The 144,179-nt window shown below is 48.0% G+C and overlaps 1 protein-coding gene across 1 annotated transcript; it reads left to right on the forward strand.

Moving 5' to 3' along the window:
• Nucleotides 1-19,743: 19,743 nt before the first annotated feature.
• On the forward strand, nucleotides 19,744-91,249 carry LOC147711219 (uncharacterized). The gene is made up of 2 exons (XM_086922000.1): nucleotides 19,744-20,068; nucleotides 88,952-91,249. Exon 2 carries the CDS (start codon nucleotides 89,027-89,029, stop codon nucleotides 90,356-90,358), a length of 1,332 nt encoding a protein of 443 aa, XP_086778126.1. The 5' UTR covers nucleotides 19,744-20,068; nucleotides 88,952-89,026; the 3' UTR covers nucleotides 90,359-91,249.
• Nucleotides 91,250-144,179: the final 52,930 nt, after the last annotated feature.

Consider the following 144,179-nt stretch of genomic DNA (forward strand, 5'->3'; position numbering starts at 1 on the left):
GAAAAGTATTAATTGTGAGTGATCAGATGAAGGGTAGCTCTGAGAAGAGCTTTTGGGTTTATGGTACATTTAGGTACTTATAAGTAGGTACCAATGCACAGTCTTAAATTCAGAATGAAAATTCTGTTGCCCTCATCTGAGAAGTGAACTCCATCTCCTCTGTAGATATCTTGCATGTAGTAACGCAAGTTATTATTGTACAGGGAGCCCATTCCATGGTCTCTCATGAAAGCTGAAACAGATTTGTTCACATGCTTCCTCGCTTTCTCAATTTGTGGACCAAATTGGTTGGACCACCTCCATTTCTGTCTTTGGCATATATTGGAATATACCAAGGCAGTTTGAGGAAAAAGTGCCATTAATTGCTCAAAGGTGTCCTTTAAAAGCATTTCCAGACCTACTCCTGTTAAAGTGCCCAAATCATTACCTCCACAATGCACTATTAACAGGTCAGGTTTTGGCAAATGCATAAAGGTTTTCACCAATGGTATCAATTGGTGACATTTTAATCCTCTTTGGCCCAACCATTTAATTTCCACATCTTGTAAATTGAGGTTGTGTAAATTTCTGTTGTCAGCATACCTTTGAGCCCAGTGGATGTAACTATGTCCAACAATCCAGACGTTAAACATGGTGGGAGAAGGTTGGGCTGCAGTCAGTTGAAGTGTGGTAATGAAAGGGCAGTTGAAACAGTAGGAGTTTGTAAAGAAAAAAAACTGTGGATTTCCAATGCTAATGATTCATTAGCAGTGATTGGTGCATTTCCATTTCTGAAAACAGAAAGTTAGGGTGCATGGATGTGTTCTTGAAAGGTGTAATTTCAATGGTCAAGGAAGAAACTTTTAATGAAAGATTGCACTGGATACGCAGGTGCACTGAGAGTTCAGAGTTCAATTGAAACATTGTTGTGTGAATTTGCAAACATGAGAGGTCTTCCAGGAGGTCGTTGCTATGGAAAAAAGGCAGAGAGGGCAGAGGGGGGAAGGGTTTTGATTTGAAAAAAGTGAGGGAAGAGTTATGATTGGCTAATATGAGAGATATGTGAAATGAATATCTGTATTTCTGTGCTTTCAATAGCTGCAGCCTCTGGAGTGCATCGTTTTTCTTCTGCTGAAGACAATTTGGTGTATTTCTGAGACTGTTTTTAAAATCCAAAAAGTATTTGCTAAGGTGAGAAAAGATTTATTTATTTTAGATATAGAATAGAATGATTTAAGGAGAAAATGATGAAGAAAGCTGTGTTTTAAAACTGTGGCTTTGTCTGTAGTGATATAGAAATAGATTTTGTTACTTTGAGAAATTGTATTTGCATATTCGGTGTAGGATTCTGGCATGCAGTAACTCAAGTTATTGTTGTATATGAAGCGCATTCCATGGTCTCTTATGTAAGCTGAAACAGATATGTTGTTTTTAAAAACCATTTTTGAAATCAATTACATTTCTGGATATGTACTGTTAGAGCTTCATAGGTTGTTTTGGGTCATATTTATAAGGCATTTGAGTGTCTTTGATGTTATTTTTTCATTTTTACATGGAAAGCTTTCCTCATGGGGCAAGTGTCTTGTAAATACGCTCTCACCTGCGCTTGGCAAATTTAGATTTTGATTATGGGAGTTACATAGCCATGTTAATAATGTCGGAAAAATGGTGCTAGGGCATTGTAGAAAACGCTTTCGTGTGTCTCAAGGACATTTTCAGTCATTTCCTCTTGAATGCAGGTATACAATTGATTTATATGCTGTGTTTAAAAACGATTCTTTTCTATGATGTTATTTTTTCTCTTTTAAATGGAAAGCGTTCCTCATGGGGCTCTGAGCAGTTCTTAGTCATGTTATCCAATGGGAGGTGGATAACATGGCTAAGAGCATTTGCTGAATAATGCATGAATATCGTTGACTTTTCAGCGTTATTCATGCATTGCGGCCGTTTTTTTCGCATTTGCGAGCAGTTCTTAGCCATGTTATCCAATGGGAGGTGGATAACATGGCTAAGAGCATTTTCAGGATAATGCATGAATATCGCTGACTTTTCAGCGTGATATTCATGCATTGCTACCGCTTTTTATCGCTAAGGAGAAAATGATGAAGAAAGCTGTGTTTTTAAATTGTAGCTTTGTCTGTAGTGATATAGAAATAGATTTTGTTACTTTGCGAAATTGTAATTGCATATTCGGTGTAGCATTCTGGCATGCAGTAACACAAGTGTGCTTGGCAAATTTAAATTTTGATTATGGGAGTTACATAGCCATGTTAATAATGTCCAAACAATGGTGCTGAGCAGTTTTTAGCCATGTTATCCAACATGGGCTTCGATTGGATTTCCACAGAGCATATTATGAAGCCCATTATCGCCGCTTTATCAGCCGTTTTCGGCCGATAATGCGACGATAATTTTAGTGTTCAGCTTTGATAATATTTCCCTACATTCGCAGGGCTAGGTGATAGGCTGAGACCACCCTGGCATGTAAAATGGCTGCCGTGCACGACAAAATTGTGGCATTGTAAAAAAGGCAAGTTGGCGCAGACATTGTGTCTCAATAAGGATTCATTTATAACAATGTGGCATTTTATCAAGCCTGTGCGCTACAATTATCGCCGCTTTATCGGCCGAAAACGGCCGATAAAGCGTCGATAATGGGCTTGATAATATGCTCTATGGATTTCCAATCGAAGCACATGCTAGATGTGAAGACATCTAAAATGGGCTTCGATTGGAATTCCACAGAGCATATTATCAAGCCCATTATCGCCGCTTTATCGGCGATAATTTTAGCGCACAGGCTTGATAATATGCCCCAAAATATTTTATCGCACTGAGAAATTGGTGGTCAACACTTCCTGATTTCCTTCGAATCGAACGTTAACAGACGTCATGCAGCAAAAAAAAAAAAAAAGCTCACGCACAGCCGCTGGAACACATGTATCAACATATATGAGACTCCTCAGCCACCCTCAGAAAATATAAGGGATTAGGATACGTCTCCCGCACCTCCTTATTCCTAGTAATTTAATTAAAACGAAGCACAAAATGGCATATTCTCGTGCAGTTTGCGGCCCAGTTCGGTGTTTGGGAAGCGGTTCTATCGTGAAAAATATTTTTTTTTTATTTTCCCCAGGGGAGCCTTTAAAAATCCCAACAACATTCCTAGGGGGTCAACAGGGGTATATTTTGCCCCCTTTCATTAAATTTCCCCTTCGTTTTTCACCTCTTCTTCTCTCTCGATCCTACCGAGAGATAAGATGGCGGCCGCTCCGGACTGTTCAGAATGTTGACAGACACCGGGGACCCAAGCAGCTTCGCATTGCAAAGTTCCGTTTCGCAGGTGGGAGCGTATTTACAAGAAACTTGCACCATGAAGAACGCTTTCCATTTAAAAAAGAAAAATAACATCATACACAGTCATATGCCTTGATTTGCTATGTTAAATAATAAGTAGGGCATTAAGTTTTTGATGACTGTTATTCATTTACTGTTTGGTAATAGTGGTTATTAACATTTTTTATTATATTTTTCAACAGATTCAACTGCAGATTCTTTCATAGTTTGGAAAATGCCTACAAAAAATAGAATTAGAAAGGCTCGAAAACGTCAAAGACAGCACGGTGATGTTTTATTGCAGCAGTCCTCTTCCCTAAATACTTATCAAAACACCAAGAAAGCTCCGGGTAAGAGCACAAAATCTTTCTTAAAAAATATTTGTAGTAAAAAAAAGTATTTATCGCCAAAATGTTTCAGTTCAGAAAAAGAAGAGTAATTTAAATGGAAAGGAAAGACCCATGAAAAATGTTACTGGTAGAGGAAGAGATAACTCTGTGCATGATAGTAGAAGGAAAGAACAGTTTAGGGATATTCGAAAACGAATGTTCCGTAATAGGATAATAGTTAATTTAATAAAAAATATTAAGAAATGCAAACAGAAAGCGGCATTTTATAAGAAGAAGAAAAATGTCGAGAAAATTATTGATCATGCTTTTGAAATTAAGCGAAAGTTGTTTATTTTGGTAATCAATAGAATTAGGAAACTAAGCAAGGTAATTTCTGATTTTAAAACAAACAGTAGATGGAAGAGAGTAGTAAATCGTAGCAACTTTTGTGAAGTTTTTTCCGGAGAATGGATGCATAGTTCAAGTTCTGAGGCATTTTTTAATGAGGAGAGTTATTTTCAGGATAATGATTTGGTGCATGCAGTTGACATCAGTGGTCGAGCTTATGAAGTGAAGGATGGTTGTCCAGTTGAAAAAGAAAAACTTGTGACAACAGAGACAGAAGAGGCGCTAAGTGATGAGGTTTTAGGAAGACGTCCTAAGGCTCCTGTGTACATTTGGAAGTGTAGTTCTATTTGCAGTGTGCGACAGGTTTCCATCAATTTGCTTTGTGATTTTATACAGACATTTAATAAGAAAAGTTTGAAGCAGAAAATGAAGTTGTTGCAAGATTTAGATCCTTGCAGAGTGAGACAAATAACAGGTTTGCGTGGTCATTCACTGGCTTGTCTTTCCAGGAGAGTATGCCAGAGTGTTTTTCATCATTTCAGGATGCTAGCAGTGCATCATAATAAAGTGAGAAAATTAGTGAGAATGTTGTATTATGCAAAGAGTCCAGCAATTATGCTTAAACAATTATGTGCTGCTCTTTTGCATGGTTCTGAAATAGATGTGAAGAATATTTGTGAAGAAATTGAGTTTTGTTACTTTAGTAGTAAAGATGAGAATGTTCAAATTGACCCTGAAGCAGAGAGTAATGTGGAAGATAATGTACAGGTTTACAGTACAGATAATTTTCAGAAGGAAATTGCCACGTTTCAGATGAAATCAAGTGAGAGGCCTAATTTCACTTGTGTTTGTTGTCGACGCACTTATTATAAGAATCAGACTAAGGTAGTGGATTTATATGCAAAAAGTGAAAGGGAAAATAATAGTGAATGGAAGGATTTTGCCACATACTTGATGGTAGAAAATTATTTTGATTTGGGATCGGATCAACGTGTGTGTACTTATTGTTGTAATAAATTAAACCAAAACCAGATGCCTGCTAGGGCAGTGCATAATAATCTTGAATTGGTTGAGATTCCTTCTGAATTGAAGGATTTAAATACTTATGAATCTATTTTGATTCAAAGTATCCATCCCTTTCAGGCTATTGTAAGAATGGAGCCAAAGACAGGGAAGTTGCCTCCAGCAGATTTACAGAGAGGATTAAAGGGAAGAGTTGTTTATTTGCCTTTAGATTTGAATAAAAACATTAACACAATTGGAGTAGAGGAAGTGGAAGAGGAACCTCTGGTTATCTTGGTTAATGGGGTTCCGACAAAGAATAAAAAAATATGGCAAGATTTAGTGGATGTTAGGAAAGTCAAAAAGGCAACAGTGTATTTGAAGAAAAATAATAAGTATTATAAGAATGTGTATGTTGCAGAAGAGGAAGTAAGTGATGAAGAGGATAGCGATTTGTGTGCTGGCCAAATTGAGAAAGTAGAGGCCTCTAAAAGTGAAGAAATATATGAACATTATAGTGTTCATCCTTTGCATTCCAAGGAAGTCATGGGGAATGCTATTGAGTTGTTTCAAATGAAACAAGCCAAAGGGAGTCCCATTAGTGTTTGGGAGGAAAGTTTGAAAGCTCGGTGTTTCCCACAGCTATTTCCCACAGGTCGAGGAGGAAGATATGATGAGCGATCTCATCAAATTCCTGCGTCTGAATACCGGACTTTACGATTGTATGGAGAAGATCCTAGGTTTCGTCAATGCATTCCCTATTTGTTTCATCTCCTGTTTGAAAGCGATCTGTCTGGACTGTCATATGCAGTGAACCACATCTTAAAAAGTGGTATACAGATGCGAAATATCTCGGCAAGAGACTTTATGCATAAAGTCAATGTCCAAGATAGTATTTTGGATTCTCACTTAATTAATCTCATGGCGTGTCAGCGTGGTACTAATGAGTACTGGTATCGTCGTCATGGTGATTTAAAATGTATGCTGAGGAATTTAGGAACTCCGACATGGTTCCTCACTCTGAGCTGTGCCGAGTATGGCTGGGAAGACTTACTTGAATTTCTACGAGAAGCAAATGGAAATATTGAAAACATTGAATTCAAGACACCTGGAGAACTGTGTTCTTTGGATCCTGTGAATGTATGCAGGTACTTCAATCATAAATTTGAAGCTATGATGTCTTTCATCACAAATAAGAAGAATCCACCTCTTGGAGAGGTGTTGGATTTCTTCTGGAGAAAGGAGTACCAAGCAAGAGGTGCTCCTCATATACATATGTTGTTGTGGATCAAGGATGCACCTAAATTTGGAACAGATCCCGATCACTTAGTGATGAATATCATAGAACAGTATTCTACGTGTGCTGTTCCAAATGCAACGGAGAAGAAAAGTCTAAGAGAACAAGTTCTACGTTTCCAAAGCCATCGTTGTGGAAAGTACTGTCGTCGTAAATTCAGAAACAAGGACAAGTTCTACACCAAATGTCGTTTCAACTTTCCACGACCGGTGATTTCTAAAGGAAAAGTGAACAGTTTGATGTCTTCACTACGACATAATGTGACGAGGAAATCACCCAAAAATACATACAATTTGAAAAGGAACGAAGAGTCCAAGTACATCAACGACTACAACCCAGTGATTTTGTCCATGTGGAATGCTAACATGGATATACAGTTTGTGGGTGACAACTGCATGGCTGTGGCTCGGTATGTGACATCTTACATCACCAAAAAAGAAAAGACAGAACTGAAGGATATGTGGGAGGACATTTCCCATGAAAAGAGCCTCAGCAAGAAGTTGTACAGTTTCAGTCTGAAGATGTTGTCGCATCGAGAAATCGGAGCTTACGAATGTTCAGATCGATTGTCTTCAGCAAGTCTCTATGCCAAATCTAGGAGTATCGTTTGGGCGAGTCTTGGTCTTGCTGCAACGCGAAATCGAGTTCTAAAACCTGTCCGGGAAATTGAGTATTTGGCGGAAAAGGAGCCAAACAGTACCGACATTTTGAAGACCAACATGTTGGATACATATTATCCAAATCGAAGCAGTCACCTTGAGAATGTTTGTCTATATGAGGTTCTCCAAAATTATATATTGAAGAGGAACATCAAAGAAGATATTGAGAAAGGAGTGTATGCTGTAATTGGAAGTGAGGGATGCCTGGTCAAGCAAAGAAAATGCCAATTAGCAAACCATCGAAAATTGAGTGGTGAATCTCCAGAAAAAAAGGAGTTTTTCTATTTAGCACTTTTGCAACTTTTCAAGCCTTGGCGTGCAGAAGAGGAACTGCTTGGAGATTTCCTCTGTTACGAAGACTCTTTTAATGCAGCCAAGGAGTCCATAGAATGTCCTGCTTTTCCTAAATATCAAGAAATGCTAACTTTGGAAATTGAGCAGGAAGCAACGATTGCAGCCGAGATTGCCAGAGACAGTTCTCAGGACAGTCAGAGTTCTGTTTCATTGAGTCAAGATCCACTTGGAGGACCTATTATCGAAAATGAAGCTGCCACTGCTATGAATGAAGTGGAAAGAGCCATGGCACATGCTCAGGAGGATTCAGTTAACTTAGAAGACTTAGAAAAACAACTCAACGTTGAGCAGAGGAAAATATATGATGAAGTTACCAAGGAAATTGAGCACGGATTAAGTCATGAGAAGAAAGAGTGCTCATGTACGTCGTTGAAGCCTGTCCGACTGTACGTGAGTGGAGAAGCGGGAACTGGAAAGAGTTTCCTCATTAAAGCAATTTCTTGTTATTTGCAGGAAAGGACTGAGTCATCGCTGTCTTGTGTTGTCACCGCTCCTACTGGACTGGCAGCACATAACATTAAAGGTATTACTTTGCATCGTCTACTGATGCTGCCGGTGGAGCATGACAACAAATTACAATACAACAAGTTATCTGGGGATGCTTGCTGTGAAGTTTCAAGAGTCTTGAGGAAAATGAAACTACTTATCATTGACGAAGTAAGCATGGTTTCCAATGTCATGCTTGCCTTTGTGCATTTGAGAATGCAAGAAGTACTTAAAACTGAATATGATGTGTTATTTGGTGGCAAACACATAATTGTTTTCGGAGATCTTCTGCAGCTGACACCAGTAAAAGGTCAACCTGTGTTCAAAATACTCACGCATGAAGATACCAGGAAGTGCCTAGGGAGCATTGGCAACGTCAATATATGGTTAAACTTCAATTATGCTGAACTGCATGAAAATATGCGTCAGGCAAAGGATGAAGATTACAAGAATATTCTACAAGATATTAGAATTGGAAAAGTGACCGAGCATGGGAAAGAAGCTTTAAATGCACGATTACTGTCAAATTTATATCCCAAAGAAGAGATTGTGCCTGAGAATATTTTTCAGAAAATTACTGAGAAGAAATCCGGGATATGTCTCATGCCAACTCTTGCAGAATGTGCCATCTTCAACAACAAAATGTTGAATTTAGAAAAGCAAGAGATTGTGAAACTTGAAGCTATCGACAAATTAGAGCATATGGGATCAACAATTATTTTGTCAGACAATTTGAAATCAAAATTGGATTCATTAGAGAAGACTATATCTAAAACAGCGGGTTTTGAAAAGACTTTGAATGTGTGTTTAAATTGCCGAATCATTTTGAGAAGGAATTTACATGTAGAAAGAGGTCTGGTAAATGGATCAATGGGTAATGTTGTTGATTTTGAGAAATACAAAAATAGAGATGGAATAGAATTTTTAAGAATTAAATTTGATGGCATTGAGGAAGTACAGCAAATTGGTCGTTGTTCTGCTAGGTTTTTGCTTGTTAAAGACTTATATGTTCGCCGTAAACAGTTTCCTGTTTGCTTGGCATATGCGGTGACAATCCATAAATCGCAAGGTTTAAGTGTAGACTGTGCATTGGTGAATATTGGCAGTTCTGTGTTCAAGGAGGGTATGGCATATGTGGCATTGTCACGAGTTAGAACTTTATCGGGATTGTACTTGATTGACTGTGATGTCACAAACATTTGTGCGGATCTAGATTGTGTTAAGGAATACAATAGGTTAAGAAGAGAGTATGCGCCACATTTGCCTCAATATCCTTTGTTTGAGAAACGTGTGGTAGGCCAGAAACGTAGAAATATCAGTAATAGTAGGGAGGTTGTTGCAAAAAGACTAAAAGTCAATGAACCGAAAATTGTTAGCAGAAAGAAAGTGGATTCTGTTGAAGATGTTGTCGGTTTTCAATTTGAAAACAGTTCTGGTGTCAACTGCTATGCAAATGTAGTGGTTAATGTTCTCTTTTCACTAGAGAGTTTAAAAGAACAGATTGTGTTCAATTCGGAACAAAGTTTATGCTGCTTGTTGAATTCTGTGTTAGAGAAATGTAGCACTGATCGAACAAAAGTAGAAAGTGTGTCTGAAGTTCGTTATCTGTTAGATGAATGTTCAGGTCAAACAGACTTCTCTGAAAATAATCAGCAAGATTGTCAGGAGTTTTTAATGTATATGCTTGATGTATTGCAAGATGAGGGTGTAGATGTAGATCACCTGTTTGGGCTTTCTTATCAATGGCAGCATGACTGCGAGAACTGTATGGTATCAAGTACTACTAGTATAGACTCAGAAAGATTTATATATTTAACTTTGCCAGACAGTAAATCAGTGTCCTTTAATAAGCTAGTAAATGCAGCGGATCACAACATGGAGTGTAGCCAATGTAAATGTGATATGATGTCAACATTATTTATACGTAGATATGGCCAGTATGTCATTTTAATGATCCAACGATGTAGGCCTGATGGATCAAAATTGTCAACTTTAATAAAAAAATTTGTGGCTTCTCAGCTGTCAATATCAGGGAGGACTTTTGTAACTGTAGCAATTATCTATCACGATGGTCCATCAACAACATCAGGACATTATACAGCTTACTTAAAGTCTCGAAACGGCTGGTCATTCTGCAATGATTCCGTTGTAACTTTCAAAAAAAAATTGCCGTTTGACCTTAAAAATTCTTACCTGGTGTTTTTAAAACCAAAATTTTAAGTAGAGGGAATGTAAGTCTGCAATGCTGTCTAGATTAAAAATCCAACTATATAAATCTGATGCAAGTAAGTCTGCTTCATAGTAAGCAGTATCAGTGTCATAGGAAAAGGAGAACATGAGTGACAAAGAAGAGTAAGATATTAGTAGTCCAGGATTGTGAAAATAATCTCAAATATTTTCTTTTTGAAAGTTGCGAAAATAGAAAATGTCGGGATTTGATTGGAAGAATTACAAGACTTGCGAATCGCGGCAACATGATTTGGCCTAGTGGAAACATGTGATAGAATGAGAGAAGTCTTTTTTTCTATGTAACATATTTTACGTATCGATGGAGGTTTTCTTTCAGAAAGTGGCGGGCTGAAAATATTTATAGCACAACAGAGTGGATGCTGTTTATAGGAGATCCTTCGACGTCATTGAAAGTAAGTTAATTTTAAGGAGTTTTGAAATCAGATTTCTTAGGTTGTATGGGTTTTTTAAACACAGTCATTTTGATTGTGTTTTTTTTTCCCCGCTGTTACATGATGAATATCTTCAAGTCACTGATTTAAGTGAAATTTGATACATTCTGAGAACAGCAAAAATAAACCATTTAACATGTATAATTAATGTTATGCTTTTTGTACTTATGATATACATTTAGAAATGTGAGGTAGATATGGAGAAGCTGAGTCTTCTGTAAGTGTCAATTTTAATGCTTACAGTGCTGTACTTCTGGGTACTGTTTTTTTTTAAAAAAAAGAAAAGAGGCCTCACCTCACAGAAAGCTCTTGAAAGCACACATCTTATTTGCATCCTAAAACAATCATTTTAAATGTTAGACACAATTTTATGATGGTTTTACATCTCTTTTGCGCTGTTATTGCATCACTATTGTGAGACATAAGCAATGCAAAAGAAGCATCATATTTCAAAATAGGCCTCATTTCATCAGCATGAAGATACTGTTTGTTTAAAATAAATATATTTAGGATTGTGTAGGGGTCGTAGAGAAGTAGAGGTTTCTGTAAGTGTCAAAGTTGTTTAAAAACTGTTTCTTCTTGAACCTTTTCCCTTCTTTTTTCTAATTTTTAAATACATGTTTTAATATTTTTGGAAATGTTTGTTCTCTCTTTTACAGATTGAATGTATGAAAAATTTTCTTTAAAAATTAACAAGAATTATAAGGTAAATGTTTTCTACTTTTTTAACCTGCATTCCACTGCTGATGATGTCACTGACTATGTTATGAATGATGTAATAAGTGGGCATGTTTTACTGCAATGGTAGGTCTTCACATCTATTATCTCGTTAAAAAAAGGAACAGTAAGTTTAAGGATAGGAAACAGACAGTTATGTTACAAAAAAGACAGCTATAGGAAGTAAACAAAAAAAACTGTTACTCGCAATCCACTGCTGATGATGTCACTGACCATGTCAAAAATAATGTAATATATGACATGATCAGGAGTGAATTGCGGGTCACAGTATCTTTTCTTTACTCCCTATAGCTGTCTTTTTTGTAACATAACTATCTGTTTCCTTTCCTTATACTTACTGTTCCTTTTTTAAAAAAAATTTTTTTTGGTGCGCTCAAAGTTCGCGTACTGGAGTGCGAACTGGGAGCGAACTAATAGAAATAGAGCTTGGCAGAGTTCAAAGAATTCTACCAATTTTTTTTAATAATGGGGAGGTAGTTCTGAAAAGAACTTTTTTTTTCTTTTTGTTGTTTTAAATTTTTTTTATTAGTTTTCTGAACATTTTTTATATTTTTTTGTTTTTTTCTGAACATTTTGTATTTTTTTTTACTTTTTGGGGGGGAGGGGGGAAACAAAAATGATTCATCGAAGAGGGCTCAACAGGAGCAACAAAAAAAAGATGAATTTATTTTTTGGGGCGTTTTGGGCACACATGATTGTTGATGGCTCTTATTATAAGGGTAATGCTACTTTCGCGGTAGCAAAGTGTCTGGTTGCACCACACACAGACTTGCTTCACTTCACCCATGTTGATTTGGATGTTCGGGATCACCTCCCTCGCCTCCGGTCCCGATACCTCCTGAACAACAGATCTTCTTGCCATTTCTGGGGGATTTTGTTATTGGTCGCGAAGCTGGGCATTACTGTAATTGTTAGGGTGCCACCGACTCATGTGCCTGTGCATTGTATAATTCCCATAGCTGTACTTTTTGTCAGTGCCCCTTGAAAGACGTTCGCCGCAAATACGGCAAAAGACGTATCTTGCATTGACTTTTTTTTGGTCAGCTGGAAATTAAAAAAATTGCCAGATGTAATTTTCTTTCCTGTTATATCTCCTGGGCTCTTCTGGCAAAAACTCAGAATGTTCTTCCTCTTCTTCCTCTTCTTGATTTTCCACCTCTTCCATAATTACTGAAGCAGGTGGTCCTTTCTTCCCATGAGGAGGTGGAGGAGGTGGTGGTGGCACACTGGCTGAAGCAACCATTGAAGCCATTGCTGATGAATCAAAAAGGGTCTTTCTCTCACCAAGATGAAAGTCAGAGTGAGGAAAGAAGGAGGGGTTTTCATCATTTGGGAGAAGGAAAAATTCTAAACCAATGAAAAGTGTTAATTTTTTATCACATGACCAATTATTACATCATTAGGAAACCAAAAGTGAAATGAACCAATGAAAAGTGTTATTTTCGAGTCACATGACCTGCTGTGTTTACGTTTCGCGCTTTGCTCCGCTTTCGGGTCCATTTCCGGGTCCGCTAACTTGGCGCGTCCAATGACGTATTACGCGATAACGCAAAACGTCATGCGATCGTAACAGTTACGCTAAAGGAACGGTTACCGGTTCGCGTACTAAGCCGCGGCTTTAAATTGAGCTACCGGGAAGCTGACCGGTTCGCGGACTGGGAGCGAAACAAAAAAAAATGTTTTTAAAAAATTGTGTAAAGAACATGAAAAATATATTTCAAGATTTAAAGAAGAATATATTTTACAGCTACAGATATTAGCTTTTAAAAAACCATTGAAATTCAATGAAAAAACCATAGGTTATAGTCCATATATAGTTAGGAATTTGCATTTACAAAACCTTGAAAATTCAATGAAAAAACCATTGGTTTTAGGCCATATATAGTTAGGGATTTGCATTTACAAAACCTTATTTTACTCGCATAAAACCATTGAAATTCCATATATAGTTATAAGCGCTAACTATATATCGCGCACCCGCAATCCACTGCTGATGATGTCACATATTACATCATTCATGACATGGTTAGTGACATCACTGATGACATCACTGATGACAACATCCAGTGACTGTATGTTTCTGTAAAGTTAAAATATGTCTTACATATTGAAGAATGAGTGGATGTATAAGTGTCTGGATGAAGGATTTAGTAGGTGCATGACTGACTGTATGAGTGAGTGATTAAATGTGTCTCACTGAGTGCATGGGTTAGTGACTAAACTGTTTTAATTTGTGCATCATTATATCTGTTGTTCTACAAACTGCTGCATATGTTGATCAGTAGCTATATGAGTAACTGTATGGGTTATTGATTGGTTGTCCAAGTATTTGTATGGGAAACTGAGTGTGTGTGTATGGGTGGCTGGGAGGTGTGTGACTCTGTACATAGATGTGTGAGTAGTTGATTCACTATATGTATAGATTCAAAAGTGCATGTGGAAACAGCTGTATGGGCGGTTGACTGTGCATGAGTGTATTAGTGAGTGAATGGATATCTCAGTGCTACATGTCAAATTAAGTACATATGTAAAACACAGTACATGTGAGAGTTGACATCTATAAATAACTGTGCATAAGAGCCAGTGAATGTGTGGGTGGCTGTATGGATCATTGTGAACATGTATCAGAGATTGTATAAGAGAGTAAAGTAAATATGTGTTAGTATATGTTTGAATAAGTAAGGTGTGTATAACTGTATAGTTGAGAAAATGGAGGTGTGATTGATTTTTGGCATAACTGACTAGGTGTGTGAGTAACTCCATGGATGAGTGACAGTCTGTGACTGTCTGTTTACACTGATTGTATCTAAGGTTATGTTAGAGTCTGAAGAGGTTCATGGTATTATCACATGAATGATATCATCAGTGATGTGATCAGTCATGTCAAATGAGATGTTATCAGTGATGTCATCAGTGATGTCATCAGTGATGTCATCAGTGATGTCACTAACCATGTCATGAATGATGTAATATGTGACATCATCAGCAGTGGATTGCGGGTGCGCGATATATAGTTAGCGCTTATAACTATATATGGAATTTCAATGGTTTTATGCGAGTAAAATAAGGTTTTGTAAATGCAAATCCCTAACTATATATGGCCTAAAACCAATGGTTTTTTCATTGAATTTTCAAGGTTTTGTAAATGCAAATTCCTAACTATATATGGACTATAACCTATGGTTTTTTCATTGAATATATATATATATATCATACATATATAGATTCTGTTTAGGTATTTTGTTTTCTTCTTTCTTGCAGGTTTTCCTGGAGTGGCAAGATTAATGCCTGTAGAATTAAGGACACCCCGACACGGCGAGAGCAAAGATCAAGAGCCGGCATTCAACAACCTGATGAGGAGCCTCCGGATGTGAAGTGCAGAGACCTGGAAGCTGGTGAGTGAAAAGATAGGACGGATGACGCGCACAACAACTAGAACGCGCAGCGCTCTTCCTCACATCCCAGCAACTTTTATTTATGGTATTGCTCGGCCCCGTCTGCAAATGCAATTGGGAGCGGAGCAGTTGTGACAGTTGGTTAGGTAAGAGGAGAACCAATGGAGGACTGTGCCTCCATGGCCCATTCATTGTTCACAAGTGTGAAATAGGTCCAAATGGTTTGCCAAATGGTTTGCCGAATGCAGCGGACAAGTCCAGGAGGACCAGGAGACAGGAGTTTCCGGAGTCGAGGATTCTAAAAGATTTGTCGACTATTTGTAGGATCGCAGTTTCTGTACTGTGGCTCTGGTAGAAACCTGATTGGAGAGAGTCTAGGAAGCTGATTGATCGAATGTGTGAAATGAGTTGGGAAGCAACACAACTTTTAATGACTTTGACTAAAAATGGAAGTGTGGAGCCTGGGTGGTAGTTGTTCTTGTTCTCTGGGTCGAGAGATTTTTTTTCAAGAGAGGAGAGACTTGATCCACTTTTAGCCGTTCTGGAAATAGGCCCTGTTGAAGAGAGGAGTTGACCATGTTGATCCATAGGGGGAGTTGGTGTGTGCAAGAGATTTGCTGATAGACCCTGGAATGGCATCCTGAAGGTGGTTCAAGGGTTTCACTTTGGAGATTGTTCGCTGTAGGGAAATGGGGGAGAAAGATGACCACAATTATAGGCCCTTGCACTGTAGAATCTCCGTTTCTGGAGGTTCACCGGTGTGTAGTGAGATATGTATGTCTGACTTTTCTATCAAAGAAATCCACAAAGTTGTTTCAGCAGGCCACTGATGGCTCGAGAACGGAAGTTGTGGAGAGGTTTCTAGTTTATACGAGAACCTCAAACAGACGCTTTGATCTGCTCTATGCAGAATTCATGAGTGCTCTGAAGTGAGCGGATTTGGCTCTAAGGATTCTTTCCTTGTACTATTTTCACACTATGTGAAGCTTATTCATAGTCAGGAAATGGGGAAGGGAGTTAGAGGGTTGTTAGCTAGGCTCGCCCTCCAATAATTCAAGTCAAAAACAAAAAAGGTTTCTGTTTCCAGATATCTGGACAACAAACACCCAAGGACTCCATATTTTTATACGATCCCCAAGATCCATAAAAGATTGGAAAAACCACCTGGGAGACCAATCGTCTCAGGCATAGGATCAATACTAGAGCCTTTGTCCAAGTTTGCAGACGCCTTCTTGAGACCGCTGGTACAGAAGACAGAAACATACCTGCAGGACACAAAATCAGTACTGTGCCTCCTAAAGGACCTGCCTTTTGACCCCTCCACACAAGTACTAATTGGTCTCGACGTAGAGAGCCTCTATACAAGCTTGCCTCACAGAGAGACACTACAAATTCTGGCGGACATCCTATTTGAAAACCAGTGGGATTACAAAACACCAAGGCATGTAGTGCTAGAGTGTTGCCGCCTTGCCCTAACCGAGAACTTCTTTCTCTTCCAGCAAACCATATACAAACAGACCCATGGAACTAGCATGGGAAGCACATTCGCGCCGAGCGTGGCGGGACTGTATGTGCACTGGCTAGAGACAAAAAAGATCTTGAATACAGACAACCCCCACTCCACCAAAATCCAGATGTGGAGACGTTACATCGATGACGTCATCCTCATCTGGAATGGAAATGAGCAGGAGGCAAATGATTTCCTAAACTGGCTAAATCTGCAGGACCCTTTTCTGAAGTTCACCTCAACAATGAGTCGTGAACAATTGGTCTTCCTAGACCTAAACATTAAGGCTGAAAGAGGGACACTAACAACTACGACACACTTTAATCCAACATCTAGGAATTGCCTACTGAGTTTTGAGAGCTTCCACCCACGCCAACTTCGTGAAAACCTGCCATTTGGACAGTTTCTAAGACTAAGAAGGAACTGTTCAGAAAAATGTGACTATGAAATGCAGGCCAAGGAACTGTGCGACAAACTATACCAGAGACAGTACCCCAAAAAGATTGTCCAAAAAGCTAAGAAAAGGGAATCCAATAATAACAGGGATGCATTGCTGGAGTCCAAACCCAAGGAACCACCACCAAATACATCTGAAAGAAGGCCTATCTGCATCACTACATACACCGTAGCTTCACAGCAGGTGACAAAAATCGTAAAAAAACATTGGAGAACATTGAATAGTGGAGGTCTTAACATCACCCAACCGATGTTCAGTCATCGGAAAGGGAAAAATCTGAAAGATTTAATGGTACACACACGCCCAAGAACTATGGAAGGCCCTATCCGACGTTTACACCCTTTGCCAGCGGGACACCATCCGTGTTCCAACTGCAGTGTATGCCACCTGACTGAAACCACCAAACAGGTGATTTGTAACACAGGCCTCATATGGGATTTGAAAAACTTCTCAAACTGCAACACATCAGGGGTCGTCTACATGATCACATGTGTGTGCAATTTGCATTACATAGGAATGACAACCAGAAAGGTGAACACAAGAATGGTTGAACATCGCAGTAACTTCAGGTGTAAACACTCGAATACTAAAATGACAACACACTTCTTGGAAAAGGCACACACACCCAATGATATACGCTGGGTAGTGCTGGAAACCCAACTACCCCATGCTGACATGGAAAAGAAACTACTGGAAAAAGAGCAACGTTGGGTGTTCAAACTTCGTTCGCATATTGTGGGACTGAATGATGATATCCCCTGGGGACAGTTTACATAAATGGTAAACAATAACAACATGAAACCAGACCCATTTTGTGCAGAAACTCATAAATTTCACGAATAAAATACTACCATCTACTCGTAATAACTGTGCGATTCCTGGCAAAATATTGAAGTTTTTCTTACCAGCTATAGTTAATTACTAGATGGATATGAGACCTTACATCTAACACGGAGGGTAGTACTGGTGATCCCGGTACGTCACATTAATTCTGAACTAATTGCCAACCTTTTTCGGTTTTTTAACAGGGCCAACTAAAACCCTGATAATAATTCAAATGTCATGCGTAACACCCTAAATTATTTACGAGGTGTGTCTATGCCCAAATAGTCACACTAAACACCTTTTAACAAAAAAGAACGAAGATCGGTACCCCTAAGATGGCCGCCACGCAGGCGGGAAACGGGTAGTGAACTACACGCTCTAGCTAGCGTAAGGGCGTTCCCACGCCAGCGCTAACATGCCGCGAACGGCATTTCCATATAAACATCACGGAACCCCCAGTCCGATAACATCCGGACCGGAGGGAGACAAAGTAGGTGCCTGAATGCAGGAGGTAACCAGAGCACAAGTAAGTGAAAACAGGGCACTAAGGACTGCCGATGTGATAACGGAACATCGCCAAGAAAACGTGCAGAACTGGGTGACTTAACAACTCTATTTCTCTCCCATTAGAGTTGCTAGGATACCGATACCCCTCCGACTCCATGGGGCCCAGTTAGGTCTCGTGAAAAGTATGTATGAGTGTGTATGACTGATGAATGCTTGGGTGTGACACTGAGAAAGGTGTTTTTTAAATCACGTTCGAAAATGCACGAAATGAATCACGTTTTTGTGCATGAAAACAAGCACGGCCAATGAGCCCGCTTTCGAATCACAGAAAACCATCACTTTTTTCTGCAAAAAACTGTGTGTGATAACTAATGGGGCTAATCACCCCGTGATTTTTAAAGTTGTTTTCTATCTTTCAGGAACCACGTGTTTTTGGAACAAAATATGTAGGTATAAATGCATGCACTTAGCAAAGTTTGCTGCAGTTGAAAGCCTTTTTGTAAATATTTCAGTGAAAGAGTTAAGGAGTGGCGAACACAGGGCTGGTCCCTGTGTAGTCCCGAAGAAGTGCTTGGGGTATGCACGAAACATGTCGACTTAGGAGTTGATAGGTACATCTGGACACATCAAGTTTAGGGCAGCCTATCTCCCCACCCCGTTTTTAATACTACCACCTAGAGGTCAGAATAAAGTTTATTAGAAACCTACTGGGCAGGTATTTTTAAATCACATCACATAGTCCACTCCCCACAAATACACATGCACCACACATAGTCCATTTAAGTGCTCCTACGTAACCTCGCAAGTCGTAGCACGCCCCAGCCCGTAGAGGACTGGGATGGCCCCAATGATGAAGCATGTCACCGTGGGGCAACCCCGGTGAGTGAGGGGACACCTAAAAAAGGAACAATTTTTCCTTTTTATACATTATACACAATCCCAACAGTCAACCCCAGTGAGTGTTTGGCTGTATTATTTTCTTCTAGCAAGGCTCTCAAGTATCTGGAAACAGAAACCTTTTTTGTTTTTAAGCTTATTCATACTCAGGTGAGAGGGTGCTAATCTCCATTCTTTCTCACAGTTTCTGATAAGCGTCTTTTGTCGAAAAGTCAGTTTGAGTGTTCTTTTGACACTACCCGCATATGCAAAGGCAAAATTGGTGGTCTCTCATTCTCCTACATCGCACCGAAGACATGGAACACCTTCCCTCAACACAGTAGAGGCACCTCCTCGCTTCTTGAGTTCCGCAAGAAGCTGAAGACCTAGCCTTAATACAAGCACCTTGGAACCACACACCTACAATAGCTTGGATAGCCTCTTAGGTTATTAGTGCACTATACAAATCAACATAACATAACATACTATAACAATGAACAGTGATAGAAATACACTAGATGTAGTCTGCTTATTACTATAATGTATATCTTGGAAGCACTTTATCAATAATAAACCTAAATCTTTTAGCATCTTTTTTGTAGCAGTATATCTAATGTGTGTAATGTAAGTTTTTAATATAATGATTTACAAAGTCACAGTACTTTCTGGCACAGGCTAGGACCTTTTACCACTAAATGCTATTCTCCTCAGCACCAACCAGGATATAATTGTGTGGCTGTTTGGCTACGTGCATCGATGTTTCATAGTGTAAAATAATAAATTTCCCATTGACTAGTTAAAATTGCATTTATTTTTCATTTAAGACGTGCCTTATTAATTTATATGCCGTTACCAGGATCGTGAATTAAAATATTTTGTTCTTTTTTAGCCACGCCTTTGCGCCTGTCCCACTCTGGGAGATCCCACCCCTATTGCACAGGGTACAAGTACCCAGCGGAGGCGCCCTCAGAACAAAATGGAGTGAAAGCCGGAAACGGGGCTCGGTAGTTGATGCAGAATCGAACCCGATGCTTTCACCTTAATATTAGAAAAGGCGACGCCACGGATAAGTAAGCGTCAACTGTGACCTGAAGGTTAGAGACGAGCTAATCTCAGTGCCAACCGTTCGACAAGGGGAACCTGCAGCCGAGCGAACCCCCCCCCCCCTCACTGACTTTTCACCAGCAGAAGCAAGAAGCTGTGTTTTCGGCGTCCCTAATTTGCGACCTCTGTACCTACTGCATTTTGAACTTCGGAATTTACAGACTGGAGCCCAGAAACCTGTTTAACAGGTATGTACTCAGCTCAGGTAGGACACTTGCGTGAGCACCTGTGTTTGATCACGCAGAAAGAAAGACTTCGAAATATATTTTTTGAAAGCTTATCCGATGACTCCATATCATGCAGGACACTGTGTTTCTGTTCTTAGGATTCCATTAAAAATGAATACATTCTGGTTTACCTTAAATTCAATTAGTTGCAAACATGCACATTGCAGTCGTTTGTAGATGGGAAAACCAGACTGGGATATTGTGCCCCCGAGATGCGAGTCATATATTCAGGGCCGTAGCTTGGTCCTTAAGATTGGAGGTGTGTGAATTTAAGACTTCAGATTTTCCAACAATCACGCTGGTTAAAATATATTATACAGGGCAACGTAAGGAGCAAGGAAGAGGAGTGCCAATGTGAGGGGTAATTCAAATTCAATATTTTGTAAAATTACCTTTTTATAAGACATTTTAAAACAAAGACGAAAGCGTGTTTGTGTGATAGAGTTTCGGTCTGCATATGCATGTAAAAAAAAAACAAGTGTAATGCGACAAACACCTCACCATATCTAATTTATAGAATATTTACTACAGAATACACCTATGGGGGTGGGATTGTAACACCCATAACACCCCCCCCCCCCGGCCCCCTCCCCCCAGGGTGACCAGGCGTTCCGGATTTGCCCGGACCGTCCCGGTTTTCCAACAGTTGTCCGGGAAGATTTCTGTAAAATTGGCTCTTGTCCGTGTTTTTGGGAGGGAAAACTGAAAACAGTGAGAGACACTTTTTTAGGTGTTCCAAAGCTGGGCTAGTAAGGAACTGTTATGAGTAAGCAATGTATTTAATAGATATGATGCTGGTTTTAAAAATTAGATTTTATTTATTTTCTTAGTGCCTCTTCTGTGTTTCTATGCTGTCGTTCTTTGCATTTTTTTTAATGTAAATGTGTAGTCCTTCTTCTATTTTTGTGAAATGTCCCGGTTTTTGGGTCACACGTGTCACCCAACCCCCCCCTCCCCAAGTTATGCCCCTGCATATAGTACCCGTAGATTATTGTCATAAAGGAAATAACCAGCAGTTGTAATGGAACAATTCTGGTGGACCTGGCTACAAGTACCAAAATGCAGAGAAATACCCTGAACTGGATTCGTGCATGGAAGTGGAAAGTTCGATGCCCCACTTGGCTGTTTTGTGTGCACCAACAAAGGGACTAAAAAACACCTACGAGTTGATCCTGTGAGAGCTGCCATTTCGCTATACAAATTTCACCCACAGTCTCCCTCTCCGTAAACTGTACGGCCTACTCGTATACCGTCCACCGGGGTGCCCGAACCGGTTCTCCAGTGCCCTAACAGAAACCGTTACCACACTTGCAGCCTCCACCCCCAACTTCATGATTCTGGGAGATCTCAATCTCCACTTTAATGACCCCCCTGGACTCGGTGGCGTCTGATCTCCTCCTCGACCTTACGTCCTATGAATTGAAACTAGTCAACTCTGAGGCGACGCACAACAAAGGTCATTTGCTTGACCCTATTTTCACCAACATCCACGCGCTGAAAACAACCCCTCCCCACCCACTCCCGTGGACGGACCACTTTTTGGTCCCCCTATCCTGGCAAATTAGTGTACTGCCACCCCCACCCCTCAAAACACGCGTCATGGACAGAACCTGGTCCAAACTATCTGTTGTAGATTGGACCTCATTACTAGAACAATCCTACCCCCGAACCCCCCTCCCCCCCGGCACTCGACCCAGTGATTGCAGATACGAAATTTGAAAAATGGCTCACCCAATCACTGGATTCTATTCTTCCCCAAAAAAGCACCCAGAAAAAGGAGAAGAGAGCTAACCCCGCCCCATGGTACACACCCGAGCTAAAACTATTACGGAAAGAATGCCAAAAACTGGAACGTTCCTGGAGGAAAGACGGGACAAAATCCAGAAAAGATGAATATCGCACCGCCATGAGAACATACAAAATGGCCCTGCGTAATACTAAGAGGCAGTTCTACAACGAAAGAATCAAAAAGTCCTCCAACTGCTAGAGAAACCTTCCTTATAATGAAGGAACTGCTCAAAGTATCCGACCCTCCAGCAGCTCAAGACACCTCTGAGGACAAATGTAACAAATTGGCAAACTATTTTGACGAAAAAATTCAAAATATTTTAACTACCCTGCCCCAAATCAACCACAGAACAGACCCTAACTGTCAACCAGCCAAGCCAGCCATCCACCTGGACACTTTTGGTCCGGTGTCAGTGGACGAAGTACTCAAAACCTTGGCCATCATTAAAAGTGGCTCCCCTAGCGACCCGGTACCCTTACGTATCCTAAATGTGATCGCACCCACCATCGCCGCACCTGTCATCGACCCTATTAACACCTCGCTGCTTCAGGGAGTGGTTCCTCCAGGATGGAAGAGAGCCATTGTCAAAGCCCTTCTTAAAAAGCCACTCCTAGACCCAGCGGATCCGGGCAATTACAGGCCAATATCCCTACTCCCCGGTATCAGCAAGGTCACGGAAAGGGTAGTTAATAAAAACTCTCCCACTTCCTGGAAATTAACGGCCTGCTCCGGAACTCGCAGACTGGTTTTCGCCCTGGACAGGGTACGGACACCGCTCTCTTGGCAGTAGTGGAGGAGGCCAGATGCATTCTGGATTCAGGAGGATCGGTGGCAGTGATCCTCCTGGACCTCAGTGCGGCCTTCGACACTGTAAACCACCAGGTGACTGATTGACATAGGGATAGTAGGAACGGCCCTGTCCTGGCTCACGTCATTTTTGAGCAATCGCACCTTCCAGGTCTGGGAGAGTAACACCTGATCAGCAGCAATTCCCCTCCAGTGCGGGGTACCACAGGGCTCCTCCCTTAGCCCCACATTATTCAATGTGTATATGTCCCCACTGGAGGAGGTGGTCGCCCCGTTCGGAATCAAAATCGTGAGCTACGCCGAATACACCCAACTTGTCGTTTCACTATCTCAATCTGACCAAGGACCGGGCACTCTCCACACCTGCCTATCAAAAATATTCACTTGGATGGGCGAATCCTCCCTAAAACTAAACGGGTCTAAAACAGAGATCATGCTACTAGGGCTCAAAGGATCCACCCTCCCTCCGAACATTTGGCCCACCTGTCTGGGGGAGCCCCCATCTCCAAAAAAGGAGATTAAAAGTCTGGGGGTCTGGATGGAAGAGGACCTATCCTTTAAGACCCAAGCCAAAAAAATAGCAGGAACCTGCTTCGGCCTCCTCCGATCGACTCGGAAAGTCCTGCCCCTCCTCCCGCAGACCTCCCGCAAGCTGCTCATCCAAGGACTGATACTGTCCAGACTGGATCATAGCAACGCCATCTTCCTTGGAGCGCCGGAATCCACCCTCAACAAGCTCCAACGGATCCAGAACGCCGCAGCACGGCTTCTCACGGACACCCCAGCCAGAACGTCAGCCAAACCAGCACTTAAACTGCTGCACTGGCTCCCAATACGAGAAAGGATAAAGTTTAAATCCCTCTGTCTGGCACACAAACTACTACAGGACAAGGGCCCCCCCATCCTAAAAAACCTAGTCGTGCCCTACAAAGCCAACAGACCTCTGCGCTCAGATCACGAACGCCTAGTCGCTGTGCCCAGAGTAAAAAAGGCACGCACAGGAGGACGGCGATTCTCGGTCACCACAGCCAAACTGTGGGATTCCCTTCCTTTTAAACTCAGGAGCGAACCTTGCCATCTCTGATTTCGGAAACTCCTGAAAACCCACCTTTTTCCTTGACCCCCCGTATTCTCCCTGTCGCCCCCTCTGGTATCGCTGTCTTAGTTTTTAGCGCTGGGATGCTTCTGGGTTACTATGCACTCTACAAACCCACATTCAATTCAATTCAATTCAATCCTGGTTACAGAATAACCGCCACCTTTGTGCATCATTATTAGACCATCCGTCGAAAGAACCCTGATGGAGGAGACACATAAAGTAAACGCTCTCCCTGAGAATGAGCAGTAAGAGGGCCTAGCTCTCAACTCCCTTGAAAAGGGCTTCCCACAGGGTCAGACTGGGGCGAAAAATTGACTTGGGCACCAAAATAAAAGCGGCACCCATTAGCGAAGCAGATAGCTAAAAGAGGTACTATCAGGGAAATCAACTGTAAAAACCAGCCGACCTGGCTATAAATCTGGACCACAGCGGCGAATAAACTGGCCAACACTCCGATCTGTCAGACCAGCCGATCGGGCACTACCCACGTGCTGCAACACAGGAGACTCGCTTGCTTGTTGAATGTCTTAATTTCTTTTTACTTTGGCCCTAATCTGTTACAGGGTGGTTTTCATATTCTGGAGTTAGTCTCCCTCACATCTGTGCTTCAGTTATCTTACATCGACAACCTCCTGCTATTCCCTGCTGGAAACAGGATGTCGTGGATGACTGAAGGGCTGACCTACCCAGCTGCCTTCATGCCATGGCGCTCCATCCGTGACATTACACTCCTACTTGCTTCAGAAAATGCCTTCTCCCTTAGACATTTGTTATATTTCTTAAATCATTCAGGTTGGATTCTTGTGGCTTCACTTCGAATGACATCTCGTAGGGTTTCCTCGACTTTTGTCTGCGCTGCTTCGTCTTCACTGTCTGAGCTTGTCGTTGCAGTGGCACATTCATTTCCCTTGTAGTGCTGCTAATGATATGGTTTGAAGTCAGTGGCGGTTCCTTCCTTTATGGCGGAGGAGCGTTGCCACTAATAAAATGGTAATAAATACATTTTTATTAAAATTTGTTGCAGGCTCGCACTGTTACAGCGCGGGGGCAGAAGCAGGGCTGATTCGTACAATTGCACTGTTACTGAAGACCTGCTAGTGTGCAGCTGGCCAATCTGACATGCGCACTTCAGAGCTAGCAATCCCATGGGTGAGAAACAGCCAGGGAATTGCAGCCACAGGCCCCCAGCCTCAAAATGAGCGCTAAGTTAGCCTGCTCGAACCAGGATTGGTTGGATTTGCTTTGCACAAGGGAGGAGGTCTTTCCCTTTTGAGCTGGAGTCACTGCAGAGGAGTGCGCCAGGGCGAAGTGAGACCACAACCAGAGCCTGCATGCCAGCAAGTGTAACGTTTATGGGGAGCTTTTGGGAATTGCGCCTCACCATATTTTAATGTTGCCAGCTGCCACTGTTTGAAGTGGGAGATGATCTGATTTGTCTGCTGTGTTCTGCTCCAATAGTTATGGTTTTGTGCTTCATAGGTAGCCTGAGCAAAATGGCATCATATTTGGCATCCCCTTTCCGATGAGGCTATTGCTTCACGAGGACCCACTCATCGTCTCAAACCTCTCTGCTTTGAGAAAGTCCCCATGTGTTTGCGTATTGTTTCATACATTCATAAATACATGTACATTATTTCATCTTCTCATTGAAACCTGAGGCATAGTGGCTGACCTCCTTGTCTTCTCATGATTCAGGGTGGTGTTTCAGCTGGGTAGTCTTGTCTTGAGCTCCCATCCAAACGTAAGGGTTTCCCGACCCATAGTGCTGTGTGGCTTGTTTCTTTATGCTCTCTGGACAGTGTTCAGCAACTGTTGTAGAGGTTGATGTCTATTTTTCACTTGTTGTAGAGTCTTTTTCAAAGTCTACATGAATCATTCTACCATTCCATTTGATTGAGGCCCACAAAGATGTTGTCTTCCAATGTTGTAGTCCAGGTGATTTAAAAAGATTGTTATCAGTGTCTGGTGATAGTAATGATGTTGAAGTGTTTCCCGTGGATGAAAATCTGGTAGTGCTCACCTACCCATACTACTGTCAAGCTCTCATTTTTGGGCCTGGAAGTATGATTCCTCCACTTATGACATATTGTACCTGGCTTGGGTACGATTGGTAGGCAGTCATTCCCTTCAGCGGTGCTGTGCTAGGGTAGATTCCAGGCTCACTAGAGTGGTATCTATGGTGAGTTTGATGCCCAGTGTAAGGTCAAAGTAAGCCATGTTAGTGATATGGTTCACTCTCTCTTTGATCTCTTGGAATGCTTATTCACATGTTCTGTTTCACTCAAACTAACACCCTTGCTTGGTGAGCTCTTGTAGAGCTTTGCTGATGGTGGCATAGTCTTTGATATACCTTGGGCAGTAGTTGGCTATTCTGATAAAGAATCTAATGTCGCTGACATTCTCGGGAGCTGGGAAGTTACTGAGAGCCTAGATTTTATCTGGGTCTGGTCACGTCCCTTTCACTGAGATACGAGAACTGATTCACCGAGGACAGACCTTGGGAAACAGTTCATAAAATACAAGACTTTGGGATCTATCATAATCCTATCAAATTTGTTGCCATTATGATGAGGTTCGGCCAACAAGCCTGAATGGACTTCACTTATTGACTTTCGACAAATGCTTTGCCGAATATGATTTGAAGCCTGACACCTCTGTCCCTCTGGGCCGGTCACCCCCACGCACCTCGCACACTCCTCGTGAGTGCGACCAGGCTGCCCCTTGTTCCCGCCTACTGCCGCCGCTGTCCGCAGCTGTGACCCTGTGACACCGCTGATTGCTGCTCTTGCCCCGCCTGCGCCGCGTTGATATTGCGTTTCCATTTGTTTCCCCCTTGTGTGCTCTGCTCTCTGCTCCTTGTAACGCTGTACCTCTGTGACTCCGTTTGTTGTATCCCCCGGTGTATTTGCAGCCCCCTTGTTAGACGGGGACCCGGAGGGTCGGCCGAGGACAAGGGGAGAGGCCTCCAGTGAGGGCCATCTCCAGCGATCGTACAGACGAGTAACTTCCCCCCCACAGATGGACACCACACAAGGATGAGGTCAACACTCTTTATATACGATTCTTGAAGCAAGGTTATCAGCGATACAGTGAGGTCGGGACACGAGGGTTCTCTCAATTCTAGTCTCTGAAGGGGAAAGGGTAGCGGGACAGTCTTGGTACTGGTCTGGTACGGGGGGTGGCAAGATGGGTAGCTCACAATCCTCGAGCTCGGAGTTCTGGAAGGTCGGGCCGCGGCAGCGCCGGCAGGCTAGGATGATAAGTCTTGTTTGAGAAGGGCCGCGGCAGCGCCAGCAGGCAAGGCGATGGTTCACTCAAGGGTGGGCCGCGGCAGCGCCAGCAGGTCCTGACGAAGGTGTAGGTTGCAGAGGGCCGCGGCAGCGCCAGCAGGCAGGAGCGATGGTTCACAAGGATGGGCCGCGGCAGCGCCAGCAGGTCCCGACTAAGGTGCAGGTTGCAGAGGGCCGCGGCAGCGCCAGCAGGCAGGAACGATGATTCACAAGGCAGGGCTGTGGCAGCGCCAGCAGTCCGTCAAGGATGAGTTCTTCAAGGTGTCTCTCGACTCCAGGATACAACTGCCTTCCTGCTCTGGAGCTGCCCCAGTTATAGGTCGGGCCTCCTTTGATGTCCGGACCCTCGCTCTTGGAGGTCGGGAGGTCCGGGATGAGGGAGTCCAGACACCCAGCAGGGGGGTGGAGCCAGCGCCCGGGGAGGCTGGGGGCGATCGGCACCTGGCGGGGGAGAGCCATCGACACTCCTTTCTCCCATTGACCTGCCAAGTGGTCTCTTCACCTCCTGGGTGGATGGTGGTGCCTCGATGTCGGGGCCTGGCCAGGCCCAGGGTTGGGGTCGAGCTGAGGCCACGCGGCCTCGTGGTGCAGTGTCCAAGATGGTGGCTGGGCCGGGGCAATGCTGCTGACTGCGGCCCGGGCCGGCCGATGTTGGGGTGTTCGGGAGCAGGCGTCCCGTTGGGGACGGGTTGCGGGTTGCTTCTGTGGGTTGCCGGGGTGGTTCTTCTGGTGACACCGGGAGAGCCGGTGTTCGGTCCTTATTATGCAGGGAGGGAGCGGCCCCTTCACGAGGCCTGTCCAACATGCGTCCCCCCCAGCTGAAGGCAGGGAGAGTCACCCATCTTCTTGGGTACTCTCTTCGCCGAGGGCGGAAAAAGCGTGACAGGCCGTCCGCGTTGGCGTGGTCTTGGCCAGGGCGATGCTCCACAGTGAAGTCCATCCCCTGCAAGGAGATGGACCATCGCAACAGTTTTGGATTCTCCCCCCGCATCTGCATCAGCCATTGCAGGGGTCTGTGGTCGGTCTGTACCCTGAAATGGGTACCGAAGAGGTAGGGCCGGAGTTTCTTGAGGGCCCATACCACTGCGAAGGCCTCCCGCTCGATGGTGCTCCAGCGCTGTTCTCGAGCCAGCAGGCGTCGGCTGATGAAGGCCACTGGTTGATCGACTCCCTCGGCATTGAGTTAAGAGAGTACTGCCCCAACGCCATTATCTGAGGCGTCCGTCTGGACGATGAATTCCCGGCTGTAGTCGGGGGCCTGGAGCACGGGGGAGGTGCACATGGCGGCCTTCAACTTCTCGAAGGCCGCTTGGCAGTCTGGCGTCCAGTTGACGGTTTTGGGGTTTTTCTTGGATGTGAGTTCTGTGAGGGGCCCCACAATGCTGCCATAGTCCTTTACAAACCGCCGGTAGTATCGGGTGAGCCCTAGGAAGGCTCGGACCTCGGTTTGGGTGACCGGAGGTTGCCAGGACTGGATGGCAGCGATCTTGAGCTGAAGGGGGGCCACCAGACCGCTCCCCACTTGGTGTCCGAGATAGGTCACGGACCCCTGGCCAACCTGACATTTGCTGGCTTTGATGGTGAGGCCGGCCTGCTGGAGGGCGTGCAGGACTTCTTGGAGGTGGTGAAGGTGGTCTGCCCAGTGACGACTGTACACAGCGATATCGTCCAGGTAGGCGGTGCTGAATTCTTCGAGGCCCGCCAATACCTGGTTCACGAGTCGCTGGAAGGTAGCTGGAGCGTTTTTCATGCCGAATGGCATCACTTTGAAGTGGTAGTGGCCATCCGGGGTAGAGAAGGCGGATCGTTCTTGGGCCCTGGGGGTGAGGCCGATCTGCCAGTAGCCTGCTGTTAGATCGAAGATGCTCAGATAGCGGGCAGCCCCCATGCGGTCAACCAGTTCATCCGCCCGGGGGATGGGGTGAGCGTCGGTTCGGGTAACAGCGTTCAGGCCTCGATAGTCTACACAGAACCGGAGCTCGGGGGCGACGCCCGGGGCGGCAGCCTTGGGGACCAGTACGACTGGGCTGGCCCAGGGGCTGTCGGATGGCTCGATCACTCCTAGGGCCAGCATTTTAGAGACTTCGTCCTGGATGCAGGTGCGCACCCGATCTGGCACTCGGTACGCCCTGTGTCGAATAGGTGGACTATCTCCAGTGTCCACGTCGTGAAGGCACCAGGGGGTGACCCCTGGGGTGAGGGAGAACAGGTCCGCAAATTGTAGTAGGAGAGCCCGACAGTCTTGGCGTTGTTCCGAGGACACGGCCTCGGAGAGTCTGACCCCTTCCACTGAGCCATCTTTTTCACGGGTCCTCAGTAGGTCAGGGAGGGGCTCGGAGTCTTCTTCTGTCCCACTAGTTTGCCATTAGTAGGCTGAGCTCCGAGCGTACGAAGTGGGGTTTGAGTCTGTTGGCGTGGAGGACTCGGAGTGGGTTTCGGGGGGACTCCATGTCTATTAGGTAGGTGACAGGGCCCTTGCGCTCTATCACCTTGAAGGGTCCTGTCCATTTGTCCTGCAGGGCACAAGGTTCGACTGGAGACATCACCCATACTTGCTGGCCTGGTTCGAACTCGATGGAGGAGGCATGTTGATCGTACCATTTCTTCATGTCCTCCTGACTGGCCTCAAGGTTGGCTTTGGCGAGTTCCCTGAATCGCCGGGTCTGGTTGCGGAGGGTCAGGAGATACTTATAGACGTCCGGAGGGGTCTTCTGGGGGGCCATCTCCCATCCTTCCTTGACCAGGCTGAGGGGGCCCCAGACGGGGTGTCCGTACAGGAGCTCGAAGGGGCTGAAGCCGAGGGATTTCTGGGGAACTTCTCGATAGGCGAAGAGGAGGCACGGGAGCAGCACGTCCCATTGGCGGCGTAGGGGTTCTTCCAGGCCCATGATCATCCCCTTGAGAGTGCGGTTAAACCGCTCGACCAGACCGTTTCCTTGCGGGTGATAAGGGGTCGTGAACCGGTAGGTGACCCCGCACTGCTGCCAGAGAGACCTCATGTACTTTGAGATAAAGTTCGTGCCCCTGTCGCTGACGACCTCCCGGGGGAAGCCCACTCGAGAGAAGATCCCCATTAGGGCTCGGCCTACCACGGGTGCTGTCACGGTCCGAAGAGGAATGGCCTCGGGATACCGGGTGGCGTGGTCCACCAGGACTAGGATGAACCGGTCCCTGGGCCGTTCGGGGGTCTAGGGGCCCCACAATGTCTATTCCCACCCGTTCGAATGGGGTGGTGACGACGGGAAAGGGTTGCAAGGGTGCTTTGATCTTTCGGCCGCTCTTCCCGCTGGCCTGGCAGGTGGGGCAGGCCCGGCAGTGGTGGAGACATCATTTCGCATTTTGGGCCAGTAAAAGTGTGTTACCAGGCGGTTGTATGTTTTGTCTTGTCCCAAGTGTCCAGCAAGGGTGACATCGTGCGCTAAGTTCAAAAGGAAGTCTCTGAAGCGGAGGGGCACCACCAGCACCCGACTGGCCCCCAGCTCAGCAATTCTTTGTTCGCTGTAGAGCAGGTCATTGTCCCAATAGATCCAGTGGGCCCCTGTGGTGTCTCCTGCGCTCTGGGCGAGGGCTTGCTGCCGGAGTCCCTCGAGGGAGGGACAGGTCTTCTGTTCTTGTCGGAATTGTTCCTGGGTGGGACCACCCTCTTGACGCCACTGGGCCAGTTCGGGAAGGTCCTGGAGTTGAACGGGCCCTTCGTCGTTTTGTTCTGGGGGATTGGTGCGTAGGGCGTCTCCCTCCGGGACGATCGGGGGAGGAGGTTCTGACCACTCGGGTTCTTCGGGACTGGACATGGCGCGGGTGGCCATGGACCGGGTCGTTACGCAGGCCCACTCAGGGAGGCCCAACATCCCCAGGTGCTCCCTTCTTTCAACGGCTGCCCAGGGGGAACTTTCGAGGTTGTTTCCCAGGAGGCAGTCCACTGGGGCATCATCGCGGACAGTCACCTTCAGCATACCGGATACTCCTCCCCACTCGAAGGGGACGCAGGCCATCCGACACAGGCTCTCTGAGTTGTCGGCTGATCGGACGGGACAAAGGACGTTTGGCAAGATCTGCTCCGGGGTTACCAGGTGACAGCGTACTGCCGTCACACTGGCCCCGGTGTCGCGTAGGGCTTCAGCCTTGCGCCCATTTATGTTTACCCATTGGCTGTATTTTCTCGTATTGGCGGGTAGGGGAGCCCGCGGAATCATGTCTCTTTCCCCTAGGCAGACCAGGGACATGGCGGCTGGTTCCCACTCGGGCTGCTCTTGCTCGTATTCTTCATAAACCTCTGGGGCTTGCTCTTCTCCCAGGGCGGCGGCAGCGACCTGGCGGGGTATAGGATTCTGGTTCTTTGGGCAATTAGGGTCGTTGGCATAGTGGCCGGTCCGCTGGCACCGGTTGCAAGTAACGTTGGCTCGGAACCCTGGACGCATCGGGGGGTTTCCCCTGCCGGCCGGGGGCGGGGTGTTGCTGGCGGGAGCCGCGGGGACGGCGTCTCTGCCCCGACCCTGGCCTCCTCCTCCTCGGGGGCGATGGGGACCTTGGTTGGTTCTGTTTGGCTCGCTGGGCGCGCTTCGGGCAACTCGAGTGCTTTCCCATCGGTCAGCTTCGGCGGCGAGTTGCCGAGGTTCAGTCAGTTTACTGTCGAGGAGGTGCTGCCTGAGCTCGACGAAGCAATTGTTGGAGAGGTGCTTCCACACAATGAGGTTAAAGAGTTGTTCGTAGGTGGTTACCTGGCTGCCCTTGATCCACCCCTCGAATGCTCTGCTGAAAAAGTTCACGTACTCCACCCAAGTTGTAACCGGGATCCGTTTGCAGTCGCGGAACCGCTGGCGGTACATCTCGGGCGTGAGTCCGTATCGAGTGAGGAGGGCGGCCTTCATGTGGTTGTAGGAGGTCATCTGATGGTCCGGGAGTTGTAGCAGGGCGTCGCGCCCTTCGTTGACGAACCTCCCCCATAACCCGGCTCCCCAGTCACTTCGAGAAATCCGGTGGGAGGTCATGGCTATCTCGTAGGCTTTGAACCATTGCTGGATATCGTCGTTCCGATAATATTCTCTGACGACATCCTTGGGGATGTGGACTTTAGGGTCTGTAGTGCCAGGAGTGTTCGGGCGCTCGGGCACCCCGAGATCTTTATTCTGTTTCCGAAGCTCTATTTCTGCTAGATTGCGCTCATGTTCGTATGCCAGTTTTTTCTCTTCTAACTCCCTCTGTCTTTGCTTTTCTTCCCGCTCCTCTCGGAGCCGCAAGTGTTCCAATGTTATCTTTTGTTCCGCCAATTTCAGTTCTCCGTCCAACCGAAGTCGTGCCAGCTCTAATTCATGGCGTCTGCTTTTCTCTCGTTCTCGGATCTCCTCCGGGGAGAGACCCGATCTCCTTCCTTCTGTCGGAGTGGTGCTCGTTTCTGGCGCCTCGAGGTTTTGGTTTTGGGGTATGGTCGTACCTGTCTCTGCCCAAGATTCTAGGGCCTTTTTGAAGTCTTCTTTCGTGCTCAGTCCTGTGGTAGCAATGCCTAGTTCTATGCAAAATTGTTTTAGCTCTCTGTGGTTGTACTCTTCTAGTTTCTCCATCTGGAATTTTTCTGTGGATCCGCTCTCTTTTGTTGTCATTGTGGTTGAGTCGTGGGGTGAGTTACTTTCTGTACGATTACGCGTTGGTTCGGATCCCGCCGCTGGCCACCAATGTTAGACGGGGACCCGGAGGGTCGGCCGAGGACAAGGGGAGAGGCCTCCAGTGAGGGCCGTCTCCAGCGATCGTACAGACGAGTAACTTCCCCCCCACAGATGGACACCACACAAGGATGAGGTCAACACTCTTTATATACGATTCTTGAAGCAAGGTTATCAGCGATACAGTGAGGTCGGGACACGAGGGCCCTCTCAATTCTAGTCTCTGAAGGGGAAAGGGTAGCGGGACAGTCTTGGTACCGGTCTGGTATGGGGGGTGGCAAGATGGGTAGCTCACAATCCTCGAGCTCGGAGTTCTGGAAAGTCGGGCCGCGGCAGCGCCGGCAGGCTAGGATGATAAGTCTTGTTTGAGAAGGGCCGCGGCAGCGCCAGCAGGCAAGGCGATGGTTCACTCAAGGGTGGGCCGCGGCAGCGCCAGCAGGTCCCGACGAAGGTGTAGGTTGCAGAGGGCCGCGTCAGCGTCAGCAGGCAGGAGCGATGGTTCACAAGGATGGGCCGCGGCAGCGCCAGCAGGTCCCGACGAAGGTGTAGGTTGCAGAGGGCCGCGGCAGCGCCAGCAGGCAGGAGCGATGGTTCACGAGGATGGGCCGCGGCAGCGCCAGCAGGTCCCGACGAAGGTGCAGGTTGCAGAGGGCCGCGGCAGCGCCAGCAGGCAGGAACGATGATTCACAAGGCAGGGCTGTGGCAGCGCCAGCAGTCCTTCAAGGATGAGTTCTTCAAGGTGTCTCTCGACTCCAGGATACAACTGCCTTCCTGCTCTGGAGCTGCCCCAGTTATAGGTCGGGCCTCCTTTGATGTCCGGACCCTCGCTCTTGGAGGTCGGGAGGTCCGGGATGAGGGAGTCCAGACACCCAGCAGGGGGGTGGAGCCAGCGCCCGGGGAGGCTGGGGGCGATCGGCACCTGGCGAGGGAGAGCCATCGACACTCCTTTCTCCCATTGACCTGCCAAGTGGTCTCTTCACCTCCTGGGTGGATGGTGGTGCCTCGATGTCGGGGCCTGGCCAAGCCCAGGGTTGGGATCGAGCTGAGGCCACGCGGCCTCGTGGTGCAGTGTCCAAGATGGTGGCTGGGCCGGGGCAATGCTGCTGACTGCGGCCCGGGCCGGCCGATGTCGGGTTGTTCGGGAGCAGGCGTCCCGTTGGGGACGGGTTGCGGGTTGCTTCTGTGGGTTGCCGGGGTGGTTCTTCTGGTGACACCGGGAGAGCCGGTGTTCGGTCCTTATTATGCAGGGAGGGAGCAGCCCCTTCACGAGGCCTGCCCAACACCCCTGTTTATTTTTTGTATCCCCGTTCTGTTTAGTATTGTACCCCTGTGATTTTGGCACCCCCGGCCCCTGCCGCGCTTCCCGCCTCCTCCCCGCTCCCCGCCCCTCACCTCTGGAGCCCGTCCCATTCGCCGCCCGCTCCCCGCCTCCCAGCTGCCCCTCCCTCCGACTGGGCCATATAGGACGAGGTGGGCGAGGTGGTGAGTAGTGACCTCTGTCCCTCTGGGCTGGTCACCCCCACGCACCTCGCACACTCCTCGTGAGTGCGACCAGGCTGCCCCTTGTTCCCGCCTACTGCCGCCGCTGCCCGCAGCTGTGACCCTGTGACACCGCTGATTGCTGCTCTTGCCCCGCCTGCGCCGCGTTGATATTGCGTTTCCATTTGTTTCCCCCTTGTGTGCTCTGCTCTCTGCTCCTTCTAACGCTGTAACTCTGTGACTCCGTTTGTTGTATCCCCCGGTGTATTTGCAGCCCCCTGTTTATTTTTTGTATCCCCGTTCTGTTTAGTATTGTACCCCTGTGATTTTGGCGCCCCCGGCCCCTGCCGCGCTTCCCGCCTCCTCCCCGCCCCTCACCTCTGCAGCCCTTCCCATTCTCCGCCCCGCTCCCCGCCTCCCAGCTGCCCCTCCCTCGCTCCGCCCCCCACTCTCCCCATATGGCAGAGTGGCCTACGTGCAGCGTGCACGCGCAGCGGGCGCGCCCTAAGCGCGCCGAAGGTGCGCCAAAGGTAAGCTCGTCTGCGCCCGTCCGCGCCTGGACCGCGCCCAGTGCCAGGACCCCTGGCCCCCACCGACGAAAGCCGATCCGACGGACCTACGACGCCGCCGAACTCAACGCACTCAACACCGGCCGAACCCCGGGTTGCTACCGAGCCACACCGAGACGCACCCACGGACCCTTCAGCTGCCACTCCTGCAAGTTCACCTGCAACCGGACCCACGCCACACCAGCACCCACCAAGCCGAACACCAGCAGCACCCACTTGAAGGGCATCCTGCTCAACACCCGCTCCTTCCACAGACACGCCGTCGAGCTCTGGAACCTGCTCGACACCACAGCCCCAGACATCGCCTTCCTCACGGAAACCTGGATGAACGACTCCTCAGCGCCCGACATCGCCATTGCCATCCCGGACGGCTACAAGATCATCCGGAGGGACCGCGTCAATCAGACAGGAGGAGGCATCGCCATCATCCACAGGAACACCATCCGCATCACGACCAACACCGACGACACCCTCGCACCCGCCGAACACCTGCACTTCCAGATCCACATCAACCCCAAGACCACCCTCAGAGGCACCCTCATCTACAGACCCCCGCGACCACGCACACAATTCAGCGAGGACATCGCCGACTTCATCAGCCCACACGCCCTCCTGTCCGCCGACTACATCCTCCTCGGGGACCTCAACTTCCACCTGGAGAACAACAACGACCGCAACACCACCACCCTGCTGGAAAACCTCACCAACCTCGGACTCAAGCAACTGGTGACCACCCCCACCCACTACGCCGGACACACACTCGACCCGGTCTTCTCTTCCAGCAAGGACATCGCCTTCCGCCACGCCACGGGACTCCACTGGACGGACCACAGCTGCATCCACTTCAGCTTCAGAAGGACCACGCTCCACCATCACCAGCAACAGGTTCCCCGCAGAAGCTGGAACAAGATCACGGCAGACCAGCTTGCTACTTCCCTGAGCAAGAACCCTCCTACCAGCACAACGAACCCCAGCCAAGTGGCCACCAACCTCACGAAATGGATCAGCGACTGCGCAGATGACCTCGCCCCTCTGAAAACCCCGCCAAGCAGACCCGGCAGCAAGAAAGCCCCATGGTTTAACGACGAACTCAAGAGCTCCAAGAAGAACTGCAGAGCACTCGAGAAAACCTGGCGCAGGGACCCAACACCGGACAACATGACTGCCCTCAAGCTCGCCACCCGAAAACACCACCAACTGATCCACGCCACCAAGAAACCCGCATTCAAGGAACGACTGGACAACAACGCACACAACAGCAAGGAACTCTTCAACATCGTGAAAGAGCTCTCCAACCCCAACGCCGGAAACAACGACATCACCCCTTCGCAAGACCTCTGCAACTCCCTCGCCTCCTACTTCCACAACAAGATCGCGGACATACACAACAGCTTCAGCACTCAACCGACGCACGCCGCGACCGAACCACTGCCCCCCACCACCACCCTCCGTGCCTGGACCCCGATCAGCACCGAAGACACCATCCGCATGATGAACTCCATCCACTCTGGATCTCCGACAGACCCCTGCCCTCACCACGTCTTCAACAAGGCCGACGCTGTCATCGCACCCCACCTGCGGGACATCATCAACACCTCCTTCGACATCGCCACCTTCCCGGAGAGCTGGAAGCACGCCGAACTCAGCGCTCTACTCAAGAAACCATCAGCCGACCCCACCGACCTCAAGAACTACCGCCCCATCTCGCTGCTCCCGTTTCCGGCAAAAGTCATCGAGAAGACCGTCAACAAGCAACTGGCCGCCTTCCTCGAGACGAACGGTTCCCTCGACCTCTCGCAGTCTGGCTTCCGGGCCAACCACAGGACCGAGACCGCCCTGATCGCAGCTACCGATGACATCCGAGCCCTGCTCGACAACGGAGAAACAGCGGCCCTCATCCTCCTGGACCTCTCCGCGGCCTTCTACACACCCGCGTAGCTAGGGGGGCGAGGGGGGCGGACCGCCCCAGGCGGCACTGTTTTGAAGGCGGCGGCCGCGCGGCACTGGTGGCCCGTTGCCGTGGCTTTTATAATTTATTTGGGGACAATCACTGTCTGACACTTTGTCAGTCATTGTCCCCAAATAAATTCTAAAGGCCGCCGCAACGGGCCACCAGTGCCGCGCGCGCGCAGCCCCCCGTTTGAAGCAAACTCACGTGACCTACGCTGCACGCAAGTGTGGTGCGTGCGCGAGGTCAGAGCATGCAGTCTCTGTCTCTCCCGGGCTGCCGGGCAATCCGCGCACAGAGGCACTGGCTAAGGCAGGGACGAGTTACGTCGTCTCGCAGTTATGCGGGGGTCAGCTGCCACCCGCAAAGGTTTGTGCTGCACTTTCAGTAATTCTAAACTGCGCGACACTTGCTCGGTGCACGCCGAAAGGCCGTTCTTAAAACGTAAATCAAATGTTCTGCCTTGAATATTGTCTAAAGGTGGGAGACATCAGAGATGCCTCTGAACTGAACCCCATCTGTCTCTGACACCCCAGCTCAGCCCTCTTCACAAATGCGGGTCCTTCCGGGCTGCACGCCTTGTCTTTCTGAGAGCAGGGGATGCCAGGCACTGCGTGCGCCTCGCAGCACACTGTGATTGCCAGTCCATTTATAAAGCGCTTCTTAACCCCGACCAGGCATCGAAGAGCTTTCAGCCGCAAACCAACGTGAGGCCCTGGCCGAGCCCCTGGGCACTTATCATAAATGATTGTCGGAGCCCCTGTAAGCTGATGCTTATGGGGTGATGGGTGAGTGTGTTCAGTCCACCCTTCCTTCTTGTGACCCGCGCCCCGCTCCTCGTGCTCCACACGCGCTCCCCAGCCCCCTCACTCCAGTTTTAGTGCATGGCGTTTAATCCCACCCACGCATTGTAGCGCACAGCCCCCTCTGCCCACTCGGCTCCTCCTTTTAATTACTTCCACAGCCTAACTTCCAGGCTCATTTGTGGCCAGGAATCTTCCACAAGATATACAGAAGAATTTATAAGATATGCAGTGGTAAAGTCATGAACGTTGGTGGTGGAGGGATTACTGTCGGAGATGAGGAGTTTTTAGATGTCAGATCTTGAGTACTTGGGTGTTTTTAGGAATAGTGAAAGATTTGTCATGAAAGCAGTTTTGAAGGACACGTTGGTAGGAGCCATGTTGTGGAAACCAGGTTTAGTGTCATTTGGTAGAAGGAAATATCTGATATATATGCTGAAATCAAAATGATCTGATAATTGCTGTGCTGGTTGTTTCATAACAGAGACGGGTACAGGTGACCAGCCAATCATCAACCTTCACGAGGTGTTTTACCAGTGGTGATTGGCTGGTGACCTGGAAGCTATGGCTGACTGGTCAGAGGGCTGAGGCAGAATGAATGCGGTGTGAAACCTTTAAATATATTATTACTGCCCAAGTTATATATTAGTAAGAAAAACTGAAGGGCTTCTTATATATGTAACTTCTTGTTATTAAAATGAATCTTAATCTGATTGTACAACAATCTTGTATTTGAAACCACCAATACTGTTAGAAATGAATCACTAAGGGCCAGATGTACAAAGACCCACTGCAGGGTTTGCGGCAGCAAAAGGGCTTATTTACAATGTACAAAAGCCCTTTAATGTATCATAAAAGTATTTGACTTGTAAAAGGACTTTTGTGACCCTGTCAAAAGGTTCCTGATAGCAAATAGGAGAGGAAGTGAAAGGGACTTCAACCTCTTATTTAAGAGCGTAAAGGTATGTTATGGTGGTTTGTAACTCCAACTACAGCCGCAAACCATTGCTCTTTTACAAGATTCTATAGTCGGGATGGTAACTGGTTCGCAGAGGGGAGGCTGTCACTTTCGGTCACCTTGGGGCAAACACAAGAAATGATGGACGAAGCGCTGATACTTTTCAGACACTAATCCCCAGTCACAGATCTGGGTTGAATCCATCCTCGTTCTTTAGCTCACTTCGCCACCCCAGTGCAGACCCAGCCATGTGCAAATCAGTCTTGACCCTGTGCCTCATGGGAACAGTGCAGCCCGAACTACCAGGCCAGGTCTTCCCGGTACTGGAAACAAGCATCCTAGGACCGGTTTCGGGGTTTCACCCCTCATCAGCTGGGTAGGCTTCCCACTTCGGAACTGTGTCAGTGGCATAGAGGGGAGCAGGCAGTTGTTCAGACGACCAATGCATGTCCCTCCTTGGATGTCTTCCAAAATGGGAAACATTTTTTAAAGTAGACCCTGCCCCTTCAATGGAAACAGGTGGCATAGATAATGTTCCCATTTGGAAATGCAGGGACGGAGGTCTGGTGTTCTTTCCAGGTTTGCCTTCCTTTATATGCAGCAAATCCTAGCGAAAAAAGTGTCACTCATAGTTGTTGAAATGTCACTCATAGTTACGCTGACATTATAAAAATGTCACACTTAGCAATCTGAAACCATGGCAGCTATGCTTCCTTTATATCCGGCCTGCTGTTAGACTTCTGGTGCCAGCTGCACCCCTCCACGTGCACAAACCATGAGCTGAACATTGCATGCATTGCCCTGCAACTGCAGAAACGTAGACATGGCTGTCGGTTGTACAGTGGGGTGTCAGAGAACATTCCATAAAGTATAGAACCCTGCGAATGCTGGTAATTTCTAACTTGCGAAGACATACAGTTTTACAGATAAAATATAGCGCACAAACGATGTGTGGAAATCTGGTGTCAATCAATCAAACAAACAGGATTTGCACAGCGCTACTTATCACCTGTGAGGTTATCTAGGCACTGGGGGCTGAGCTGCTGATGAGGGACGTTAATCGAATAACCATGTTTTTAGGCCCTTCCTGAAATCCTGCAGGGTGGCAGTCTGTGTGTTCTCCTTTGTACTGCCGGTCACCGGTGTATTTAACTGTGTAGCCTTGGACCGTGTCATGTATGTGCATGTAACTTGCATGATCGAGGTAACTATTAGTGGCAATACTATGTGTCTCTCGGTCTTTTTTCCCTAGTACACTTCCGCCACCTCATCAGGGGTGGCAATCTGAGGGATAGCCCCGGGCGCCACAAGCTCTAGCTACGCCTCTGCTTCTACACTGTCTGCCACCGTACCCTAGTACAGCGCCTCAGCAACGTCGGAATCCAGGAGAAGGCACTGGAGTGGATCATCTCCTTCCTCGCAGGAAGGACACAGAGAGTCCGCCTCCCCCCGTTCAGATCGGAGGCCACCGAAGTCATCTGCGGCGTTCCTCAAGGCTCCTCGCTCAGCCCAACACTCTTCAACGTCTACATGAGCCCCCTCGCAGCCATCGCACGCCAGCACAACCTCAACATCATCTCCTACGCCGACGACACCCAGCTGATCCTCTCCCTCACCAACGACCCCACCACCGCCAGAGCCAACCTGCACGAATGGATGACAGACGTAGCCAAATGGATGTCGAACAGCCGCCTGAAACTGAACTCGGACAAGACGGAAGTCCTCATCCTAGGATCCTCACCCTCCGCCTGGGACGACTCCTGGTGGCCCCCCGCCTTGGGCAGCGCACTCAAACCAACAGACCACGCACGCAACCTGGGCTTCATCCTGGACTCCTCCCTCTCCATGACCAGACAAGTCAACGCCGTCTCCTCGTCGTGCTTCAACATCCTGCGCATGCCACGCAAGATCCTCCGATGGATCCCCACCGAGACCAGGAAGACGGTCACCCAGGCCCTCGTCACCAGCCGTCTGGACTACGGCAACTCCCTCTACGCCGGAACCACCGCCAAACTCCAGAAGAGACTCCAGCGGATCCAGAACGCCTCAGCACGACTCATCCTGGACATCCCCCGCCGCAGCCACATCTCCGGACACCTGAGAGACCTGCACTGGCTCCCGGTCAACAAGAGAATCACCTTCCGGCTCCTCACCCACGCACACAAAGCCCTACACAACCAAGGCCCAGGATACCTCAACAGCCGCCTCAACTTCTACGCTCCCAAACGCCAGCTTCGATCGACCAGCCACGCCCTCACCGCCGTCCCCCGCATCCGAAGAGCCACCACAGGAGGAAGGTCCTTCTCCTACCTGGCCGCCAAGACTTGGAACTCCCTTCCGACCCACCTTCGCCTGACCCAAGACCACCTCGCCTTCAGGAAGCAGCTCAAGACCTGGCTGTTCGAGCAGTAGCGGACCCTCTCCCCCCAGCGCCTTGAGACCCTCTGGGTGAGTAGTGCGCTATATAAATTCTCTGATTGATTGATTGATTGATTGATTGATTGAACAGTCACTACTGACCTACGAATGTGTCCCATCATTTGCGCACAATTGGAGTATTATATATCGCTAAGGGACACAGTATCTAAGGGAATAATTTCCACTACTTCCAGGTCGTTAAGAGACAATACTGAGCCTTGAGAAAGCCCTGTGGGCGAAACGCGCGTCGGCTGTTACTTGGATTCTCGTGAACTTGTGGAAATTAAGAAACAGACCTCAAGACAGAAGCTTTGACTGGAATATTTAATTGATTCTATTGAGATTCTTATGGATTTATTGGATACATGGCGTTGAAAAATTATTGATCTGTTTGAAGCAATACCTATGCGCCCTCCTGTGTGGAAATAAGGATATTGGTGTGCTTGGGTATTCTGTATTCTCATATGTGACCTGGATTCGGCTGAATCCAAAGACTAATTGACACTTTGGTGGGTAGGTGTCACATACCTTCTAAGCACCCTGGCCTTGGTTGCCGTGGATACTATTAGACTTTCTCTGCATAACTGGCATCACTTTGAAGAAGTGCGGTTCAATTTAAGCAAACCCATAATCTTTTTGTACACAACTCTGAGAAGATGTGTTTGTAGAATTTCAATTGCGTTTTGTGGAATTTGCACTTGTTTGTGTTGCAGGTTTAGGTTTGCTTTTCTTAGTGCCATGCACTCTTGCTCTAAGGTGTGGTCATGTTTCTTCGGCGTGGTCTCAAACAGTAGGATGTTGACATTTACTACCGAGCAGGCACTCCTGCAAGTTCACCTGCAACCGGACCCACGCCACACCAGCACCCACCAAGCCGAACACCAGCAGCACCCACTTGAAGGGCATCCTGCTCAACACCCGCTCCTTCCACAGACACGCCGTCGAGCTCTGGAACCTGCTCGACACCACAGCCCCAGACATCGCCTTCCTCACGGAAACCTGGATGAACGACTCCTCAGCGCCCGACATCGCCATTGCCATCCCGGACGGCTACAAGATCATCCGGAGGGACCGCGTCAATCAGACAGGAGGAGGCATCGCCATCATCCACAGGAACACCATCCGCATCACGACCAACACCGACGACACCCTCGCACCCGCCGAACACCTGCACTTCCAGATCCACATCAACCCCAAGACCACCCTCAGAGGCACCCTCATCTACAGACCCCCGCGACCACGCACACAATTCAGCGAGGACATCGCCGACTTCATCAGCCCACACGCCCTCCTGTCCGCCGACTACATCCTCCTCGGGGACCTCAACTTCCACCTGGAGAACAACAACGACCGCAACACCACCACCCTGCTGGAAAACCTCACCAACCTCGGACTCAAGCAACTGGTGACCACCCCCACCCACTACGCCGGACACACACTCGACCCGGTCTTCTCTTCCAGCAAGGACATCGCCTTCCGCCACGCCACGGGACTCCACTGGACGGACCACAGCTGCATCCACTTCAGCTTCAGAAGGACCACGCTCCACCATCACCAGCAACAGGTTCCCCGCAGAAGCTGGAACAAGATCACGGCAGACCAGCTTGCTACTTCCCTGAGCAAGAACCCTCCTACCAGCACAACGAACCCCAGCCAAGTGGCCACCAACCTCACGAAATGGATCAGCGACTGCGCAGATGACCTCGCCCCTCTGAAAACCCCGCCGAGCAGACCCGGCAGCAAGAAAGCCCCATGGTTTAACGACGAACTCAAGAGCTCCAAGAAGAACTGCAGAGCACTTGAGAATACCTGGCGCAGGGACCCAACACCGGACAACATGACTGCCCTCAAGCTCGCCACCCGAAAACACCACCAACTGATCCACGCCACCAAGAAACCCGCATTCAAGGAACGACTGGACAACAACGCACACAACAGCAAGGAACTCTTCAACATCGTGAAAGAGCTCTCCAACCCCAACGCCGGAAACAACGACATCACCCCTTCGCAAGACCTCTGCAACTCCCTCGCCTCCTACTTCCACAACAAGATCGCGGACATACACAACAGCTTCAGCACTCAACCGACGCACGCCGCGACCGAACCACTGCCCCCCACCACCACCCTCCGTGCCTGGACCCCGATCAGCACCGAAGACACCATCCGCATGATGAACTCCATCCACTCTGGATCTCCGACAGACCCCTGCCCTCACCACGTCTTCAACAAGGCCGACGCTGTCATCGCACCCCACCTGCGGGACATCATCAACACCTCCTTCGACATCGCCACCTTCCCGGAGAGCTGGAAGCACGCCGAACTCAGCGCTCTACTCAAGAAACCATCAGCCGACCCCACCGACCTCAAGAACTACCGCCCCATCTCGCTGCTCCCGTTTCCGGCAAAAGTCATCGAGAAGACCGTCAACAAGCAACTGGCCGCCTTCCTCGAGACGAACGGTTCCCTCGACCTCTCGCAGTCTGGCTTCCGGGCCAACCACAGGACCGAGACCGCCCTGATCGCAGCTACCGATGACATCCGAGCCCTGCTCGACAACGGAGAAACAGCGGCCCTCATCCTCCTGGACCTCTCCGCGGCCTTCTACACACCCGCGTAGCTAGGGGGGGCGAGGGGGGCGGACCGCCCCAGGCGGCACTGTTTTGAAGGCGGCGGCCGCGCGGCACTGTTGGCCCGTTGCCGTGGCTTTTATAATTTATTTGGGGACAATCACTGTCTGACACTTTGTCAGTCATTGTCCCCAAATAAATTCTAAAGGCCGCCGCAACGGGCCACCAGTGCCGCGCGCGCGCAGCCCCCCGTTTGAAGCAAACTCACGTGACCTACGCTGCACGCAAGTGTGGTGCGTGCGCGAGGTCAGAGCATGCAGTCTCTGTCTCTCCCGGGCTGCCGGGCAATCCGCGCACAGAGGCACTGGCTAAGGCAGGGACGAGTTACGTCGTCTCGCAGTTATGCGGGGGTCAGCTGCCACCCGCAAAGGTTTGTGCTGCACTTTCAGTAATTCTAAACTGCGCGACACTTGCTCGGTGCACGCCGAAAGGCCGTTCTTAAAACGTAAATCAAATGTTCTGCCTTGAATATTGTCTAAAGGTGGGAGACATCAGAGATGCCTCTGAACTGAACCCCATCTGTCTCTGACACCCCAGCTCAGCCCTCTTCACAAATGCGGGTCCTTCCGGGCTGCACGCCTTGTCTTTCTGAGAGCAGGGGATGCCAGGCACTGCGTGCGCCTCGCAGCACACTGTGATTGCCAGTCCATTTATAAAGCGCTTCTTAACCCCGACCAGGCATCGAAGAGCTTTCAGCCGCAAACCAACGTGAGGCCCTGGCCGAGCCCCTGGGCACTTATCATAAATGATTGTCGGAGCCCCTGTAAGCTGATGCTTATGGGGTGATGGGTGAGTGTGTTCAGTCCACCCTTCCTTCTTGTGACCCGCGCCCCGCTCCTCGTGCTCCACACGCGCTCCCCAGCCCCCTCACTCCAGTTTTAGTGCATGGCGTTTAATCCCACCCACGCATTGTAGCGCACAGCCCCCTCTGCCCACTCGGCTCCTCCTTTTAATTACTTCCACAGCCTAACTTCCACGCTCATTTGTGGCCAGGAATCTTCCACAAGATATACAGAAGAATTTATAAGATATGCAGTGGTAAAGTCATGAACGTTGGTGGTGGAGGGATTACTGTCGGAGATGAGGAGTTTTTAGATGTCAGATCTTGAGTACTTGGGTGTTTTTAGGAATAGTGAAAGATTTGTCATGAAAGCAGTTTTGAAGGACACGTTGGTAGGAGCCATGTTGTGGAAACCAGGTTTAGTGTCATTTGGTAGAAGGAAATATCTGATATATATGCTGAAATCAAAATGATCTGATAATTGCTGTGCTGGTTGTTTCATAACAGAGACGGGTACAGGTGACCAGCCAATCATCAACCTTCACGAGGTGTTTTACCAGTGGTGATTGGCTGGTGACCTGGAAGCTATGGCTGACTGGTCAGAGGGCTGAGGCAGAATGAATGCGGTGTGAAACCTTTAAATATATTATTACTGCCCAAGTTATATATTAGTAAGAAAAACTGAAGGGCTTCTTATATATGTAACTTCTTGTTATTAAAATGAATCTTAATCTGATTGTACAACAATCTTGTATTTGAAACCACCAATACTGTTAGAAATGAATCACTAAGGGCCAGATGTACAAAGACCCACTGCAGGGTTTGCGGCAGCAAAAGGGCTTATTTACAATGTACAAAAGCCCTTTAATGTATCATAAAAGTATTTGACTTGTAAAAGGACTTTTGTGACCCTGTCAAAAGGTTCCTGATAGCAAATAGGAGAGGAAGTGAAAGGGACTTCAACCTCTTATTTAAGAGCGTAAAGGTATGTTATGGTGGTTTGTAACTCCAACTACAGCCGCAAACCATTGCTCTTTTACAAGATTCTATAGTCGGGATGGTAACTGGTTCGCAGAGGGGAGGCTGTCACTTTCGGTCACCTTGGGGCAAACACAAGAAATGATGGACGAAGCGCTGATACTTTTCAGACACTAATCCCCAGTCACAGATCTGGGTTGAATCCATCCTCGTTCTTTAGCTCACTTCGCCACCCCAGTGCAGACCCAGCCATGTGCAAATCAGTCTTGACCCTGTGCCTCATGGGAACAGTGCAGCCCGAACTACCAGGCCAGGTCTTCCCGGTACTGGAAACAAGCATCCTAGGACCAGTTTCGGGGTTTCACCCCTCATCAGCTGGGTAGGCTTCCCACTTCGGAACTGTGTCAGTGGCATAGAGGGGAGCAGGCAGTTGTTCAGACGACCAATGCATGTCCCTCCTTGGATGTCTTCCAAAATGGGAAACATTTTTTAAAGTAGACCCTGCCCCTTCAATGGAAACAGGTGGCATAGATAATGTTCCCATTTGGAAATGCAGGGACGGAGGTCTGGTGTTCTTTCCAGGTTTGCCTTCCTTTATATGCAGCAAATCCTAGCGAAAAAAGTGTCACTCATAGTTGTTGAAATGTCACTCATAGTTACGCTGACATTATAAAAATGTCACACTTAGCAATCTGAAACCATGGCAGCTATGCTTCCTTTATATCCGGCCTGCTGTTAGACTTCTGGTGCCAGCTGCACCCCTCCACGTGCACAAACCATGAGCTGAACATTGCATGCATTGCCCTGCAACTGCAGAAACGTAGACATGGCTGTCGGTTGTACAGTGGGGTGTCAGAGAACATTCCATAAAGTATAGAACCCTGCGAATGCTGGTAATTTCTAACTTGCGAAGACATACAGTTTTACAGATAAAATATAGCGCACAAACGATGTGTGGAAATCTGGTGTCAATCAATCAAACAAACAGGATTTGCACAGCGCTACTTATCACCTGTGAGGTTATCTAGGCACTGGGGGCTGAGCTGCTGATGAGGGACGTTAATCGAATAACCTTGTTTTTAGGCCCTTCCTGAAATCCTGCAGGGTGGCAGTCTGTGTGTTCTCCTTTGTACTGCCGGTCACCGGTGTATTTAACTGTGTAGCCTTGGACCGTGTCATGTATGTGCATGTAACTTGCATGATCGAGGTAACTATTAGTGGCAATACTATGTGTCTCTCGGTCTTTTTTCCCTAGTACACTTCCGCCACCTCATCAGGGGTGGCAATCTGAGGGATAGCCCCGGGCGCCACAAGCTCTAGCTACGCCTCTGCTTCTACACTGTCTGCCACCGTACCCTAGTACAGCGCCTCAGCAACGTCGGAATCCAGGAGAAGGCACTGGAGTGGATCATCTCCTTCCTCGCAGGAAGGACACAGAGAGTCCGCCTCCCCCCGTTCAGATCGGAGGCCACCGAAGTCATCTGCGGCGTTCCTCAAGGCTCCTCGCTCAGCCCAACACTCTTCAACGTCTACATGAGCCCCCTCGCAGCCATCGCACGCCAGCACAACCTCAACATCATCTCCTACGCCGACGACACCCAGCTGATCCTCTCCCTCACCAACGACCCCACCACCGCCAGAGCCAACCTGCACGAATGGATGACAGACGTAGCCAAATGGATGTCGAACAGCCGCCTGAAACTGAACTCGGACAAGACGGAAGTCCTCATCCTAGGATCCTCACCCTCCGCCTGGGACGACTCCTGGTGGCCCCCCGCCTTGGGCAGCGCACTCAAACCAACAGACCACGCACGCAACCTGGGCTTCATCCTGGACTCCTCCCTCTCCATGACCAGACAAGTCAACGCCGTCTCCTCGTCGTGCTTCAACATCCTGCGCATGCCACGCAAGATCCTCCGATGGATCCCCACCGAGACCAGGAAGACGGTCACCCAGGCCCTCGTCACCAGCCGTCTGGACTACGGCAACTCCCTCTACGCCGGAACCACCGCCAAACTCCAGAAGAGACTCCAGCGGATCCAGAACGCCTCAGCACGACTCATCCTGGACATCCCCCGCCGCAGCCACATCTCCGGACACCTGAGAGACCTGCACTGGCTCCCGGTCAACAAGAGAATCACCTTCCGGCTCCTCACCCACGCACACAAAGCCCTACACAACCAAGGCCCAGGATACCTCAACAGCCGCCTCAACTTCTACGCTCCCAAACGCCAGCTTCGATCGACCAGCCACGCCCTCACCGCCGTCCCCCGCATCCGAAGAGCCACCACAGGAGGAAGGTCCTTCTCCTACCTGGCCGCCAAGACTTGGAACTCCCTTCCGACCCACCTTCGCCTGACCCAAGACCACCTCGCCTTCAGGAAGCAGCTCAAGACCTGGCTGTTCGAGCAGTAGCGGACCCTCTCCCCCCAGCGCCTTGAGACCCTCTGGGTGAGTAGTGCGCTATATAAATTCTCTGATTGATTGATTGATTGATTGATTGATTGATTGAACAGTCACTACTGACCTACGAATGTGTCCCATCATTTGCGCACAATTGGAGTATTATATATCGCTAAGGGACACAGTATCTAAGGGAATAATTTCCACTACTTCCAGGTCGTTAAGAGACAATACTGAGCCTTGAGAAAGCCCTGTGGGCGAAACGCGCGTCGGCTGTTACTTGGATTCTCGTGAACTTGTGGAAATTAAGAAACAGACCTCAAGACAGAAGCTTTGACTGGAATATTTAATTGATTCTATTGAGATTCTTATGGATTTATTGGATACATGGCGTTGAAAAATTATTGATCTGTTTGAAGCAATACCTATGCGCCCTCCTGTGTGGAAATAAGGATATTGGTGTGCTTGGGTATTCTGTATTCTCATATGTGACCTGGATTCGGCTGAATCCAAAGACTAATTGACACTTTGGTGGGTATGTGTCACATACCTTCTAAGCACCCTGGCCTTGGTTGCCGTGGATACTATTAGACTTTCTCTGCATAACTGGCATCACTTTGAAGAAGTGCGGTTCAATTTAAGCAAACCCATAATCTTTTTGTACACAACTCTGAGAAGATGTGTTTGTAGAATTTCAATTGCGTTTTGTGGAATTTGCACTTGTTTGTGTTGCAGGTTTAGGTTTGCTTTTCTTAGTGCCATGCACTCTTGCTCTAAGGTGTGGTCATGTTTCTTCGGCGTGGTCTCAAACAGTAGGATGTTGACATTTACTACCGAGCAGGCACGGCCCGTGCCGGGCGTTATACTGGGGGGTTGACGTCAGGCAGGGGAGGGTCAGGGTGGGGTGTTGTAAAATGCGGGATATGGCCCATTAGAGGTAAGTACCGGAAAATAACGAATTTCATTGCCCACGCTGCATCACCAAATGTGATGCAGCGTGGGCAACGAAATTCGTTTTTTTTCTTTTCGGTACTTACCTCGAATGGTCCATAGCCCGCATTTTACAACCCCCCACCCTGACCCCCCCTGCCTGACGTCACCGCCCCAGTATAACGCCCGGCACGGGCCGTGCCTGCCTCCGAGCGACACCGACACAGTGTTTGGCTCCAGGAATATTTCAGCTGACGATAGTACCCCAAACCTGAAGCGTTTGTAGTGAAATAGGCCAAGGTGAGCGGTGAATGTTGTGATGTACCTCAAGTTTTCATGAAGTTCCAGTTGATGATATCCCTTATTGAGGTCCAGTTTGGAGAATATTTAATTGCCATCGGCTTGTTGGGGCCTAGGGTGTGGTTCTCACTGGATGGCTGTGTTGGGTATCCACATGTCAAGCAGAAGTAGACAAATTGATTGAATATATTAAGTATTACATTTGTTAATAGATATTTGTTTCTTTGGCTCTTTCAAGACTGGCTGTCTGAATGTGTGGTAATCGAGGAAGCTTTTTGACAATTGAGGTGTGTGAGTCTAGGTCTCCAAGGGAATATATTTGTGACTGTTAGGTTTTTGCTGCTGCATTCAGGATTTTGTTGATGATTGTAGCGCTGACCTTGTAAGTCGTCTTCGTTCTGCAGGGTTTCATCCGTTACATGACACCTCTCTCATTTGGAGGGGCTTGCTGTCCTTCAAGTCATCTTAACCCTCCTAACTAGCAAAAAGTCTCACATAGACTTCAGTAGTATTACACTCCCTTGAAACTTCCCCCCCCCCATCAAAAGATGTTTATCTCTGTGGGTTTCATGGATCTGTCCAAAAAACCTCTTGATTTCGCAGACTATCATAGGTTAAAGGTGTGAACAATGTGCAGGTGGACCGTTTTCTCATCCGGTTGCTGGCTGCCTCCAAGTTTTCCAAACTAACCCCACTAGTTACTGTGAAAACGCAGTGAGCCCAGAGATCTCAAGGTTCTCAATTCCATACTTTAGTAACAAACTCTGTTGAGGATTCTGTTTGCATTCTGGTACTTGGAGTCCTGCTTTTATAAAGGGATATAAAGCATTTCAAGTAACACCTAGACAGGTTTGCTGATAATCATGACCTTGTGTCCTAAACACCATACAAAGAGTGAAAAAGATAATTTCGTCTATATTAACAGACATCCAAGTGACCTTTGTATTTCAAACAGTCAGCCTTTAGGTATATAGAATAATAGTTGAATTACATTTGTGCATAGGGAGATGGGTTGTTATAGCCCCTTTAGTGAAACACTTTGGCCATGATTATGAATCAGATAGCAATGGAGGAAATGTACAATTACTGTGAGGTGAATCCACACTTTAACAGGAATGTGGAGTTTCTTGTGGTGCCGCTTTTGTTTTTTCCCCTCTGAGATTTAACACACATTTACCACCAGTTCTGAGCAGACTGTAATTGTATGTGGGGATGTTTGGGAGGGGCTGTGTGTGAGAATGAGGGAGGAGAGGAGGGAAGAGAAGAGAGTGTTTGGCAAGGTGTAGCATTGTGTGCAACCCCTAGCAGAAACAAATGGGGAAATTAGCCTTGATGGCTGCTCCTACAGCCAAAGTCTCGTGCGATTTTTCTAACTGGAATTACAGACTGGAAAAATCCAGTATACTTCTTCCCCACACCCGAAATCAACAGGTGTGGAAAAACCTACAAACCCATAATTAGGCAGAGCGAAATTCCATGTAGTTATTTCGCTCTGGTTGACTTTTTATCAGGATCTAAGTAGGCTCCAATATCTGAACAACTTAAGTTGGTTTGATCCTAACCATTTGACCCTTGGACTTCCTTTTTAAATATAATGTGTGGTCTCTGCATACAGAAACAATAGACAATGGGTGTACTCTGCCTGATGCTCCATGAACACAGGCATAAGATGTAGGCAGAGGTGGTAGTTAGCAAGGCTGCAAAGCCCCGACCCAGCGGCAACATTACCTTGATTCTGTAGCATGCAGGAATAACAGCTACTCACAACTAGCTGACCTGAAAGGGTACACGCCCTTCCCTCCCTTTCTCACCACTGCTGTTGGAAATAGTTGGGGTATGCCAGACAACAAGTTGATCCTCCCAGTCTTGGAATTAAATGCACCAGCCAGAGTACCACAGCAACACTCTTGGTAAATAAATGGGCTTTCAACCCACCTAACAAGACTGTTGAATCATGGGTTAGGAGTTTGCCCTATCGGCCACATGGACAGTCCCCCTGCAGGCTACATTGGGATGCACCATGCATTGGACTGACAGTACCTCTTCTGACTGCGTACCTCTTCTGTCTTAGCAATGTAAAAGCAGAGTTTTTTTGAGAATGCTCAATGCAGGAAATTATATCAAAATTGGTGTAAAACGGGGAGAGGAGCCAAGACGGCGGCCAAAATGGCCGCGTAGACGCCCGGCTCCGCCACTCGCCCTCACCTTCCACACCATCCTGGCGCCGATCCTGCATCCCGATTGCGGCCAAGTGTGGCTGAACATCTGTGGAGCTCGGCGATGTCACTCCGGCACGCAACCTGCCCCTGACGGCCGAGATCCATCGCCCCGAACTTTCTGGCCCTTGCACTGTATGGGCCGGGACCTTGCGTGACGCTGCGGCCGGTGCGCGGCTCAACAACATCGGCCCGAGCGGCCATCTTCGCCCGGTGAACCGGGCCGGGACTTTCGATTGGAGCGGCCAGAGGCGGCTGATCGGGGATTGGCGCTGGCACCCCAGAGCAGCCCAACAACGAATTACGCCGTTGCCTGCCATCGATCGCACACTCGGCTGCACCTACCGACATACGGCTCGGCTTCGCCCCACCCCATGGACTGCCGGCGACCGATGGATCTCCCTGCGATGTTGTTCTGAGGGAGCACTCGGTTGTGCCCGGTGAGTGCTTTACAACGCGGTGGGTGTTCTTTGGTCTCGTATGTGCCTGTTGATATCTGCTAGTGTGTAATGGACGGCAATTGACTTCCTGGCTGCCGGTGGGGCTTGCTTCTTTTCCTGCTCTGGGGTCCCTTGCAAGAGCGGCGCACTACACTGACCTGTACTGGGGCGATGGAACCCACAACGCGAGATGTCCTGCTGGCCCTCGCAGATTTGCACTCTGCATTGAGGTGTTGCTTGAGGCTCGGCGATGACTTGCAGATGGCGGCGACGTGTCCAATGGCGGACGGCCAAACTGCTGATCCGGAGCCCGACATTTCCCGGTTTACTGACGCTGAGGACCCCCTGAAATGTGTGCAGTCAGATTGTGGCCTTTGTGGGTCCTGCAGCCGAGCTTCTGTGCTTGCGGATGTTCTCACCCTCCAACCGGCTGTTATTGCTCCTGACTGTTATTGCTTTGTTTTCGTGACGGCTGGTGTTTTAAGGAGTAGCACAACCACATTGACTTTTTTCCGTCTCCCTGCTGCTACACTGGCTCCAAAAGTGACTTTGGACTCATCGGACCTGCCTCCCTACAACGTGCGGCGCCTTACTACCTCGCCCTGGACCGGACAAGGCTGAACCTGGACTTTTTACATACTTACTGGATGCTTTGATGCCAGATTGTGACATGGCTTATGGTTGCGACTTGGAGTGACCGGGATGATTATACATTGTTGTTTGCCCTCCATCACGGTGGGCTCTTGTTCTTCAGGATGGGTGGGTGGGGGCGTATCTGGGGCCGGAGCTAGGGCCCTCCTCCTGTTTTCCCCTTTTCGGGTTCTCTGGGGCGACAGGCATGCCTATGGGGGGGGTGGGCCGTGGCCTTCCGCTGCATGCAGGGTGGGGGGTGGGGGTGGGGTGTGTTTATTGTTTCTCTTTGTCTCTATGGCCCGCTTCTTCTTTCTTCTTTATTTTCTTCTTCTTTCTTAATAAATCTTCCTTTTATATCTCTTATAGTTGGAGTCGGGGGTATGGGTTCCTCGAGAGGGTTATTACCTATGTCCCTTTATGTCGCAAGATCCTGTTAATATTGCTCGCTTAGTGGGTGGGTTACTGTGCCTCGGTGGATTGCTCTCGGACTTATATCCTCTTGTTGCGTTCCCATTGATGCGCTTAGTTGAAGGCTACTATCCTGAGATGTGCATAACATAGTGAATGATGTCGTAATATTGCATTTTGCCTGATCCTTCAACTTTATTTTAAACTGGAATCCTCCCACATCCTGTAACACTGTTGACAATTCTGATCGTCTATCCTGACTTAAAATTGCCGGCATCGCCGGAGTATACAGTGTATTTATCCTATGTTGCATGATAATTTGACGTCTGGATGTTAATTCACGGCCTTTTGGCCTCTATTTGATTTGCATGCGATGTAATCCTGAGGTTTCCAAATAAAAATCTTTAAAAAAAATAAAAAAAAATTGGTGTAAATCATTAGTCAGACGAAGTATTAGATTGTGTGATTGAAACTGCAAATTGAATGTGCTGATTGCAGGTGGTACTATCAGACGTTTCACCAGGATAAGACAAAGAGGCAAATTGGCCCATCAGGATTCGCACTACACAAAATGGGAGTCTAGAGGGAAAGACAAACCGAACTAGGACGCCCTCCACTCTGAAAGCTAGTCAACAACAACAGTCCTAGTTCTCGTGGCAATTTTCCATTGTGACATTGTAAAACATCTCTGGCCCACGTGCCTAGTCCAAGAGATTTCTTTAATCTTAAGGAAATCCTGTGATGCTTCAATGTATTGCCTTTTAAAACAACAACCTCTCTGATTGAAACAAACAGGACAGCACAAACAAAAAATGTGTGAAGAAGCGAGATGGCACCTCACGGGCGCACCACCAATGGGGCCCCTGATTGGTACTCACCAGGATGGCCCTGTTCTCATCATTGGTGCCATCAAGCTAAAAAAAAGCTTGATGGCACCAATGATGAGAACAGGGCCATCCTGGTGAGTACCAATCAGGGGCCCCATTGGTGGTGCGCCCGTGAGGTGCCATCTCGCTTCTTCACACATTTTTTGTTTGTGCTGTCCTGTTTGTTTCAATCAGAGAGGTTGTTGTTTTAAAAGGCAATACATTGAAGCATCACAGGATTTCCTTAAGATTAAAGGCCATCAGGATTCGCCCCTTGCTGATGCTCTGTGCTTGCTCTTTTCTGTAACGAGTGCATTGATGATGTTCAGTCTTACCAGCTAGAAAGTCATTCTATAAAGAGGCTCACAGCACACATCGAGCTGCTTCAACACCGGTCCCTGCCTGGTGACCGACTTCTAGAAACAACAGGAGTAAGTAGTGGTGATGAAGGCACCATTGGGCGCAAGGAGGGAATTTAGGAGATGAAAAGCGATAAGGGGGTAAGGAAGGACAAAAGAATGGGTGTCCGCAGGGGGGGGCAAGCGGGGGGCACTTGCCCCCCCCCCCCCCCCCCCCCCCTGGATCACCAGTGCGTCTGGTGTGGGCTCAGTCAGGGCAGGCCCTAGTCCATCAATCTTTTGAAATGGTGCCCCTGTTCCAGGTGGCAGCCCCCTCCATTGGGTGGGAAAGGGTGCAAGGGGGTGGCCGAGAAGGGTGCAAGGCAGAGAGGAGACGGGTGCAAGGCAGAGAGGAGAAGGGTGCAAGGCGGAGGGGAGAAGGATGCAAGGTAGAGAAGGGTGCAAGGCGGAGGGGGAGAAGGGTGCAAGGCGGAGGGGAGAAGGGAGCAAGGCAGAGGGGAGAAGGGTGCAAGGGGGGGTGGAGAAGGGTGCAAGGCAGAGGGGAGAAGGGTGTAAGGTAGAGAGGAGAAGGGTGCAAGGTAGAGAGGAGAAGGGTGCAAGGCAGAGAGGAGAAGGGTGCAAGGGGGAGGGCGAGAAAGGTGCAAGGGTGAGGGTGAGAAGGGTGCAAGGTAGAGAGGAGAAGGGTGCAAGGCAGAGAGGAGAAAGGTGCAAGGGGAAGGGCAAGAAGGGTGCAAGGCAGGGGGAGACGGGTGCAAGGGAGAGAGGAGAAGGGTGCAAGGCAGAGGGGAGAAGGGTACAAGATAGAGAGCAGAAGGGTGCAAGGCAGAGGGAAGAGGGTCCAAGGCAGAGAGGAGAAGGGTGCAAGGCGGAGGGGAGAAGGATGCAAGGTAGAGAAGGGTGCAAGGCGGAGGGGGAGAAGGGTGCAAGGCAGAGGGGAGAAGGGTGCAATGCAGAGAGGAGAATGGTGCAAGGCAGTGAGGAGAAGGGTGCAAGGCGGAGAGGAGATGGGTGCAAGGCGTAGATGAGAAGGGTGCAAGGCAGAGGGGAGAAGGGTGCAAGGTAGAGAGGAGAAGGGTGCAAGGTGGAGCGGAGAAGGGTGCAAGGGGAGGACGAGAACGGTGCAAGGGGAGGACGAGAACGGTGCAAGGCAGAGAGGAGAAGGGTCCAAGGCAGATAGGAGAAGGGTGCAAGGCAAAGAGGAGAAGGAAGGGTGCAAGGCGGTGGGAAGAAGGGTGCAAGGCAGCGGGGAAAAGGGTGCAAGATAGAGAAGGGTGCAAGGCAGAGGGGGAGAAGGGTGCAAGGCAGAGGGGAGAAGGGTGCAAGGCAGAGGCGAGAAGGGTGCAAGGGGGAGAGGAGAAGGGTGCAAGGCAGAGGGAGAAGGGTGTAAGGTAGAGAGGAGAAGGGTGCAAGGCAGAGTGGAGAAGGGTGCAAGGGGGAGGGCGAGAAAGGTGCAAGGGGGAGGGTGAGAAGGGTGCAAGATAGAGAGGAGAAGGGTGCAAGGCAGAGAGGAGAAAGGTGGAAGGGGGAGAAGGGTGCAAGGCAGAGGGGGAGAAGGGTGCAAGGGAAAGAGGAGAAGGGTGCAAGGCAGAGGGGAGAAGGGTGCAAGGTAGAGAGGAGAAGGGTGCAAGGCAGAGGGGAGAGAGTGCAAGACAGAGGGTAGAGGGTGCAAGGTGGAGAGGAGAAGGGTGCAAGGCAGAGGGGAGACGGGTGCAAGGCAGAGGGGAGAAGGGTGCAAGGGGGAGGGCGAGAAGGGTGCAAGGGGAGGGCGAGAAGGGTGCAAGGCAGAGAGGAGAAGGGTGCAAGACGAAGAGGAGAAGGGTGCAAGGCGGAGGGGAGACGAGAGAAGGGTGCAAGGTAGAGTGGAGAAGGGTGCAAGGCAGAGAGCAGAAGGGCGCAAGGCAGAGAGGAGAAGGGTGCAAGGCGTAGAGACGGGTGCAAGGCGGAGGGGGAGAAGGGTGCAAGGCAGAGGTGAGAAATGTGCAAGGGGAGAGGAGAAGAGGGCACAGGAGAAGGGTGCAAGGTAGAGAGGAGAAGGGTGCAAGGGAGAGAGGAGAAGGGTGCAAGGCAGAGGGGAGAAGGGTGCAAGGTAGAGAGGAGAAGGGTGCAAGGCCGAGGGGAGAGGGTGCAAGACAGAGGGTAGAGGGTGCAAGGTAGAGAGGAGAAGGGTGCAAGGCAGAGGGGAGACGGGTGCAAGGCAGAGGGGAGAAGGGTGCAAGGGGGAGGGCGAGAAGGGTGCAAGGGGGAGGGCAAGAAGGGTGCAAGGCAGAGAGGAGAAGGGTGCAAGACGAAGAGGAGAAGGGTGCGAGGCGGAGGGGAGACGAGAGAAGGGTGCAAGGTAGAGTGGAGAAGGGTGCAAGGCAGAGAGCAGAAGGGCGCAAGGCAGAGAGGAGAAGGGTGCAAGGCGTAGAGACGGGTGCAAGGCGGAGGGGGAGAAGGGTGCAAGGCAGAGGTGAGAAATGTGCAAGGGGAGAGGAGAAGAGAGCACGGGAGAAGGGTGCAAGGTAGAGAGGAGAAGAGTGCAAGGCAGAGAGGAGAAGGGTGCCAGGCGAAGAGGAGCAGGGTGAAGGGGGAGGGCGAGAAGGGTGCAAGGTAGAGAGGAGAAGGGTGGAAGGCGGAGAAGAGGAGGGTGCAAGGCGGAGGGTAGAAAGGTGCAAGGCAGTGGGGAGAAGGGTGCAAGGGGGAGAGGAGAAAGGTGCAAGGCAGAGAGGAGAAGGGTGCAAAGCAGAGAGGAGAAGGGTTCAAGGCGGAGGGGAGAAGGGTGCCAGGTAGAGAAGGGTGTAAGGAGGAGGGGGATAAGGGTGCAAGACAGAGGGGAGAAGGGTGGATGGCGGAGAGGAGAAGGGTGCAAGCCGAAGGGGAAAAAGGGGGCAAGGTAGATAAGGGTGCAAGGCGGAGGGGGAGAAGGGTGCAAGGCAGAGAGGAGAAGGGTGCAAGGCAGAGAGGAGAAGGGTGCAAAGCAGAGGAGAAGGGTGCAAGGCAGAGGGGAGAAAGGTGTAAGGCAGAGGGGAGAAGGGTGCAAGGAGGAGGGGAGAAGGGTTCAAGGCAGAGAGGAGACGGGTGCAAGGCAGAGGGAAGAAGGGTACAAGCAGAGGGGAGAAGGGTACAAGGCAGAGGGGAAAAGGGTGCAAGGCAGAGGGGAGAAGGGTGCAAGGCAGATGGGAGAAGGGTGCAAGTCAGAGGGGAGAATGGTTCAAGGCAGAGGGGAGAAGGGTGCAAGGCAGAGGGGAGATGGGTTCATGGCAGAGGAGGGAAGGGTTCAAGGCAGAGAGGGGAAGGGTGCAAGGCAGAGAGGAGACGGGTGCGCAAGGCAGAGGGGAAAAGGTGCAAGGGGGAGGGGGGAAGGGTTCAAGGCAGAGAGGAGAAGGGTGCAAGGCAGAGAGGAGAAAGGTGCAAGGCGGAGGGGAGAAGGGTGCAAGGTAGAAAAGGGTGTCAGGAGGAGGGGGAGAAGGGTGCAAGGCAGAGAAGTGTGGCTCACTGGTTAGAGGAGGCAGACCCTGATGCATAGGTCAGACCCAGGACCAGGGTTCAATTCCCGACGCGGCAGGGTCTCGAGCTCAAAATGTCCACGGACTTGATAATTCTCGCCTCGGTGCCTACTCGAATCATGGGTTCACACTCTGCAACTCTGGGCAATAGCTTGCTTAATCTCCACTATGGCCCCACTGCGATGGGATGCCTGGTCTTCACCTTGGGGATGCCCAGTAGGGGCTATCTCGCAGGGAAAGCCAGGACGGGTTCCCAAAGCAAGCGCTAAGAGACCTGTCGGTGATTTGGCGCTATATAAATCGAAATTAACATAACATAACAGAGGGGAGAAGGGTGCAAGGCAGAGGGGAGAAGGGTGCAAGGTAGAGAAGGGTGCAAGGCGGAGGGGGAGAAGGGTGCAAGGCAAAGGGGAAAAGGGTGCAAGGCAGAGGGGAGAAGAGCGCAAGGCAGAGGGGAAAAGGTTGCAAAGCAGAGGGAGAAGGGTGCTAGGCAGAGGGGAGAAGGGTGCTAGGCAGAGAGGAGAAGGGTGCAAGGCAGAGAGGAGATGGGTGCAAGGCAGAGAAGAGAAGGGTGCAAGGCAGAGGGGAGAAGGGTGCAAGGCAGAGGGGAGAAAGGTGTAAGGCAGAGGGGAGAAGGGTACAAGGGGAGGGGAGAAGCGTTCAAGGCAGAGAGGATACGGGTGCAAGGCAGAGGGGAGAAGGGTACAAGGCAGAGGGGAGAAGGGTACAAGGCAGAGGGGAAAAGGGTGCAAGGCAGAGGGGAGAAGGGTGCAAATCAGAGGGGAGAATGGTTCAAGAAAGAGGCAGAGGGTAGAAGGGTGTAAGGCAGAGGGGAGAAGGGTTCAAGGCAGAGGGGAGAATGGTTCAAGGCAGAGGGGAGAAGGGTGCAAGGCAGAGGGGAGATGAGTTCAAGGCAGAGGAGGGCAGGGTTCAAGGCAGAGGGGAAGGGTGCAAGGCAGAGAGGAGAAGGGTGCAAGGCAGAGGGGAGAAAGGTGCAAGGGGAGGGGGGAAGGGTTCAAGGCAGAGAGGAGAAGGGTGCAAGGCGGAGAGGAGAAATGTGCAAGGCGGAGGGGAGAAGGGTGCAAGGTAGAGAATAGTGCCAGGAGGAGGGGGAGAAGGGTGCAAGGCAGAGGGGAGAAGGGTGCAAGGCAGAGGGGAGAAGGGTGCAAGGCAGAGGGGAGAAGGGTGCAAGGCAGAGGTGGGAAGGGTGCAAGGTAGAGAAGGGTGCAAGGCAGAGATGGAGAAGGGTGCAAGGCAGAGGGGAGAAGGGTTCAAGGGAGAAGGGTGCAAGGCAGAGGGGAGAAGGATGCAAGGCAGAGAGTTGAAAAGGGTGCAAGGCAGAGGGGAGAAGGGTGCAAGCAGAGGGGAGAAGGGTTCAAGGGAGAAGGTGCAAGGCAAAGGGGAGATGGGTTCAAGGCAGACGAGGGAAGGGTTCAAGGCAGAGAGGATAAGGGTGCAAGGCAGAAAGGAGAAGGGTGCAAGGCAGAGGGGAGAAAGGTGCAAAGGGGAGGGGAGAAGGGTTCAATGCAGAGAGGAGAAGGGTGCAAGGCAGAGAGGAGAAGGGTGCAAGGCAGAGAGGAGAAGTGTGCAAGGCAGAGGGGATAAGGTAGCAAGGCAGAGGGGAGAAGGGTGCAAGGCAGAGAGTTGAAAAGGGTGCAAGGCAGAGGGGAGAAGGGTTCAAAGCAGAGAGGAGAAGGGTCCATGGTCGAAAGGAGAAGGCTGCAAGGTAGAGGGGAGAATGTTTCAAGAAAGAGGCAGAGGGGAGAAGGGTGCAAGGTAGAGAAGGGTGCAAGGCAGAGGTGGAGAAGGGTGCAAGGCAGAGGGGAGAAGGGTGCAAGGCGGAGGGGTGAAGGGTGCAAGGAAGAGGGGAGAAGGGTGCAAGGCAGAGTGGAGAAGGGTGCAAGGCAGAGGGGAGAAGGGTGCAAGACAGAGAGGAGAAGGGTGCAAGGCAGGGAGGAGAAGGGTGCAAGGCAGAGGGGAGAAGGGTGCAAGGGGAGTCGAGAAAGGCAGAGGGTAGAAGGGTGCAAGGGGAGGGGGAAGGGTGCATGGCAGAGAGGAGAAGGGTGCAAGGCAGAGGGGAGAAGGGTACAAGGCAGAGGGGAGAAGGGGGCAAGGCAGAGGAGAGAAGGGTGCAAGGCAGAGGGAAGAAGGGTGCAAGCAGAGGGGAGAAGGGTTCAAGGGAGAAGGGTGCAAGGCAGAGGGGAGATGGGTTCAAGGCAGAGGAGGGAAGGGTTCAAGGCAGAGAGGATAAGGGTGCAATGCAGAAAGGAGAAGGGTGCAAGGCAGATGGGAGAAAGGTGTAAGGGGGAGGGGAGAACGGTTCAAGGCACAGAGGAGAAGGGTGCAAGGCAGAGAGGAGAAGGGGCAAGGCAGAGGGAGAAGGGTGCAAGGCAGAGGGGAGAAGGGTGCAAGGCAGAAAGTTGAAAAGGGTGCAAGGCAGAGGGGGGAGGGTGTAAGGCAGAGGGGGGAAGGGTGCAAGGCAGAGGGGAAAAGGGTGCAAGGCAGAGGGGAGAATGGTTCAAAGCAGAGAAGAGAAGTGTCCATGGCCGAAAGGAGAAGGCTGCAAGGTAGAGGTGAGAAGGGTGTAAGGCAGAGAGGAGAAGGGTGCAAGGTAGAGTAGAGAACTGTGCAAGGCAGAGGGGAGAAGGGTGCAAGGTAGAGAGGAGAAGGGTGCAAGGCAGAGGGGAGAGGGTGCAAGGTAGAGAGGAGAAGGGTGCAAGGCAGAGGGGAGACGGGTGCAAGGCAGAGGGGAGAAGGGTGCAAGGGGGAGGGCGAGAAGGGTGTAACGCAGAGAGGAGAAGGGTGGAAGGTGAAGAGGAGAAGGGTGCGAGGCGGAGGGGAGAAGGGTGCAAGGTAGAGAAGGGTGCAAGGCAGAGGGGGAGAAGGGTGCAAGGCAAAGGGGAGAAGGGTGCAAGGTAGAGAAGGGTGCAAGGCAGAGAGGAGAATGGTGCAAGGTAGAGAGGAGAAGGGTGCACGGCAGAGAGGAGAAGGGTGCAAGGCAGAGGAGGGAAGGGTTCAAGGCAGAGAGGATAAGGGTGCAAGGCAGAAAGGAGAAGGGTGCAAGGCAGAGGGGAGAAAGGTGCAAAGGGGAGGGGAGAAGGGTTCAATGCAGAGAGGAGAAGGGTGCAAGGCAGAGAGGAGAAGGGTGCAAGGCAGAGAGGAGAAGTGTGCAAGGCAGAGGGGAGAAGGTAGCAAGGCAGAGGGGAGAAGGGTGCAAGGCAGAGAGTTGAAAAGGGTGCAAGGCAGAGGGGGAAGGGTGTAAGGCAGAGGGGAGAAGGGTGCAAGGCGGAGGGGAGAAGGGTGCACGGCAGAGGGGAGAAGGGTTCAAAGCAGTGAGGAGAAGGGTCCATGGCCGAAAGGAGAAGGCTGCAAGGTAGAGGGGAGAATGTTTCAAGAAAGAGGCAGAGGGGAGAAGGGTGCAAGGTAGAGAAGGGTGCAAGGCAGAGGTGGAGAAGGGTGCAAGGCAGAGGGGGGAAGGGTGCAAGGCGGAGGGGTGAAGGGTGCAAGGAAGAGGGGAGAAGGGTGCAAGGCAGAGTGGAGAAGGGTGCAAGGCAGAGGGTAGAAGGGTGCAAGACAGAGAGGAGAAGGGTGCAAGGCAGGGAGGAGAAGGGTGCAAGGCAGAGGGGAGAAGGGTGCAAGGGGAGTCGAGAAAGGCAGAGGGTAGAAGGGTGCAAGGGGTGGGGAAGGGTGCATGGCAGAGAGGAGAAGGGTGCAAGGCAGAGGGGAGAAGGGTACAAGGCAGAGGGGAGAAGGGGGCAAGGCAGAGGAGAGAAGGGTGCAAGGCAGAGGGAAGAAGGGTGCAAGCAGAGGGGAGAAGGGTTCAAGGGAGAAGGGTGCAAGGCAGAGGGGAGATGGGTTCAAGGCAGAGGAGGGAAGGGTTCAAGGCAGAGAGGATAAGGGTGCAATGCAGAAAGGAGAAGGGTGCAAGGCAGATGGGAGAAAGGTGTAAGGGGGAGGGGAGAACGGTTCAAGGCACAGAGGAGAAGGGTGCAAGGCAGAGAGGAGAAGGGGCAAGGCAGAGGGAGAAGGGTGCAAGGCAGAGGGGAGAAGGGTGCAAGGCAGAAAGTTGAAAAGGGTGCAAGGCAGAGGGGGGAGGGTGTAAGGCAGAGGGGGGAAGGGTGCAAGGCAGAGGGGAAAAGGGTGCAAGGCAGAGGGGAGAATGGTTCAAAGCAGAGAAGAGAAGTGTCCATGGCCGAAAGGAGAAGGCTGCAAGGTAGAGGTGAGAAGGGTGTAAGGCAGAGAGGAGAAGGGTGCAAGGTAGAGTAGAGAACTGTGCAAGGCAGAGGGGAGAAGGGTGCAAGGTAGAGAGGAGAATGGTGCAAGGCAGAGGGGAGAGGGTGCAAGGTAGAGAGGAGAAGGGTGCAAGGCAGAGGGGAGACGGGTGCAAGGCAGAGGGGAGAAGGGTGCAAGGGGGAGGGCGAGAAGGGTGTAAGGCAGAGAGGAGAAGGGTGGAAGGTGAAGAGGAGAAGGGTGCGAGGCGGAGGGGAGAAGGGTGCAAGGTAGAGAAGGGTGCAAGGCAGAGGGGGAGAAGGGTGCAAGGCAAAGGGGAGAAGGGTGCAAGGTAGAGAAGGGTGCAAGGCAGAGAGGAGAATGGTGCAAGGTAGAGAGGAGAAGGGTGCACGGCAGAGAGGAGAAGGGTGCAAGGCAGAGGGGAGAAAGGTGCAAGGCAGAGGGGAGAAGGGTGCAAGGCAGAGAGGAGAAGGGTGCAAGGCAGAGAGGAGAAGGATGCAAGGTGGAGGGGGAGAAGGGTGCAAGGCAGAGGGGAGAAGGGTGCAAGGTAGAGAAGGGTGCAAGGTAGAGAGGAGAAGGGTGCAAGGCAGAGAGGAGAAGGGTGCAAGGCAGAGAGGAGAAGGGTGCAAGGCAGAGGGGAGAAGGGTGCAAGGCAGAGGGGAGAAGGGTGCACGGCAGAGGGGAGAAGGGTGCACGGCAGAGGGGAAAATGGTGCAAGGCATAGGGGAGAATGGTGCAAGGTAGAAAAGGGTGCAAGGCGGAGGTGGAGTAGGGTTCAAGGGCAAGGGCGAGAAGGGTGCAAGGCAGAGGGGAGAAGGGTGCAAGGGGGATGGTAATGAAGTTAAAAATGTGCCCCCCCCTGGAAACATTTCTGCGGACGCCCATGGACAGAAGGTGTGGTAATTTAGAAGAGTGGCAAGAAAGGAGGTGAGTATGAAAATATAGAGAAGGAGATAAAGTTAGGAAAAGCATAAAAAGATATATTAATAATTGCAACTCATACAGGTTTCCGTGAATACTGCTGGCTACTCATTATCCTCTTTGAGAAACCAAACTGACGAGTACACTTACACCAGCACATTTCTGATTTTTTCCCGTAAACTTGAAAATTGGGTCAGAAGTAGAAAGTGTATTCTGTCTTCCAGTTCTTGTAGTAATATACAGAGAAATTGTTAGGTATGTGCATATATTTGGGGTTAATGTACAGAGTAGTTGCTAGAGTGATGGGATCCTAACCCCTCCAACAATTTCCACACATATATGCATTTTCGAGACAAAGACAACGATAAGTAAGTTTATGGGATAGAAACCGAAACTCAAAGCAGTGGGAGTTTGCAGATGCGCAGCTTTCTCATGCGTAATGTGCCGGTAGACCTTGAAACTAAGATACTTGGTGGAAGCTTCATCAGCTGAGCTAACAGGATTCTGAAACCTCTTGTTGAATGCCAAGAGCGAAAATTAGATTGTGCACGCCCAAAGCTAGAAGATCTAAGCCGTGGCATCAAAATTAATGTGAAATAGCGAACAATTTGAAAGATGGTTTGTGGTAAAATTCTCAAAGTTGCTAATCCTGTTAGTGCTGTACGTTTGAAGGCTAGTTCTTGGTTGGATCTCTAGTCGTATCTGTTGAGACTACAGGCATTACGAGATTCCAGGTGCAATGCGTCCTCCTCATCCTTTTCTTCTACAGGATATTGACTCTACAAGCACTTTCACCCCTGTGCTCTAAGGCTTCTTCTTACTCACTTCTACAGTAGATCTCAGAATATCATAACTTTATGTGCAGGTTTATTCGAACCGCTAGTTTCGCAGTATCTGCTACTGTAACGTAAATATCAAACTTGCACCTCCTTTATTTAGCTCCAATTCGTAATGCTTTTTTTTCAGTAGTGTTTTACCCTGATTCCTGGTAATAACTCAAAACTATGTCAGGGTTACTCACAGAAAACTCTAATAGTGCTTTGTACTATTAATGGTAGCTATGCATGACTATGAAATCTCCAATTAGGTAATACTGTAGTTCCAGTTTATTGGGTTTCCTGAGTAATTTGAGGGGTTGTCTTTTAGCATAGCTGCCTGATTTTCTAGAACCTCCTTTCTTTCAGGAAACTTCCAGCAGTCACTTTCTCAAACTCACACTCACTGGCCACTGCTCTAGATCCCCCATCTTACTGATGGTAGAATTAGCATATTAACAAGGTAACACTACTTGTATTGGTTGCCACAATCCCTCTCCAACGTTTTTCATCAGAGAAATGCATCTTTACTGTCTTCATTGAAAGGGTAACCTCTTTAACGGGAAAAGTATGATCTCCTTTAATCGCAAGCTTTCCTTTCCCCCCCAAATCCCAGTGCCCCACCTTGTTGATAATACACCCCATTATACCCCCCATGACAAGATTTTTTTGGGTGACGATATATATACACCTTCGCACTCCTTTCAAAGATGGCAGCTTTCATGTGTGAGTAGTGGAAACAACAAAACCAGCTTGGTTTCCCCCTCTGTTAAAAGTGTTGCTGCTAAACTGCAAGACTAAACGGTGTGTGTGCCTGCCTGTTTGCAAGCAGAATCTGGAAACAGCTTTCTTGTTGTCTCACCAGTTTGTTTCAAAGAAATGTTCTCAGAGCCTTGGTGTGGTCTTGTGCTTTTTTTCTTCCATTGTTAATTTTTATCCTTTCTCTTTTTTGTGTTGCCTTTGATAACTGTATCAGTGCCTTATTTTGAAGGACTTTGGTATCACTCGGAGAACTAATTTTAAGAAATCAATCCGTTTTCAGAATCGTTTATTGCAGGGGATATGATAACAATGGGTTTTTGTTTCAAGAGTCACATCGTCAGTCGGAGACACTGGTGGGATACATATATTACCTCTATACAAGTTCCATGGTCCCCATACTTTGCCCCACTTTCTGGGACACCCTCTAGCCACATACACTGATTTTTTCCCGGAACATGCACCAATCTAAATCTTCCTTCCATTTGGCTAGCGTTGGCGGTTGGAGGGCCCCCCAATTTTGTGCTATGTTCCTTTTAGCCACCATAAGTGCCAGGATCACCCATTGTTTAGTATGAAGAGTTAGGTCTGTTGGTTCCCAAATATTTAAGAGGCACCAGCGGGCTTCAGGTTGCAGGTCAACTGTGAGCACATCTCGGAGAGTGTGACATATGACTTGCCAGTACGGTTGTATATTCGCACATTCTCATAGTATGTGGATAAACGTACCTACCTCCCCACATCTACGTCTGCACTCACCATCATCTATTCTACCCATTCGTACCAAATCCGGCCCAGTGATGTATATTCTGTGCAGTATCTTTAGCTGCACCAACCGCAGCCGTGCTTGGACCGCCACATCCCTTGGGGAGGGGACCGCAGTTTGCCAGTCTTCGTCATCTAGTTCAATGCCATCTTTAACCCATTTGTCTTTGAGGGACTGGAGAGGGTCTTCCATGTTGTTTATCAATTTTTTGTAAATCAACAAGATAGACCTCTCGGGAAGATGGCCGTCCAGTATCCTGTCCTCGAGGGGGGATGTTTTAGGAAGGGGGCATCTACTAGTAATAAGAGTTTGGAGTGTGTGTCGGACCTGCAAATATCTATAGTACTCAGTATTGGCTAGTTTATATTGCTGTTGGAGAGAAGCAAACGAAAGGATGGCGCCCTTGACCCAGAGGTCCTTAATCTGAGAGATACCAATGAGATCCCACTTCTCAATCCCCTTAGTTTGGCAGAGGCTCCCCAACATTTCACAGCTCCAAAGGGGAGTAGCCAGTGTGAGCCTACGGTCTCACCCCAGGTGTTTAGTCACTTCATGCCAAACTTGAACTGAGTGCGCAGTTGGACCAGTAAGGGTGTATCTGCGGGGTCTGGAGTAGAGTGCTCTACTATAGTCCCCGCCTGGGAGGCTCCATCTGTCCATGGTGTATCCTGGGTCATCAGGACGGCCATACATCCCCTGATTGATTGCGGCCAAATGTGCAGCCTAATAATATTTACGAATGTCAGGAAGACTGATGCCGCCATCATACCAGTTGAGGGTGAGTTTCGCTAATGCTATCCGTGGTTTCCCATCCCATAAAAGAGATAGTTGTAGAGTTTCGATTTCTGTAACAATGTGATTTGGGGACTGGGTCCATTGCATTCTGGAGCGCGTATAGTAAACGGGGTAAAGCCATCATTTTAAAAAGGACGGCCTTACCTAATGGGGAGAGGGGCAGGGACTTCCAGTGACTAATGTCACTCTTCAATTTCTGCATAGGCGGCAGGAGATTCCGAGTGAATTGGAGCTTAGCATTTAATGTAATGAAGATACCGAGGTATCGAAAGCCATCCGCAGCAATATGTATCAGGCAGCCTTTCAGGAGAGTTGGCGGTTTACCGTGCAAAACCTAAATCACAGACTTAGACCAGCTTACGGTGAACCCAGAGTATCTGCTAAAGATTTGCGAGGATATCAAGCAGACATATCAAAGAAACCCTCGGATAAGTCAAGTACAGCAGTACATCGTCTGGATATAACGAGATCCTATCTTCCCAATCAGGGGCCCAGTTCATACCGCAAATCATCGGATGTCTGCGAATCCACGCTGCCAAAGGCTCCAAAGCTAGGGCAAAGAGGAGTGGTGACAGTGGACACCCCTGACACGTCCCACCGCCAAGCTCAAAAAACCCAGATTTACGATTATTCACTACCACTTGAGCCATGGGTTTAGTGTATAGTAACTAGATCCATGTCACAAATTGGGGTCCAAATCCCATCTTCTCCAGAACCGCAAATAGATACAGCCACTCCACCATGTCAAATGCCATGGTGGCGTCCAGCGACACCAGGACTGCAGGTTCCAAGATAGTTGTCGCTCTGCCCGACACTTCATGGAGCCGACGTAAATTTAGGGCGGTGTTGCGGTGCTGCATGAAGCCGGACTGGTCGGGTGCACCAGGGTAGCAATTACCTTCATGAGGCGTGTTGCCAGCATTTTAGCTAGAATCTTAGGCTCAGCATTGAGTAGCGATATCGGTCTATAGGACGTGCAAAGAGTTTTAGGTTTGCCTTCTTTATGAATGACGACGATTTTAGCAATTCTCTGATCAATAGGAAGCGCCCCTATGTCTCTACTGTCCAGAAACATTGAAAGCAGGTAGGGGGCTATCCTGTCCGATCTCAATTTTTACAACTCAAATGGGATACCATTGGGGCCGGAAGCTTTACCGGACTTAATCGTTCGTATAGCCTGAGCAACCTCATCCATCGAAAAAGTGGATTCCAAGTATTCGCGACTCTCGTCAGCCAGGGTGGGGAGCACGATGTCCCGGAGTAGGGCATCGTTGTCTCCCTCCGTGTACCTCCCTTTTGTAAACTTCCTGGTAATGATTAGGAAATCGGTCTGCTATGCGCTGTGGGTCTGTGATGGGTACATCATCTTCACCGATTAGTTCAGGTACCAATCGCGACGCCCGTTCCTTCTTATCTAGCCATGCAATCAATTGCCCCGCCTTGTCCCCATGTTTATAGAGTCTACTCTGCAGTTCTCTCCCCTGTGCCCTGGCCCTCTCCGTTGCTATGCGTCTAGATTCGTCTTAATTTAAGCCTAATAAGTGCACTTTTTCAGGGTTACTATATGTTCTAGTTCCTCTTCCAGTTGGAGCACTGCGTCTTCTGCCATCTCCAGCTCTTTTTGCTTGAATTTTTCTTACCCGTAATTAGGGATAATGCTCTCCAAGGACCACCGATTTGTAGGCTTCCCATAGCGACTGGGCAGAATATACTGATCCCTCATTTTCCAGGAAAAAAATGGTTTGTGGTCTGGATTAACCCCTTCACAGCGGTGGCTATTCCGCCGCAGTGCTAAGGGGGCGGGGTGGAAGAGCGGCGGGCGCATGCTGGTGACGGAACCGCTCAGTCACCAGCGTCGGTTGCGCTGTGCTTATGACGTAGCGGTTCCGTCATGGCCCCGCCCGCTCAATAGAACGCTCAGCGCAGGCGCGGAATTCACGCCGCGCATGAGCGGCGGGCGGGCCATGACGGAACCGCTCCGTCATCAGCACAGCGCCACCGCGGCTGATGACGGAGCGGTTCCGTCATCAGCACTTAAGAGGTTAATTTCTTCTGAATGTCAGGGTCACGTACATACCACAGGTTAATGGGGGCCATTCTCCCCATACTAACTTGACCCAGAACCAGTCGCATCAAGACAGGAGAGTTATCTGATATGCCCTTTCCCAGATGGCGAACCTCCCGGATATCACCGGCCTGCGCCTCTGGGACTAAGATGTAATCTATGCGGGATAGACTGAGGAGCGCCGGAGCGAAAGGTGTACTGGGCTCTGTCTGGGTTAAGCATCCTCCGTCCATCCAGCAGACTCACTGCTTCAAGGAAATTAGAAAGCCACTGCTGCGCAGGCCAAATATCCCATGGGGGGTGCCGATCCAGCTCACCAGATACCACTGCTTTAAAATCTCCTCCCACGAGTAGGAGGCCCAGCGGGAACGTCAGCAGTACTGCTCCCAAATCTTTAAATGTCTCTGAAGGCCCTCCCATTGCCCTGATATTTTCACATAACCACCCCTGTTGTTGGACCATGAGGACTGTGCCGTAAAGGGAAGTGATTTCCTGAGCAATATACCCACCCCTATGGAGCCTGTCGTAAAGCCAACGTGTACTACAAATTTGTATCCCCTCTGTTCATATCCTGGCATGTATTGCTGATCTAATGGGTTTCTTGTAACATGATATCTGGGGCTTGCCTTTTGAAGTACTGATGTACCATACTACGTTTTATTTTATCGCCCAGCCCATTGACGTTCTAGCTAAGGACTCTAACCCCTACATCCCACTGAATACCCATCTGAGATTCCTGTGTAGTCGATTGAATCATACATTCAAGAAAAACAATTACAAACAACATGAGAATACCCTCCCAACTACCCCCCTAACTGCTCCCCTGCACTGTGGGCTTCGAACTGCCATTGATTAAACTTGCAGAGTACCTGTCGGCCCATCGGATAACTAAAAGTAGAAATGTGGGGTGGATGTATGTTGTTACAACGCATGGTTTTACCACGCATGCCTTTACAACGCAGGTTTTTCAACGCAAGTCGTTACAACGACTTGCGTTGGAGGGTGCTGGATAGTGAATAGTTTAATTTACTATTCCAACTCCAGTCCTCGTGGATAGTAGGGCAGGTGTTGTATAGTAAATTAAACTATTACCTATCCTAGAGCGCCCCCAGCGCACGTCGTTGTAATGACTTCCGTTGAAAAACCTGCGTTGTAAAGGTACTGCGTGGTAAAAGGTGCGTCGTAAAGGATGTTTCCCATGTGGGGTACATGGTGCCCTCCCCCACCCCTCTCAATACTCCCCAATCTCACAATCTTGTATTGATAAAACAAATCACTGCACAATATATTGAGCCAAGAGGGCCTAATATGTCCAAAGTTACTTGTTGGCTTGTCCTTTTTTAGAACCCTGTATCGACTAACTTAAGTCAACATGGTTGCCCATTTCAGGACTTTCCCCACTCACCAGCCCCCACCCAGTCCCCCGCTGGTCTCACCACCGTGCCCAAAGCTCCACCGGTTAATGATTTTCCAGCCACTCCGCCTCTGATTCAGGATGTTCGAAAAACCAGGCTCTAGCATCAGCCTCAACGCGAAGCCTGGCTGGGAAAAGCATGGCGTATTTTTAGCATTTGTCCCTCAACGCCTTTTTGATTCCCAGAAAGGAGCGTCTCTGTCTCTGGACTAGCTGGGTGAAGTCTGGGAAGAATGTAATGTCCGCATTTTCGTACTTAAGGGCCGATCCCACCGTGGCGTGTTGGAGTATGACATCTCAGTCGCAGAAGTTGAGCACCCTGGCAAGAATCTGACAAGGGGGGGCCCCGGGCTTAGGTCGGCCTCCGGGAACTCTATGGCTCTTTCAATCACAAAACATTTCCCAAGCCTCTTGGGTTGCAGGTGTTACAGGATAAGATCTTCCACAAAGAGATCTGTAGATTGCCCTCTGATTTCTCTGGGATGCCAAGAATTCGCACATTGTTGCGACGCAGGCGTCCTTCATAATCATCCAGCTTGGATTCTGTGAATTTCTGGAATAATTGTAGGTCTTTAACTTCTTGCTGCAGTTTGGAGGTATCTTCCACAAGACTTGCAGTTGTTAGCTCCACTTGCTTCACCCGCTTGTTGTTTTTATTCATATCACCTCAGAGTAAATTAACTTCCACTGTGATGGTGTCGATCTTGTGCTCTAGGGAGGTTTTGATATCTGCGATCACTGCCAGGACATCCTTCAGCGTGGGCTCAGGCGTTGCTTCTCCAGCGTTCACGCGCAGCGGTCGCGCCCTATGCGCGCCGAAGGTGCGCCAAAGGTAAGCCCGTCTACGCTTGTCCGGCCTGGACCGCGCCCAGCGCAAGACCCCCTGGTCCCCACAAAATCCACTCCTCCCGCATAACGTACGGCTCCGCTACCCTCTCAGCACTCAACCCCGGCCGTCTCCCAGACTGCTACCAAGCCGCCCCAAGACACACCCATGGACCCATCACCTGCCACTCCTGCAAATTCGACTGCATCAGGACCCACACCAAATCCACAGACTCCAAACAGAGCTCCGACGTTAACCACCTGAAGTGCATCCTACTCGACACCCGCTCGATCCACAGACACGCCATTGACCTTTGGAACCTACTCGACACCACATCGCCGGACGTCGCCTTCCTTTCATCAGCTCCCGACATCGCCATAGCCATCCCGGACAGCTGCAAGATCATCCGAAAGGACCGCACCAACCAAACAGGAGGAGGCATAGCCATCGTCCATAAGAACACCATCGGCATCACGACCAGTTCCGACGATAACCTCGCTACCGCCGAACACCTCCACTTCCAGATCCACACCGACCCCAAGACCACACTCAGATGCACCCTCATCTACAGGCCACCAGGACCCCGCACACAATTCAGCGAAGACATCGCTGACTTCATCAGCCCACACGCCCTCCCCTCCGAGGACTACATTCTACTGGGAGACCTCAACTTCCACCTGGAAAAGAAAAACAACAGCAACACCACCACCCTTCTGGACAACCTGGCCAACCTCGGACTCGAACAACTTGTTGATACCCCCACTCACTATGCCGGGCACACGCTCGACCCAATCTTCACCTCCAGCAAGCACATCTCCCTCAATCACACCACAGCTCTCCATTGGACGGACCACAGATGCGTTCACTTCAACTACAAAAAGACCACGACCCACAACCTCCCACAACCAATTCCCCGAAGAAACTGGAACAAAATTACCACCGACCAACTCCTCACATCGCTTCACCAAACCCTCCTGCCAAATCATCAGACCCAAACCAAGCAGCCACCAACCTCACACAATGGATCACCCACAGCGCAGACCAACTAGCACCCTTGAAAAACCATCAAATCAAGCAAGGTAGCAAAAAAGCCCCCTGGTTCAACGATGACCTTAAGAAATCCAAGAAGTTCTGTCGCACCCTCGAGAAAGCCTGGAGAAAAAACCCTACCACTGACAACCTGTCCACCTTCAAGAACGCCACCCGCAAACACCACCAACTGATCCGATCCACCAAGAAATCAGCATTCAAGGATCGACTTGACAACAACGCCCACAACAGCAAGGAACTATTCAACATCGTCAAAGAATTTACCAACCCCACCGCCGGCACCAACGACATCACTCCCTCCCAAGACCTCTGCGACTCCCTAGCCTCATTCTTCCACAACAAAATCGCCGACATACATAACAGCTTTGAAAACCAGTCCGGAGACCAGTCCTCTCCACCCACCTCCGAACCAAAACCCCCCTCTAACAACGTTTGCGCCTGTAACCCAATCACCACTGAAGACACCATCCGCCTGATGAACTCCATCCACTCAGGATCGCCAACCGACCCATGTCCCCACCACATTTTCAACAAAGCAGACTCCATTATCGCACCCCATCTCCGAGACATCATCAACTGCTCCCTCAACTCCGCTACCTTCCCGGAAAGCTGGAAACATGCCGAACTCAGCCCCCTTCTGAAGAAACCCACAGCAGATCCCAATGAACTTAAGAACTACCGCCCCATCTCGCTCCTCCCATTCCCTGCCAAAGTCATTGAGAATGCCGTCAACAGTCAGCTCGCTGCCTTCCTCGAATCCAACAAATCCCTCGACCCCTCTCAGTCCGGCTTCCGAGCCAAACACAGCACCGAAACCGCCCTCATCGCAGCAACAGACGACATTCGAACACTACTGGACAACGGAGAAACAGTTGCCCTCATCCTACTTGACCTCTCCGCTGCCTTCGACACAGTTTGTCATAGCACCCTCATACAACGCCTCAGCAACATCGGAATTCAAGGAAAAGCATTGAACTGGATCATCTCATTCCTCGCCGGAAGAACCCAGAGAGTCCGCCTCCCCCCTTTTAGATCAGAGGCCACCGAAGTCATCTGCGGCGTACCACAAGTATCATCACTCAGTCCCACCCTCTTCAACGTATACATGAGTCCCCTCGCATCCATCGCGCGCCAACACAACCTCAACATCATCTCCTACGCAGACAACACCCAGCTGATCCTCTGCCTCACCAAAGACCCAAACACCGCCAAAACCAGCCTACACGAAGGGATGAAAGAAGTAGCCGAGTGGATGAAGAATAGCCGCTTAAAACTGAACTCGGACAAAACGGAAGTCCTCATCTCAGGTTCATCCCCCTCTGCCTGGGACGACTCATGGTGGCCACCGGCCCTGGGAACTGCACCCATACCTACGGACCACGCACGTAACCTGGGCTTCATCCTGGACTCCTCCCTCTCGATGACCAGACAAGTCAACGCCGTCTCATCATCATGCTTCTACATCCTACGCATGCTCAAAAAAATCTTCCGTTGGATTCCCATCGAAACAAGAAAGACGGTCACCCACGCACTGGTCACAAGCGGACTGGATTACGGAAACACCCTTTACGCCCGAACCACAGCCAAACTACAGAAAAAACTCCAACGCATCCAAAATGCCTCAGACAGACTCATACTAGACATCCCCCGCCACGCTCACATTTCCAGTCACCTGAAAGACCTCCACTGGCTCCCCGTCAACAAGAGAATAACGTTCCGTGTCCTCACCCACGCACACAAAGCCCTCTACGACCTAGGACCCAAATGCCTCAACACGCGCCTGTCCTTTTACACCCCCACCAGCCAACTACGATTGTCCAACCAAGCCCTCGCCGCAATTCCTCTCATCCATAGATCCAACATGGGGGGTAGATCCTTCTCCTACTTAGCGGCCAAAACCTGGAATTCTCTCCCCACCCACCTCCGACTCACACAGAACCACCTCTCCTTCAGAAAGCAACTAAAAACTTGGCTATTCGATAAGTAAAGTACCCCCCTCCCTCAAGCGCCTTGAGACCCTCAGGGTGAGTAGTGCGCTATACAAATTTTGAACTTGAACTTGAACCCAACCCGTCCGGTATTCACGTGGGTTCTGGTCTATGAAGCAGTGACTGGGTAGGGAGGCCCTGGTAGTGGCAATGGCTTGCTTGTATTCTCTCCCGGTGTCTGACAGAGTATATGTCCACCACAGCCTGGTAGCTACAACCCAAACTCACAGAAGGGCAGCTGTGCCTATCAAGCGACAAATAACTGTATCTGGCCCTTCCAGGTGGGGGCCCAGGTCCAGAACGACACCAATCATGAGAACCGCGGGGCGGACTGTGCCAGGGCAACTGTTAGGGCAGTCAGGAAGTTATTACTCTGTGTAAGTGCCACTATACATGGGCAGGGGGCGCTGCGATAGCCAAACCGGCGTCGTAGAAATTGCGGTGGGTCTTTGCCGGTGGACTTTGCGAGTGTCCCAGTCAGTGAGAAAAAGTCCTGCACAACGTGAATACCTGGGCCATAAGTGAGGGCTATATAGGTAGGAGCCTGCTGTCCATGTGGTGGTAAGTCTGCTTCAACAGGTGACAGGCAATAAGAGCGCAGTGTAGCCCCACTGTAGGACGTCGCTTCAGGCTCTGTTCACCGCAATCCCCCAAATCGCCGCTGCAGCGCCCAGCTCACCTGCTCCAGGGGGTCCTCCAGTCACAACGTCAATGATACAGGAGGGGGGAGGGAAGGGGATGCGCCGAGCGGAATCCGATCAGCTGGTAGCGGTGTCCGACTAGGCTATTCGGCAGGGTCCCGGGAGTATCTCGGCCCTGTATCAGTCACTTCAATAATCGAGGCCCCGGCGTTGGGGCTTCATCCAGGCCCCGGGTGCCTCCAAATCTGTTTCAGAACTCACCGCACTGTTCTGCCCCAGCCGCAACAGGGGACCCAGCTCCGGCTCAATCCGGCGCCAAACACCCGGCCAGGGGTATCCCTGGAACAAGCCTCGCTTCCCACTACGGCTGCCACGCAAGGCGCCGGTCTCCTCTTGACAATTAGGCCGCACAACACACACGGCCAAACCGCCACCGCTGATGACTCCTTAAGGATCATTTCCCTACCAGTAGGTAGAGGACACTTTCTCCAGCGGTGATTGAGAGATTAGGTCTCGGATGGATGTAACGGATAGGTGAGAGAGGAGAGGAATCGGCGGAGCTCCGCTAGGCTGCAGCCATCGCGCTTCGCGGGTTAGCCATGCCCCATCAATTGCAAATCTTGATGGTAGGTTGGGGGAGCTAAAAACACAGGTGGTAGAAGCAAGGCTATGTAATAGGTAACAGACCAGCCTGGAGCTAGGAAGTAGTATGCCGTAGTTCCACAAATAAAATAAGTATGACGTGATGCAAGGAAGCTGCTTGGGGGGGCCAGTGGTCATGGCAACAGAGATAACAAGGGGTCCATTTCCTTTAGCCGACCTAGAATTGAATACACATAGTTTGTTGCTGCACTTCTTTTACTATACTCTTCCATTTCTAAAGCAGTTCCTTGTGCTTGTGGGTACCCATCTTCGTTGGGGTAACAGACTTTGTTCATTAGAGGCATGTTGGAGTTTGAACCAAGCCGGGCATGAGCCATTGTGAGAGAATAGCAGTGGTGACAACGGGATACCTTTTATGTTCTGTTGAGGATGAATCTTGCCACAAACCTAACAGTTAGTAGCATTGCTTAGCTGGTGTGTCTGATGCAACATTTGAAGAAATGAATTGATTCTCAGATTTTGCCGGTATCCTTGTTCATGTTGCGGCAAATCAAAATGATGGTGCTCTTTTGCAGCAAGTGATGTTACAGTAATGTTAGGCATGGAGGCTCCAGGCATTACTTTCTCCACTACCCACATTACAGTAGCGATGATGGCAACAGTCAAAGTCAGACCAGGGAGGCAGATTGTACAGCTGTTACACATTGCCGCAGCGATCTCCTTCTTCTTAGGTGAGCTCATTTTCATCGGCAAACAACAAAATAAATGATGCCCTAAGGTCCTGGGCAGGTGTTGGTTTCTTCACTAACGTTGACACGAGTAGTCACTAATAGGCTACGCCCTTTGTAGTCAGTCTTTAACCACCCAGGACAGTGCCTCAAACAGTCTCTTTCTGCGATTAAATGTCTTTCTTCCTGGATCGAAGCAGATATCTAGATGAACCAGGGATCGTGTGGTCCGGGAAGACTTCCTCAGGTCCTTAAGGTGATGCAGCTCGTCCTCTCTCAGTGACCAAAATGTTGCGATGATCTGCCAGCATGGCAGGGCTCACAAAGGAAGAGCTTCCCGCACATGCTGATAAAAATCTGTCAGTTAACTGGGACAAATAGTCACTCATGGACATGTCTGGGATTACCTAATACTGGTGCAGAACAAAGGGCGTAATTGTTGGAAGGCATTCTGACATTCACTAGTCCATGGGAGAGGCATTAATAATGTGTGAAAAACTGCCTAAAAAGAAGTGAGGCCAATCAGTGCACCAACATCCTTCTAAGTGCGGGTACAGGAGTATCTAGAATGGTCTAAATGCGGTTTGGTGTGACTGCACATCCCCCCCCCCCGACCCCCCCCCCCCCCTAGCCAGGAGGTGACCTAATTAGGTAACCTGCTGTCTACAATGTTAACAATTTCTTTCGCAAGGCTTTGTGATGATGGGAGGCAAGAAATGATAACAGTGTTCCTTATTCACACTAGGTAAGGGCACCAGAGCAGCATACTCATTGATAAGACAGGATCTCTCAACCATTGAATAATTATTATTTAAAATAACATGCACACCTTCTGGAGAACAACGTATTGTGGCACAAAAATATTTAAGCATTACGATACCCACAATGTTGTCCGGCGTCTTAGGGGAAAAACAAAAATGGACATGCTGCAGTGAATTTGTCAAGTCCGAATTCAAGTGGCTGTGAAAGTGGGCTAGGTGTAGGTGTCCCATCGGATCCTATCGATGTTATCATTTTGCCTGACAGGGGAGCCGTAGGAACCATTTTTAGACAGGGCACTATGGGTAGCCCCTGTGTCAACCAGAAACCGATCAGTAATTCCCAAGACTGTTGCATCAGTATAAGGAACCGTTTGATCTACTGGCACCTCAACCGGTCCTTACCCCATCCTAGGCATCCCTATGCATAGTCGGAATGCATCAGCAGAATAATCAGACATTTGGTATTAATTTTGTTTATCAAATTTATTAGAATAATTTGGTCCTTGTTCAACTGCTTCAAATCTGGGATGAGTATCCCATACCTCCCCTGTTTCCTGAATTCCCTGAGCGTCCTCTCATACTACCCCTTCCCCATTGGTACTGCTGACCTTGCAAAAGAGGGCACTCAGAACGCGGGACAGGGGAGCCCTAGTAACCATTTTTAGACAGGGCACTATGGGTAGCCCCTGTGTCAACCAGAAACCGACCAGTAAATCCCAAGACTGTAGCTCCAGTATAAGGACCCATTTGATCTACTGGCACCTCAACCGGTTCCTTACCCATCCTAGGCATCCCTATGCATAATCGGAATATGCAAGGGCATTGGCAGAATAATCAGACATTTGGTATTTATTTTGTCTGTCAAAAGTATAAGAATAATGTGGTCCTTGTTCAACTGCTTCAAATCTGGGATGAGTATCCCATACCTCCCCTGTTTCCTGAATTCCCTGGGCGTCCTCTCATACTACCCCTTCCCCGTTGGTACTGCTGACCTCGCAAAAGAGGGCACTCAGAATGTCAATACCCAGTCTCTTTACAATAAGCACACTTATCAGGGGACAAAATTGCTGAAGGGAGAGGGGCCACCCCAGGTGTATACATTGCACATCCGTCTCTTCCACCGCCCCTAAATGGTGGACCATATACTTTAGCCAACATAACTTTTGTCTTTAATTCTTTTACCTTCTTATCCTCCCTGCCTTTCGCTTCCTGTTCCTGTCGCTCATAATATTGGGCCATAGTCAAAATGGAAACTGGAGAAGACGTGGTCCAAGAATCTCCCCGGCCTTTAAGCGACTAGCCATTTCTGGTAATATGTTAGCACCAAATTTGTCAACAAACAAATGCCTACCCGTATCATCGGCCAATGACTGACCACTCAAATCATGGAATGTCTCTTCAAACCTTGTAAAGAAATCAGAAACTAACTCATCCTTGTTCTGTTTACAGGACTCTAGCGTAGTCCAATCTATTTTCTTAGGGGGTATGTCTGTAACTTAGCCACAATAGCTTTAGGAAGATCTAATATCTCCTTCTGAGGTTTCTGCGCAGGCTCCCTTTCCGCATCTATTTGTTCACATTTTCCCAGGTATCCCCATATGCTACATTGTCATCTACTTTACATATTGTTCTCTACATTTCAGGAGGCAAAATAAGCCCAAAGAGCATATCAATATCTGGCAAGGTAATAGTGCAGGAGCTAAAGGCTCCCTCTACCTCCTCATAGAAGGAATCAGGATTTTTCTGGGGGTCGGGCAACGCAGCTTTAAGAGCCATCACATCACTTCTACTCCAAGGAGTATAAACCCAATCATATATAAAATATCCCTTTACATCATCTGAAGTTTTATCATCATTGGTTCCTGCACCCTTTGGAGGAACATACAGGGGGCAGCTTCACGCATAGGTTTTATAGACACTGTACTACTAACAGATGCAACCTCATCCACCGGAGCATCTACTTTATGTGCTGGGGATTGAGGCCGGCGAGTCTCCTCCCTAGCAGCGTGTTTTAATGTTTCTTTTTCTGCTTTAGTCAAAGTAGAGCAAATCTGTCGCCCATCTTGTTTATCTTGTTCTTTGTCTAAAGAAGACAAATGCTCATCGTCAGAAGCCTCATCAGTGGCATCTGGAGTGGGAAATTTATACGGGGTGGGGGGCGTTCTAACAGGATGCAGTCATCCTGAGGTTTATTAAATATGGGATAAAAAGGGCCCTAATAGTGTACTGGCCATTTACCTCTAATCGACGTTCCCTATCTTCTTTTTCTATTTTTTTTCTTCTTTTCTTAATTTTTTTAATTCTAGCGCTTTTTGATATATTGTTTTTCGTTGTTCTTTTTCTGCTATAGCTTCTGCTCTCTTCACTCTCTCTTGTACTTCTTTCTCCCACATACACACACAATCAAACATATCCTGTCTACTTTGTCTTTTAAATAAATACTGCTCTATATATTGAACCTTTTTTTTTTAATCAAATGATCCATTCACTCGCCATTGTAGATCAGAATCTTTTTTGTGTATTTGTTCCACAGTGGACCGTACATTATGGAAGAAATACCATATTTGACATACATGTCTCTATTAAGTGTCGCCTCTGGGGGAGCCGGCTGACTTTTTTCTATACTTTGTTTTGTACCACCAGAGCAGCAACACCACCTACGGAGTGTGCTGAGAGCATGCTTCAAAAATATGTGTAAAATATTACTTCTTCAAAATACTTCAAAAGGAGAAATTACCTGCCTTCAAACTTTTCAAAGATTGAATCACAAATTCAAACAAAAAGCCCAGGTTTAACAAATCAAGAGTGCCGCTGTAGCAATCTTACCAAACAGAAGAGTCCAACTACCACCTGCTGATCTCTGGTCGACCTAATGGTCACTATAAAATTGAGCAAAAGAAAACCCCAGTTGAGACCGGCCACCACCTGGAGGGTCAAATCAGGAAAACCGGAAAATGAACACCGGCCTGCAAAGACAAAGGTCTCCTCTTGCAGTGCGCTTCCTCAGTAAGATTCCAATCCTCCGCCAAGACTACTCCTTCGGACGGCCGCATTTCCAATGGGGTCCCACGAAGGGCGCCTACTGTGGAAATATACCTTTTATGGGGTACACTAGTGCAGGGTCACCCTTTTGTCCACAGGTTCAAAACCAACAAAGTAGAGATCAGTACTGGAGTAGGAAATAAATAGCAAGTTTATTAATCACTCGTGAGTGGGACCAAATCCACACAGCACTCTCAAGTGCTGGAGGAGGTAGCACACTGGCTTCACAAACCAGTGCCTTTTTATACAGGTTTTGTGCAGTGTAAGCATGTGAACAAAAATAGGAAGGACAAGTTTAGAAATAGTTATCAGCAAACAAGGGCAGTTGAAAACTACATGGTAGGCAAAGTAGGAAAAGGAGCAGAAATGGTATTGGCAACAGTAAATGATTGACAGTTAACATCTGAGCCCATGTGCTGTGGCAGCTACAAACTGAGAACGTACATTGCTTTTAGCTGAGTCAGGAAGTTAACTAAAATAGATAACACAAGCTCAGTAAAAAGACGAGCAGCAGAGGATGGGAGAATTACAAAGGAAACTAAATGGACACCACAGCCAAAATGGCTGCAGCTTATGCCAAGTAAAATATTACACATTTCCCACATGTTTGTTGTCCTATACTTGTTGAATATTGGAACAGCATAGGTAAGATCATGTGAGAAGTCTTATTCCAAGATATCAAGGTAAACTCCACCTGAATTCTCTTCGGTATCATCGAGGAAGATGAGTATACACCACTGAGTAAGGTGGACCCAAGGTCCATATGTTTCTTGTTGCCAGAGGGAGATTTGTAAAAACTGCGTATTACCACTCCCCTTCCACTCTGCAGGTTTGGTTAACCAAGCTCTGGTATTATTCAGATGTAGATAAAAAATGTTTAAAGCAATCGAAGGTTGAATATTTGGACAAAACTTAATCAGTGGACAAAGCTGGTCAAAGCTATACCAGAAAGCAGTCTTAGACCGTATTCTAGCCTGTCACTATTGAGCTTAACCTCTGGTGACCTAAATAGGATATCATGTATAAATATATATTAATAAGGACAAGGCAAGACAACATTTCTTGGATCGGCAACATATGGAGCTCCTTTTGAATGTTAAATGCAAACAGAAACATATATAACAGAGACCCCATATTTGAGTCAGCGTCACGGTCTCTGGTTTCTCTATCCCAAACGTCTATAACCACTAGGTTTTGTGCAACAGGGTCCTCTGCGGTAACGCACGGGTCAAATAACTCACTGCCATAGGTGCAGCTGCTGCAGGCCTTTCATGTAACAGTCTCTCTTCTATTCCCCCTCCTACTGACTCCTAAAACAAGTCATACATTTTTAGCTTGGAAGAATGTCTCTGCCCTCTCCTGTGATATTCCTGACTTGGAACACAATTCCCTTTCTGGTTGTGACCCCCCTTGGAAAATTGGGAATTGGCCTGGCCCTCGCGCTTAGATTCGGAACCTGTCTGTTGGGAGATTTCATCTGTACCCTTCTCTGTCAAATCTGACAGGTATTGCATAAGAGAGGTAGAACACTTCTCCTTGAGTGTCTCTGTCACCACCAGCTGGTAAATGGTAGGAAAATTCTTGGCCTCCATCCCTCTCATTTCTGTAACACAACACAACACAAATTCAAGTCTGAAATGGACCACCACCATCTGTTTTCTTGCTTCCTTTAAATCCCTGAAGGTATTGTACTGGCTGCAGCCTAACTCATCTGATTAGATATTCCTTCATTCACTCAAGTTCATTTGCTTAGATTCAGGCATCCGTCCAATGACTGCTGTGCCTACTGTAAGAAGGTGATGTATTAAGCTGGCTGCCTTAAACACATTATTCGAAGTGTGAGCTCCTCAAGCAAGCTCAAAAGCCATTCAGTATATCTTATTCTTCCACATACATGCACACAAGGTCTTCTGGTACCTTGTCAGGTACTGCAATGAATTGGAAAGTGGAATCGCTTTGCCCAGATGTAGATGTGTTCATTGCCGTCCTGTACTTCTCTTTTTCTAAAGCTATCCAGTTTCTTTTAATGGTCACTAATGTAACTCATAAGGACATACCTGTCCTTGTTTCCTTGAATCCTTCATCCAGTTTACAGAAGCATCCCTCAACTGGTCTAAGGTCAGGGAGTTAAAAGTATTCCAGATCTAGGCGTAAGGGTCAGGGCAATTCCCAAGTTTACAAGGTGGGCCACAAGCAGAAAGGGAATAGGAAAAAAAACAAGACTAGCCTTGAATCTATCATGTTACTGTGCAGGTTATAAGATGTATAAGCTGAACTTTTTGCTCTGTTGTTGAAAGTTGAAAGTGGCTTTTGCAGGATATCACTCCACTTACTGCCAGTTGTCAGTTTCTGTTAGGGTGAACAAGAGACAAGCAAGAACTACTGATGTCTTGTGGTTCGCCCTCCTGTGGATTTGCGAATTGGTACAAGTACAACCCTTTCAACTCTTGGCTCTTAGAGGTAGCAAAAGTGAGTAGTCATAGTCTTCTTGGAGAGGTAGAGAAGGGTGCTTGAGGTCAGAACATACAGTCACCTAAGCAACACAATATCTGATTTTTGAACCCAGTGTTTTCAGTAATACCACTTTTGCAATATCTATCAAGTACAGTTCAGTGTACAGGCACTGGGGCTATCGTGCCTTGGTATGACACTCACCCCTTTCCAGCCGTTGAGTGTCTCTCCTTCTCTGAGATAGACATGTCTCCCCTGTGGAGTAGAGTATCTCAGAAGGCACAAATAATGCCTCAGGTGCAGATTACCCCTTTTAGAGGCAGAAGCTTTCAGTTCAGTAAAGTTCCACTCTTACAGTTGGTAAAGTATCTTGAGGCCAGTGGTGGACCGACAAGGCACACAGTGTCTTTCTCTCCCTCTTCCTGGAAATGGCATGCAATTCACTGTGCAGCAGCCTCCTTCAGAAGTACAGGTAAAAAAGTTGCGGATGCTCGTTGGATCTGGGCAGATCATGATTGACTTCTTGCCCACTTCTGGGCACTACCAGCAGTGGTTGATGTGAGTGGGTCATGCCATCCTGAAGTCGCAACAGCATGGTGACCCACAATGGTGAACTTTGCTGGTCGCTATAGCATTGTCTTCCGTGGGCTTGGTTATTTTGCTTACAGCTGCATGGAGAGCTGTGGGTTCTCCTCTATTGGTCACAGCAGGAGGACAGGGCTGTCGTCACAGTGGCGAGGATAGCCCTGAGCACACTGCTTTGGCTGGAGAGGTGTTAGCAGGCAGATCTGTGGTTCAAACCGAAACTAGCACAAAAAAGCGTCCGATGCCTACCAATATTTGGGACAACCAGATCACACTCCTCTGTCAGACCCCACCAGCACAAGGATGTTGGTGCTCCAAGCTTATTTTGGACAAGTGCACCTTCTGTAGGGTTTTTAGGCTTCTTCCCTTTCTTGATAGACATGTTGGCTTGTACGCACTTTCAGTTCATATTGGCTGCTTCTTCAAGTAAGGCAAGGCTTCAGGTAATGTCCCCTCCCTCCTGAGAAGTTGCCTTTCAGTGAGTCAACAGCTCTGGTTGCACAACGGTCCAGTTAGTACTATGTACAGCACTCCCTTCCTCAGTGACAGAGAACTTAGAACTGGAACAACAAGAACATCCATAGCTCTCACATCTATGTGGTAAAAGCAGGCAGAAGCTGTGGATTCTGAACCAGTTTAGGGTGGTTTTCCTTTCAAATGTCTGTTCGAGACTGCTCTTTGGGCACAGCCTTTGTGTAGAGTAGTGCTCCTCACAGCAGGGTAGTCTCATGCCTGTAGCACCCACAACAGAGGCATAAAGAGGTGTGAGCTTTCTGTCCCTGGCTGTCATCAACCACACTGCTGAGTTATCAGGGAAGAGACAAAATGCGGGCCTCACCTAGGGTCTTCCTTTCACCTTGATCTATGGAGGCTGCAGTTTCACCCTTCACTCCAAGCATTTCCAAAATGGCAGTGCTGCAGGAAGATATTCACGAAAGGCCTAATTGAATTACTGAACAAGCCTTGCCTTCTCTTTCCCTATTTCAGTTTCTAGGTCTTTTCCTCTAGCTTCAGGAATGTCAGTACTACACTTCCACAGGCTTGGAAGACAATCTCACCTCCATCTTTTACACAGGGCCAAGCCTGAGGCATTCAAAATGGATCCCGCAGGCCTCCATTACTCTATCTCATTTGTGCACCCAAAGCTTGCATAGAGGCTGCATACCCTTAGAATGTTACTGTTAGGATCTGGGTTGCTGCATAGAGGCTGAACTGTAAACGAGTTGCAGGGGTGTGGAATTTATTAAAATATCTACTTGTCCATGGGCAGGTTGCTTCATAAATCTACTTGTCCTGTAACAAAATCCACTTGCCCCTATGGTGCCATGTGGTGCAGCAACAACTTATGGAAGACGTCTCATTATATAAAAGTACTGATACAGCCTCCCTGATTATGCCAGGGCTCATACCATAGTAGGGTTTGAATACTTGCAATCCCCTTATGTTGCCACGTTTCCGCATATCTAAAAACTGGAGCTGAAGGTAGTGGTAAGCAAAAGTTCCAGGGTTAGAATGCCTTTTTGAGTCTTTGCAAACCTACTAACTTGCATGTTTTAAGGGTTTACAACAACTCTTCTCTAATCTTTTCCCATACTGAGAAATGTTGGAAATGTACTCCTGACAATGGCAGACGTAAACCTTCTTCCAGAGTTGGGAAAAAAGTGGTTGGAGGGAAAGTGAACTTGCAAACACTCATGATTTTCGCATGAGCAAATCTACACATGCATATTTGCTCATGCTAAAATGCAGTTCGCAAATATTTTCGAAGAGTACTATTTCTTGTCCTACTTCTGTAGATTCTTGGGAATTCACAAAAGCCGTATAGCTGCACTTAATGCAAGGACATATACCATGAGTGCACTTTTGAGACTCTCTTTAATAATTGGGCACCTAATTTGGTCTGGCATTGACTGTGACCTTTTGTGTTTATTAAAATTCTGCCTTTCTATCTGTATCGGCTGGCTTAACTGTGAGTGACAGCATTCTGCTCTTTCACAAGGAGAATATAGGCACACAAAGTAGTTTTGTTCAGTGCCAGTAACTACTGTGACAGTGTGTGCTTTTTAAGACCAAAAAACGATTTTTTGCTTTTGCCAATGTTTGTTATAATGGTGAGGGCCCAGCAGCTCCCATGCCGATAAGGTTTTACAAAAATCATGCCAAATAAACTCACACATTGGCAAAACTAAAAAGCTGACCACAAATTTCAGACCTACTGGCTTTGCCAATTTTGTTTTCCATAGTCTTATTTAAACTGGTTACACTGATTTTCCATTATGAATATTTTTGGGAAATACTAGCATGCATCAACACATGTTACTAAATGATGCTGCAAAGAAATGGTACCTGAACTTTTACAGCAGTTTAGTAAAATGTTTTTTTCTTGCTTTCATTTTTTTATTAACATTTTATTTTGAAAGCTAAGAATCATAAATCTTGCTTTCAAGCTTCTGCAAATATTCGCATCAATTCCGAGACCATTCTGGGAGCATTATACATAGCCTCACATTGCTAAACTTTGAAAACGCGTGTACACATTTTTATACTGGAACCACTGTCAGTGGTGCAGCCGGAGCTTACAACATTTACTTAGAGCACTCACCCTAATAATAAAGGCTTTCAATTATGAAACATGAATACAAGTTTGAACAGTATTTACATATGGGCAAAAATATTACCTTAACTCCAGGTCCATAATGTGGTACTGCAAATTGGCAGCCAAAGGGTTTGTGCTGCAGGGGGTTGGGCCTACTTGTCCCAAGGACAAAATACACATGAAAACTTGTTGCCCTTGACCCCAAACAATATGTCCTGGGTGTCGGGCAATTGAAATTCCACATTGCCTAGAGTTGGCCAGAAGGCCTCCACTCCAGTGACACAGATAAAGTGGTCTGGTCATCTATGAATTCACAAAATAAGATATGCTGCCTCTATTGCTTTACATTCAAAACCATAACAGGGAAACTAGTTCACTGTCAATGTACAGAGGTCACAATTAGTGTGCTCCTTCAGGTCACAGGACAGGATGTGGACTTCACTCATGTCAAGGGACTTGCCTAGGTCTTTGCACACTTGTAGGATTACTGAGAGGCCAGGGCCAAAAACCAAGCAACGAGATACAACTGTAAGCTATGAAGGGGACATTACCCTCACAAATGGTGAAGGTGGTTGAGAAATACTAATACATTACTTGCTGTTTTATATGGTATGGTGCTTTTGTTGTGTCATGGTGTCAAAATCAGCTAAAATCAGAAAAGAAAACAACTTTAGTTGGTTATCTCGCTGCATCCTCTATATAGACATACAATAATGTCATCAAATGCTGTTCTTTCCCAAAAATTATTTTTTTAAATAGTTTCTATAAACGTTTCAAATAAGAAACCTTTTCAATTTGTTGTGCGTATGTTTATTAATCCTTGCTGAACATCAGGTGTATATTATGTGAGCTTACTTCTCGGTTTTTATCATTTTACTTATTCGTCTCATCTCGCACCTCGTATTTTATGTTGTTAGTCATTGATCCATAAGTGCTATTTTTCAAGATAACAAATTCTCATAGAAATGCAATAATCATCAGTAGCAACTATGTTCTTGGTTCTGTCCGAAATCATAACCGCAACCTAATTTGATTGACATACAATGAATTAATTATATGCTCTCTAAACATTGAGTCTGATCGCTTCCAATCAAAGGATACAAATTATTGATAATTTTGTGAAATTGCCGAAAGACATTGCTATAATGCAAGAATCGTTTGTCTTAGCATAGCATATTAAAATTATAATAGGCGGAAATTCTGTAATGTTTCTTTCAATCACACAATTAAATAAGCTAGCAAAAATAATTACAGCTATGAGGGCGATCCTGCTTCAGATGAGCCAACCTGCTAAGAAAATATTTAGAGATCTACCCTGGGTTACAAAATGATACCCCGGATATTAGGCGGGAGCATCAAACTGCCCATGGGCTTGATTGCTGATGGACATTATTTAACTAGAATCTATTTATCAAGACGGCATAAAGCAGTAATAGAACTGACGATATCTCGTACTTAATGACTTATGAAGGAAACAAAACAGCATAAGGAGGTAACTTTGAGAACGTTATGTTCCAGACACATGTAGAACTAGGTATCATCTTGGGTAATGCAGTTATTTATATATCTTGAGGGCGTAGTGTGCGTACCAAAAACAAAAAGTGGCTTTTTAACAATAGTATATTTGCAGATGACCGTATTGTAACAAAGCAAAGGAAAGCGTCACAGAAATATTTGAAGGGATGTCGTTGGAATAGCTGCTCATAGAAATATGTCACCAACAGGAATCTGATATAACTGGAGTATAAAATCTGAGTAGTTTTATGTTATAACCCCGAACACTTGCACATAACGGAAGCCACTTCATTTAAATATAATAAAATGCTCTCTGATAGTAAGTCGGCGCCTACCCAGTACAGAGGAAAAGTCTTCTAAGAAACCAAGCGCTAAGTCCACAGGTATGTGAATTATCTAAAACATTGTGGCCAGAATAGTAAATATGTTAGATAATGAAAGAAAAGTAATAGTAGATCCTCACTGGATAGTTCGTTTTTTGGCAGTTGAACCAAAATGTTTACTCCACACAGTGGCTGTCAAACAGTTTCCGTTTTTTGCATATATACTCATTCTTTTTTTTAGTTCAAATATTTGCGTTAGTCAAAAATGAAAAAGGAGCAAAAATTGAGAAATACATGTGATACAAGCAAAATCCAAGCAGTACCAGATACACATGAAAATACAGTGGATTACACAGAGCAAATTGGTACTGCAAAGTCAGAGAAGCTAGACAGATGAGCGAGGACACAGCAGAGGGGTGCGTACACAATATTATGAATCCGAAAAATTGTGATTCAAGAGCATGAAAATAGCCGTACTACCTGTAAGACTAGGTATAGTGTAGAGCAGTACCAGGTAAATCGTCAGTATATGTATTGCCTATGGTACATAGAAAAAAGCAGGGGGGGAAGGGGAAGGAAGGGCGTTGAGGAATAGGTTGGGATGACTGTCACATGCCTCTAGCATGATCCCTAAGAGCCTGTAGTGGAAAGGGTCAGTGTGCCCTGAGAGCCTAGTTCCATGTAATTATCAAGGGACCACCAGACACTACTAGAGATTAGTGGTACGGAATGTTTCCCTAAGAGTGACGTATGAGCCCCATGGAGATATGAAACCCAAGCCTACCAGGTGTGGTACGATAGATTTTGAAAGGACTTCCTTTCTGTAAGTATGACTTTAACTGCAACGGTTAAGAGCAAGTCTAGCAAGGCCATATATGTAGAGTTCAATAGTTCTTAAATGTAATACAAGCAGCACCTCAGATGAGATTTTACCTCTACAAAGGATCAAAGAAGCAATCAATGCTCTTAAACATGGCTACTATACTTGTATAACTGGTGGTTTTAGTGCATGTTTGTCTAAATAATTTGCTGACTGATTGTCCCAAAACTATTATAGCTTTTCAGAAGATAAACGATACCTACAAAGGATAATGATTGAAGCCACATTCATTACTTTTTTAAATGAGACACAGATAAAGAAATGCTGGCTAAACATAACAAAGTTTCCTTACCAGGTCCAATTTGCAAAATATATGCATATATCTTAGCAGATCCGTTATCCCAAACCAGTCTAATTATATTAGGTGCAGAAACAGCGCATTTGTCAATGGACAATGTGAAGTGGCAAGAAAAGATTGATCTCCCACCTAATTGAGAGTGTGAGGAAGAGTCCCAAACCGATTGGAGTTTTAACCCTGTATACCCAAAAGCATTTAATAGAGCAACGATGGGTTTCCTCTGCACTATTAGATTGGCAAAAATGCTCATTCACTTGAAAATAACTTTATATGGCATCTTTAGCTGTGGAGGAGGCATTAAGTAATATCACCATCCATTTATGTGCACTTTTATTAGGTAAAAGACGGTTGTGCCCTTTATAATACTTTTTTAATAGCTTGTTATAATAGTTCAAAGACTTAAACTTAGGGATTAGCAAAACAAAATTTACATATATTCTGTAACTAGAATTTTCATGCATTTACTCTCAAATTCCAAGGTGTTCGTTTAGAGACTCCTGTAAATAATATTGTCTTGTATTTCTGGATACGTTCCCAACACCAAATTGGTGTTTCTGGAGATGTTAGTATTTTAGGAATCAAATCTTAAACGAAACATGAAATAAGTAGTTGTTGGATGCAGAGGATGTTTGGTGGTTCATTTGAAGACCGATAAATAGTTCATCTTTATCCATTCAGTTTCTGTTCTCCCCCACGTTTAAGTGGGAATGTTGTAGCTGCTCCATCACAACAGATTTAAAACTATTCAAAATTTAAATGCTTCTGGGGTCATGTTGTTTTCAATGTATGGGATATTTCTGAGTGTTAATATTGTAGTGCAATTTCATTTGTAAGTATGTGTGAAGAAACAACATCATTACCGTTTCCATGTTATTCGGGATAAAATATTTGTTGTGAAAGGCAGAGCAAGGTCTTCTAAAGAAATAGCAGAACAATTTATCAAATTTGCAGCAGGATACCCGTTAGACTTAGCTGATCTCCTGAACAAAAATTAGTGTATTATGTTCTTCAATTATATGATGGACAAATCTCAGATTGACCATACACTCTTTGTAGGTCTCTCAATGTTGTATTTAAAATTAGGATTAGCTGAACTCCAAGTTCTAGAGATCAAAGGATGGTTCAAAGAATTTCCAAGAGCCTTCGGTGTGGGCTCTTTTCATATTTCTACTCAAGTTTACTTTGAACTTATGCTTTTCCACAGTTGCAAATAAGCAATTTATGAGAATTGTAAGTTATGTATAATCAGCCCCTATATCCTGTAGTAGAAATATTAATGGATGAATATAGTCTGCAATTTCATCTGGAAAGTGTAAAGGATGAGTATTTATTTTTCATAGTTTCATGTAACCTGATTGAGGTTGCCGTAACTTTTATCATTTACCAGTGTGACCTAGACATTACATTTTATAGGCTTATTTTTTACATTATCTTAGAATGTTTTATTAACTACCAGTTTTAATTGTATCCATATAATATTCATTTTTATAGTGCTTATATTTTAAAATACAAACTGTTGTTCAATAAATTTAATTTTATTTTTTTACAGATGTGTGACCATTTGAAATTGTAAAATCAAGTACAAAGAGAGGCCAGATTAATTATTACAAATAAATTGCAAGAAATGGCAGAAAATAATCCTGAGGTGAAGGATGGTTCTGATGAGATATTCCCGGTGGAAAGTACGTGTACAGCTGAGGATGAATGTAGAGTTGATCTGATAGAAGTCCACAATGAAGTGGCTTTGGCAACCATCCCAACATTATGTGAGAAGGAGAAGTACCATGTTTTCATCAGCTTTAGTAGCCTGGATACTTCTTGGGTCCTTGACCTGGTTGGTAAACTGGAGGCCGCCGGTCTAAAAGTGTGTTACCATGGACGGGACTTTGTCCCAGGGAAATTAATCACTGAGAATATGGTGGAGTCTATTGAGAGAAGCCAAAAAACACTGATGGTCTTGAGCCCTGACTTTGTGCGTAGTGGCTGGTGCCTGTTTGAAGCCAATCTCTCTCTCCTCAAGGACTGCATGGAACGAAAGCCCATTGTACCTGTCATGCTGAAACCCTGCCACGTTCCTCTTCACCTGAACCACCTGACCTATATTGAGGCCAACGACTCCCAATTTTTCAGGAAACTGCTACAGGTACTGTGCACATCGAATCATCAGTTAAGACACTCCACTATGGTCCCTTACCAACCCAGTGCACTGTATAATGGAAAGACACTGCTAACGTTAAGTGCTATAAAAGAAGATATACCTAACTGGCAAAAAGGGACTTTCAGCACTGCCCCTATTCCTGATCCATTGAGAATGCTCATAGAAGACCCACTCATTTACCAAGCAGCAATTCAGGCAATCAATACCACTCCTGTCATAAGGTCGTGCATTCAAAACATATTTTGCAGGGTATTTCTCTGTGTGATATTGATAAATTTTGCTCCCTCTTTTATTTTTTTATATATATATTTTGGTTTCTATAATAATGATGATCCAGACGATTCCTTTTCTGCTGTGCACCCAACTATCTCAATGCTGTTTTTCTTGCTAATTGGGTGTTGTCTTTTGCCTGTTACATTTGTGACTATCTGTCGTTGGGAAAAAAGGACTGAGAAGCGTAAGGATCTTGAGATGGCTCAAAGAACTGGCCATGCCAATCATCTCCTCATGGACACCTTGGTTTTGATAGGCTGTGAATCGCGGGTGAAGCTTCATTTTATCTACATCTGCCTTGAAGAATGCAAACAGACCTTTAAAGACACCTTCAGTGATGGACTTACATCAGCTGATGAGATGTTCAGACGAGCCATTGTATACTTCTCCTCAAATTATGCCGTCTGTGTGGCCCAAAAACATTTTCCATTTTATGAGGAGGTGCCAATATCCGGGCACCTAGACTATGGCATCTGCTTCTGTCAATATGTGTCACTGAGACTAAAGCAGGGGTACTGGTATTAGGTGGAAGGCAGGAGGAACAGTGGGACATGTGTGACGCACCCTATGCCCTTTCACAAGCTATTCTGTGAGGTCAACAAATTAAGGGGTTCTGGATCAGGCCAGTGTTATGGTTAATCTTTATTAGATAAGTCCAGGAGTGAATTGAGCCAATTGACGGATGGAGACAGAAGGCAGACCTAAGGAGTAATTGACTGGAACCTGTGTTCTCTCTAAGGTATTGATTGTGATAGCCATTTTGACTGAAGACAGTTCAAGCATTTTAGCCACATGCAAGACATGAGTAACTACAATCTAATCATATTATTTAATTCACTTGGCAACATTATGTGATCATCAACGATAAGTTATAATACTGTATAACTCTTTTCCATTACCTCTCATATTTGTATGATCTTAGAAATTTGCCCAATGTCAATTGCATGCGTATCTTTTTAAGTATTTTTGTAATAGTACTCTATGTTAACCTCGGCATTCACCTTCAACATTTAGCAGTGCTGAATGCAGGTCATAAGCACATGAGCTGATGCAGTGGGAAGGGAAGTAGAGTGCTGGCAAGGAATGTATTTACATATGTGAGAATGATTCAAAATAAACTACTCCACAGTTTACAGTGTTGTTATGAAAGGCACACTGTGAAAATGCACATGTGTTCTAAGCACATGAAATTGAATTCCTCTTTAATGAAAAACCTAATTGGCTATACAGAAAGGGAGGGTTGTAATGACTATATTCCTCAACCACTGCATTTGAGAAAAGAGTTATCAACTGCTCAAAGGAGGTGGAGCCAGTATGTTGTTGTCAGAATGTTTTCTATCATAACAATGGCATCCTAAATATCATGTACAAAAATATTGCCCTATTGTAGTAAATAACAGAAATGTATACATAGTGCAATCGTGTTTTTGGAATTCTTATTTAGTACAAGATATGTGTGTCAGACGATATTTCTGACATGCAGCCTTGCAGTGAGACTTTGAAAGATAGCCTAAATGTTTGCTTTCTCCTGGCAACAAGCAACATATCTGTTGAACTAAGAAGAGGTCCTTCATTTTGCCATTTTGCTTTTTATTGCATGTGCAATCCCTCAATCATGTTTGTTAGAATAGAGATTGTATGAAATTGGCGTTTCCTGTTTTGTTAACCTGATTTTTTACCTTTTGCTAGAACCTATAGTTTTTGTTGGCTTGGACCTCTGCGCACTTTACTTCTGCTAATCAGTAGTAAAGTGGAATACTCCTTATTGTTATTGTTAATGAATCTAAAAGATCCTGGTAAATGGTACAATTATACGGTACACAGTACACACACGGCCTGAAAGTTAAATGGCACTAGTGGACTGCAACACCTACTGTGCCATCCACTACTGTGGCAGTGCAATAGCAGCTTCAGGTCTACCATTGTCACCTATTTGCAGCGTTGTTAAAACTGCAATTCTACCTGTCCAAATAAACCCTTTTGACAGGTCAAAATCTCCTAATTCAATATATTTTAATAAGTCACCCCAATATAGGTTTTGTAGCACACAAGACTGGGCGCATGGCATTTAAAAAAGTAGGATATTTAGAAGTATAATGTTAAGATGTCCTTACAATGGCTAGCCCCCACAAGCTCCTTTCACAGTTGCAGACCTTGCTGTCCTTTGTAGAAAACCAGAGTACAGATTAAAATACTAATACTGTATCTCAGAAAGGGGACCATCAAGAACAATAACTAAACACCTATTTTTACAAATCCAATTCAGTGGTGTAGTCTGACTTTTAATACTTTTTGTGGGAAGGTAAAGTTCAGAAAGTTACATTTTCCCTGCCTGGAGTTCCTAGAGGCTAGTTTGCATGTGGCTCTCCAGCCATTAGTTAGCCATGGATAGGTGTGAAATGCCTCCCAAGAGCAAACAATAGGCTAATCTGGATGAGCAGAGATGACATGTCTGAACTCGACACAATATCATGGGACTGTGGGTATCTTTTCTGACACTTCAGTGTCAAATGTTGTTTGAGTGTCAAATCCTGCTTAACAGCTCTGCTGGGTTTACATATAACCCTTGGGATATACGGGGAAGGGGTAGAGAACAGGATGCCAAGACAATTCTTGTGGATCCATTGTCTTGTTGCTGAAGGATGCAGCTTTTTCCTACTAGACGTCTGTCTCTGAGTTTACTGTTTGTACTGTGGCTTCCTCAAACTGGATTTTATTTTCTATATGCGAGAAGACACTAGGATTTCTATAGTTCACTCCGACATATGCACACTCAGAGCTTAAGATTAGTGTGGCCCAAGACTTTCACCATCTTGGAAATGTTCATAGTGGGTAGGGTTGAACTCAGGAACATTTACCCCACTGGTTAGGTCATGTCAAGTAGTTATTCCACCTTGTCCAGTGCTGGCACAAATGAGGTACCTCCTGGTGCCCACTTCAGAAGACTTTCTAAACCTGCAGAAGATCAGAAGAGGAATGCACCTCCTGGAATGCACCTCCTGTCTGTAACCTAAGAGGAGCCTTGAAGAACTAAGCCTGCACCCTCTTGTATCAAGGACAAAGAAGTGGGCTCCAAGGGTCATAAGGATGACCTCCTGTTCAAGCTACATGAAGTACCCAGCTGACCTGTGGCTACTGGACTGTTGGACTCGGCCCTTTTTGGCTAAAGTTCCCTAAACTTTTTTGCCTTTCCCCTAGACCTTTTTCTGACATGGTGCTGCCAAGATAGATGCTTTGGGCACTTTGCCACTGCTGATCAGTGTCAAAGTGCAAGTACTCCCTGTGTAAAGTGTTACAGTAATTGGTTGTCCATAATTGGTATGTTTGCCTTTCTAGTAAAGTCCCTAGTAAAGTGCACTATGTGTGCCAGGGCTGGTAATGCAAATGCTACTTGTGGGCCTGCAGCACTAATTGTGTCACCCACACAAGTAGCCCTAAAGAGAGAACTCAGGCCTGCCACTGCAGTGCCTGCATGCAGTTTGTTAAACAGCCTTGTTGTCCTGACAAGTGCACTCACTTAACAGGCCTCACCCTTCCCTTTTTATGCACATAAGACACCCCTATGGTAGGTCCAGGGTACCCCCCTGGGTAGGGTACAGTGTATGTGAAAGGTAGGACATGTACTGAGGTGTGTACCATGTCCTGACAGTGAAATACTCTCCATTTCGTTTTTCAATGTGCAAGGCCATCTTGCCCATAGGACAGAATGTGGAAGGCTGTGTAATGTTTCCAGCCTATCTTCCTGTAGGGTTAAGATGGAGAGGTGAAGTTTAGTGTGCCTGAACTCACAATTTAATAACACATCTTTTGTGAAGGTGGTTTTGCATTGTGTTTTTAGAAACCACACTTTTAGAAGTGGCTGTTTTTTTGTTCTAACAATTCTGTGTGTCTCTGCCTGGTTATGGATTGACTGTCTGGATTTGAATGTGATAGGATCTTGGAAATGTCTTGACACAGGGGAGGAGTAGGTGAGACAGCCACAGGCTGACCTGCATCTGGAGTGTAGGGGGGGAGTAGCCCCCTGGATGTGAAGAGGCCTGGGCTGCTGCCATAAAAGAATGGCTCCACCTCCTACTGAGTGATTGAGGAACCAGACCCCCACTATCAAAGTAAGAAGGTGTCACTGGCAAGGAGATACCCAGAACTGGTTTGGACAGGGGTAAGTGCCCCGTGAACACTAAGACTTCAAAGACATTTAGGGGTATAACTATGAGAGCTGAAACCCGTGAACGTTGGACTGATCAAGACTGAAAAAGGGTTGAAACTACTTTGTGGTCAAGAGGAACCTCTGCCAAGAAAGAAACAGCTGAAGAGACTGAAGGAAAGAACTGACCCTTGCTGTTTGTTCTGGGGCTGGCCTGCAGTGTGCTGATTTAACCAAGGAGAGGCTAAGGGACTTTACTGTGTGCTGTGTTCACCTGCTTGAAAGGACTTTGCTGTGTGCTATGTCCTGGAGTAACTTGTCCCAAGGGCCCGAGGAGAGCTGGTTCCCTGTTGTAGAAACTCAGGAACATATGAGTCTCCAAGTGTGTCTCAGCGACGCTGTGTGCATGTGCTTCTTGCAGCCTGAGACCTTCGTGAGGATTGTCCTGTGATCGTGTACACCCGGAGTCCAAGTGAGTCTCAACGACGCTGTGTGTGTGTGCTTCGTGCAGCCTGAGACCTACGTGAGGATTGTCCTGTGATCGTGTACACCCAGATTCCAAGTGAGTCTCAACGACGCTGTGCGTGTGCTTCGTTCAACCTGAGACCTTCGTGAGGATTGCCCTGTGATCGTGTGCACCCGGAGCCCAAGTGAGTCTCAGCAACGCTGTGTGCGTGTGCTTCGTTCAGCCTGAGACCTTCGTGAGGATTGCCCTGTGATTGTGTGCACCCGGAGCCCAAGTGAGTCTCAGGGACGCTGTGTGCGTGTGCCCTGTTGCAGCCTGAGACCTTTGTGAGAAGTTGAAGTGACTGTGTGTCCCGGAGCAGTCTTGTTCTTTTCTTCCATCGACAGCATGACCAGAAGTGTTGTGATCATTGTTAGGAATCGGGTCCAGTCCTCTTTCAGTGACCATGAACTGTTATCACATGACCTGCCAGTTACAGGATATAAGCCAGTCCTACCTTACTGTCATTGCTTGTTATTGCCAATGTGTGGGTTCCTGAAAGCTGGTTCCTGTGTGACTTGGATTCGCTTCGTTTGTACTCACGGGCTCGTGAGAACCGTTCCATCCCCCTTTCGTCTTTCTGAGTGCGAACCTTTTTGCCTTTCCCCTCCCTTCGCTTTCCCTGTTTAGTGAGTTAGTGTGATAGGGTCCCTTTTCCCCGTTTTTGTCTAGATCCCTGTGCTTTTTCCTATTTCCCGTTTTTTGTTGGGCTGGGGGGTTCCAGGGGCTCCTGTTTTTTCCCTCCCTTATATTTTTTGTGAGTATCGTTGAGTGGAGGAGACGCGACGGTTGTATCAACACTTACCTATGGGTTGCGCGTCTCCGGTATCCACCGCTCCACATCGTTACTCGCGGAGTGACGGTTTTGGTCATTCCGCTATTGGGACTCCTAAGGCCCTATCCTAAGTGTTGGGGTTTTCACGCGTATTGATTTTAGCGTGAAGGTTTTTTTTGTTCATGTCAAGAAAGTGACATGTTTTTCCCCTGATATCAAAACATAAAGAGGGACACCCTTTTTTATCACAGTCAGCTACTTGAAATTCCAAGAGAATCTATCTTGGGGGTGTATCTTTTGCTGACTGAAATCTCCACAATACCAAGCCTGCACTTTCAACTGGTAAGCAACGTGATTTTTTAGCAGGACATGGTCACTGTTGTTGAGATCTCTGGGAAAGGTACGTGATATTGAAGTGTATTTCTCCTGTTTGTTCAGGTGCGGAAGCGTGGAGCAGGGAGCAGTGCACTCTTCGATCTACAGGGGTGGAAGACTTGGTGTCTCCTCATATTCCACCCCCTTTCCTGGGTCATTGGTTCACTCATAGTTTCCATCTTGTGGGTGGCTAGTGAGTCGGGGAAGTGGATTGGAACATACCTCGTTCCTGCAGTGTGTGGGCCGGGCGGAACCCAACAGAATAACAAGCACACGAAAAATAGCACACTGCCCGGACGGGTATGGATGTGGATACGGGGGTTCTTCCGGGTGGGGGCGCTGACGCCCCTACCATGCAAGATGTGATGGGGGCTTTAACGGCCTTACAGCTTCAGGTACAAGACCTACGGCAGGAAAATGTGGGTCTAAGACAGGAACTAGGGGCCGTTAGGGCTATAGAACAGACACAAACGAGGGGGCTTGGTCCTGTTATACAGCCGGCAACTTTTCAGTATGGAGGAGGGGCGGGACAGAGCACCAGTGGGAGTGGGGCTCCTATAGCGGTTACCGTGACATCTCCTGCTCCTGTTCCTTTGGCTCCCCCCGAGAGGTTTACTGGGGATAGTGAGAAGTTCGGGATGTTTATGAGCCAGTGCCAATTGCATTTTATGTGTAGGTCTGGTGCTTTTCCTGATGAGTCTGCCAAAGTCGCTTTCACTATCTCATATCTGGCTGGCACCGCTGCTCAGTGGGCTATACCCTTGGTAGAGAGCGACGACCGAGTACTGTACAATTATGCGGCTTTTAAAGAGTTGATGCGGGGATTGTTCGCTAAGCATGCGTTCATGCAAGCAAGCGATACGGAGCTTCTGAAATTACGGCAGGGCAGACAGGATCTCTTGACATACATAGCCTCGTTTAACCGGTTAGTGTCCGAGACTCATTGGCCGATGGAGAAGCGGACCTCCCTCTTTTACCAGGGTCTTTGTGAGGAACTTAAGGACGTGGTATCACAGGTGGTGGACCCACCCGATAACTGCGCGGCGTTCATAGACCTGGTGGTGAAGCTAAACCATCGACTACCGGAGAGGCGTGGGGACCGTCATTGTTTCCAGATATCCAGGGGTAGCTATGTGAAACTTGAAGTTAAACCACTTGGGGAGCCTAAAACAGCACCTGAGCCCATGGAGATAGGAGGAGTACGGGGACCCTTAACTCCTGAGGAAAAGGAAAGGAGAAGAGATTTGAATCTGTGTTTGTATTGTGGTCAGGGAGGCCATTTTGCTAGGGAATGCCCTGCCAAGCCATCAAGGGCTGGGTACGAAAAGAAGGTGGCGTTTGTCCAGGTAGAAGGATTTATGAAAAGAAACGAAGAGCTGATGGGTCAGTATGAGGTACAGGGGGCAATCAATCTGGCTCCTAGGCATTTTATCATCACGGCCCATCTTTTGCTTTCTGTGCACAATCGAGTGCCGGTGTCTGTGTTGTGGGATTCCGGGGCAACCGGCAATTTCATTGATATTACCTTGGCGGATAAACTGGGGATACCCTGTCACTACAAGGAGCAACCAGAGCCGGTGAGAGCCATAGATGGGACTGAACTGACATCAGGGGGTATCACCCGCCAAACCGTTCCTTTACGGCTACTGTGTGACAATGGGCATACCGAATCTGTGGTTTTTAATTTGATTGATGCCCCTTCCTTTGGTTTGGTGTTGGGGGTTCCTTGGCTGCAGGAACACAATCCCAAGATCGATTGGGTGCAGCGTTTGGTGACATTGGATTCCGCGTTTTGTTTGGGACATTGTTACAGAGAGGCGAGCGAACAGATTATCCCTTTGTCTTGTGCGGTAACAGAGACTATCTCTGTTCCATCGCAGTATTCCGCTTTCAGGGACGTGTTTGATAAGGGACAAGCTCAGGATCTTCCCCCGCACCGGTCGTTCGATTGTAGAATCGATTTGGTGCCTGGTATTCCTTTGCCATGCAGTCGCATAAATGCGCTATCAGAACCTGAAGAGCTGCATCTGAAGGAATATCTGGACGAGATGTTGAAGCTGGGTTTTATCTGTCCCTCCTCTTCGCCTGTGTCATCTGCGATCTTCTTCATACCGAAGAAGGAGGGGACGTTGAGGGCCTGTGTGGACTATAGGACCTTAAACAAGGCCCCGGTGAAGAACAAATACCCTCTTCCACTTATCCCCGTGTTGTTGGACCAGCTCCGCAAAGCCACGGTGTTCACCAAATTGGATTTGCGGGGCGCTTACCATCTTATCCGTGTTCAACCCGGGGATGAGTGGAAGACGGCCTTCAAGATCAAACATGGCCTGTTTGAGTACTGCGTAATGCCGTTTGGCTTATGCAACGCGCCAGCGGCATTCCAGTTCTTCATCAATGAAGTCCTTAGTGAATACCTGGATAGAACTGTCATTGTCTATCTGGATGACATTCTCGTATTCTCGGAGACCAGTGCAGAACATCATGAACATGTGACACAGGTGCTACGGAAACTACAGGAGCATCATCTGTACGCCAAACTGGAAAAGTGTCAGTTCAGCACCCCTGAGGTGGAGTTCTTGGGATTCATCGTCACGGCGGACTGTATCCGAATGGACCCAAAAAAGATACAAGCGATTGTGACCTGGTCTATACCATCTACAGTGAAGCACATTCAGGTGCTTTTGGGGTTCGCCAACTTTTATCGGCGTTTCATTTCACATTTTTCCGATGTAGTGGCACCCATGACCCGCTTGTTAAGAAAGGGGGTTCCCTTCGTTTGGCCTACTGAGGCTCAGGACACTTTCCAGTTGTTACTCCGGAAATTCACGTCAGCGCCAGTGTTGACGCATCCTGATCCTGCCCTGCCGTTTTTTGTAGAAACGGATGCTTCCTCGTGTGCGGTGGGTGGGGTGTTATCCCAACGGGAGGAGGGTACCGGTCATATGCACCCCATTGCCTTTTTCTCTAAGACCTTGCTCCCGGCGGAACGCAACTATACTGTGGCGGAAAGGGAATTGTTGGCGGTGAAGCTGTCTTTCGAGGAATGGCGTCATTACTTATGGGGCGCCCGGCATACAATCACGATCTATACCGATCACAAAAACCTGGAGTTTTTTCGGTCTGCCCGGGCTTTAACTCCGCGTCAGATGCGGTGGGTCTTATTCTTTAATGAATATGATTTTGTTAACACCTAGAAGGCCTGCTGCACAGCAGATCAAATCTGACGCTCTTTCCCGGATCCATGTTGATCCGAGAGAAGTGAGTCCCTCGAAGGAAGATAGACCGATGATCGATAGTGAGAGGATCATTGGAGTCGTAACAGCTGATGACTTCCCTTCTCTTGTAAAAGAGCGCTTACGACAGACGGATTTGGCTCCGTGGTTAGTGTTACCCCAGGTGGTAGCTCAGGATAGGTTGCTGTACCAGGAGAGCCGGTTGTTTGTTCCCCCTGTTTTAAGAGAGATGGTTTTAGAGTGGTTTCATTCCTCTGCGTTGGTGGCACATCCAGGGATGCGGAAGACAAAGGAGTTATGTTTGAGATGGTTCTGGTGGGAGTCGTTGGCGAAAGATATCCAGAATTACGTGACCACTTGCCCTGTTTGTGCCATTAGTAAACCTTCACACTGTAAGCCCTCTGGTCTTTTGCAGCCCTTAGAGGTCCCTCCTACTCCTTGGCATACCATCAGAATGGATTTCGTAACTGACCTTCCATCCGTGTCGGGATTTACCGCCATTCTAGTGGTGGTAGATTCATTTACGAAAATGGCACATTTCATCCCGCTAGCTAAGATCCCTACAGCGAAGGAAATGGCAGTGGTGTTTATGTCCTCGGTTGTGAGGATACACGGCTTACCCTCTGTAGTGATATCTGACAGGGGGGCTCAGTTTGTGTCCCATTTCTGGACAGAGCTTTGTTTTGTGCTTAAGACGCAAATACGGCTGTCCTCGGCGTATCATCCGCAGTCCGATGGCCAGACCGAACGCACCAACCAGACCATGGAACAGTATTTGAGGTGCCTGATTTCGTCCATATCATGTGACTGGGTGACTGCCCTCCCCATAGCGGAATTTGCCTGTAACAACAGTCTGCACTCCGCGTTGGGCATGACTCCTTTTTTTTGTTCTCTGGGGTACCATCCTAGGGCGTTAGCTATTCAACCCACTGGGCATGTGCCAGCCATTGATGACGTGTGTAAGAGATTGAGTGACATCTGGGAAGCGGCAAGGGTACGGTTGCATGAAGCTAAGGCAGATATGAAACAGCAGGCAGACCGGCATCGGGTCCCTGCCCCCTATTATCAGGTGGGTGACAGGGTTTGGCTATCGTCTCGCAATTTGAGACTGCAGGGGTCCCGTAAATTACAACCTCGGTTTGTGGGCCCATATCCGGTGGTACAGGGGATCAATCCGGTGGCCATGAAGCTTCAGTTGCCACAGGAATACAAAGTCCATCCTGTATTCCACACATCGTTGCTGAAACCTTATGTCCCTTCTGATCAGGTGTTGCCCCCTCCTTCTCCCTTAGTGGTCGATGGACAGGAAGAATTTGAGGTCCAGGCTATTCTCGATTCCAGACGTAGGAGGGGTCCCCTATATTATCTGGTGGATTGGAAGGGCTATGCCCCCGAGGATAGGACGTGGGAGCCGGCTGGGGGGGTGCATGCGCCTTGCTTAGTCAGGTTGTTCCATAGACAACGTCCCAGAAAACCCCGCCCGGTGGGGAGGATCATTGGGGGGGGTACTGTTAGGAATCGGGTCCAGTCCTCTTTCAGTGACCATGAACTGTTATCACATGACCTGCCAGTTACAGGATATAGGCCAGTCCTACCTTACTGTCATTGCTTGTTATTGCCAATGTGTGGGTTCCTGGAAGCTGGTTCCTGTGTGACTTGGATTTGCTTTGTTTGTTCTCACGGGCTCGTGAGAACCCTTCCATCCCCCTTTCGTCTTTCTGAGTGCGAGACTTTTTGCCTTTCCCCTCCCTTCGCTTTCCCTGTTTAGTGAGTTAGTGTGATAGGGTCCCTTTTCCCCGTTTTTGTCTAGATCCCGGTGCTTTTTCCTATTTCCCATTTTTTGTTGGGCTGGGGGGTTCCAGGGGCTCCTGTTTTTTCCCTCCCTTATATTTTTTGTGAGTATCGTTGAGTGGAGGAGACGCGACGGTTGTATCTCACTTACCTATGGGTTGCGCGTCTCCGGTATCCACCGCTCCACATCGTTACTCGCGGAAGTGACGGTTTTGGTCATTCCGCTATTGGGACTCCTAAGGTCCTATCCTAAGTGTCGGGGTTTTCACGCGTATTGTTTTTAGCGTGAAGGGGTTTTTTGTTCATGTCAAGAAAGTGACATGTTTTTCCCCTGATATCAAAACATAAAGAGGGACACCCTTTTTTATCACAGTCAGCTACTTGAAATTCCAAGAGAATCTATCTTGGGGGTGTATCTTTTGCTGACTGAAATCTCCACGATACCAAGCCTGCACTTTCAACTGGTAAGCAACGTGATTGTTTTAGCAGGACATGGTCACTGTTGTTGAGATCTCTGGGAAAGGTACGTGATATTGAAGTGTATTTCTCTCGTTTGTTCAGGTGCGGAGGCGTGGAGCAGGGAGCAGTGCACTCTTCGATCTACAGCGGTGGAAGACTTGGTGTCTCCTCATATTCCACCCCCTTTTCCTGGGTCATTGGTTCACTCATAGTTTCCATCTTGTGGGTGGCTAGTGAGTCGGGGAAGTGGATTGGAACATACCTCGTTCCTGCAGTGTGTGGGCCGGGCGGAACCCAACAATCATCATTGCCATTGGTCCGGACCGTCATCTCCAGAGGAGAATTCACTGCCGCCGGCCTGAGCCGAGATCTCGAACCATCACCATCGGCAGTCCGAGTTCCACTGCCCAAGATCAACGAAGTCGCATTGGAGGCCCAAGCCGTGAGGAGAGGACAGTGAGATCGTAACCCACAGGTAACTCTAAGCGAGCGTGCGTGTGTCGCTGCCTGGGGTGGGGTGCGGGCTAAGAGAGAAATGCTCTCGCCTTCCCCATCTTTGCAGCGCGTGCCTCCGCGAAAGCCCGTATCGTGACCCGTACTTGCCGAGGAGTGGCAGTACCGGGGCCGGACTGTAGAGCTGCACTTTGTTTTCCACCATACCTGTGTTGGGGGCATATTTTTGTAGTAGCTGACCGCGTGTCAGTAAGAGTGACATTGAGACCGTCCCGAGCACCGTGAACGGTGCCGGAGTACAATATTTTGTCATTACGAACTGCCTGATTGTTGCATTACAAATTGCAATATTTTGGCATTACGAACTGCTTGATTGTTGCATTACGAATTGCATTATTTTTGCATTATGAACTGCCTGATTGTTGCATTACGAATTGCATTGTTTTTGCATTACGAACTGACTGATTGTTGCATTACGAATTGCATTATTTTTGCATTACGAACTGCCTGATTGTTGCATTACGAATTGTATTATTTTTGCATTACGATCTGCCTGATTGTTACATTGCGAATTACATTATTTTTGGATTACGATCTGCCTGATTGCTGCATTACGAATTGCATTATTTTTGCATTACGATCTGCCTGATTGTTACATTGCGAATTACATTATTTCTGGAATACGATCTGCCTGATTGCTGCATTACGAATTGCATTATTTTTACACTACAAATTGGCTGATTGTTGCATTACCAACTGTATTTTTTTTACATAACGAAGTGCCTGATTTTTGCATTTCGAACTGCATAGCATTGCATTAGGACTGCATTGGATCATCGAGAAATCCTCATTAATACTGCAAGAACTGCGCAGTCTTCCACCTGCACGAAGAGGAAAGTCCCACCCTTAAGGGGTCATTAGGATGGGGGGTGGACTTTGTCTGCCCGCCATCCTCGTGGTAATAGGGACCGCCCGCCATAAGGGCGGGGGTCCTGTGGGGGGTATTAGGATGTGCCCGCCACAGTGGCGGGCACATCCTGCATGTTAAGCATTGTGGCGGGTGGTGCTCTCAGCACCACCCGCCACAATGCTTAAAAAGCACTTTTGCATTTGCATAATCAAAGCGGCAGGCACCGCGCGGTGCCTGCCGCTTTGATTATGCAAATCAGGGGGGTACCACAGGTACCCCCTCCTGTGCACCCCCTACTCTCCTTCACTCTGGGGGCCATGACTTTCCGTGGCGGCATTGCCGCCACTGAAAGGCATTGAAAAATGCCTATCAAAATATGGCTGGCGGTGTCTGATAGACACCGCCACCATATTATTTCTTTTCCCAATCCGCCGAGGTCACCCCGCCATACTAATATGGCGGGGGGGAATTCTGGTGATGATGTCGGGCGGATTGCCCCTGTCAGGCCGGCGGTGGCTACCGCCAGCCTGGCGGGGCAATCCGCCCGACATCATAATGGGCCCCTTAGTGTCTTGGGGATTAGAGAGAATAACCCCTCAAGGGCTCAGCATGCATTTTGAACCTTCTGGGCTGGAACTTTTGTTCTTCAGCTGAGGGTGATTGAAAAGTGCTTCATGAAGCGAAGGGCTGAGGTGGTGGATGTTTGGAAGAAGGCATACCCAGGAGGTGAAGAGGTGTAATTGCACCACAAATGCTTTTACTAATGTTATTCTTTATAGAGGGACTGAAGTTCATGTGTTTAATGTGAAGTACATGATTAAGGCGGAGTCATAAGCAAAGCGGATTTAAGTGGCTAGACATTCCAGCTAGGGTGTCTGACTGTATTTACTTAAACCTGTGATTGTATCTGTGATGCCTTTAGGGGCTGTAATTGCAATGCATTCTAATATCCAAATGTTATGAGTACTGTCACTCTAAAGTGATGCTTAAGCATGTATTCTTGCTGCTGCGCTTAGGTGAAGAACCCAGACTGTTAGCCCTTAAGATATAGAGGTGCATATCTATGGTCAGTAGGAAATGCTCGGTCAGGGTTGTGTGTCACCAGGACAGTGTTACCTATTTTAAATGCTGGTTGAAGTACTGGGGTGGGTCGCCACTGGGATGGTATCAGTGCGCAGGCCCCTTGCTCCAGGCTACGATCCACTAACTGCATTGGGGGCAAGATGATGTGCATACATGGGAGTTGTGGTACGAGACCCCACCCCTCTGCGGGAGGGGTGGAGATGTTATGCAATGTCACAAAGTATATTTGTAAATTGGTGAATAGTATTGAGTAGTGTGTGTGTTTAATAATTGTACTCTTACTTTTATAAAGCACAGTACAAACTGGACAATCAAGTATTGAGTGTTATTTTTGCGCCCCTGCAAATGGCGATTACTAGCCCACACCACCTCCCTTGAGTAAGCCTCAGACTGCTCTGCAACGCTACCCTCTGAGAGTCATGTGCTACAATTGGGTGTTTGGTTCCCAGTGAAGGACAAATGTAGTCATGTTATTTGTTCAGGCCTCACAGATGCTGCCTCGTTTTCCAACATTGATGGCTCTTGCGAAACAGCAGACATTCTACTGCCCTCCCTTGGTGCTGTGACTGCGTCCCTCCTCCGACTCCACTTAATGGAACTCTGCTCTCCTGGTTTTTTAGGTCTTGACCTGAAAAAATCTACTATTTGTTTATATATATATATATATATATATATATATATATATATATATATATATATATATACATACATACATACATACATACATATATATAGAGAGAGAGAGATAACTCTAACCACTAGTATATGTAGTAGACCTTTATACTCTCTAGCATTCCTCTATGACTCTTAGGGTTTATCCATTTGTATCTCTTCCTTGAGTGACTTTACAACTTGTACATTTGCAATTTCTTTTTTTTCTGTTTGTATCTCTTCCTTGTGTGACTCTACAACTTGTACATTTGCAATTTATTTCAGTTTTCATCTCTTCCTTGTGTGACTTTACAACTTGTACATTTGCATTTTTTTCCGTTTGTATCTTTTATGTAACCCATGTAATCCTAAATCCTTATGTATCACAACTGGTTCTTATGTAAAGCACTCTGACACATTCGGGTAATGTTTGCGCTATATAAAATGGCATTAAATAAATAAATAAACCGGCAAGGTGAAATATTACATATACGCATATGTTGGATTTTTATTGTGTGGTTTCATCGTATATCTTTTTTTTTAAATAAACATCTAATTATTTTTATAAAACTTGTGTGGAGTTTATTTGTGGTGTTATCACTGGGTTACTGAGAGCGTGGTTTCAAATACTTTACACATTTGACTTGGAGATAAGCCTGGCTGCTCGTGCCAAGCTACCGAGGGGGTGAGCAGGAGCTATCTGAGAAGGTGTACTGTTGTGGTGGATTGGAACTTAAAGGAATAAGTCAAAAGGTAAAATATTTGACCAGGATGAACCTGGTTTGTGTTTCCAACCTGTGCTCCATTTCAGTCACACTCAAATTGCGCTTAGGTCGCTATCTACAGAGACCTTTGACAATCATTGGCGCTTTGTGCTTTTTGGGGCTATTTCGACTTAAAACTGAAAAAAATCTTATTTACGGTTCCCCAACTGGATCTTTGTCATTTTGGTATGACTTTGTTTACTACATTTTTCTCTGTTTTTCAATCGATATTTTTATTGTTTTGCATTTTCACTTTATTTCTGTTTTGGGGCTGCATAAATACTTTAAAAAGTGCCCCAATTTGTCTTTCTGCTATGTGTCATAGCTAACAGGGGGTTGAGCTCAGATTTAATGACTTAGAGAGTTTATCTTGACAAGAGTTGTGATTGTTCCTTAAGGTAGGTTGGCTCCCACCCCACATAATAATTCAATTAGAACGTTATTGTCCATTATTTATACCTCATTTTCAGAAAAAGAGGAACGTAGGTAATGATGTAACTCATGAAAAGTAAAGTTGTTATTGCTGGTTAACTGTTAAAATTACTTTTGTGAATAAAGAGGATCCTGGTCGATGAGGGATGTAGTACACATTTGGGCTGAAAATTACTATGATTTTGTGTTGGGTTGTATCACTTTTATTGCACATCACTGACGAAAAATAATTTTTGGTATTTTCTAAACTTCTCATTGTTTAGTTACTTTGTGTTGGGTAGGCGTTACATGTATTTTGATGCAAACCCAGATTTACGGGATGAAATAATAATAAATACGCTCCAAGATGTAATTGATCAAGCGGCAGTGGTTTAAATCCCCATAGTTAATTACAGTGTACATCACATGGTGTGAAGTATGGGCCATAATTCACAGGTAAAATGAAATATCAATGGATAATGTAATTTCACCTAGTAATACGCAACAAACATGGCTTAATGGATAATGTATTCTGGTCCCATTCCACCATTTCAGTGTTCTGATATCATTTTCAAACTACTTGTCTTTTGTATTTATCATGATTAAGAAAATAAGTATGTCTAAAAGATTGAAGTAGGACATTGGATAGTTATCCCCATTGCATACATGAATGTATATTGTGAAAAACATTACAAACAGGATAAAAAGTGCTATTTTGGATAATTTTGTACAAAAATCTGACTATTTTTACAGCTCCTTCAAAAAACTATTTGTTGAATTTACAGATTTATTTAGCAGATGTGTATAAGCAAATGTACTATCGGTTATATCAGTTACACTGATCACATAGGTAAGGGTATGAGGTCAGTGTGGCAGGATGTATCGGATATGAGCATAGAATTTCTTGTCTCATCGTTTTGGTTTAAAGTAGGCATGTGTATAGTGTCTATTTCTTTCATGAAAGTTCTTCAAGGTTCCTTATTTTTACCTTCTATGTGCAAAGTTCCCCAGTATGCTATGGCTCTCACACATTTTTTCTGCATAATGAGATTAGGTTCACTATTAACAAACATCGCAAAGCTAGAAAATTTATGGAAACATTTTCTTTGCAAATTTACCTTTAGCTGAGCCTTTTTGTATGCACGGTGGCATTGAACAGCATAGCACCATTTTCTGGGAAGTAGCTCTTATGCAGAACCATTTTGGTGTTGTTAAGTAAGAATGTATGTAACATAAATTGGTGCAGAAGTCAGAATTGCTTACATGATTGTGGCAAAGCAAAACAGATGTTACAGTCTTTGCGAAGTTACAGTGCTTCCATGGATTTCGTAAAGGTTGGAAATAATCTTCCCCCCTCTTGGATGGAAGTTGCTTATTACATTTGGTTGATACTTGTAATTTTATGCACTCCTTGAATGCAGTGCACATTTTTTTAGTGAATACATTGGCACAGAATTGCTATTTTTGCTGTCAAAAATGTGTATTTCACAGCTTCTGCAGTCAGATAAGAGTCTGTAAGTATCTTTCTTATATTTGGTTGAAAGCAGCATATGCAGCATATTTTGTCAGTACATATAAACAGCAGCAGTTGGTAAGAATACAGTAAATGACTCCTCTGCTTGTTGTGGATTTCAACTTTTATGATTCATCAACTTCACATTTTTGAAATTTTTTGGCTTTCTTAAAGGACATCGGGTCTCATTTATGTGCTTTTGACGTAGGGCAGCGCTGCAAGGAATCTTGCTGCGCTGCCCTACGTCAAAACAAAAGGGCAGGAATGCGTCATAGCTATGTGATACTGAGCATTCCTGTCATTTTCCTCAGCACCATCGCACAATGGGCTGCCATGTGCCAACGCAGGCACTGTTGCACCATGGTGCAAAGGTGCCTGTGTTGCAGGGCTGATTGATTTTGTGCTGGAAGTGACACATTCCTGCACAAAATCAATAACGAGATTTCCTTTTTCTATGTGTGCTGCAGAATGCAGCACACAAATAAAGGAAAGAACGAGGAGAAATAAAAAATTTCTCCTTGTTGCGCCTCCCTAATGCCATCCCTGGAGGGCGTTAGATTCTAAAGCATTCCCAGGTTTACGATTTCTTGTAAATCTGGGAATGTGTCAGGTCCCCCTAAATGTCCTCCTCGTCCCAGTCCTTACAGAAGTGAGGCAATCCTTCCTCCCGGCACGCTAGTCTTAGCACTATAATTTCTTTCATGTCTATTATATAAACTCCTCCCACTCACCGCCATGCTTATTTTTTTCCCTGTCTGCCAGACGTTCTGTTGGAGAGCTAGGTTTTCTTCCTCCATGTCGATGCAGCAATGTTGGCCCATATTTGTGAGATCCTGAGATTTGATCCTAAATCTTTGGTTGATTATGGTTTTGATTCCTAGTATAGTACCTCAGTGGTGGATGACTTGCCTTTGCATGATTTCATTAAGGATATTCTGGCTAAATAGTGGCTTGAGGTCGACAATCAGGGTATTCTTTGCTTTCTGAGCAAGAGATATCGCTTGGTGGAGTTTAATGTCCAGTTTCCTCTGGTGCCTAAAGTCAATTCAATTTTGTCCTCGATGGCTTCTTCCTCTTCTTTGTCTGCTGAGGAGTCTTCCCTTTCTGATCCGTTTGAGCGAAAGGTGGAGATGGGCTTGAAACATTCCTACGCTGCATCTCATTTTGGGATTTGTTGCTAGCACTTACTGCGCCTATGCCTCCCAGGTCCTTATCAAGGATTTTGAGAAGTTGTTTCACTGTCTTCAAGATCAGGGGGATCCCATTCCTATCTTGGCGCAGATGGAGGTCTTGGCACGGTTTCTGCTTATGTCACTTTTGATAAGCTGTGGGCCTTCTCCTCGACTGCCGAGGCAGCGGTGGCTCGTGGACTGTCCCTGTGCACAAATGCTTGGCGTCTCTAGGCTGCTCAGAAGGCCTTGATTCATAAATTACCTTTTGAGGGGCTATGGCTTTTTGGGGATGAATTGAACATGATGAGGCACCTTTCTTGGGAAGGGAAGAAGTTGTTGAAGCTTTTTCAGTGTGTTCAGAAGAAGTCCTTTTTCCGTAAGCACATATTTCAAGGTGTTCACTCCTCTTCCCATTCCTTTTGTGGATGGGCCTGTGGTTGGGGGCTGTGTTCCACAACAAGTCCCGGCCTCAGCAGCAGCCACAGGGTGCTGGGTAGAAGTGACTATGCCGAGGTAGGGGCCTGGCTCCGTTTATTCCTGGATCAATCGTCAACTCTGATTTCCGACCAATGGGCCCCGTCGGTCAACAAGCAAGGGACCAAATTCCGTTCCGAGGCCCACTCCCTCAGACCTGTTATCGGGTTAACCCATTGTCAAAGGACCAAGTGAAGAGAACTGCTATGTTGTCTGGAGTGGGAATTTTGCTGGTGAATGGCACTGTTCTCCTGGTCCGGGAGGCAGAATGGGCCTGGGCTTCTATCCCATGGTCTTCTCGGTCCAAAAAACAGATGGTTCGTACCACCCGATTCTGAATCACAAGGCTCTTAACAAGTTGGTATCGCTGGATCACTTTCGGACAACCACCTTGCAGTCCATCATTCCCCTCATCAAAGAGGGTGATTTTCTGGCGTCCCTGGACTTGGAAGACACCTATTGTCATGTCCCTGTCCATCCTGGAAGCCAGTGGTTCCTTAGGTTTGCAGTGGATGGGGTCCATTACCAGTTTAAGGTTTTTCCTTTCAGCCTCTCTACCTCTCTACTGCTCTACTCCTCCCCGGGCTTTTACCAAGGTATTGGCTCCTGCTCTGGGGGTTTTGCAGCTTTGGGGTTTCTCTGTGTTTCCCTATATTGATGATTGTTTGATCACTGCTTCTTCCCTTCCCAAGGTTCTTCAGGCAGTGGAGGCGACAATGGACATGTTCCGGGGTCTGGGGTTCAAGTTGAATCTGACGTAGTCTCATCTGGTCCCTGTTCAGAGACTGATGTTTATTGAGGGACTTTTCGACACCTTGCTGGGGACGGTGTTTCTCCCTCCTGCTTGCATCTCTTTCCTGCAGCTTCTTCTGCAGGATCTGCTGAATCGCCAGTCTGCTCCGGTTCGGACTTGATTGCGGGTCCAGGGGTTGATGGCTGCGACCACGGCTGTGGTTCCTTGGGCTCTTTTGCACCTCAATCCTTTGGTGAATTATCTGTTGTCTCTGTTGGACCCCTCCCATGCAGGATACAACTCTCTGGTTGTGGTTCAGGACTTGGGCTAGTGACTTTGCACTCCCAAACTAGAAAAGGTGGTCTGTTTTCAGCTTCCTCCTCCCCTGTTGCTGTTGACTGGAGCCAGTCTTTGGGGTTGGAGGGCCACATAAGGGTCTTTGGAGGCCAAGGGGCAGTGTTCTAGAGCGGAGAGTGCCCGTTTCTTGAATTGGCGGGAGTTGGCAGCCATTTGGCAGGAGATACTGTTCTTTCAGATTCCCCTCCAGGTTTCGAATCTGTTGGTTCGTATCGACAATTAGGTGGCTCGCTGTTACTTGAACCGCCAAGGGGGAACCTGGTGCGAGTCTCTGAATCTGCTGAATTCTGCTGAATTCTGTGATTTGTGCCTAGGCGGAGGCTCACCTAACAGACTTGAGGGCTGTTTACATTCATGGTCACCTGAACTTTCATGCGGACAGCTTAAGCTGCAACCCTCCTTCCTCCGCTCTGTTCAATCTGTCTGTTGCCCTATTGCTGATCCTTTGTCTTCGGTTAAGGACACCATAGATCGACCTTTATGCTTCTACACACAATGTCCTCCTTCCTCAGTTCTGTTTCAAGATGGTTTGCCTCAGGCGTGGGCTATGGATTCCTTGGCCCCGGGCCTTCTGTATGCTGTCCCCCGATTCTCCCCCTCCTTAGGGTGCTGCAGAAGATTCAGGTGGAGGAGGTGTCTGTTCTCCTGATTGCTCTGTTTTGGCCTCGCCTCCTTTGGTACCCACTGTTGATCCGGCTGTCCGGGGGGGTGCGGGACTGGTTGTCCGGCTTCCCTTGATCCCGTCTCTGCATCAGTTTCCACTTCTATACTTGCCTCGTCTCCGTCAATTAAAACTGATGGCCTGGTGCTTAAACGTTTGACCTTGGAGTCTTTGGGTTGTTCTTCCTTGGTGGCCTGTGATATCCAGCTTTCCCGTAGGCCTTCTACCCTTAGGAGTTATAGTAAGCATTGGGGTTCGTTTGTCACTTGGTGTGCCTCTCATGGCATGATCCTGTGGTTCGTGATCCGGCCTCTATTCTGGAGTTTCTCAGGGATTGTTTTTTGAAAGATCTTTCCCCTTCCACTTTGTCTGCTCAGTGGGGTGCTGCCCAAGCGTATTGGGGTTTGCGGGCCTCCTTGGAGGGTATTGCACCTTTGGTGGGTCGGCTCCTGCTGAGTTTTCGGCTTTGTCGTCCTGTCACTCCTGTGATTATGCCCTCTTGGGATTTGCTGACTGTTCTGCTGGGTCTCCAGTTGTCCCCTTTTGAACCTTTGTTGGAGGCGGATTTGCTGTGGTTGTCACCTAAATTGGCCTTCCTTTTGGCCATCACCTCTGCTCGACGGTTGAGTGAATTGGGAGCCTTGCTTGTTTCCTTTCCTTAATTTCAGTTCTTGCAGGACAGGGTGGTGTTGAAGTTTGACCCAGCTTTTCTCCCTGATGTTTTCTCCAAATGACATTTACGGCAGGAGGTGGTTCTTCCCGATTTTCCTGCTGATGGAGAGGCTCTTGTTCCTTCGACCTTGTATGTTCACCGACCCCTTCAAGTTTACCTCCAGCGTATCCAGGGTTTGTGTCCTGTTGTGGTGTGGCTAAGGGGAGCACGGTGTCTACTTCCACCATCAGTCGGTGGGTGCGTTTGGCGGCTTGCCAGTCCTATAATCTGTGGCTCTTTCTCCTCTGGCTCAGGTTCAGGGGCGTTCAATGTGGTCAGTGTCCGCTTCCTGGGCTGAGGTAGCTGGTGTTTCTATCCAGGAGGATTGTAGGGCGGCTACCTGGCAGTACCATCATATTTTCGTCTGCCATTATTGCCTTCATATCTTGCATGCCTCTGTGGACAATTTTGCTGTTGGCGTTATGAACGCTGCTGTGTCTTAATCTTGTTTTTGATCAAACTTTTGTATATCTGCATGAATCCCTGGTGTCATGCTTTTTCTTGGTGTTTTTTTGCTTCTGAAATGCTCACTTCTGTAAGGACTGGGACGAGGAGGACATATGAGGGAGTAATATTTTGTTACTTACCAGTAATCTTCATTACCCTGATTAAGGTCCGCCTCATCCCAGCCCGGTTCCATCCCTCCCTCCCACTGTGGTTGTTTCTGTTCTTGTTGATAACAGGCATGGCGGTGGGTGGGAGAGGTTTATATAATAGACATAAAAGAAATTCTGGCGTTGAGACTAGCCTATCGGGAGGCAGGATTGCCTCACATCTGTAAGGACCGGGACAAGGAGGACCTTAACCGGGGTAATGAAGATTACCAGTAAGCAGTGAAACATTTTTCCTCGTTGTGCCTCCTTAATGGGTTGCCGTTAGGTTGTGACGAATTGCCAAGTTTATGATTTCTTGTAAATTTGGCAATGTGTCGGGTTCCATGGATGATGCGTGGGAACACCCGCAGCAATACCCATGGAACGCCCCTTTCATACAGTTTTCTGCATGAAAGGGGAACATGTTTATAAGGCCCTGAAAAGCAACTTAAAGTGGCTTTATGTGGCCGTATAAATATGCTGTGGCACATTGCACCACCGGAACATCAAAAAAGTGACGTTCCAAAGGCGCAAAAGTGCTGGTACGGCCTCATAATTGAGGCCCATCCTACTTTTGTGAAACCTATAGCTATGACTGGTGCTGTTCCCCTCAGCTACCCCTAAGATATTCTATTGGGTCGATTCCGAATCTGGAAAAAGCGCTCCGACTAGCTGTACGGAGTGTTTTTCCGTAGGAATCGTACACCTTCAACGTCCCCGTACGAACGAGCAAGTACGATCCGAACCCAATGCGCCACTCCGTACGACTCGTACCAAACACCGTACACCTAGAAATTACATACGGATTGTCTCCGGGTGACGCTGTACGCTACGTCTGTACGTAAATTGGCAGCCATTTCCAAACCAAGAAGTACGATCCGTGTTGACGACACTCCGTACGGCTCTTTTGCTACGAGAGCTGTAAACAGCCGTAAAACCTGAGTCCGGCACGAACTGCACCCCGGTACGCAACATACACAACATGAACCCCCTCAAGCGTGTCATCCCAGCCCTGTATGCCTACGACCTCGTATATAGAAATCGACGACGGCGCAGACGGTGAGTACAACGTACCACAACAACGGAAGTATACCTGTACGGTCCGCCACACGCTAGCGCATACCACCATTACTACTGTGATACGTGCCGCACATACGCCATCAACGTGCGGGGGGGCATGGTGCGTCACACACTAGCGCATATCACTATTGAAATAGTGATACGTGCCGCACACACGTCTGAAATGTCGGGTACGGTGCGTCACATCTGAGTGGTGGGTGGCAAAGACCCCCAGCAGTGCCCAGATATAGGAGAGGGGTGTGTACAGGACCCCCAGCAGTGCCCAGACATAGGAGAGGGGTGTGTACAGGACTCCCAGCAGTGCCCAGACATAGGAGAGGGGTGTGTACAGGACCCCCAGCAGTGCCCAGACATAACAGGGGTGGGTGGATAAGACTCCCAGCAGTGACCAGACATAGGAGAGGGGTGTGCACAGGACCCCCAGCAGTGCCTAGAAATGACAGGGGTGGGTGCATAGGACTCCCAGCAGTGCCCAGAAATATGAGAGGGGTGTGACCAGGACCCCCAGTAGTGGGCAGACATAGGAGAGGGGTGTGCACAGGACCCCCATCAGTGCCCAGACATGACAGGGGTGGGTGGATATGACTCTCAGCAGTGCCCAGACATAGGAGAGGGGTGTGTACAGGACTCCCAGCAGTGGCCAGACATAGGAGAGGGGTGTGTACAGGACCCCCAGCAGTGCCCAGACATAGGAGAGGGGGTGTGCACAGGACTCCCAGCAGTGCCCAGACATAGGAGAGGGGTGTGTACAGGACCCCCAGCAGTGCCCAGACATGACAGGGGTGGGTGTATATGACTCCCAGCAGTGACCAGACATAGTAAAGGGGGTGTGCACAGGACCCCCCAGCAGTGCCCAGACATAGGAGAGGGGTGTATATAGGACCCCCAGCAGTGCCCAGACATGACAGGGGTGGGTGGATATGACTCCCAACAGTGCCCAGACATAGGAGAGGGGTGTGTACAGGACCCCCAGCAGTGGCCGGACATAGGAGAGGGGTGTGTACAGGACTCCCAGCAGTACCCAGTCATAGGGGTGTGCATGTCCAACAGCAAACCTTAAGTACATGCCTGTATGTGTACATCCCTAACTGGGAACACTCATAATAGTTGCATAGCAACCCATCACACACAGCAGTGACCTACTCCACGGAGAATGGTATCCTGTCACACACTGCCCAGACATAGGAGAGGGGTGTGTACAGGACCCCCAGCAGTGCCCAGACATAACAGGGGTGGGTGGATAAGACTCCCAGCGGTGACCAGACATAGGAGAGGGGTGTGCACAGGACCCCCAGCAGTGCCTAGAAATGACAGGGGTGGGTGCATAGGACTCCCAGCAGTGCCCAGAAATATGAGAGGGGTGTGACCAGGACCCCCAGTAGTGGGCAGACATAGGAGAAGGGTGTGCACAGGACCCCCATCAGTGCCCAGACATGACAGGGGTGGGTGGATATGACTCTCAGCAGTGCCCAGACATAGGAGAGGGGTGTGTACAGGACTCCCAGCAGTGGCCAGACATAGGAGAGGGGTGTGCACAGGACCCCCAGCAGTGCCCAGACCTGACAGGGGTGGGTGGATATGACTCCCAGCAGTGCCCAGACATAGGAGAGGGGTGTGTACAGGACTCCCAGCAGTTCCCAGACATAGGAGAGGGGTGTGTACAGGACCCCCAGCAGTGCCTAGACATGACAGGGGTGGGTGGATATGACTCCCAGCATTGCCCAGACATAGGAGAGGGGTGTGTACAGGACTCCCAGCAGTGCCCAGACATAGGAGAGGGGTGTGTAGAGGACTCCCAGCAGTGCCCAGACATAGGAGAGGGGTGTGAACAGGACTCCCAGCAGTGCCCAGACATAGGAAGAGGGTGTGTACAGGACCCCCAGCAGTGCCCAGACATAGGAGAGGGGTGTGTACAGGACTCCCAGCAGTGCCCAGACATAGGAGAGTTTGAATTTGAATTTGAATTTTGAAGGGGATTTATAGAGCGCATGGCTGCCCGAGAGCGTCCCAGCGCTAACTGAATCCAGAGGAAGGGACAGGCGGGGTGGAGAAAAGGTCAGGGGAACAGCCATGTCTTCAAGGATTTGCGGAATGAAAGGAGATTAGGTTGGGCCCCAAGGTCCGGTGGAAGAGAGTTCCACATTTTGGACGCTTGAAATGAGAACTGTCGACCTCCGAAGCGTGTTCTCTTAATCCTGGGTATTTGAGTTAAGTGGGCGTTAGTAGAGCGTAAGGCTCTGTTTGTCGTGTATGGTGTCACGAGATCTTTCAGGACCGGAGGGGTTTTTCCATACAGGATTTTGTGAGTTAGGCACATGGCCTTGAATTGTACCCTTTGCTCCACTGGGAGCCAGTGAAGTTCTTTGAGTGCAGGTTTAGCAGAGCAGCGTTTTTTAGTACCTGTAAGGATCCGAGCGGCCGCATTTTGCACCACCTGCAGCCTAGAGATGACTTTTTTAGGTGAACCGAGGTATAAGGCATTGCCATAGTCAAGTCTAGACAGTATAAGGCCCTGTACTAGAAGTTTCCTTGACTGAAATGGGAGCAGTGGGAGGATCTTACGGATGGAACGTAGTATGCTGAAACAAATGCCCACGGTTTTCCTGGCCTGCGTGCTAAGGGTTAGTTTGTCGTCCAGCCAAATCCCCAGGCTTTTAATATCAGTCTTGGGGATTGGAGGTGGGCCCATGCTGGGAGGCCATAGAGACTCCGGACGGAAGTGGGACTGATTGCCCAGGACCATTAGCTCGGTTTTGTCCCCATTGAGCTTTAAGTGGGACTCGCTCATCCAGCTGACTATGTCCTCCAGGCAGGAGTACAGATTAATGGTGGGGGGTTCTGCCTGGCTGAGGGAAACGACCAGCTGGGTGTCGTCCGCATAGGTCAGCAGTTTGATGCCATAGGGGGCGACAATTTGCTCAAGTGGTGCCATATATACGTTGAAGAGTGTAGGGCTCAAAGAAGAGCCCTGGGGTACTCCGCAACGTATCGGGGTTTCCCAGGAAATGCAGTCTCCCTCCGCCACCTGAAAGGAGCGATTGTGGAGGAAGGATTTTAGCCAGTCGAGGGCCGTCCCAGTGATGCCCAGGTTTTCCAGGCGCTGGGCCAGGATGCTATGGTTAACGGTGTCGAATGCTGCGCTAAGGTCCAGGAGGATCACTGCCACTGATCCTCCTGCATCGATGATTTTCCTAGCTTCTTCGACAACCGCTACCATCGCTGTTTCTGTCCCCTGGCCCGGGCGGAAACCAGTTTGGGAGGTTTTTAACAGCTCGTTGGACTCGAGGTAATGTGACAGCTGGGAATTGATGTATTTTTCCGCCAGTTTGCTAATGCCGGGGAGGAGTGATATCGGCCTGAAGTTGGCCAGGTTGTCCGGGTCGAGGTTTGTTTTTTTTATAAGAGCCTTCACAACCGCTTTTTTCCAACTTGTGGGAACAGTTCCGGAGTCAAAGGAAGCGTTTAACAAGTTGGTCATAGGAGGTAGGATGATCGGGGCGACCTGCTTCAGATGCCTCACCGGGGCTGGGTCGTGAGGTGATCCGCTTTTGAGGGCTTCCAGTATGGAACCAAGGGTATCCACGTTAATGGGGGAGAACTTGCTAAATTCAGTGTCTCTGTTCTGTTGCTGAGAAGAGGGAGGGGGAGGGGAATCCTCAGGAGAAAGAGACGGGAGTTGTTTGATTATTTTTTGTATTTTTGAGTCGAAGAAGTTGGCTAACTCATTACAATGTTCAGTCGAGGGGTCGCGTACAGCAGGGGGTGTAGGGGGTTTTAAAAGTTTTTTCATGATAAGAAACGTCTCCCTCGACGAGTTTGCTGCCTTGCTGATTTTTTCATTGTAGAAGGAAATTTGCGAGTTCTTGAGGGCCTTTTTATAGTTGAGAATCGTCATTCTATAATTGGTTTTACTGATGGGATCAAAGTCTTTCCTCCATACTCTTTCTGCTCTCTTACAGATTTTCTTTAGGAGGCGTATTTCCTGGGTAAACCATGGTGAGGTGGCTTTTGTCCTCAGTTTGCAATGAGGTTTTATGGGGAGAGCTATGTCTAGAGAGTTGGTGATCCAGGATGAGAATTCTCAGTCAGCAAGGTCAGGAGTAGAGCTAAGAGTGGGGATTGTATCCTCGAGGGCTTGGTTCCATTTATAATGATCCAATTTCGCCCAGGGACGAGATGGTCTGCCAGGTCCTTGGATTTGCGGTGGTTTGAGCTGGATGCGCCAGCTGAAGGGAATAAGAAGATGGTCAGACCATGGCACAGGGATAGGGGGCTTGGTCACAAGGTCATGGAAGTTGCAAAATATAGGGTCGAGCAAGTGCCCCCGGTTGTGAGTGGGGAGGGAGTTCTGTAGGTGCAGTTGATGGACTGCTAGATCTTGAATCAATTCTGTAGCCGTGTTGTCGTTGCTGTCTTCTATATGGACATTAAAGTCCCCTAAAATAAGGAAGTTAGGCCGAGCGCTGGACGTGGCCATGGAGCTTTCTAGGAGGGAGTTGTGGAATTGTCCCATGGTACCAGGAGGGCGATAGATAAGAAATCCAGAAAGAGAAGTGCAAGGGGCGATTTGCAATGTAAAGTAGACGTTTTCACAGTCTAGCAAAGGGCTATCAAGGAATCGGCATGGAATTGATTCCTTGAAGATGACCGCAATGCCTCCTCCTCTACCCTTGGGACGGTTAAGGTGTTGAATACCGAATCCCGGGGGGAGGGCTTGGACTATGTCGGCGTCTGAGTCTGGCGTAAGCCACGTTTCTGTGAGGAACAAGATCTCTAAGTTTAAGTCCTCAATGAGCATATTTATTTCGAGGGCGTGTTTGGGCAGTGATCTGCAATTGATCAGTGCCATATTTATGGTCATCTGGATAGGGACGTTATTGATAGAGGTGGTATATTTGAAGGAGCAGTGAGGACAATAGGTGAGACAAGAGTCTCCTCTCAGTACTTGGGAGCATGGCGGTGGGACAGGCCTGTTGAGAAGGTGTAGGGCATCCCCTGAGTAAGAGTACCTCACCTCAGTCCCATTGCCTGGCTCCTGGCGTGTTCTGGCGCGGACGGGCGCAGACGGGCTTGCCCTAGGCGCGCCTTCGGCACGCAAACGGCGCTCCCGCTGCGCTCGTCCACTGCGCTTGCCCGTAGGAGAGGGTGTGTACAGGACCCCCAGCAGTGGCCAGACATAGGAGAGGGGTGTGTACAGGACCCCCGGCAGTGCCCAGACATGACAGGGGTGGGTGGATATGACTCCCAGCAGTGACCAGTCATAGGAGAGGGGTGTGCACAGGACCCCCAGCAGTGCCTAGAAATGACAGGGGTGGGTGCATATGACTCCCAGCAGTGACCAGACATAGGAGAGGGGTGTGTACAGGACCCCCAGCAGTGCCCAGACATGACAGTGGTGGGTGCATATGACTCCCAGCTCGCCCAAACATAGGAGAGGGGTGTGTACAGGACCCCCAGCAGTGCCCAGACATGACAGGGGTGGGTGGATATGACTCCCAGCAGTGCCCAGACATAGGAGAGGGGTGTGCACAGGACCCCCAGCAGTGCCCAGACATAGGAGAGGGGTGTGTACAAGACCTCCAGCAGTGCCCAGACACGACAGGGGTGGTGGATATGACTCCCAGCAGTGCCCAGACGTAGGAGAGGGTGTGTACAGGACCCCCAGCAGTGGCCAGACATAGGAGAGGGGTGTGTACAGGACCCCCAGCAGTGCCCAGACATGACAGTGGTGGGTGCATATGACTCCCAGCTCGCCCAAACATAGGAGAGGGGTGTGTACAGGACCCCCAGCAGTGCCCAGACATGACAGGGGTGGGTGGATATGACTCCCAGCAGTGACCAGTCATAGGAGAGGGGTGTGCACAGGACCCCCAGCAGTGCCTAGAAATGACAGGGGTGGGTGCATATGACTCCCAGCAGTGACCAGACATAGGAGAGGGGTGTGTACAGGACCCCCAGCAGTGCCCAGACATGACAGTGGTGGGTGCATATGACTCCCAGCTCGCCCAAACATAGGAGAGGGGTGTGTACAGGACCCCCAGCAGTGCCCAGACATGACAGGGGTGGGTGGATATGACTCCCAGCAGTGCCCAGACATAGGAGAGGGGTGTGCACAGGACCCCCAGCAGTGCCCAGACATAGGAGAGGGGTGTGTACAAGACCTCCAGCAGTGCCCAGGCATGACAGGGGTGGTGGATATGACTCCCAGCAGTGCCCAGACGTAGGAGAGGGTGTGTACAGGACCCCCAGCAGTGGCCAGACATAGGAGAGGGGTGTGCACAGGACCCCCATCAGTGCCCAGACATGACAGGGGTGGGTGGATATGACTCCCAGCAGTGCCCAGAGAAAGGAGAGGGGTGTGTTCAGGACTCCCAGCCGTGGCCAGACATAGGAGAGGGGTGTGCACAGGACCCTCAGCAGTGCCCAGACATGCCAGGGGTGGGTGGATATGACTCCCAGTAGTGCCCAGACATAGGAGAGTGGTGTGTACAGGACTCCCAGCAGTGCCCAGACCTAGGAGAGGGGTGTGTACAGGACCCCCAGCAGTGCCTAGACATGACAGGGGTGGGTGGATATGACTCCCAGCAGTGCCCAGACATAGGAGAGGGGTGTGTACAGGACTCCCAGCAGTGCCCAGACATAGGAGAGGGGTGTGTATAGGACTCCCAGCAGTGGCCAGACATAGGAGAGGGGTGTGCACTGGACCCCCAGCAGTGCCCAGACATGACAGGGGTGGGTGCATATGACTCCCAGCAGTGCCCAAACATAGGAGAAGGGTGTGCACCGGACCCCCAGCAGGGCCCAGACATAGGAGCGGGGTGTGTACAGGACCCCCAGCAGTGCCCAGACATGACAGGGGTTGGTGGATATGACTCCCAGCAGTGCCCAGACATAGGAGAGGGGTGTGCACATGAACCCCAGCAGTGCCAAGACATAGGAGAGGGGTGTGTACAGGACCCACAGCAGTGCCCAGACATGACAGTGGTGGGTGGATATGACTCCCAGAAGTGCCCAGACATAGGAGAGGGGTGTGTACAGGACCCCCAGCAGTGCCCAGACATGACGGGGGTGGGTGGATATGACTCCCAGCAGTGACCATACATAGGAGAGGGGTGTGTACAGGACCCCCAGCAGTGCCCAGACATGACAGGGGTTGGTGGATATGACTCCCAGCAGTGCCCAGACATAGGAGAGGGGGTGTGCACAGGACTCCCAGCAGTGCCCAGACATAGGAGAGGGGTGTGTACAGGACCCCCAGCAGTGCCCAGACATGACAGGGGTGGGTGGATATGACTCCCAGCAGTGACCAGACATAGGAGAGGGGGTGTGCACAGGACTCCCAGCAGTGCCCAGACATAGGAGAGGGGTGTGTACAGGACCCCCAGCAGTGCCCAGACATAGGAGAGGGGGTGTGCACAGGACTCCCAGCAGTGCCCAGACATAGGAGAGGGGTGTGTACAGGACCCCCAGCAGTGCCCAGAAATGACAGGGGTGGGTGGATATGACTCCCAACAGTGCCCAGACATAGGAGAGGGGTGTGTACAGGACCCCCAGCAGTGGCCGGACATAGGAGAGGGGTGTGTACAGGACTCCCAGCAGTACCCAGTCATGGGGGTGTGCATGTCCAACAGCAAACCTTAAGTACATGCCTGTATGTGTACATCCCTAACTGGGAACACTCATAATAGCAACCCATCACACACAGCAGTGACCTACTCCACGGAGAATGGTATCCTGTCACACACTGTGTGACAACCCACATTTGGGTGTATTGTCAGATCCCACATGTATATCCACACGTCTAGTTCGCTGGCACCCCCCCCCCCCGCATCCTGACTCAATAGTGTGCAGTCATGTAACAGACCACCAAACAAATGAAGCACAAATGTAATAATAAAGTGTTATGTACATCCCGGACATGATGTGAATGTCCAGGTGGTGCAACATGTACTCCCTCATGGATGTAACAGGGTAGAAATCCCCTAGATACAAAGAAACAAATTCTATTTTGTGTGTTCAAAGATTAGAAATGTACAATCTGAATCATAACGTCAAGGCTGATAACATTGTCATATGCATAGTCCGATAAAGTATGATGGTCTCCCTGAAGGCATTACTACATACTACAAACCCAAGCACAGTGAGTAGCATGGATAGCACTGACCAATTATCTGAATTTATTTGTGAGCAGGCATGGCCATTGATGAAGGGAAGGTACACATCTATAGGGAATCAACAGAAACGTCATCACCACTAATGTGTAACTGACCGTAGTGAACATCACATATGTCACTGAGGAAGGGACACTCTTTGGGACAATGTCTGCGTGCAAACTGCAGACACACCAATCTAGATAGATTGATGCAACATTGGGATAGCACAAACATACCATGGTCCAGCTCATTACCATCAGGAAATAGACATATGTTACAGTAAGCAAATATGAACATCACAACAACTCGTAGGCACACAGCAGTCAAAACAATGTCTTGAAATGCAAAAGTTCAGAATGAAAAATGAAAAGCTTTATTCAGCGCCACAATTGAAAAAATGAAAGAATGAGTCCAGGCTCACAGAAGGCCAATGGCCAGTCCAAATAAATGTCCCAACAGTGGTGGTGTAGTGGATGTTGTCACACCCAAACCTGCCTGCACATTGAGATCAGATGTCTGTGGGGGATCACTGAAATAATATCGAGGGACAAAATATCGACTTGCAAAAATATCGTGGACAAAATATCGACAGACAGAATATCGAGTTTGTATCTACAAACAGGTAAGTACAAAAATATCGAGTACAAAATATCGTTTACAAATATATAGTTTTAAAAAATATCGACTTTATTAAAAACAGTGTTAAATGAAATTAATATTAAAATTTAATTACTAAAATATATTTAAAAATACTTAAATTAACTTATAATAATTAAATATTAAATGAAATTAATAAAAATAAATTTTTACAATCATATTTGTTAAAACACATATATATAGTAACATACTAAAATTAAATAAAATACTATTATATTACCGTACAATAGCAGAAGTGTAAAAAATACTATTCCCACTCCAAAGAGTGCAAGCGTAGGGAAAGCATTGGACAGCGTAGGGGTTAAAATTACTTTTCCCACTCCAGTGGGTGCAACAGTAGGGAAAGCGTTGGATAGCGTAGGGGTTTAAATTACTATTCCCACTCCAGTGAGTGCAACAGTAGGGAAAGGGTTGGATAGCGTAGGGGTTTAAATTACTATTCCCACTCCAGTGGGTGCAACAGTAGGGAAAGCGTTGGATAGCGTAGGGGTTAAAATTACTATTCCCACTCCAAAGAGTGCAACAGTAGGGAAAGCGTTGGATAGCGTAGGGGTTTAAATTACTATTCCCACTCCAGTGGGTGCAACAGTAGGGAAAGCGTTGGATAGCGTAGGGGTAAAAATTACTATTCCCACTCCAGTGGGTGCAACAGTAGGGAAAGCGTTGGATAGCGTAGGGGTTAAAATTACTATTCCCACTCTAGTGGGTGCAACAGTAGGGAAAGTGTTGGATAGCGTAGGGGTAAAAATTACTATTCCCACTCCAGTGGGTGCAACAGTAGGGAAAGCGTTGGATAGCGTAGGGGTAAAAATTACTATTCCCACTCCAAAGAGTGCAACAGTAGGGAAAGTGTTGGATAGCGTAGGGGTAAAAATTACTATTCCCACTCCAGTGGGTGCAACAGTAGGGAAAGCGTTGGATAGCGTAGGGGTAAAAATTACTATTCCCACTCCAGTGGGTGCAACAGTAGGAAAAGTGTTGGATAGCGTAGGGGTTAAAATTACTATTCCCACTCCAGTGGGTGCAACAGTAGGGAAAAAGTTGGATAGCGTAGGGGTTAAAATTACTATTCCCACTCCAGAGAAAACAACATTAGGGAAAGTAAATACTTCATAAATAATTATAAAATGTATTATTGAATATCTATTAATAATTAATTAAAAATAAATAATATTTGTATACAATTTAATAATTAATATATTAAATTTATCAATTAACAATAATTATTTCTATTGATCACATATTAATACTAATTAATAAAAATATTTACTATTAGTTATTTAATAATGAAAAAGTATTTAACAATTATTTGAAATTAAATATATATAAATAAATGTAATTAATTAATTATTTATAATTTAATCACTTCCCACCCAATTCCCCTATAAACTCACAACCCGCTACTAAAATAATTAAGTAAAATTTACATAATTACCAATTAATCAATTAATTAAAATTAATTACCAATTAAAATGTAATTAATTAACTATTATAAATTAATTAACTATTAATTTTAATTTACTATCAATAAATAAATTTACATATTTAATTAATTATAATTAAAATACTTCCCACCCTATTCCCCTATAAACTCACAACCCGCTACAAAACAAATTTAGTAAAATTTACATAATTACCAATTAATCAATTAATTATAATTAATTACCAATTAAAATGTAATTAATTGACTATTATAAATTAATTAACTATTAATTTTAATTTACTATCAATAAATAAATTTAAATGTTTAATTAATTATAATTAAAATACTTCCCACCCTATCCCCCTATAAATCCACAACCCGCTACAGAATTAAATTACGCAATAATTATAAAAACAAAAAGCATTAATATAAATTTATTATAACATAAATACACACTTTTCACACATATTATACCATAAAAATACACTATAAAAAATTAGATATTATTAAAAAATCGATATTTTTTACTATCTATATTTTTAACAGTCGATATTATATCACTTACCTTAAAAACGATATTTTGGTCATCTATATTCTGTCCTGTCGATATTTTGTCCAGTCTATATTTAAAAGTCGATATTATGTCCAGTCGATATTTTGGAGTCAATATTATGTCTGTGCACCGTCTGGGGACACATGGGGGGCATCATCGGGGTAATTGTCCGGCACCGCAGGGACAGGAGAGGGAAGGGCAGGTGTAGTGGGTGCAGGTGGAGTGGAATCCTCCACAGTGTTCGGTGCAGCGCCAAAGGATAACAAATATTCTGTGCTGCACACTGCTGCCAGTTCTGACAAACTACCACCTGGACACAATGGGGGTGGAGGTAGAGGGCTGTGAGTCAGGTGTCGTGTGTCTGTGGATGCGTGTGTGGCGTCTGTCCCCTCACCCTGTGGGTGTGCCTACATCCCCTTGAGATTGGGTGCGTGGAGATTTGCGTTTTGCCTGCCGTGTGGGTGTGTCTGTTGTGTCTGACCTGTGGCGTCTGCGTGTAAGTTGGACAGGTATGGGAGAGGGTGATGTGGATGGGTCAGAAGGAGTTGGGGGGGGTTGACGCTGCAGGATGGACAGTGCTGCCATCAGTGATGACTCTATGGCTGCCAAACTCCGACTTTGGCCAGACATGGCTGATGACATGCCCTCCATGTATGACAACAACTGGGTCATGATGTGTGTTTGGCCATGGAGGACAGTCAGCATCGATGTCTGACCAACTTGGATCTGCCGGAGCAGGTCCACAGACTCAGCACTGAGGGCAGCAGGGGAGACAGGGGCAGGGGCTGCGGTGCCGGGGACAAAGGAGACATGGGGGTTAGCACGGACCCTAGTGACCCTAACAACTGGGAGGGTGGAGATGGGTCTGGAGGAGGAGGGTACAGGCAAAGTTGTTGTAGTTGGCATAGCTGCATATTCCCCCTCCTCCTGGGAGTCAGAATCCGAACCGTCCGCATGGTAAGAGGTGTCGTGCTCATGAGGTCCGGCCGCCTGACTCCCCTCACCCTCTGTGCCACTGCCTTCCTCCGACTCCTCAAAGCTGGTGGCACTGTTGCTGGGTCCCTCTGTCCGGTCCGTGCCTGTGTCTCCTCCAGATTGTGCTGATGATGCTGTTGGCAAGGAGAAAAAGACAAATATATCAGTCGCCTGTACACATCAGACATATCTGCAAAACATCTTTTGTGGACTTTTCTAATCATGGCATGCATCATGAGTCACATGCCACATAACTGAGCACATATATAAGTCTAGTAATGCACAATTGTAATAGACACAACGCTCATTGTATACAAAGATACAAGTAACAGACAAGGCCACCACTTGTATGAGAGTCACAATGATGAGCAACTGCCTGTCAACAGGATAGGTGTTGATCAATCACCGTTCAGTTGCCCACTCTGCCACCCAAGTCCAGACATAGTCATGTTCAAATCTGTTTGACCCTGTGCCACATGGGAACAGTCCTGCCCGAACTGCCATGTGATGCCATCCCTGTACCTGAATCAAGTTTTCACTCACCTCTCACTGGCATCACAGCTGTCTACAGCCAGGCCTGTGTGAAACACAGATGTGTATACAGACAAGCATGGCTGAAGACGGCTGTAATGCCAGAAAGTGGTTCTATTAACCTTGTTCCCAGTCCAGGGAAGGCATGGCTTGACAATAATGGCTGGACCTTTCCTATGAGGCACATGGACAGACATATTTGCAGATGACCATGTTTGAACTTCTAGGGCAGAGTGGGCAACAGAGAGGTGATGGATAAAACCCTGACCTGTTGACTCTGTGTGAGTATATGATTGGTAGAGAGGCTCCCTTCCATCCCCAAACACTGTAGTGACACTCCTCACAGGGGCAACTATCACCACACCATACGTTGCTAGCACAGAACACACACTGGCTGTCAATTGAAGTGGCACACATGTCCAAAATTCCGAAAATGACAAAGCTAATGTGCCTACAATTGTGAATGGGAAAAACATTGATGCATTCTTGACACACCCGCAACCACATGGGAAATCTGAATACTTTAGTGTGCACACCATGAAAATACTGTGTTGCACCACCAATCCATACATGTAGCAATAAACGATGTGGAACAATCATCTCTGGAAGCCAATTACATCGCCTGTAAATCCAACAATGACTGCATTTTCCAGCAGCACAGGCTAAGTGCACAGTGATAATTTCACAGCAGAAATAACATACACAGCACACCACTGACAAGGCCAAACAGGCAGGCCCATCACACCTCCCATTCACAACACCCCAATCACTCCATCAATGTGAGTGATACAGCTCAAGTAGTGAGAACTCATAATCTGGGTATCATTAACTGGGCAGCTATATCAAGTAAGGCATGGTCACATTGTGTGGCTGCCCATCAATATTACTTACAAACAACCTGCAACATTTCTTGTGAATATGCACACACGCACTGCCCAGTGGGAGTATGCACCAGCCACATTTTATATACATGAACAGTGTGCACATGTAGCTAACACGTGAGAAGTACAAAGTATACCAGGGACAAAGACACGGTTCAATTATACTTAGATCCCTGTTTATGTGTGTCAAAAGCAATCCTGCTATTTATGACGGTGGCTCCCTCGTCCTCATTTTTATCTAAGATTTCCAGCAATATAAAGGTATTTTTGTTTAATAAATTGAGATTATGAATAGAGTCTTGATAAACATCAACAGGACTAATGAATTGAATATTACCTTTATTCTGCCCCTATTAAGAAATTTGTGGCAAGACATGATCCAATAAGCGATCTTGTAGAAGCCCCGCCATTAACTAAGGTAACTCGATAAGAAGAACCTCGAATTGATGAATGAGGTCGAACTAATTCCTACGTTTTTAAACAAAAGATATGCACATGATGAACTTATAAGTCTAGATCATGTTTGCCAACAGTAATTAGGCCATATTCCCTCTACAAAAGTATGTGACCCCACATAACTCAATTACCTAAACCACCAACAATTGAAATGTCTTAATGCCTGCAAGTACTATGTTTCTTAGATTTTAAACAAATTGTCAATTTAAATTTGTGTCTCTGAAAAACTGCTGAAGAATATATATATTGGTGTCTCTAATTGTATGTTTCTTTTATTAAAATAGAACCTTGTACTGATGAAGGTGTTATAAAACAAAACCGAAACGATGCGTCGACAACTTTTATCTCAGTGTATTTTATTGTTCTTTACGAGAACTGTCACTTTTTAAATAATTTTTATTGTATGGCATTGTATTGTATTTTTGATATCAAAGAATATATTTGATGTAATAAATTGTTAACATTTTTAATTGATTCCATCTTTATGTCCATTTTGTATATTTTCTGATCATGTGGTTGCTTTTGAATTAGGATCTTGAGTTATGAGGGGTAATACACAATAGGTCTTTCAAAAATGTTTTGATAAATAGAGGGACCCCTTCCAGTTTTTTACCAGGACAAAGGCCACTGAGGCAGACCCCTGCTGAACTCCATGTAGAAACTCATGATCAGTGCCAAAATATCATGAAGGGCAACCACAGTGCACATGTCGTGCAACAGTTAAGGTACCAACACGTGTCACAGACCTCCCTTCAACATGATGATGTCATAAGCAATATGCATACTAATACATTGCACCCTAGGAGGACATGCGCAAAAATGAAAGACCCAAAGCAGGGGACAAATGTGGTAGGAGGAGAAGGGATGTAAAACAGCATCTGCTGAATATGGGGCATTTAAATGACAATGCATAAAGTGCCTGTCTGACCACACCACCCCAACTGTGGGAGTGTTACCAGGCTTCGGAGCACTGCAGGTAGCATGTGACACACATGACAACAAACAGACATGTACCTACCCCCTCCTTGCTGCTGTCCCTCCTACAACTGCCTATGGAGGTCTGGGAAAACCACTTCCAGGACCCGGGGCATGTGGGGGGTGAGGTGACGGGTGCCGCCATGCCGGCATGGAACCTCAAGCTTCAGCTGGACCCGGGCGATACGGCGGGTCCAGCACCGGATATCCTGCCACCTCTTGCAGACGTTACGTATCCTCCGGCGAGGGCACCCCTCACTCCTGACAGCCCTGGCTATGGCCAGCCAGATCTCCCCCTTCTCATAGGCAGATACCTGTCAGGAAGAAAAAGTGAAACAACATGAGTACACCTGGTCCAAGTCCCAAAGACACACACTTGCACCACATTGACGATGACAACAGGGCATAGGATGCTGCCGGACTTGCATCATTGTCCATGTGAATGTGGCCTGTGAGCAAACACCAATGCACTACATGTCTTAGAAAGGCTACAGATGACATAAGTGCTGCAAACCACTCACTGAGCATGGCACACACTGAACAAGATATGCTACTTCAGGGTGTTGTACAGCACGTGACATGCTGTCACATATCCCACTACCCCTAAGAACCCTCAGCAGACCACACATGCACACCCTGGCACAGATCATTTGCTTGTCATTGTCAACAGTGTATACAACCTCTCTTTGCACATGCCACACTTTAGGAAGATGTGACACAGGTATCATGCTAACTGTCCAAGTCATGCACACGGCACGGGTACAGCTGTGGCATACGTTATGCATCAGTGTTGCTAAACAGTACATACACAATTAGCCAGGTGACAAAGAACATTCGCACTCTTCAATGTCCATGACTTCAAAGCATGCATTTGTCCAACATCCACACAGGTGATGAATAACAATCAACAGTGAGTACATTCATCTGTCACTCTGGGGGAACACTGTCACACCTTAGTAAATCATGCCACAAAAACATGCAAGGTGTGGCACAGCAGAAAGCGTGATTCACATTCCATTGAAAGTCAGTTAGCACAATGCAGGTGAGCAGTAAACACAATTTCACCACATCATTCACTGCATAGGAGATACCACAATGTACACACCGGCACTCACTCAAAACGACATAGCATCTCAGTTCCATTAATACACAATGGCTGTTGCCTTCCTCACGGAGACCTGGATGAACGCCTCTTCAGCTCCCGACATCGCCATCGCTATCCCAGAGGGCTACAAGATCGTCCGGAGGGACCGCAACGCCAACCAGATGGGAGGAGGCATCGCCATCATCCACAGGAACACCATCCGTCTCACGACCAGCACCGACAACACCCTGACCAGCGCCGAACACCTGCATTTCCAGATCCACACCAGCCCGAAAACCACCCTCAGAGGCACCCTGATCTACCGACCCCCTGGACCACGCACACAATTCAGCGAGGACATCGCTGACTTTGTCAGCCCGCATGCCCTCCCCTCCGCTGACTACATCCTCCTGGGGGACCTCAACTTCCATCTGGAGAACAACAACGACCGCAACACCACCACCCTGCTGGACAACCTCGCCAATCTTGGACTCAAGCAACTGGTGTCCACCCCCACCCACCTCGCCGGACACACACTGGACGCAGTCTTCTCCTCCAGCCCAGACATCGACTTCAGCCACGCCACAGAGCTTCAATGGACGGACCACAGCTGCGTCCACTTCACCTTCAAGAGAACGACGACCCACCACCACCAGCAACAGGCCGCCCGCAGAAGCTGGAACAAGATCACAGCAGACCAGCTCGCCACCTCCCTGAGCCAGCACCCTCCGGCCAGCTCAGCGAACCCCAGCCAGGCCGCCGACAACCTCACGAAGTGGATCAGCAACTGCGCGGACGAGCTCGCCCCGCTGAGTACCCCGCCCAGCAGACCCGGCAGCAAGAAAGCCCCGTGGTTCACCGACGAACTCAAGAGCTCCAAGAAGAACTGCCGAGCCCTCGAGAAAGTCTGGAGAAGGGAACCCACACCGGACAACAGGACCTCCCTCAAGCTTTCCACCCGGAAGCACCACCAGCTGATCCGCGCCGCCAAGAAAACAGCATTCAAGGACCGACTGGACAACAACGCACACAACTGCAAAGAGCTCTTCAACATCGTGAAAGAGCTCTCCAACCCCAGCGCAGGAAACAACAACATCACCCCATCACAAGACCTCTGCAACACCCTCGCTTCATACTTCCACAACAAGATCGCGGACATACACAACAGCTTCAACAACCAACCAACGCACACCTTGACCGAACAACCACCCCCCACCACCACCCTCCACGCCTGGACCCCGATCAGCACCGAAGACACCATCCGCACCATGAACTCCATCCACTCCGGATCACCAACCGACCCCTGCCCCCACCACGTCTTCAACAAGGCCGACGCTGTCATCACACCCCACCTGCGGGACATCATCAACACCTCCTTCGACACCGCCACCTTCCCTGAGAGCTGGAAACACGCCGAACTCAGCGCTCTCCTCAAGAAACCAACAGCGGACCCCACCGAACTCAAGAACTACCGCCCCATCTCGCTCCTCCCGTTTCCAGCCAAAGTCATCGAGAAGACCGTCAACAAGCAGATGGCCGCCTTCCTCGAGACGAATGGATCCCTCGACCCCTCACAGTCCGGCTTCCGAGCCAATCACAGCACCGAGACCGCCCTCATCGCCGCCACCGATGACATCCGAGCCCTGATGGACAATGGAGAAACAGCGGCCCTCATCCTCCTAGACCTCTCCGCGGCATTCGACACTGTCTGCCACCGCACCCTAGTACAGCGCCTCAGCAACGTTGGAATCCAGGACAAGGCGCTGGAATGGATCATCTCCTTCCTCGACGGAAGAACACAGAGAGTCCGCCTACCACCGTACAAGTCAGAGGCCTCCGAAGTCATCTGCGGCGTCCCTCAAGGGTCATCTCTGAGCCCCACCCTCTTCAACGTCTACATGAGCCCCCTCGCGGCCATCGTACGCAAACACAACCTCAGCATAATCTCCTACGCCGACGACACCCAGCTGATCCTCTCCCTGACCAACGACCCCGCCTCCGCCAGAGCCAACCTGCACGAAGGGATGAAAGAGGTAGCCGAGTGGATGACGACCAGCCGCCTGAAACTGAACTCTGACAAGACGGAGGTCCTCATCCTGGGCTCTTCACCCTCCGCCTGGGACGACTCCTGGTGGCCCCCCGCCCTGGGCACCGCACCCAAACCGACAGACCATGCACGCAACCTGGGCTTCATCCTGGACTCTTCCCTCTCCATGACCAGGCAAGTCAACAACGTCTCCTCGGCGTGCTTCAACATCCTACGCATGCTACGGAAGATCTTCTGGTGGATCCCCACCGAGACCAGGAAGACCGTCACCCAGGCCCTCGTCACCAGCCGTCTGGACTACGGCAACGCCCTCTACGCCGGTACCACTGCCAAGCTCCAGAAGAGACTCCAGCGGATCCAGAACGCCTCAGCCAGACTCATCCTCGACATCCCACGAACCAGCCACATCACCGGACATCTAAGAGACCTTCACTGGCTCCCCGTCAACAAAAGAATCACCTTCCGCCTCCTCACCCACGCACACAAAGCCCTACACGACCAGGGCCCGAGCTACCTCAACAGCCGAATCAACTTCTACGCTCCCAAACGCCACCTCCGATCAGCCAACCACGCCCTCGCCGCCGTCCCCCGCATCCGAAGAGCAACTACGGGAGGAAGGTCCTTCTCCTACCTGGCCGCCAAGACCTGGAACTCCCTCCCAACCGACCTGCGCCTGACCCAAGACCACCTCTCCTTCAGGAAGAAGCTGAAGACCTGGCTGTTCGAGCAGTAGCAGCACCCCCCCCCCCCCCCCCCCAGCGCCTTGAGACCCTACGGGTAGGTAGCGCGCTATACAAGTGTCACTGATTGATTGATTGATTGAGTGTCACACACACAACAGGTGCACAGTCTAAGGTAGTGCAGTCATCACTCACCTGCTCCCCTGTTCTCCCATACAGCTTGCTGTAGTTTGGCAGGAGGGCATCCAGCAGGGCCTTGTTCTCCTCCTCACTGAATGCAGGTGCCCTCTCCATGCTCAGCAAAATCAGGGTCCAGGGAATGCAGAGACAGCAGCAGTGTTGTCCACTCCAATGTTGTGCAGGCAAGTGCCCTCTCACAGCCACATGCAGCCTTAAATCACTGCTGCTGAGGGGCTTTCAGCCCAAGGAGTACAGTGTGATAGGCCAGATAACTTTGCATCCTATGTTTCATCCAATCCCATTACACATAGGGCCATGACACACATTTGCATGGTTTAAAAACTGAGCTTGAGCACCACAACAAATTTTGCAACATTGTATAGTTTTACCCAACTGATTTTTCCAGAACACCTGTAGAACACACTCAAATCTCTGTTTCCTTGACAACTAGCCTGCATTCTGGGCATTCTACTCGTCCCCCAGATGTTCCCTATGTATTATCTGGAATCCCCACACAAGTACAGTGCGTTTTCCGTCGCGAATGCAACTTATACAATAGTGAAACGACCCGTACACACGCACGTGTCATTGGGGTACGCTCTGCTCACGTATGTCTATAATGCAATAGTGAAACGACCCGTACACACACACATGTACCATTGGGGTACGCTCTGCTCGCGTATGTCTACAATGCAATAGTGAAACGACCCGGACACACGCATGTACCATTGGGGTACGCTCTGCTCGCGTATGTCTTTAATGCAATAGTGAAACGACCCGTACACATGCACATAACATTGTGGTACTGTGCGTTTCACACGCTCTAGTGAATGCATGTGTACAGTGCATTCAACAATCTCACGCATGGCACCATTACTATAGTGAGAACAGGAAAGCACATGGCAGGTATGTGGGTGTGGGGTCATCATGAGGATGTCCATGTATGTGTTGACATGGCATACTTACATGAGCAGGCCCTAGGTGTGGCACACAGTTCTATAGCAGAGGGCATGTGATCTAGTGGCACAGTTGATGTGTGATGGGCTGTGGAGACATGACATTTGTGATGGGCCACTATGTTGTTCACATTACCTTCACACTTGTCACATGAGTAATATCATGAACATGTTGTTATTCACATGAACACTGGGATGTCACACTCTTCAGTAGGGCATCTGTCACATTATGCCAGGGACAGGGGCACTGTCTCACTTGACCAATTGACGCTCAGCATTACCCTGTGTGACAATGTAATGTGTATGCCATGTAACAGATTGGACATGCTGTATGTATCCGGTAAACGTAATCCTCTTTAGGTGCATCTGTGATGGGTCTATGTCGTGATTGCAAGTGTCTCACGTGTACGCACACCATGCCACAGGGGCATTTCTCCAGCTCATGTATGTGATGGCATCATAGAGCATTTGTCCAAAGACATACAGATCTGCATTCTGAGGATGGCTGTGGTGTAGTTTAGTCAAATGCACAACTCAGGCACAATATCACAGAAATGTTAAATATATAGCACATTTGACGTGGATGTGTTCCTTGCAGTCAGCTGTCTGGATGTGTTGACAACCTTCTCATGCAGGTCACGTGACGTGTGTCACTGACGTGATACATTGTTCTGGTAACTCAGACCAGCCCAGCTGAACATTTCAGTGCATGTCATGTCCATGTCACTGACAACAGGTGAATCAGTTTTGTTGTAGGAGTGCCAACTAGCCGGCATAAGTGACATTGATGTATAGCCCACGGCAGAATCATTTCTGATTTTATCTGTTGAAGCAGTGTTGATTGTGCTATGTACATTGTAATTGTTGTTTGCTGATAGTTGTACACCTTCCTCCCTAAACATGTTCTGCAGGGCACCCCCTCTGCCAAGGCCGTTGCCTGACTTGGATGCCATGAGGGAACGTGATTGCATACGCCGCTACAGATTTACTCGCGAGTTGATTCAGAAGTTGACGGGCAGGCTGGAACCACATCTCCAACCGCGACACAGGTATCCAACTGCGCTGACACCCAAGGTAAAGGTGATGACAGCCCTACATTTCTTTGCCACAGGTACGTTCCAATTCACCATAGCTGATTTTGGGGGATGATCCAGACCATGTTCAGCCGGGTACTACATGATGTATTAGCTGCTATGTTGGAGCACATTGATGAATTCATTAAGTTCCCTACTCCAGAAGTGTTGACCGATGTCAAGGGTAAATTCTATGCCCTAGGACAAATGCCACATGTAATTGGGTCCATTGATGGGACACATGTTGGATTGGTGCCACCACAGGCTCAGGAGCAGGCCTACTGCAACAGGAAACATTACCACTCCATAAATGCCCTGGTGGTGTGTCTTGCTAACATGATGATTTCCCATGTTTGTGCACGTTTTCCAGGATCGTGCCACGATGCATTCATCATGAGGCGGAGCAGGGTACCACAGATGATGCTCCAGCTGCGCAACCATCGTGCATGTCTTGTTGGTGGGTAAACACTGTTTCTCATGTATGTCTTAATGTGATTTGTCTCTCTCACGGCTTCTCTTTACACACTCATTGCCATGATGTATTGTTGTAGGAGACGCCGGATATCCAAACATGCCGTGGCTCATGACTCCACTACGCAACCCCAGAACTGCTGCAGACCAGCGCTACAATAATGCACACGGGCAGACCAGGCGTGTGATAGAGCGTATGTTTGGACTCCTGAAGAGCCGGTTCAGGTGTATCGACAAGACAGGCGGATCCCTACCAAACGCCATGCTCAAGGTGTGAACATCTTCATTGTGTGCTGCATGCTGCACAACATGGCAGTGGAGAAGGACGTGCCACTCATCCTGGATCCTGATGATGAGGAACATCCACCCGTTGAGGATGAAGGCCTTGGCCAGGATGCTAACGATGAGGAGGATGATGATGATATCCGGAGTCAGCTCATACACAACTTCTTCTCATAACGGTGAGTACCTGTAAAATAGTGTTCATGCTACTACCATGGAGTGACATGTGTAGCATACTGTGTGTCCAGCAGACTGTCTACAATGTCACTTTGATGTTTGTGGTGCAGTGTCACACAAGTGCCGATGTGATGCCACACACATGAGCGCAATGAGTGAACTTTGAATGTACAAGTGTACTACATTGTTAGTGTTCTGTACATGACCATGTCAGAATTAATATATCCAGGACGTGACCCCTTGTGTGCCTGTCCTTTCCAGTTTGCCCTGCCTGTTGTCTGTTTGTGTCATCTTGGTCCTCCTGCAATTCCTCTTGATGATAGCAACGTCGGATGAATCTGCGTTCCCTGCACAGACATGTGGAAATGTCAGTTTGGGTAAGGATTACAAACAGGCAGTTTATTGTTGGTATGGTTCATAAATGTGTGGAAACTGTTCATGCGCATGTTGTAGGCCCATACATACATTGTCACGTTACCATGTATCAATTTTGTGTTGCGCCACTCCCATGACAAGACACTCACCTTTCTTGACAGTCATCTGTAGTTGAGTATTGACTTTGGTGAATGCATCAATGTGTGGTAACATTGACCCTGACACATTGCGGATAACACGGCTTGCCATTGTGTGTGACATCACAAACACAGGCTCCATGGAGAATTGCAGCCTCACTGTGTGCAGCAGGATGTGTCCGAATCATCCACTCAACCTTGTGGGTCAGTACAGTTTGATTTCCAGAAAACAATGTTGTGTCGATGTGGGCCAGTGTATGTCCCACATGTTCTGTCAACTGTCCTGTGAGTCTGTTTGCATGGATGCATTGCCCCTAGTGGCAGTATGTCATGTCACTGTCATGTCGTTACCTCAGTGTCGGTGGAGAACACTGTTTCGCTAGCCTTCTCGGTGAGTTGATGTTCACTTTCTATTCCCATGATGCTAGGTATGTTGCGCTGATGTCATCACTACGTTAGGCTATAGCAAATGTTAAATCTCAGTGGCACCAGTCGAGTGAGGTAATTCACAGGATTACCTTGTGCCGTGCAGCATCTCATGGTCACGGTAGGTTTATTTTTGTGGCTTTGTTCCTCATTACTCGCTGTTGAGTTTGGTCACACCCGCTTGTCATGTTTAGCATAGTGGGGCACAGTTGCAAGAGCCAATGACTGGCTCCTGTGGGGCTTCTTTGTGTTTAGGTCATTCCTTTCCTCATTAGAGGAGCTGCTAACGGCTCTTGCGGGTGATGTCTACTGTCCTGTCATGGCCCTTACAGATTCACAGGGCTACATACGGATTGTTGGCCTTGTGTCAGTAGCACTGCTATACATTACATTTTCTGAGATTAGGACCCTCAATCATACACTGTGAAATATTTGATGGCCCCATGGATCTAATTGCATAGTAGCAGCCTTGTGAGCGTTACACTTGCTTTGTTCAGGTGAGAAACTGTACTATCTATTTATCTGTTGGTGTTGAAGCATCTGATCTAGTCTCATTGCTAAATCTGTGATCACGTGCGTGTATCAAGAGGGAGAGAGAGGACCAGATAGCTAGTCCAGATCCCCGGTTTATATGTAGATTAATCAAAAAGAGACTAGCTATGGGATGGGGTGGTATGATGTTTACATTGTAAAGATCATGGTGACTCAGGTAAGTTTTGTTGGTCAGGGGTGGCACCCATTGGGTGTCTTAAGAAAGCCCTCACCCACCAACCTAGTTGGTGGCATGCTTCATCATCGGGCCCACCCAGTGACACCTAGCGTGTCCCGGGTGTGCTACGACGCCTGAATACAGCGGAGCAGGTATGTCACTGTGTGTGCGGTGAGGGATGTTAAGAAGGTGAGTTTAAAACGGCTTGGCGGGGGTCCCTGTACCCGGTGGGTAAAAGACTTTATTAACAGGGCCTCCGTCAGCGGTTAAAAATAAGGCTGTGGGACGCAAGAGGCGAGTTACGACCTCTCACGTCCTTTAGAATGTCAACATGTTTCAGCCAGTGCCTTATTGATATGCTGGCTTTCTTCAGGACAATAAAAATGGGTGTGGGTGTGATTAAAACTAGTGGGTGTGTAGTGTGGACTATGTGTCTACACGCCCTAAAGTGTATCTAACTGTGAGAGGGGGGATTCCCTTCTCAAGATCACGCTAGTTTTAAGTGGTGTCCTCTTCAAGGTACTTTGAAGTGGCAAAGGTTAGACCAGGATTACTGGTCGATACCGGCTGTAGACCTAGTGTGCCTCCTTCTTGGAACCGGGTTCCAAGAAGGAGGCACACTAGGTCTACAGCCGGTATCGACCAGTAATCCTGGTCTAACCTTTGCCACTTCAAAGTACCTTGAAGAGGACACCACTTAAAACTAGCGTGATCTTGAGAAGGGAATCCCCCCTCTCACAGTTAGATACACTTTAGGGCGTGTAGACACATAGTCCACACTACACACCCACTAGTTTTAATCACACCCACACCCATTTTTATTGTCCTGAAGAAAGCCAGCATATCAATAAGGCACTGGCTGAAACATGTTGACATTCTAAAGGACGTGAGAGGTCGTAACTCGCCTCTTGCGTCCCACAGCCTTATTTTTAACCGCTGACGGAGGCCCTGTTAATAAAGTCTTTTACCCACCGGGTACAGGGACCCCCGCCAAGCCGTTTTAAACTCACCTTCTTAACATCCCTCACCGCACACACAGTGACATACCTGCTCCGCTGTATTCAGGCGTCGTAGCACACCCGGGACACGCTAGGTGTCACTGGGTGGGCCCGATGATGAAGCATGCCACCAACTAGGTTGGTGGGTGAGGGCTTTCTTAAGACACCCAATGGGTGCCACCCCTGACCAACAAAACTTACCTGAGTCACCATGATCTTTACAATGTAAACATCATACCACCCCATCCCATAGCTAGTCTCTTTTTGATTAATCTAAATCTGTGATCACACATAGGGTACAGTGCCAATGGTTACACTTCACAGGTGTGACTGGTACAGTGTAGGTTAAAAGGTATTCTGTGATTCTGTGGCAAACGTATTGAATCCTAATGCATGTTTAACTTTGTTTCAGATCTCCCTCCATGCAGTTCCCATCCTCTCCTTCCCTCGCCTGATCTCCCTTTTGTGTCTGTCATTTGTACTCAGACCAAGGGGCTATTTGGAGATGGAACCCTTTTAGCATCGCACCACTCTGATGATCAAAGGTACGGCCAGTCCCTGGCAGTCGTGTGGAGAATCTTTCAGCCGCATTACAGGTGACATCATTGCATGACTGTTATTGTCTTCAGAGCAATGCCACTGGGCATGTACAATGGCTAATGCAGCATGGCCTCACAAACAACATTATCCTATTGTGTAGTAAGTGTGTTTAACACAGTACATTCAGCCTCATTGCTGTCAACGCACATCTCTTGTCAGTCTGCATGCGTTCAATATGGCATTGTTTACGATGGTTGTTCATATGTGATTACGTGTACAGTGACAACATGCATGCTGTTGGGAATGCCAAATGTACCATATAGTGCCTGACGTACATGGTTGTGTATGTGTTCTTTAGCTTGCTACACACGACGTGCAGGCTACACCTGCTGACGCTGGGTGTCCTGTGCCCCGCTTGTCCTTAGGCTGCCTAATCCTGTGCCTATGATCTTTGGCGACTGTTCAGACATTTTGCTCGCGGTGAGCCATAGGTGACCAGACACTCCAGCCTTCACATACACATGCCACTTTGTGCCCTGCTAGAATCCTTGGATTTGTGTGCTTGTTTAGCATGTTGTCACACCCCTTCTGCCGTCATTTGTTCACCCATTCGTGCTGCTGCATCCCCAGCCACAATGCAGCACCGAGTGGCCAGATCCTGCACCACACACACCTACAAGACACTCCTCCATCCATTGATTCTTAAAGCATGCCGCAGCTTGTCTGTGCCACTGTTGCACAACCTCCATGAGAAAGGCAGGTCCGTCAGCACCGGCAACAAGCACACTGCAAGACGCTCACCTCTTTTCATGACTCATGTGACACAACAGACTCTTGCTCCAGCCACCCTCCACACAGTGAACACCAGACAATCATCCACCTGGTATCACGCTACCACAAACACACCCATGACAGCTTCTCAGCCTGTGGGTGCGACTCATACTGGTAACACGATGCAGCCCCACCTAACAGTGCGTCTACGTGCAACCAGGATGTGGGCCTCGTACAGCACACACACAACTTCCAGCAGCACCACATTGTACTGTGTTACCTCGTCAACACAACTGCACACATCGCCTTTATTACTGTAACATGGTAGTACGCAACATCAGAACACCACTTCTACATAGCCATCACAGACGGATAGTCCAAAACCCACAGGGACCACAGACCAAATCCAGGATTATGATTGGTCCAACTTAAGGAGGTACACCCTTAGAGTCACATACAACACCAAGGACACACTCCGCATTGTCAAACATCTGCACATCCGGGATCACACCAACTGCCTGTCCACCCTCATTGCAACTATCATCTACAGCTCTCCAATCCTACACACACAATTGGGATAAGCCATCTATCAAACAATCAATCTATTCAATTTGTAAGCGCCCTACCTACCCGTGAGGGTCTCAGTGCGCTGGGCGGGGGCTGCTACAGATCGAAAATCCCAGTCTGGTGAAGCCTTCTGAAGGCCAGCAGGCCCTGGGTCAGTTGTAGCCTTGTAGGGAGTGTGTTCCAGGTCTTTGAGGCAAGGTAGGAGGAGAATCTGTCACTGACGGAGGGTTTCTGGAAGTGAGGGACTGTGGCAAGTACGAGGTTTGCAGAGCGGAGGCTGCGGGTGGGTGTGTAGAAGCTGAGTCGGTTGTAATGGTATGTTGGTCTGGCGTGGTTAGGGGCTTTGTGTGCATGGATGATAAGTCTGGAGATGATCCTGTTGTTGACAGGGAGCCAGTGCAGGCCTCTCAGGTGTGGTGTGATGTGGCAGTGTTGGGTAAATCGACGATCACGCTGCATAGGGGGCGTTCCCGTAATTCAGTGAGCTTGTGGAGAGGGCCCAGATGACTGTTTCTCAAGAATTTGAGGTGATCCATTTCAAGATCGTGCGGGGCATGCAGAGGGTGTTGAAGCAGGAAGATGAGATGGCGTTGTCCTGCATGTTCATGGTGAGGGAGGATTTGAGGATGACCCACAGGTTGCGTGCATGATTGGTGGGTTCTGGGGCAGTTCCTAGCAATGTTGGCCAACACGAGTCGTCACAGGCTGAGGTGGTGGGGCAGTGGATGCGGTCCTCCGTTTGGTCAGAATTGTGCTTCAGCCTGCTGTCCTTCATCCATTTAGCCATGACCTTCATTCCTCTGTGGAGGTTTCCTTTGGCAGTCTGTGGTTCTTTGGTGAGGGATATGATCAGCTGTGTGTAATTGGCGTAGGAGATGATGGTGAAGATATGTTGTAGTGCAACATGGGTGAGTGTTGCCATGTGGATATTGATCAACGTCAGGCAGAGGGATGATCCCTGTGGGATGCTGCGGATTGTCTTAGTGGTCTTGGAATGGAAGTGTGGGAGGCAAACGCTCTGGGCCCTGCGGGAGAGGAAGGATGTGGCCCAGGCCAGGGCAATCTCTAGGATTCCGGCGTCATGGATGCGTGCTGTTAGGGTGTCTTGGCAGACCGTGTGGTAGGCTGGTGATAGGTCCAGAAGGATGAGGGCGGCTGTTTCTCCTTTGTCCATGAGGATGCTGATGTCGTTGTTGGCGGTGATGAGGGCGGTGTCCGTGCTGTGTCAGCAGCAAAATCCAGACTGGGATGGTCCCATGATGTTGTTGTCTTCGAGGTAGCGGGTCAGCAGTCTCTTGACGATCTTCTATGTGACCTTTTCTGTGAAGGGGAGATGGCCCACAAGTTCTTGAGGTATTTGTGGTTCGCATTTTGTATATTCACTAAGACGTTGAGCTCAGCATTCTCCCAGCTCCCACTGAAGTTAGCTGTCTGGAAGGTGATGTGAATTGTTTTTGGGAGAAGAGGTGCGCTGGCTTAGCTGGATTCGTTGAAAATGTTGAGAAGCCATGTGTCAAATGAGGATCCGGAGTGGATGGAGTCCATGGTCCTGATGGTGTCTTCATTGCTGACGTAGTACCGGGTGGTCAGGTTATTTTTGTGGATGTTGGTCTAAGGGGGTGGGGGGGGTGTACTCGTTTGGGGGGGGGGCAGCGGAGTGGAAGATGTTGTGGATGTGGATGATCTTACAGGGTCAGAAGGTGGACAGTGAGTCACACAGGTCTTGTGATGGTGCAATGTCATTGGTGTTGTAGGTGGGAGTTGTGAGTTCAATCACAATGTTGATGTGCTGTTTGCTATTATGTGCGCTGCTGTCTAGGCTGTCCTGTTGGCGGTGCTGATGAGTTGGTGGTGTCTGCATGTGGCGCACTTGTGTGCAGTGTAGCTGTATGGTGTTTGTTTGCGGAGCCAGCTCCTCTACAGATTCCAACAGGTGCACTTGTAGGTCCTGAGGGCTTTGGTGAACCATGCAGCTATCTTGTTGTTGTGATAGGTGGCGGAGGCCTTGAGTGTGGCAAGGATGTCGGCTCAGTTGTTGATCCACTGTTTGAGGTTGATGGCAGCAGAGTCGGGGTAGTTGTGGTCGGCGGGTGGTCCCAGGACGAGGGTGGCGGTCACTTAGTCCACGGTGGCCTTGCACCAACAGCGGCGTGGCATATACTGTGTGCAGGGTGGTGTGGTGGGTTTACCGAAGATGAAGTGGAGGTATCTGTGGTCTGTCCAGTGGTGTAAGGTGGTGTGGTTGAAGGAGACGTGTTGAGTTGCAAAGAAGATGGGGTCCTGTGTGTGTCCAGCGGTGTGGGTGGGTGTTGTCATGATTACCTTTAATCAGAGGTTGACGAGGTTGTCGATCATGGCAGTGGAGCTTGCGTTGTTGTTCTCAAGCTGGAAGTTCATGTCCCCAAGGAGTATGGAATCCGTGTAGCCAAGGCCGGGCGTGCTGATGAGGTCAGGGATGGGGTTGATGGATCGTGGTCGTGGTCCAGGTGGTCTGTCGATGAGTGTTCCTCTGAGGGTGTTGTTGGCGTCAGTGTGTATCTGTAAGTGCATGTGCTAGGCGGTGTGGAGTGTGTCGTTGGTGACTCTGGGAGTGTTCATGTGGATGATGGCAAATCCCCCTCCCACTCTGTTGGTGCGTTGTCTGCGGGAGATCTTATGCTCTTCTGGGATGACTATGGCGATGTCTGTTGACGAGGTGGTGTTCAGCCTGGTCGCCGTCAACGACACCAGCCAGCCCAACTACAGCAAGAAGCTCTACACAGGTACAAGTACCAGACTCCAGGAGTACTTGTGCAACTCCGGGGGGCATGCACACACCTCATCCTCAACATCCCCTGCTACTGCCACATGACCATCCACCTGAGATACCTACAATAGTCCCACAGTCAACTGCAGGTTCTCCTTCATGATCCTCAGCCACACTCAGTAGGCACTCCACAGGCCCAGGCCAATACACTAATATGGACGTCTACCATCCAACACCCCGTTGCCCGCAGTCCATCCTGCCACCCTTGGCCTGGACACCATTCATGACATCCACAGTACAACTGCATGCGGCTGATAGTTCTCATACCTCTGTACACAGATCCTGGTACTCCCTCCGTGGACACCTACATATTACCCACGATCTGTAAACCTCCAAGTGACTCTTCTGTACCGGTCTGTAATTGCAGTATTGCAAGCCAACCCCCCCTTCTGCATTTTGTAACCATCACAGGTGTGTATTGCTATCCATGTATGTAGTTGTTGGAATATTGTGACCTATGTGTGTCCTCAACCGGACTCAGATCCCAGTGTGTGGATGGCTGCAGTTTGTTCAAAACTCTTGTATTATTTCCATGTCCCCACACATATGTTTTTGCATCTGGGTACAAAACGTCTCCACCACTGCGTATTATGTTGGCTTTACTTCTTCGTCTGTTGGTTCATCAATTAATTCATCATCATCATCATCACTTAGTTCTAATTTTTCAAGATCTTCAAGAATGACATAAGTCCATTCAGGACCTCCGAACTTATTATTCAGTCTTTTCAATCTCTGACTTTTTCTTTTTGGTTGTTATGTGGAAAGCTCAGTTTGACTTGATATTTCATTTACTTGCTTTGGTTCTTCATTTAATGATTTAAGACGAAATTTTAGTTTCTTAACAAAACCAGGCCAATTATCTCCTTTTCTGAGTCTTTTAGCTGGCACTATGCTTTGTTTTTCTTCAATTGTTCCTTTGTTTTCATTCAGTTGTGGCACAATTTGTGTATCTTCGTCATCTGTATCCCTCTATCCATTCTATCAGACTTGGTCCAGGTCTTTCTTCTGTTTCTTCTGCCTGGATACTAATCTGGCCTTGTTCAGGTATGTGCTGCAATTGACTTTGATTTGGTTTGTTTTCTTCTTCCTGAACACATTTATCTACATCTATCTGATCCTGCTCAGGTATCTCGATCTCTTGCTCTTCTTCTTCCTGAGCCTTCGCCCTTTTACCTATCTGGCCCTTCTCAGACTCTGGAACTGTGACAAGTATTTGGAATGTCTGAGTATATTGATATTCCTTTATCTGTTCCTTCTCAGAATTACTTTTGACTTTGATTTGTGTAACCTGAGTACGTTCTTCTATTCCTATCTCATCCTCACAATCACTTTGTCTATCTAAATAGGTCTGTCTTCGGGTTCTCACAACATCTGCAGGAATGTCAATCACTGGAACCCATTCATCCTAACTGGTGCTCGGTTGTTCATCAACAACTACTTCGGAATCACTTTCTCAAGACCCCTCAGCTGCACAACCTTGAGCTTCAGTTTCATCAGGTTCAGCCACTCTTTTTGTATGGCTCGCATGGATCCAATTCGGAACTCCTTTACACTTTACTGCTGTAGTGGTAACCACTATCACTTGTGTTGGTTTTCCCCACCTTGGAGCTAGACAAGATTCTCGTGTATGTTCTTTTATTACAACCCAGTCACCTGGAATCAGATCGTGTGCTGAAGTTGTTTGCCTGGTGACAGCGTCTTCTCCAACCTGGTGAGAGATAGAACGCACTTGGTCAGCCATTTCTTTGCAGTACTCTAGTACTAATTCATCAGATATATTTATCAACTTATTTCCTGGCACCCATGCCTGCCTCATTGCTCTTCCCATTAGTATTTCATGAGGACTCAAGCCCGTTTTTCTGTCTGGAATGCTTTTGAGTCCCATCAGAACAAGAAGTAAAGCATCTAGCCATTCTAATCGAGTTGATTCATAAATCTTTCCCAATCGTGATTTGATTGTGCCATTCAGTTGTTCTACCACTCCAGAAGCCTCTGGGCGGTATGCACAGTGCAGCTTTTACTCAATTTTAAATGCTTCACAGAATAGACCAATTATCTCATTATTGAAATGTCTTCCTCGGTCTGATTCAATCGTTACTGGAAAACTGAAACGTGGTATAAGTTCTCTAAGTAATCGTTTGGCTACTATGATGCTATCATTCCTACGTGTAGGGTAAACTTCCACCCAGTTTGAAAATAGGCAGACAATGACAGAACGTACCTCATTCCTCTGCAAGGGAGTAACTGAATGAAATCAATCTGAAGTCGAATAAATGGACCTTCTGCCTTTCCAATCTTTCCTGACAAAACCACAGTTCTTTTCCCAGGATTCATATGTTGGTACACCAAACACCTATGGCAAAGGCTCTCTGCAACGTTCCTGAACTTTGCATTGAACCAAGTTTGTCTGAACAGTCTTACCATAGCATCTCGCCCTAGATGAGAATCACCATGATACATCCTAGCCATAGGAGCAAGCATACAGTTTGGCAACACAGGCCTCCCATCAAGGTAAACAATGACACCATCTTCAGCCCAACTCTGACATCCTATTTTTTCCACTCTTCCTTCTCTTCCTGTTCTGCATCATTTTGCAAATCTTTCACTTTTTCCC

This window comes from Lissotriton vulgaris, chromosome 5 (genome assembly GCF_964263255.1).
Source record: "Lissotriton vulgaris chromosome 5, aLisVul1.2, whole genome shotgun sequence".
Taxonomy (NCBI): domain Eukaryota; kingdom Metazoa; phylum Chordata; class Amphibia; order Caudata; family Salamandridae; genus Lissotriton; species Lissotriton vulgaris.

Excerpts from the sequence above, each read along its gene's own strand:
- LOC147711219 (XM_086922000.1), top strand. The coding sequence starts at position 89,027 with ATGGCAGAAAATAATCCTGAGGTGAAGGATGGTTCTGATGAGATATTC.